The sequence below is a fragment of the Adiantum capillus-veneris genome, chromosome 2 (genome assembly GCF_014529385.1).
Source record: "Adiantum capillus-veneris isolate H3 chromosome 2, ASM1452938v2, whole genome shotgun sequence".
Classification (NCBI taxonomy): Eukaryota; Viridiplantae; Streptophyta; class Polypodiopsida; order Polypodiales; family Pteridaceae; genus Adiantum; species Adiantum capillus-veneris.
This window is the reverse complement of record NC_140932.1, coordinates 120,473,467-120,617,645: the sequence shown is the minus strand read 5'-3', so window position 1 is coordinate 120,617,645 and position 144,179 is coordinate 120,473,467. Positions and strand designations below refer to the sequence as shown.

Here is a 144,179-nt window from a genome sequence, read left to right as displayed (position 1 = left end):
TTTCTCCATCAAGCAGTTGAATGTGGCTGGTGCATTGGTCAAGCCAAAAGGCATGACAATGTATTTGTAAAGACGAAATGTAGTGCAAAATGCGGTCTTCACAATGTCTTGATCAACTATCCTTATTTGATGATAGCCACTTTTTAGTTCAATCCTACTGAAGTAGGTGGACCATTGTAGCTTATCAAATACATCTCCTACCTGTGGGACGGGAAACCTATTCCTGATAGTGATCCTATTTAGTGCTCTATAGTCGACACACATACGATATGTGTCGTCTTTCTTTTGCACTAGTAGTATAGGAGAAAAAAATGGAGATGAGCTAGCCCTAACAATGCCCTTCTCAAATAACTCATGCGTTTGCCGCATAATCTACTCTTGTTGAGCTTGAGAAACTCTATAAGGAGGTTTGTTAGGCGGTGAACTTCGTCGAGAAGAAGTTCAATTGCATGGTCATCATTGACTTGTTTTGAGGTGCTCACAAGGGATGTCGTCAATAAAGACATCTTGAAACCCCTTGAGAAAATTGCATAACTCTGATTCCTTTTGATTGTGTATATTTTCTTTTGCTAAAATATTAGGCTCATTTTGATAATCTTTAACAAAAATCATGTACACGGAAATAGAGCTCTTTATTGACTTGTTGAAAGCTTGTGTATATACAATGGGTATAGTGTTACCCATTTCCTTAGCATCTATCATTACATATCTTGTTTCTTGAACTTAAAGGAGATTCTCCTTTCAGGGAATTTAACATTGGCAGCCATGCGATCAAACCATAGTGCCCCTAGGAGTACATCCTCATGCTTGAGAGGAGAGATAAAGAAGTCCTCTTTGTCAACATAGCTTTGGACATGGAGCCTCAATTTCCCAATTAAGGGAGTGACTGAAGCTTCTTGCCCCCTGAAAGCACCATCTACGGGTAGGACATCTCCCATCTCGTAGGCTTGTATGCCTAGCTTTGTGGCCAACTCTATAGATATAAAATTGTGAGTAGAACCAGGGTCAAAGAGAATAAAAGCATCATGTTCTCTTACCTTTCCCCAAGCATGGCATAGAGGAGATCCTTTGTGGTGAATTTCCTCCTCTTGGATTTCGACCAAGGTAGCTCTAGGAGGTTCATGGCAGGTGTTCTTTTGGGGACAAGTGCGGTACGCATGCCCTTGCTTGCCGCACTTGAAACAACGGTTATCCTTGCGATAACGCTCAAGCTCTTGAGGAGAGAGTTTATTCTTTCCTTTAAAAACTCCCGTCTCTTTAGCTTTGTTGGAATTGCCCTTAGGAGACTTTTGGACATTGTCCTTCCCCTTAGGCTCATTGGAACCCTTGTTTTCCGCGGGATTAGAATTTCTTTTAGCCCCTGTTTGGAAACTGATTGAAGAGGCCACCATAGTATGGTGTATAATTGCCGATATGGTGCGTGGCCTTTGGGAGTTGACATACTCTGCCATTTCTTCAATTAAGCCTGCACAAAATTGTTGCTTCTTCTCTCCAAAATCCAACTTTTTGAAGACAGTGGCTTTGAGTTGTAGGTCCCAAAACTTGTCTACATATTTGTGGATGGATTCTTAGGGAGAGAGCTTCAAGCTTCGCCATTCGGTGAGTACTTTGTCTTTGGCATCGGTGGCCAAAAACTGCTTTATAATGGAATCTCTTAAGGCTTTCCATGTTCGTGGAGCTTCACGATTGGCCCGTAGGCTAGACCACCATTGTCTGGCAGACTTTTGAAAGTGCATAGCTACATGGCATAGCTTAGAGGACTCCGTGAAGCCCTCATCTCCAAATGGCGCATCGAATTGTTGGATAAAGGCCAAGACTTTGTCTGTAGCACCAAAAGTGCCATCATAGGTAAGGAAATAGATGCTCTTCCCTCCCTCTTTGAATTTCTTGAGCTTGGACGACCTCTTCCATGCGGCATAGGATTTCCTATGGCCTCTTCTTTTTTATGGTTCAAAGGTTGCACCATCACTTTCTTCAGAAGATGAAGAATTTGAGGGAGATGGAGAAGAGGGTGACCTCTTTCTCACATTTTTCTTTCCTTGATCTTCTTTGTTTTCACCATCACTTTCATAAGAGGAAGACGATGAAGAAGATGGAGAAGAGGGTGTCTCTTTCTCGCCTTTTTCTTCTCTTGATTTTTGTCATCCCTCTTTGAAGTATGGTGTGGAGAAGTATGCGATGGTCTTCTCCATTTTGGAGGTGATGGAGAGTGTTTAGCCCGTCGTCTTCAGGGAGCCATCTTTGACGAGGTGACAGGAGACTCACTTCTTTCTTGTTCCTTCAGTGGGAGGCTCTTGAATTCTTCTTTGAGAAGAAGATGCTTCATCAAGGAGAAAATTTTTGAGCCCTTCATATGGATCCTCTTCTTCTTCCCGAATCAGAGAGAGGCCTCTTTTGGAAGTCTCGCTAGGAGGCTTCTTAGGTGCTCTCTTGTCGTGGTGGGGAGCTTTGAGAATCCCATGAGCACAAAGCTGCCGTTGCACTTCACTTTGGTGGGATAGATTGCCCATGGCTTGTTGAAGCCTAGAAACAAGATAGTTAACAAGCATTGGGGCATCATTAGTAGCTTGTTCATTAGCAAAATCGAAGTTATCAACATTAATTTCACTCTCTTTACTATTGTTAACCATTCTAATAACTTTTAGGTGTAGACTTTTTAGGTGTACTTTGGCACTTCAAGCCCTAGTTTCTACTCCTCTTTACCCCTTTAGAAAAAGCACTCAAGCCACTGTACCCGTGGCTCAAATACCATTAATTGCAAGGAATAGAAGAGAGGGTCGTGCAACACCAAAATAGCAGCGACTCCTGTCAAGATTCTAATAGCACAACATAAAGCATAACACCTAGTTAGATAGCATAAACAATACTTCACTAGAGAGAGAAATTAAGCAATTGACAACAGTTGAGGACCACATTTACATGGAGCCGGTCCCCCCTCCAAAAGGCTTTGTATTATGGTTTCTCCCATCAAGAGAGACATTTTACAATACAATTCTTTGTGTTCCTTCAATACTAGCTAGTCAATGAAGATGGAAACTTCATGCACTAAGCAAAAAACTTATCAAACACAACATCAATTACCTCACGGTCTCAGACCCAAGACCTCACACACCTTTGAAGATGGTGAGAGCTAGGGGGGTATGAGAGTAGATTGAGAGGAAGAAGGAGTATTCTTACGAGAAAGATGTACATAATCACTCATATTAGCATAGATTAGCTTATTAATTAGCATGGTAGAGGAGATGAGAATGCATTGAAGCTTGGCTCTTGGTTGGATTTGCATCACAAAGCCAAGAGTTGTTGGTGTAGGCCTCCCTTCTCACAAGCTTGGAGTAGGTGGTAAGCTTTCCATTAAAGCTTGACAAGGAGAGAGAGAATCTTCTTTGCTTCACACATGAGATTGTGTGAGTGTGTGTGTGTGTGTGATAATGCCTTGAAAAAATCAGCCCCCTCTCTCTCTTTGTCGAACCCCCTTGCTGAATGCTCATGCTACTATTGGACCTCCCCACGCCTAGCCAATGGAAATTAAGCAGCATAAGTGATAGCCTTCTGACATGTGTCCCCCTTTCCCCTTTTGTGAGAGCTTTAGGTAATTATTTAGTTCAACTAAAGTCTCATTGGACCCCTTTTCCTCCTAGCCAATATGAATCAGGCAAGCCATTGGGCTATTGAATACTCATTAGACCCCTTGGGAAACTGTCCAATAGTCTTCTAGAGAGCTTAATTCTTATTGGTTATTTTATTACGTGTTTTTAAATTAATTAAACTAGGTTTACTCTAGCTTAATTCTCATTGGTCCACCTCTAAGGCCATTCAATAGGAGTTGGGTACACCTTGTGGGCATCTGGGCTAGGGAGCTGACATGTGTCCCTCATTCCCTTTGTGTAAAGGAAGCTTCTGTGTGTGTGTGAGTTTCTTTCTCATCTCCTACTTCTAGGGCTCACCCCCTCTTATGTAGGGACGGTTGAAGACTTTTGGGACACACACAAAGCATCCAATTTCCCTAAGCTTTTGGCCTTTGGACATAACCTTTGAATTTGGGAACCTTAGCATTTTGGAAGTCTTAATGGGCTGAACCTAGGGTCTTTTAAGCCCATTGGTGCACATTGCCTCTTTTGCAAATGGCCCCCCTTTTGGATCCCTATTTTCCCTCCTTTGGATCCCTATTGTGGCCGGTCTGCTAGCTTAACCAATATTCTAGCTTCTTCTCCCCTGGCACTTCCCCATATTAAATGATCAGTTTAACATGAGAAAATCATTTAGGAGAATTAGATATTGATTATTCTGACATTGTTGCTCTACTAAGACCAATGAGAGTTAGGGAGGTACAAATCTTCATGGGCTATTGTGGTTACGATAGAATATTCATACATACATGTATGAATTCATTGCTAAATCTTTGTACTCTCTTATCACAAAATTTGAGTGGAAATGAATGTGAGAAAGTGTTCCAATTTTTGAAGAAAATTTGATTTTTGCTCCAATTTTGAAAGCTCTGGATTAGACGAAGATCTTCCATGTCCACTTTGATGCATCAACCTATGCTATAGGATGCATTTCAGTATAGCTTGGAGAGAACAACATGTATTTTTCCATATGTTACTCAAGTAGACAACCATGAGGAGGAGAGAAGGGCTAGGAATGGTCTATGCTGTTAAAAATTTTAGACACTACCTTCTCCCAAAAAAGTTTATGTTCTTTATAGATCATCATGCATTGTTCTACTTGGTGAAAAAACCTTGCAATATAGGATGTATTGTAAGATGGTTATTATATTGCTCAATTTGGTTTCACTATGGTCATGAAAAAAGGAATTAAGTTTTTGAAAAGTAAAAGCCTTAAAGTGGAGATTAAACATATGCTTTGAAAGTAAAAATCTAACCAAGGAATGCCTTGAAAAAAGTACAAGATTTGACAACAAGGATAGGACGGCCAATGAAAATCAGATGGAAGTGAAATTTCAAGGACAAACAGACATGAAAGAGTTAGTTAGTACTAAAAAAAAAACAAACATCTATTAGTCACAGGAATGAATAAAAGTGAGATCCAAAAAATAGAGATGGTCAAAAAACAAGGCCATAAAAAGGAAAATTGGGTTAACTTAGTGAAATTATATTTGAATTTGAAAAGAATCCACCAATGTGCTAGGATAGGCTATAGGAACATGCCCACAAAGTCTAAGCTCAAACTATGACCCAACATGGATCACGATCCATGTACATTTTCCAGCTTTTAGGACCAAAACCTAACCCACATGCTATTGAAAGGCTAATCCCAAGTTTTCAAGACATTTAGAAGAGGAATCCCAAACTCCAAGCGAACTTTTTTGAGTGATGATAAAATCGAGCGAGTTAATGAGAGGAACTTTATCAAAACTCACATAGCCAAGAGTTCTCGTAAGTCACCCATTTCTTCACTCAAGGGACTAAATAAATTGGCCCTAGACCTCCTAAAGATGGTGGTTAAATTTAAGAATGTCTATGCTAAGCAAGAGGTGTGTGCTAGCAAGCTTGACATTGGATAACTCTTGAACTTGTTTTTTCTTGTGTTTTTTTCTATCAAGTAAAAGAAACCTCGTAGCTTTTCTATTGCCCAAAGGAATTTTGTAAATTTGTAAAGATCATTTTTCCAAACACTAGTCTTACATTGCTACATGCTGTCTGCATGCCTTCTTATTCATCAGTGCTCGACCTTGCACGAAGCCCTTGCCCCCCCCCCCCCCCCCCCCCCCCCCCCCCCTCTTCACTATATTGGAGTACTTTTCAACTATTTGCTTGATTATAGCAGGCCTTAGTATTTTTCAACTCTTTGCTCATGGAGCAACCTTAGTAGCTGACTATCGTGAATATGTTAGGATGCTGTAAACGAGACTATCACCAATTTGTTGCTATTTGTTGATCAATATCAGTATCCTCATTGAGTTTTATTTAGCTTTTATGAGGAATCTACATAGATCCCAAAAGACAAATTAAACATCAAATGTAGACAAGAAGTTTGCATTGTGTCCACTACTTCATGTTTATCTCACTGCCTTCTCTCTCTCTCTCTCTCTCTCTCTCTCTCTCTCTCTCTCTCTCTCTCTCTCTCTCTCTCTCTCTCTCTCTCTCTCTCTCTCTCTGTGTGTGTGTGTGTGTGTGTGTGTGTGTGTGTGTGTGTGTGTGTGTGTGTGTGTGATAGCCTACGAGCGCTGACCCTAAACCCTAAGTGCTCTCTCAGTCCCCCGTGTGCAAGGGGCATCCCTATGGGGGGTGTCAAGCACATAACCTGCCCCGCCCTCTTCAAGACATAGTCCTCGCCATTTGCAGGTCTGCGCAACGATAGCCCGCCTCTGCTTTGCCATTTGCAGGTCGGTGTCTGTGTACAGGATAGGTGGCTCGTGCACGTGAAGAGAATGCTCAGATGATTAAACTCTAATTGTTGCCTCCATAGCTTGAGAGCAGGCTATTTGCCTAGCTCCTCCCACTATCAACCAGCTCTTTTTGTTCCATCCATAGCTCTCTCTCTCTCTCTCTCTCTCTCTCTCTCTCTCTCTCTCTCTCTCTCTCTCTCTCTCTCTTCAACAATTTCCCTCTCTCTCGCTCTGCCTGTCAAGTTTGCAAGAGACGAGGACTCGCCTTCGACACTATTGGAAGAGGGCTCACCTCTATATTCAACAAGGGAAAGGTCACATGACTTGATAGACTCGCAGAGAGCTCGTTTTTTGGGTGTTGGGTGAGCCATGGCTACTTGGGCCTCTTTTGAAGGAAAACTTACGTTTGCAGGGGTTGTGGCAACACACCCAACGTTTGACAGTACTACTCTCCTACAGCACGAGGTCAAGAGACTTTGCAAGGAGAACCAAGACCTCAAACAAAGGCTCGTAGCAATCGAGGTGCGTCTCACATTAGTGGAGAAATGCAAAGATGAAAAGACAAAAACGATGGAAGCCATTCTTACTAAAACCAAGGTGGAGGTAGAGATTACTCTCACAAACGAGGTGAAGACACAAGTGCATGAAGCTGTTTCTTACAAGATTGACGACCGTGTGGCATCCACGCTACGTGAATGACAATGACAAGAGGACATTGCCCTCAATGTTTGCATTGGTGGGCTCCCAATCGATTGGAAAGGGGATGGGGACATCGAATTTGGTAAGGAACTTCCTCTAATTCAAGTGACACTCCCCATGATACAATGGGATGAAGACGCAATCATTGTGGTTACACAGGAGTATCAAACCAACCATGCCATCCTCACTCTTAAAACTAGATCAGATTGAATCAGACTCCTTCAACAGTCAAGGCTTCTCAAAGACACTAAATTTTAGTTTGTGGAAGATCTTACACCCACTCAACTCAAACAAAAAAAGGTACAACTTCAAAAGGTACTTGAAGCACGTGCAACAGGAAAATGGGCAGTGTACCGAGGAGGTAAAGCCATCATCCAGAGTTTCGAACTCCTAAACCAGCCTCCCTCCAACTTTCTCCCTCTTAGGTTTTTTTCTTGTTCTCTTTTCTTTTTTATCCCCAATTGGACCCTCAGTCCTTAACTGAGATGTATATGACAACCCAATCCATTGTAATGTTTTGTTTTTGGTCCCATAGGTCATATATGACCTCCGTGGACGATAATATAATCTATAATCTCTCTCTCTCTCTCTCTCTCTCTCTCTCTCTCTCTCTCTCTCTCTCTCTCTCTCTCTCTCTCTCTCTCTCTCTCTCTCTCTCTCTCTCTGTGTTATCTTGAAGGCTTCTCTCAAAATTGAGAAGTTGACATGCACAGAAGCTTTAGGCTCTTTTTGGTAAATGCAATTTTTAGGCCTTTTGTAGATGGTATTGATGAGTAAGAGGGAAGATTCCTTTGATTGTGCTTAAGGAGGGAGGAAGTAATAAAGAGAAATAAATTAAACTAGAGTTTGAAGAAAATAACCCATAATATCTTGATCCTCAAACTAGAACCAGTGAATTGAAATGCTCTATGCTCCAACCCCCTCACAAAACTAGTAGATCTTGATCGTGCCTCTCTTTATCACCCTATCCACATATGCATCTGACCGACAACAACATGTGATCCTAGTGATAGTTCTATATCCATATAAATCAACGTGATGATGAAGGCACCTGTGGAGAGCTAAAGAATGTGACTCTGGTATCCTTGTGCCACTGGGAAAAGGGAGCCATTCTCTCTCTCTCTCTCTCTCTCTCTCTCTCTCTCTCTCTCTCTCTCTCTCTCTCTCTCTCTCTCTCTGTTAGCGACAAGCTAACACGAATACCACAGATACCATTTTTTGAAGTTCTCATTGTAAAACACTTATTATTTTTTATAAATCGAGAATATTGTAACTCCTATTTTCTTGGATAAACTCTGTAATTAATGAGCCGGGGCTACAAGCTTCCAGATTGTATCAGTTTGTCATTACTCATCTTTGGTAGAACTCCCAGATTATTTGTTTTGACCACCAAAAACCTTGGCTAAGGTATAAAAGCCAATTTTTTTAAGTTTTTTATAAGTTTTGGATAATGAAATTCACAGCGTGAGCTAACGCTGCTCTCTCCTCTCCTTCTCACGCTTTCTACTCCCTACCCGGTTGTCACATTACAGTCACGTTTGTTGCATTGCAACCGCAGGTAAGAGCTCTACCCATTGGCGTAAGCAGTTCACAGTAATGTGTAGCTTTTGGTCTCACCGATAATTTCATCATAACTATAAATTTACACTTTCAAACCAAAAACTAAGCATATGCGGGGTATTGGGGCATCATTGCTAAGCATTTAGATGCATTCTAGGTTGAAAATGACTAGGTCAAAAATCCACTATTGTTTGATCTAAAGTGGGATTTGAGACCATAAGCATGTGTGATTAGGTCTTATAAACATGTCCTACAAGTTCCGTTACGTTTGGACGTCATCTGATGCTGTAACGATGTGATTTTTTTACCGATGAGCGATTGGCGTTTGGTGATTTCAGCCACTTGAGTGTAGCTTGAGTTAGATGCAAGTTGTTAGTTGTTTTCCGAGAGATTGACAACCTCTTGTAGCCTCTATGCACTAGTCGAGTCAGCTTCATCCCATGGATTGACAAATTAATCATGGTTCTCGCTAATACTGCAATAAGATAGGATGGTGAGGTTAGACATGCGACCCACATTTGGCGCCGTTATCGAGGATCGAAGAAACCTAATCTAGGAAAAAACAGGAGCGTCTTGTGAAGATATCTTTTAACTTCCTTTAGGATCGCCTAGAGTTCAAAACTATCTTCTAGAAACCGCATAGCTTAAGATTGTCATCTTTTGTTGTGTAGAGGTAGCTTGGAAGTAATCCTACTTGTTGAGTAATCGTACTTGCTTTTGAACCTTAGATCTGGTCGTGTACTAGGAAATCATGGCATACTCGGGGAAACCTCCAGTAGACTATCCATCGAAGATAGTGTGAAATAAGGCAATTCTTTGCACACAATTCTTGAAGAAGTCTCAGACACTTTTTCAGATTCAACATCTGAAATGTCTTCTTACTCGACTCGGTTGAAAACCGGAACGACAATGCGCTATAAGCATATACTCTCTTTTTACAAGAGTAGCTGCCATGGAGCCCAGGTTTACTTGGACTCTAACAAGGAGTATGCTTTTCACATTGATGACCATGGTATTGAGTTCCATGGCAAATAAGGGCAAACAAACAAGGGAAAATGTACATGGACAGAAACAAAACTCAGTATCTACATGTCGAAAACCCTGCTGTGGTAGACAAGTGGGGGTTAGAAGTAAACATCATAATCCCAGATATATCAGCAAAAGAAGGACCACCAACTTTACAATTTGAGGGATACGATCAAGTAGATTTGAAGCCTTTGAAATGGCTTAGTATGGATAATCCTAGGATCAAAGTCTATTGTTGGGAAGACAGAAACATAAAAGATCTTCTGTGGACTTTGCATGCCAAGCCAGGACAACTAACGGCCATAAAGATCATCTATATCTTCAAGATTAAAGATAAGGAATCAGCATACCTACCAACGTACCTGTTTAGGGATTGTTATAACAACAACTTTGTTATGATGACTCCTGAGGAGGTAGAACAAACCAAATACCAAGGGTATTCCATAAGGGATTGGATATTGGGACAAGGATCAGAACCAATTCCAAGAGATGAACACCATGAGAGATCATCTGAGAGTAATGCTAAGAAACCAAAAAACCACCTCATCACGTAGAAAATCGGGTGACACTAAGGCCAGTCCAGGGCTACATGAGTCACTATTTCCACAGATTGGTTTGAGGGACTTGGAACAGGACCAACTGCTAGGAGACCGGGAGTTGAAAAAAATAGACGCATCAGACCAGCTGATTTTCAGAAATGGGTCAAAAAATACAGTGGATCAGAGGATCCATACGACCACTTAGCAAGCTTTAAGCAAGTGCTAAGAGCAGAACGTATATTCGATTTCCATACTCAATTCGAAGGGTTTGGAATGACATTAGAATAAAAAGCATTGACATGGTTCCAAAACATTCCACCAAGGCCAATCATGGACTTAAACACATTAGATCAAGGATTTGTAGCTGCTTGTTCCAAAACGTGGATCAAACATAATACGGTAGTTCAAATCTACAGCTTTAAACAGAAACATGGTGAGTCTATTAGGGATTGTGCAACTCAAATAAAACAATACATTGCCAGATGCCCAGGGCTAGAGATACATGCAGAAGAACGACTTGTATCTTTGTTTCTAGAGGGACTGCTAAACAAAGAACTTCATGCTATACTCTATAGTAAAAAGCATACAACCCTAGAAGAGTGTGTGTCATATGCTATTGACTTAGGAGACAATTGTGATATTTTTAACTAAGAAGATATCCCTAAGGATAACCAAAGCATCCACTAAACCAGCACAAGTGGGAACGGCTGCTGCACCACTTTCAACCATAGAAGATATGCTCAAAAGGATAAACGACATGATGAACAACATGATGAACGACATGCAAAAAGGACCTATGAGGGGACCAGGACAAGGGATACCTCAACAGGGACAACCAATTAGGCCACAAAAATGGTGTGCAATTGAGGGTAAATGGACCAACCATGAGACCCACGAGTGCTACTTCAGACCAAAGTATGATGAGAATGTTCAGCACGTGCCCATGAGACCACAAGGACAACTCATGTATAGATATTAGCCTAATATGGCCCAAGCTCTAAGACCACCAATGGGTATGGAAAGACCTCAACCTGTGTTGGGCCAACAATATCCTTACCAGGACATAATACAGTGCCTATAAAGTATGTGCATTGTGAAGGAGTCATAGATGAACAAGCATTAGTGCATGTTACACCCTATGCGGATCCTAGTCCATCTACAATAATGGTAGAAGGAGATTGGTATAATTCACATCCACCACCAATGGAAAGAAACCGTGACTTATGCTCCACTAGAGCTCGCACCAATGTATTATGTAGCTAATCAAGGTGCCAGACCTCCAATGGTAAGACCCATGATTAAGCCAAGAATAGAAAACTGTCATAACTGTGGTGCCGATGATCATTGGAAGAATGAATGTCCAGAGCCGGACAAAAACCTCAAGCCAGTTGAAGCCTATTGCGTACAATGTTGCAAAAAGGGAGGACACTTTTCGGAAGATTGTCCTAAAAATCCTTTAAACGATGATAAAATAGTAGTAAACGTAGTCCAAGTGATACCTAGTAGCTTATCAGAGAGTGAACCGATTGTTCCAATCAAGGTAATTACTAGAGCCCAGGCCAAGAAAAATAAACACAACTCTTCTGATGATTCAGAATATCTGAAAGCTTCCTCTCAAAGAATCAAAAGAAGCAGAAGCAAAAGATATGAGATGAGATAATAAAAACAACGGATTGAAATCGAGGAGAAAGCAAAAAAGCTAGTGTAGGAAAAATTGGAAAGAAACTGGAAGTGATATCAAGGAAACAACCGTGAAATCTACAGGATCCATTCTGGTTGATAAAATTTTTGAGCCTATTAGCATTGCCTTGGAAGCCTATGAAGCAGAACATAAAGCAGGCCAAAACATGGAAAAACAAATGGAAAAACTATCCTTCCCCAGACATGGAAGCAGCTAAGCTAGAAGCTTATCAAAATTTGGTAAGAATCGTGCAAAAAATGCTGGAAAAACAAAAACCCAAGCTTGAAAGTATCGCAAAACCTGAGGAGATTGTGGTAAGAGACACTAAAGAAAAATCCAATGTGGTGGCAGAATCCCACCTTGAAATAAACGAACCAGAACTTATAGTGCCTGACAGCGAGGATGCCTTAGACGAAATTCCATTTATAGAGGAAGACTGGCCATGACACTTATGGAAAAAGGTTAGAGAGATCAATGATGGGAGCCTAACTCTAAAGTCAGCTCCTATAGAGGAAGTTTGGTTGGATAACCTACCTTTTGATATGAACATGGATGTACAATCCTTGTACGGGGATTGCAGATCTGAAGCTTCAGGAATGTTGAAACCATTGACCTTGAAAACATTACCTTCTTACTTGGGAGATAATGAAGATGAATCCATAGAGTGTAAGACTACTCAAGTAAAAAGAGCTGAACAGACCCTGGAAGTAGACAACATTCATTCAATCATGTCTACACCCATCCAATGCACTCTTACCTTGGGAGAACTGTTAAAACTCATACCATATTTATGGAATGATCTGCAGAAAACCCTAGAGAAGGTGCGGATAATGAGGTTAATCTCAAAAAAATTGGAAAAATTAAGAAAAAAAATGGACAACAAAGAGATTCGATATGTTCCCATGAACAAATTCGGAGAATATTACGAAGGGGAAGAAGGAAACACAAACCTTTTAGTGAAATATAATGACATTGAAACCATGGCAATAATGGATAGTGGAGCAGGCATAGCCATAGCCACAAAAGCAGTATGGGAATCCTGGGGACAACCAGCCATCGAAAAACTTGAATGAAATTGCAATTGGCTGACGGACACATTGAGAGACCATTCGGGTTTCTTGAAAAGGTGATAATCAATTCCTGTGGAATTGAACATCAACACACTTTTGCCATAGTAGACTTTGGAAAGAGCTTAATTAAGAAATCATATTGGAAAGACCTTTCATGCGACAGGTACAGCTTATCCAAGATTAGGGAAACAATTATTTGTACTTGAAGCAAGTGGAATCTATAACAAGAGTAAATCTAAAAGATCACACTTATAGAGATGTCTTGAAAACACTCATACAAGAGTTTGATTCAGTCTCTTCGACTGAAACTAAGCTTCCATCCTGGTTAAACAAAGACACTCCTATCTGGATGTGTGGAGCTTCAAAAAATGGGCGTTTAAAATGAGAAGAATGTATTTTACAAAGAGATTTCACAAACGAAGCCTATGTACCTGAACCCTTTTCAGAGCATTTTTTTGTGTTGGGAATGGGATTTTTTGGGAATGGGATCGTGCTAGCTATGGTGGATGAAAGAGAAACATAGCATCGATGTGTGAGTGTGTGTGTAAGCAAGGTTATCACTCAAGTTAATTAGGTTCCAAGATAGAATTAGCTTGGACTCATAAACACAATCTTGAGTATTGACTTAGCTTAGCACAAGCTCACCATAGACAAGCATGTAGTGCAAAATAGAGTTGTGTTTATTCATTCATGAAATGAGCTTTAAGTAGCTCTACAGCCTTGATCCATAGTATATGAGATAAATCCACTCTCCTCTCCTTGACTCACACTTTAGGACAAAGCTCACACTTTACAATCCTCCCCTTGAGGTTTGGACTATGACAAGGTATTGAAGATGCAGAATCCACACAAGATTATAAATTGCTATCCACACAGGATGGTAATATCCACACAAGTTAACAAAATCCACAAAGGATGGTGATGTCCACACAGGATGATAAAATCCACACAGGAAAAATCCACAAATGATGGTGATATCCACACAGGAAAAAGTCCTCCCCTACAAGTAGAGAGGCTGCATCTTCAAAGTACGTCTTCCTAAAAGACAAGGTTGGTCTCTCCTTTGTCTTCTTCGTCTTCTACTATGTGAGTTGATCCTTTGTTAGGTCTCTTGCCTTCGTTGCTTCTGATGTTGCTTTCAATTGCTTCATGGTCTTTGACTTCGTATCCTCCCCTTGAATGTGTCCTTATGTCCCCCTTTTTGTTGTGCAATCAGGCTTTATTCCATGCATCATAATGACATGCAACAATATGCTAAAATATCCTATAAAAGTGTTTATGCAAAAAGTTAATGCTTTCTCTTCCATCTTGGTCATACTCCGAGAGCCCAAGCATGCGGTGCTTCTCATACAATTTGTCACAAAGTCTTCACACATGGAGAGGTTTTAGCAATTAGGAGACTCTCCAATGCCAATGTCCATCCCCTTACAAAAGCACATTTATAATGTCATCCATGTAGATGAATATAATTACATACATTGCAAGAAGTTGTTGTGCTTGGTTGCAAGATCAATGTGTACTTTGGAATTTCCCTTCAATGTGAAGTACTCCTTCACTTGCGTGAAGTCACCCTTCACAGCCTTGAGTTCTTCTTTGATGACTAGAATGAGCCTTTGAAGTTGACTTTGGATACCCTTGGAGCTCCTTTTTAAATGCTTGAAGATGCTTTGTTTTGTATGCGTGAAGAAGCTGTTGATGAAGGTCTTCTACCTTTCTATTTAGTGCTTGAGGCCGCCTTTGAATGTCAAAGAGAATGGTTGCCTTTGTGGGGGCACCAATTAATTCGAGGCTTGGGAAAGGTGGCCAAGGAGTGGCATTCTTCGTACGCGGGAACGGGTCCTAAGTCGGGAAGTGGGCAAGGCCACGAGTAGGCGGGGGCCAGGTTTTGGCACAACGGGTAGGACTCCCAGGCAAGCGCGGGCAGCCGGGCACCTTTATCGGGCAGGCGCAGGCAAGACCGGACACGCACAACAACAAGGGCCGCCGGATGGACAATCGGATGATGACTTAGGCTTGCAGTCGGCAGGTGGCGGACCCAATTTCACAATTCAAAGCGATTTACCACACCGCTTGAGGTCCCAGTGGGCGCCCAAGCTTTTTGTGGTATGGCCCCTCAAAAAGGGGGTGGTCAACTCCTAAAAATAGGAGGTTCACACGGTTTTTTCCTTCCCAAGACAAAAAAGGGAGAAGAATTTCCTCTTTGGCATTAAATGCACCACACACACTCAACAAAGCTTCTAAAAATTGTTCTTCAAAAAATCCAGAGAGTGGGATTGTGCAAGAGGAAATCAATCAAGCTCTAGAATGTGCAAATGAAGGGCGTTTTGAGCATGGAGATAGTCGGTAGAGAGCTCTTGAGACAAGCTATGCACACACATCAGTTGTAAGTGCTAATTTTACTAAAATAGGGAGAAACTCTTGAATGAAAAATTCACGTTTCTAATGGAAAATTAATGAAATCTTATGCTAATTAATCTTCCAATTAGCTAGTGAGTAGTGCCCAAGAGTCTTTAGCTCAAGAACATGCTCATGCTAGCCAATGGAACACTAATCAGGCGTGCGGTATGCAATAGAAGAGCAAATCTAATGAAACTATCTAATGATGATAAAGTAATGCTAATTGAACTAACACACAAATGCATAACAACAATCCTAGCTAGCACACCATAGCTCTGATACCAATTTGTTGGGAATGGGATCGTGCTAGCTATGGTGGATGAAAGAGAAACATAGCGTCGATGTGTGAGTGTGTGTGTGTAAGCAAGGTTATCACTCAAGTGAATTAGGTTCCAAGATAGAATTAGCTTGGACTGATAAACACAATCTTGAGTATTGACTTAGCTTAGCACAAGCTCACCATAGACAAGCATGCAGTGCAAAATAGAGTTGTGTTTATTCATTCATGAAATGAGCTTTAAGTAGCTTTACAGCCTTGCTCCACAGTATGTGGGATAAATCCACTCTCCTCTCCTTGACTGACACTTTAGGACAAAGCTCACACTTTAAAGTTTGAGCCATTCAAGTGGATTCAAATTTTAGCGACAATGGATGTATGTGTGAATACGTCTATGCCTACTCAATTTTGCAGTGAGGATGGCTACAACATAATTCCCATCCAAATGATTTCAACCCTCAACATTGAAGACAAATATGAGGAGCCCAAGGACTTAATGAAATCTCAACAAGTCTTTTTAGACCTCTACTACGATGCAACTGACGAGTTAGATGAACACGTAGCTACCTCAGAAGGTTCGGGGTCAGAAAAAGAACATATGAGAGCTAAGCTACTCTTAAAAGGAGGGGAGGAAAAGTCTTTTGACTTTCCAAACCAGAAATCGAGAAGATAAAAATGGTATAGACGAAAAAGAGACACCAAAAACGTAAAAACACCACCTATGCCATCAGTCTCCAGTTAAACACAATTCTTGATGCAGATAGATGCAAATGATTGTGTCAAGGACAAAATCATGGGAAGATATCCTTCAAACAAAAATTCAAATATGTCAAAAACATCAAGAAAATCAAGGAAGGATACTCAAGCAAACTCACAGGATAAGAAACCACTCAGGTCCCGAGTTGAGCAGAAAAAGAAATATCAAGAGTTGAAAAAATCTCTAAAGGAGATATATATGACAAAAATGGAAACCACAGAAGAGAATGGTAAGGATGTAATGAGTGTTCCATCCCATTATAAACAGTATACTCTCCAAGATCAAAAAATCATAGTCAAACAACCTGTTAGGGAGCTACATAAACACGGTGAGTCCTACAAAGGCCCTGAAAATGCTAAAAAGATAGACCTGTTGAACCAAGAGAAGAGCCTAGACTTGCTTATATTGTGAATGACCTAAGAGAAGAAGAAGAAAATCTCTTGCTGAGATTGCTAAATAAATATTGAGATATCTTTTCTTGGTCTTACAAGAATCTCAAGGGTGTTGGTCTAGAAATCTATCAACATACCATACCCATGAGAGATGATGCAAAACCAAGTAGACAAAGGCCATACACATATAATGAAACATTTGCTAGGAAGAAAAAAGAAGAGATTGAAAAACTAAAGGAAGACAAATTCATTTACGAAATTGAATACACAGATTGGGTGTCTCCAATTGTGGTAGTACTGAAGAAGAATGGAAAATTACGAGTGTGTATTTAATCTCAAAAAAGTGAATGCAGCTACCATTAGAGACAACTTTCCTCTTCCAATCACTGAGCATGTTTTAGAATGAGTTGCAGGGAAAGATGCTTACAGCTTCTTAGATGGCTTTTCGGGATACAATCAACTTATGGTTGACCCAAAAGATCAACATAAAACTGCTTTTGCAATAGAATGGGGTATTTTTGCCTATGAGATTATGCCGTATGGGTTAACTAATGCTCCAGCCACATTTCAAAGGTTGATGAGCCATGATTTTAAATAATATCTTAGGAAATTCTTAGAAGTATATATGGATTATCTATGCGTACATTCATCAATCCGATCTGACCATTTTGAACACCTCAAAAAGGTATTCGAAAAATGTAGACTTGAAAAGTGCACATTCATGGGTAGACAAGGAAGAATTCTTGGACATATAGTGTCTAAAAATGGCATAGCTACTGATATTGAAAAAATTCATGTCATTGTTGATTTGCCTAGACCAACAACAGTCAAGGGGGTACAAGCCTTCATGGGGCATTGTGGATATTATCGATGGTTCATCTACATGTATGCTATAATTGCAAAACCCATGTATAACTTGATTACACACTTTGAGTGGACCAAGGCATGTGAAGAATCCTTCATGAAGCTTAAGCAAGCTCTCACCTCAGCTCCAACATTGAAAGCACCATATTGGAATAAGATATTTCACATACATGTAGATGCTTCCAATTTTGCTATCGGATGTATACTAGCTCAACCAAGAGATGGAAAATTTGACTTTCCTATTTCTTATGCTAGCCGAAAGTTCAACATGGCAAAAAAGAATTACACCACCACCGAAAGGGAAGGATTAGGAATGCTCAATTCCGTTAAAAAGTATAGATGTTACCTATTAGCCAACAAGTTTGTGTTCTTTGTAGACCACCAAGCTTTGTTGTACTTTGTCAACAAGCCATGCAGCATCGAAAGAATAGTGAGATGGTTCATCATTCTTCTGGAATTTGATTTCACTGTAGTTGTAAAAAAGGGCACTATACATCAACGAGTAGATCATTTGTCAAGGATTGTTTCAAGAGAATCACCTAAAGGGGTAGACGACGATCTACCATATGTGTATTTGTTCTCCGTAGAGATGATACCTTGATGGTCAGAAAAAATTGTGTCATTGATGACAATAGCTCAAGTAGATTCACAAATACTACTTCCTATTACAATTGGATTAGTCGAGCAATCGGCTATGTATTAATTACTATTTGGTAGTCTATACAAAAGAAATCGAGACAGAAGATTGCCCGTATGCATTAATTTTGAAGAAAAAGAACAGTACCTAAGTCAAGAACATGTTAAGATAGTAGGACTTCACTTTGCGGAAGACCAAACTATGCAACGAATTTTGAGCCCTGGAGTATTTGTCCGACTATGAGGAGTGATGTTCGATCTTTTGTAAAGGATTGTCCTCAATGTCAAAAACACACACCCATACCTCATGTAACATTGTTTCAAATGTCACCTATTCCTAAGTGGAGTAACTATCTGTTTACTTACTTATTAAGCCGAACATTTCTTGAGGATATGAGTAGACGCCGTCAAAGAGAAATTGAAACTGAAGCAAGAGACTATGCTCTTATTGGGGACCAATTGTATCGAAGATGTAAAGATCAACATTTTCGTCTTTGTGCAAATGAAGACGAATATATTCCAATTACAGAACAAGCACATGCTGGATTAGCTGGAGGTCACTTTTCTAGTGAGACCACCGCAAGAGCAATCTTGCTGGTAGGCATATGGTGGCCAACACTTTTTGAAGATGCCAAAGAATATGTTCAAAGGTGTGATGCTTGTCAACGAGCAAAAATGCCAACACGTGTAGATAGCATGCCCTTAAGAGCAATGATGGGGGCTAGAGCTTTCGCAAAATAGGGTATAGACATTGTTGGGCTAATACAGCCACCTGCTTATAGAACCCAAGCTCAATATATCATTGTAGCGACGGACTATTTGACCAAGTAGGCCGAGGCTAATGCAACTCAAAAGAATGATGTCAGAACCACTACTACATTCTTATATGAGTATGTATTCATGAGATATGGACTGCCAAAGAAATTGTCAGTGATCGGGGAACTCATTTCCTAAATGAGATAATCAAGTATTTGCTTAATGAGTTTATGGTCAACCATAACAAGTCAGCTCCCTATCACCCACAAGCAAACGGACAAGCTGAGCATACGAACAAAATTCTTAGCTGGGTACTGACTAAAGTGGTTAGTTCAAGAAGGACAGACTGGGAAATGAATCTCCATGCTACTCTATGGGCTTATCAAGTTTCATTCAAAACAAATTTAGATGCTACACCCTTTAACCTTGTTTATGGTCTTGATGCCATACTGCCAATAGAATTTCTATTGCCGACATTAAGGGTAGTATAGAATCTTGAGTGGACTGGACATGAATTGTTAGAAAGACTTGAAGATTTGGAAAATCTAGATGATCAAAAGGCTAGCTACTGTAGCTCACGTCTGTGCACAAAAGCAAAAACAAAAACAGTTCTTTGATTCCCACTTAATCACAAAAATCTTCAAGAAAGGGGACTTAATTTTAGTCTATTCCCTTAAGGAACACATTTCCAAGTTTAAGAAAAAGGGAAATGGACCGTTTTTCATTGAAGAAGTATTTCCAAGCGGAGCCCTAAAATTGTCCAGTTTAGATAGTGAACCAATGGCTAATTGGATTAGTGGATGTCGTTTAAAGAAATACAATTTGCCGCTAACCAATGAATTTCTAGAAAGAATGCATGCAGCCAAGCAAAGGAAGATTAAATGACAGTAGATTATTGATAAAGCCCAAGAAGAAGCTCGGCTTCGGGTACTCAAACGAAAAGCTGCTCTCAAGAATCAAAAGATACCGATTCCCATCAACACTTTGGAAATAGATGACCGACAATGGGAGTTACCTAAAGAGGCAGTTTCAACAGATGATGATTGGTTAGACGGAATGGATCTGCACAGCAAAGTACAACTCAACAATCATATCACCAATGATTTGGTCGACATAGGAGCTAGAGTAAATGCAGTCACTCACTATTCCATGTACAAGAAGGCAACAAGTCAAGCATTGACAGCAGGAATAGCGATAATCAAAGGATGCAACAAGAACCCAACCCCAACATTTGGAGTAGTCAACTTGGACGTGATAGTACATGGATGTTCATGTCCTCATCAATTTGTATGCTTACCAGATAAACACATGAATGAGACGATGATTCTTGGAATTCCCACGATGCGGACATACAAAGCAGTACTAGATTGGGATAAAAATCAGCTAAAGCTATCACCTAAAGGTGGGCAACTTATTGTTCCAATTGCACTAAGCAAGGAGGAATGGAAAGGAAGCAATCGGCAGACCAAACCACAAAGTAATCGATCTTCTCCATCCCCTCAACAAGAAAATGCTACAAGTAGCATGCAAGGAGTCAGGCATATTTGGGTACCAAAAGCACATCTTAAGGATAAGCCAATTCAAATCTGGGTGCCTAAAACTTCACCGACAAAACAAAAGAAGGTTCCAAGGGTAAAAACACGGAGACGAGCATCTCTGAACAAGGAACCTAACATGAAATTGGTTTGGAATAAAAAGGAGTACTTATCTTCTCCACACTCCGTAAATCCAATCAAGCAATGTCGAGTTAAGCCTCAAAAGACTTCACCACGCCATACAGCACCAAGAAGAACAAGCTATCAATGGCGAGAAAAAGCTCGACAACAATCAAAAGTGCTACCAACAACTCAAGCAATTAGCATGATGAAGCATCCTGATGGTACAATCAAATAGAGAGCACACAAGCTACAAGATTTGCTCTTTGGAAGACATCAACAGGAAAACCTTGACATCAAAAACCCTTGAATTAATTACTCAAGAGCCAGCTCTTGCACATCATAGTGGTTTGAATTGCATTGATCTTCAAATCATGATAGAGCCAACCACGGCTATGCATAGACACGATTGTTCAACCCGTGCACATAGTCGTCCCGGAGTACGCCATTTAGGAGGGGTGGAAGGGCACTAAGAACTAAGTAATTAAGGGCAATGTTTGAAGAGGGAGGAAAAAGTTCGATGTTAACGTGTGATTTTTTGAAAAATTACCTAATAATGCCCTTATAATTCATAATATCTTCTCGATGAGTGTAAATAGTGTATATACTATCAAAAAATCATCAATTGATAATGAGACTTAACAAAAGAAAAATCCAACAAAAAACAATAAAGTTGTGTTTTTCAATGGATTTTCTTAATTATTGATTTTCACTTTACTTTTTTAGAGCGTTTTGTTATTTTCTTTGATTTTTTCAATAAACAGGTCATAACAGAAGACACGAAGGTGATAAAAAAGACAAGGCGGACAAGCACAAAAATTTTCAATGAAATCAAAAGATGAAAGCGGGAAGCCTAAATTAGCCGGCCATGCCTACTTTTGCAAAATTCTTGCAGAATGAGTTACAGGAATCCAATCAAGAAAATTTTTGAGTCTAACATAGATTTCACGGCCTAGTAGGAATAACGAGGGAATCTGGGGAAAATTGGTTCGGGAAGTGCGGGTATAGATATCCAAGGTAGGCTAAAACCACCTCATTTCCACTTGCGGATTTTGCAGAGAGAGCTTTTCGACCTCTTTCATGCATCTTTTTCGGAGTCTACAATTGCCTGTTTTCAGCACCGTCTCACACGAGACATGAGGGGTAAGTTCTTTACTCGTCAATGCTCCATTTTGTACGGCCAGTAGCTAGTCTAAACCCCTAGAGAAAACCCTAGAAATCGAGCAGTGCACAAAGACCTACGACCAAAAACTGACCATAGCGGCCTGTCAGCTCAACCAAATCAGATGGGATTAGAACTATAGCATGCCCTAACATGATAGAACCTTTCTATATCATCGGTTGACCATTTGGCAGGGGTCAAGGGGGTCCCCAATAGAAAAGCTAGGTTTTTTGCAAATGCCAGAATTCATATCTGACTCCACAGATAGCTTGCCTACGAGATTCATATACAACGTATATGATTAGTTTAGTGAAATCAATCAAGCAAAGTCCTTGAAAAAGCAGAAAACAACTGGAAGGCTACAAAGTGTCAAATTCGACATACGGGGTCAAACTGACTCCAACTGAGCGAGAATTGGATGAGCTGCTACACGACTATGTTGCGGACAAGTCCAAAGCCTCAAAATTGACTAACCAACTCATTAGTTTAGTCACAGAAAACGGTGATTTCAGAGTCGACAAAGCACAAAGTGATGTCGGCATGACCAAACTGACCAAATTCAATTTAGGACTTGTTTTAGGTGTATACAATGTGTTTAGGTCAAAATTTATAAGTTTTGCAAAAACTTTGTCACTCTTGTAAATAATCGCGATTATTTACTTTGGCACCATTTTTGCTTGGAAATTGTATCACCACCTCACCTATCATGTGTACACACCTATTATATGCCAAAAATCAAGTCTGAGGCAAAATGCGCATGTATAACTTGGAAAATTGCTAGAAAACGCAAAGAAGTCTTTGCAAGCCAATTTTTGGGTTATAGACCATATTTCTTGATCCTTATATCACATACATAGGGTCTATACAATTCCTAGAACAAGTTTGTACCAGATTTTGGTAGAAAAATTAATAATCGCGATTATTTACTTTCTAGCCAAAACAGGAGAATTTTGATATTTTTCCATCATACATCCAAAGTACATGATGTGTTAATCCCACTAGCCAGGTGTTTTAACCAATTTGGAGCTCAAAATCTCAAATTTCTATTATATCTACTACAGTTTCACAAACCTAAAGCCAAAATCTAGTACCATTTTCACCCTATGCATCCAAATGAGCCCATATTTCACTCAGAGCATGTATTTGGCATATACTTCAAGCCTGTGATGCTAAGTTTGCAAAAGGTTGAAAAAAATACTCAGTTGTAAATAATCGCGATTATTTACTTTGGTTGCAAAAATTTGTTTAGACTTTACAATTTTGTTCCTTGCATGTTTTTATGCATCTATGCTTGTTCAAAAATTGATTTGAAGCAAATTGGACCAAAATTGCGAGCATTTTAGACTAAAGCCAAAGAAAATTCCGATAAATCTGTTAACTTTGGCACTCTATTCACTGAACAGGAGCCATGCAAGCAGCAGAGAGGGCCAAGAAGAAGCTCAACCAGAAAGAAAAGTTATAGGAGCTACCCGCATACCAACTGGATCCAGATTCAGTCAAAGCCGCCAAGGCAGCATATCTTTCAAAAGAACAGCTAGAAGAGCATCACACCACAGTATTCACCGACAGATTCAAGAATGAAGAGGGACATCAGGTAGAGTTGCAACTCCTATCGAAAGAAGTATATGATGTTGCCACGAAGCCTGAGACCAAAGAAGCCAACCGCCGCAGGCTGGACTCAAAGACTTTTATGAACAGGAACCGTGCGGAGTGGATTTCCAAAAAGCTTACAAGCTTTTATCCATGATTAAAGAAGATGGAACTGCACAAATTTCTGACCCGCGAGGAAATAAAGTCGAAGTGGTGATAACTAAAGAAATAGTGGCAGAAGCACTCAGACTACCCACAGAAGGAATGACAATGAGAGTAAGGGGCAGGAAAATGGTAGGTACTTTCACCAAGGAAACCGCCGCAGCCACCTTTGCAAATTTAATTCACAAGCAAGTGGAAGAACCAGCCAAGTTATACCACTCGCATTTCCACTTCTTGGCTAAAATGCCACCAAGGTATACCATGCCAAATCATGCGGTTGCCACCACTTTCATGCAAGTTCTCAAGTCAACAACCAAGCAATAAGTGGATCACCCATAGTATGTCTTGACCACTCTAAAGGGCACAAAGAAAGAAGGGAAGATCACTTACCTGGGTGCGTCAGAAGTCTTGACAATGATTGCGTACCATGCCATCGGCATGGCCGATCGACAACCTACCACCTGCCCCAGACCAAAACATGTGGATACTGGCAGCACAACCATCTCCTAGAGCTACATGATCAGTCAAGAGATCCTACAAATCTGATGAAGAGTCGGCTAAAAGCTTGCCAGAAAGGAACGGCAGTGAGAGTTTAGATAATGAGGAGAAGAGAGCATGAAGAGAGGAGATGAAGAGAAAAGTTGTGGCCGCACACCAAGAAGAGCCCATGAAAAAGCAAGCCCGCTTTGAAAGAGAAAAACATGCTTATCAGCACAGCCGGACAAGCACAAGGAAAGGACCCAAAAAATGGGTGCCTAGTGGACTTAAGGGTCCAAGGACAAAGCATCACACCAAAAAAGAAGTTGAAGATCCAGCAGAGTCCTTGGAAAAAATGTATCAAGAAGCAGAAGCCCTGAAGTTGAAAGAAGCCCAAGAAGAGGCAAGGAAAGAAAAAGACCAGAGACAAGTTGAGGAAACGACAAGGGAAGAGGCACAACACGAACAATCTTACGAGTCTCCTCGACCCACTTCACCGTCTACGGAACAACAGGACAAACCTATGCCAAGCCCACCACCATCACATGCAGGTAAAGACACCATAAAAGAGCCAACTAAAGAAGCTGAGCCTAAACAACAGAAAGCAGCCGATGCTACACCAGAACCTAAATCAAAAGAAGCAAAAGAATCTGCGCAAGAGGCTACTGCTACACAAGAGCAACAAAAAGAGAAAGAACTTGAGCCAAAAAAGGAAGCAAGTCTTGCACTAGAGGAGACCACAAAGTTTGAGCAAACGGAACATGGAACAGAGCCAACACCTTCTACCTCCACACACTAAGAAACAGCTGAGGCGTCCATAAAGCCTTAGGAAGACAAGGCAGAAGAAGGCCAGAGGTAGCCTCAAGGGCAAGAAGAGCCAACCGCCATGACACAACCAAGAGACACACAAGAGGCTGCAGAGACATCTAGGCAGCTAGCAAGAAATGACGACGGCAACAAATAACAAAGTAATCCTGCAAGTCAACGAATATGCAAGGCAAATGCAAGATATGACGGAAAGACTCCAATCAGTAGCACTTGGCCGTGCACAAAGGCCAAGGAGTTAGAGATGGTGATTGACGCTCTCCAAGGAGAGTTAGAAGACAGATTAAACTTCATCACCGATCTTCAGAGGCAAGTGCAGGAAATGAAAGCCAAAGCTGAACAACATCAACTAGCAAGAGATAGACAACAGAGGAGATGGAGGATCTAGGTGATCTGCTTACAAAGTTATTAGATGCATGTAAAGCCAAGGATGAACAGATGACAGAAGTTACAAACGAACTTCTAATGACCACCCTGTCAGCTCAAAAAATTCAAGTGCATTTGGATGTCGCCAACGCTTCTTTACAATATTCAGAACAAAGAATAAATGATCAGGCAATTTTCTTGTGGAAAATAAGTGAAAATCCAACCGTATCCTTGATCAAAGGGACATATGAAGTGTACAAATCATTAGAGAAAAAGAACAAATACCTCGAGTTGGAGTTAAAGCTGGAGCAATCTTAGCGCAGGGACCTGGCCTTGATGCGGGTCCAAAGAGAAGAAGAATTGTTGAAGGAGATAATTGAGCTTAAAAGAGTTAACCAGTTGCTCAGAGACGGAAAGCTAGAAACTCAAGAAGAGGCAGGCACTTCAGAGCAGCCACAAATAGATATACCCTCAAGGTCATTTGTTGAACTAGAGACACAGTCCACAGCAGAGCTGAGTGGTGAGGAAGAGTTTCAGGTAAACATTACAGATGTTGAAGACACAGTGTCCATGGTCCAGCTCTCAAAAGCTGAGAAGATACACTGAAAGAAAAGATCACACAAGAGGTGGATGAGCAGTGGAAGGGAGCGATGGATTGGGAGTTGAGAGTTCTTCTTTTCGTCAACGTTACACAACTCACTCCCAATCAGATCAATGTGCAATGGCATCAGCAATCCCTGCCATACCCCTTAATAAAGGTGGAGTTACTACAGGTAAAAGAGAGGCTCTACAAAGACATGCAAGAAGAAGGCACAGATCAAGACCACCCCAAGTGAGGGCTAGGTTGGTTGAACAAGAATCAAAGGTATTTGATTCTGTTCACAAGAGCACCTGGAGTGCTACAAAAATATCCCACTTTCTATCATGTACAAGAGTAAGGACTTGGCAAGAGCATGAGGCACTGACGAAGGAGCGGCCAAGCTGGCTGAACTACCCAAGATTGCCAGCTCCAGAAAAGGGACCGGCCATAGAGGAATCCATGGTGAAAACCCTAATGGGTGCCATGTATTTCTTCAAAAGTCTACCGGTTCTCTCTTGTGCAATGTTATATAAAATATGCCGAATGCTGCTCACTTGTATTGAAATTTTTCATGAGCCAGGGCAAGTAGACACCCCGTGGATGTCATTCCTCGAGGGAAATAAAGGTTTGTGCTATGATCTTAGTGGCCAACCTTTCGAAGAAGTCCTCTATGGCTTCTACGCCAGATACATGTTTCTACCTTCACACGATATGTTGGCATTTGAGGAAGTGTTCTACATGGGATTCTTCACTTGGTAAACGAAGATATTTGTGCCACTAGTGATCAGTAATCTCACATCCCGGTTTGTAGGCTACTCAGTGGTGGAGCTGAAGAACAGAGTAACCATGCAGTTTTTGCAAGTGCCAGATAAAGAAAGAAAAATTAGATACCAAAAGGCACTGAATACGCTTAAAGACCGACTGGCTAGCCGCCCGCCCGAAGACTATTTCAGCCCATAAAGCTGTGTCAAGGGATGACACAGGCGAGGAGGGGGGAATGGTAGCACCAAGCTAACACGGATACCACAGGTACCATTTTTCGGAGTTCTCATTGTAAAACACTTATTATTTTTTATAAACCGAGAATATTGTAACTCCTATTTTCTTGGATAAACTCTATAATTAATGAGCCGGAGCTACAAGCTTCCAGATTGTATCAGCCTGTCATTACCCATATTTGGTAGAACTCCCAGATTATTAGTTTTGACCACCAAAAACCTTGGCTAAGGTATAAAAGCCAATTTTTGTAAGTTTTTAATAAGTTTTGGATAATGAAATACACAGCATGACCTAACGGTGCTTACTCCTCTCCTTCTCGCGCTTCCTACTCTCTACCCAGTTGTCACATTGTAGCCGCGTTCATTGCATTGCAACCACAGGTAAGAGCTCCACGCATTGACATAAGCAATTCACAGTAATTCGTAGCTTTTGGCGTCGTCGACTCGCGGCCTAATTTCATCATAACTAGGAATTTACACTTTCAAATAAAAAACTAAGCATAGGCGGGTATTGGAATATCATTTCTAAGCATTTAGATGCATTTTGGGTCGAAAACCACTAGGTCAAAAATCCACTGTTGTTAATAATCAAGATTTTGGAACTTGATTTAAAGTGGGGTTTGAGACCATAAGCATGTGTGCTTAGGTCTTATAAACATGTCCTAGAAGTTTCATTACGTTTGGATGTCATCTAATGTTGTAACGATGTGATTTGTTTGCCGATGAGCGATTGGCTTTTGGTGATTTAAGTCATTTGAGTGTAGCTTGAGTTAGATGCGAGTTGTTAGTTGTTTTCCGAGAGATTAACAACCTCTTGTAGCCTCTATGCACTAGTCGAGTCAGCTTCATCCCATGGATTGACAAATTAATCGTGGTTCTCGCTAATACTGCAATAAGATAGGATGGTGAGGTTAGACATGCATCCCTCTCTCTCTCTCTCTCTCTCTCTCTCTCTCTCTCTCTCTCTCTAGGGAGCGAGGGCTACCAATGTTTTTTTTTTTGAAAAAGCCTATTCAAGTATGTGGTTATAATTTTGGACTCACTAGTTTAGTAAGAATCAACGAAGATTCGGCTTTATTTTAAAAGGAAAGTGTCATTGAAGAGTTAAGTGACCTGCCAAATGTCACACGATGCAAGGGAAAGAAGTGAGGGTGGCAATTGATGAGGATTGTGGGTTGGGGGGTAGGGGGATCATCAAGCATGTGAGCAGTACGCAATCAGAAAATACTTTTTTTTTGTTTTTGAGTCGCCTCTATGACAACAGACGCTTTCTAGTAGAGCGGTTTTGGGGAGTTGATGTGATTGGATCTTGCAGGTCTGAGGTTTGACCTTGATGAAGAGGGGTTTTGAGGAAAGTGTGTTGTCCTTCTCGAATGAAGAGTGCATGCACAATCTTGTGAGATTCAAGCTAATGTAGCAAGTGTCTGCCTATGTTTCCACAAAAAGAAATTGTAGGAGCATCTCTGTGAGATGCTCTCCTCTTAAACAAAAATAGAAAAGAGAAGGGTGCACCACGATGAAGAAAAGGCAAGGGCAAGCTGCAGGCATAAGCACATGTGATTGCATATGAGGAGAGATGCTCTGCTTCGTCACCAAGCCAATTGCGAAAGAGGGGGGGGGGATGCACCTTTATATATATTTATATAGTGGGTGATTGTCTCAGCAGTAGAGGCCCATGTTCGGTTGGTTTAGGAGAATCTGAGTGGTCGTTCGTGGATCTCAAGTGAGTTCAAATCACATAGCTCAATTTTGGGCACAAAACTAAAAATGAGAAGCTTAACCTTAGGAAGGAATCCCCGGAGATTCGTCCTAATATAATAAGGAAGCAAGTATGTAGTGAGAGAGAGAGAGAGAGAGAGAGTTTAAAAAGGGGGGAAATTATCAAAATACTCCTCTAATTTGTGGAAATTCCCAAAATACCCCTTAAATTTCAAAAATTTCCAAAATACCCGCAGTAATTTGTCATAAATTCCCAAAACTCCCTTCATTATTCTCCAAAATTCCCAAAATACCCCTATTTGTGAGATTAAATTTCTCTTAAGATGAATTTTTTTTTAGCTTTTCATAAGAAGACTAGCTGTCTATCAATACAAGATGCTAAAACTGGAATATGAGTTGGTTATGTAGGCTTTGGAGATGATTGCTTCATTACTTTTTGACATAATTTCTCTCAATTGTCAAAAAGGGATAAAGATTAGGAAATCTTGAACGATCCAGCCAAAATAGATACAAAAGCATTTTGGGAATTTCCACAAATTAGAGGGGTATTTTGGTAACTTCCCTTTTCAAAATAAAACCTCTCTAAAGGATCTGTGCCAACTCGGGGAGTTTTTCTTTTTTTTTTTTAAACTGATATGTAGTAGGTCGTACACATTTCGAAAAAGGGAGAATAAGTAGAATCTCGCAAGATACTGCTCTGGAGATCAAAAGAAAAAGGGCATCTGCCTTCACAGATGCCCCTTTGCAAGCATGCATGCAACAATCTTGCCGTTGGTGAATCATTTTCTCTCAGCTCATTTGGGATTGGATCGAGAAAAGAACGGGGGACGTGGAGAGCATGCACGCCCTCCTCTTTGTTTCTCTCTCTCTCTCTCTCTCTCTCTCTCTCTCTCTCTCTCTCTCTCTCTCTCTCTCTCTCTCTCTCTCTCTCTCTCTCTCTCTCTCTCTCTCTCTCTGAGCCTACGAAGGGCTGCATCTTTCTGTCTTGCCTACTGTGAGTGCATAACAGTGCTTGATTGCCTAAATTAGGTGTTGTGCCCTGGTCGCTGATCTACGAATGAAGGCATGTTTAGAGTTGTTGCATGTTGAGACGAGAGGATGCACATCGGCGGGGAAGCAATGGTGATGGCAACCAGAAGCCTTGCGTAGGGACTTTAGGTAGGGGAGGGGACCTTAGGCTGCTGGGGCACAAATCTTGATGATAATATGAATTTTTTAAAAGTAGAGCCAGTAGGAAGTAGGTGCCCCTAATCTTTTTTGAGCTACTGGATTGAGTGGAATTTGGGGAGAAAGACTGGGGGATGGATCAAGGAGAGAGATAGGTCAACCTGTGTGTCAAGATAGGTGTAGGATGAGGTTGTGGGGCGGGCGGCGCTCCTTAATGCTCTACAAGTGATAGTTGTAGTTGTGCACTCAGAACATGTAGCCACGAACAAAGGGGGGTACATCAGACGAGCGAAATGACGGGCATCTCCAAGAGCGCAGAGTCTTTTTGATGCATGAAGACAAAGTACCCAGGTGAAGATGCATGCAAGACAGAGAGGCAAAGGCTCTCACTCTCTCTCTCTCTCTCTCTCTCTCTCTCTCTCTCTCTCTCTCTCTCTCTCTCTCTCTCTCTCTCTCTCTCTCTCTCGTATTTTTCTGCAAGGGAGGTGCAACAGGGGATAGCAGGGGAAGTGGGCTACCAGCTCCAGCAATGCAAGGGGAGATGGTGTAGCGATGCAAAGGAGGCATAATGAGGGAGGGATATTTTTTTTCTGTGGGAGGACTTTTGCTTCAAGTTCAAATATTCCAAAGCAAATCAAATATTCCATCTGCATTTCCTACTTTCGTCAAGCTTCCTAAGCCACACATGGACAGCTTTGCATCGTGCCTTTCCATCACCTGTTGGTTGCCGATCTCCCGACCCACCCATGGTAGTCAGCTTACTATTCATTGCCCTATGCTCTCGACCTCGAGTGTTGACTTTTAAGAAACATTAGTCTGAGATTGGAATTCGTTGAGATTCCATGTTATAAGAGGAAAGTAGAGCCATAAGTAAGAGAGAAAGAGAGTGTTTTACAAAAACAAAAACTCTCTAAAGGATCTGCACCAGCGCAGATCCTCCTCCCTGACATAGTTGTGCAACTATGCCAAAATCAACATAGTTGCAAAAGCATGGACATAGTTCGACTGGACAAGTTACTAAACTTTGCGTGACCATGACATGGGCATAGTTACCCGTTGGAATTACAAATTACTATGCCCCGTGTGACCATGCCCTTATAGTGGAGTTTTGAAATTTAGGAGCACTCTAATGTTCCATTAGAATAATTTCTTGAGAAAATTGGTTAGCCAGATATAGTACAACACATTTAATGTCAAATTTATCTTGGTATTTACGTAGGAAGGTAGGACCGATTAATTTTAGCCATAGCATATGATGGAAACTAGAAATTACGGTAGTCTGGATGTGTATAAAATTTTAACAAGTTGATTGAAGTGAATTGAGACTTTATGCCGTGATGTGGCCTCGATATCATGGCTTTAAGCCTTTACAAGTTTTGCATTTTTTACCCTCATATTAAGAACTCGTAATTCTTGTTGATCAAAATAGAACATCTGTTTAATTTGGAAATCAATTTAGGTTAAGCGATGACTTCAAAGTAGTAGAGGAATGAAGAGAAACATGAATACTCAAGTTGGAATTTTAAAAACTATTTTGTTAGTTAAATTGTGATTTTTTGCAAAAAAAAAAGTCATTGATATCCATTCTAATATTTCCTTTCTAATTGAGAACATGCAGTGGGAAAATAGGGGCACTCTATCTCTCTGTGCATCCGAAATGCACAACTAGCTGAAAACCAAGCACTCCATCCTTCCACCTCCAAGGATTCTATCTCAGGTGACTATGCTCGTCGCCTTGAAGTGAGATCTTGTAGCTCCTTCAGGTCCTAGTGAACCACACTCTGGCGCAAGGCTTCACAATGAACAAGAAGGAAAAAAATATCTCCTCCTCCCTGAGCACCCGCATTTACAGCTAGCAACAGAATCTCTTTGTCTCTCTCCTCCACATGCCAAGTCTTGGATTTCTCTCCCAAATTGGATGGGAGCATCTCCCTAGATTCTATCTATTAAACCCCACTTGAAAAATTGAACACACCCATCACACCTATTAGCTCCTATTGTCAAAAAGCAATTAATTAGGTTCCATATTCTTTTCGAATCTCAAATTCTAAGAGAAAAGCGGAGGTTCTCCTCTTGACCTGCTTCATGCACCCCTCCCCATGGCATGCTTCATGATCATTTCAGCACTGCAATATCCTTTGAGCATCCCACCTGCACTCCGAGCTTTGTTCTTGAGAATCATTATATGGAAAACTCAATTGTCATGCTAGCATCCTGCCTCCACTGCATCCTTGCATTCCTCCAATGCTTCACGCAAGACTTGTAGCCCCTCACCCACCCCCCGCGTTTTCCCTCGTGCACCTCCCTTGTAGACAAATGAGAGAGAGAGAGAGAGAGAGAGAGAGAGAGAGAGAGAGAGAGAGAGAGAGAGAGAGAGAGAGATTGCACCCACCCTCTTTGTCTTGTGATGTCTACACGTGGGCCCATTGGTGCCCCATATACATGTCTCTTCTAGATCGTCCTCATGCATCGAACAAGAAAATATCCATGTGTCTTCGTGCTTGCACATTGATGCTGTCATTTGCTCTCTCTCTCTCTCTCTCTCTCTCTCTCTCTCTCTCTCTCTCTCTCTCTCTCTCTCTCTCTCTCTCTCTCTCTCCACGTGCCATATCATCCTTTTTTTCTAGTCTTCAAAGGTACCTGCGAACCTACAATGATTTCATTGAATAAAGCATGTCAAAAAACACTCGTCTGTGGTATGTGGCATGTCAACGCCCTACAACTCTTGGAGTCAAAGCATCACGAGTCACATCTATTGAATAAGGATGTGAAGACAAGAATTGACACACATAGTTCACTACTCTCTTAGTCTTTGAAGGTGCTTTTGCATATGCTAGTGTGTGTGTGTGTGTGTGTGTGTGTGTGTGTGTGTGTGTGTGTGTGTGTGTGTGTGTGTGTGTGCGTGTGTGTGAGAGAGAGAGAGAGAGAGAGAGAGAATACAGAAGAAAACTATAGGCATAGTCCCTAGGTGGCATGTCCCCCTCTACTTCATCCTTGATGTTGAGGATAAATATTCGCTCGGATTTTGGTTCGCTCGGAAAATGTCGCTGGTGTATGGTAAGACTCCATTTGGAAACAAAAACTTTTGTGAGAATACCAAGTTTCTCTAAGTTTGCAAGAAATTTACAAAATTTGTCTTAGAATCCATTTAGTGATCCAAATCACAAAAGTTTTCACCCATAGCATTCCTTAATCATGCAAAACTATATGGTGCAAAGATCTCAAAAGGTTTCACCCATAGAATCCCTTGATCATGATAATCCAGATGGTGCAATCATCATCTTAATAAAATGTGTTCTAACATAGATTGCGAGAGAGAGATGGTGCAAAGATCTTAAAAGGTTTCACCGATAGAATCCCTTGATCATAATAATCCAGATGGTGCAATGATCATCTTAATAAAATGTGTTCTAACATAGATTGTGATAGAGAGATGGTGCAAAGATCTTAAAAGGTTTCACCCATAGAATCCCTTGATCATGCTAATCCAGATGGTGCAAAGATCATCTTAATAAAATGTGTTCTAACATAGATCGCAATCCATGTACTCTTGACCAAGAATTGAATTGAATCACTTTGCCGTAGTGTCTATAGTTGTCCTGACACACCGGTGAAGCTTCGTCAAATTTGAAACTCTTTTTGCTCATCTTATGCTCATTTTTCCTTTTATGGTCAATTTTGCATTAAAAACAATATTTTTGACAATATTTGATCAACTTCTAGACACTCAAAGATTAAAATTTTGGTAGCAAAATTCCATGCAATTGTGCACAAAAGGAGTGGCAAGCAACCCCCTATGAGATCATCTACATCTAATCCAATGAAAAGGTTCATGTCGTAGATGAGGAGTTGGAACAAATCCCTACCAATATCTTCATCAAGAAATTCAAGGCCATTGATGGCACTAAGCTTAAAGCCACCATTTTTTGAAAGGATCTTTAGATACTGCATCAAAATGCAGAGGTGATAGATAGTGCGAGGTGTTTACATTTAGTTAGTTTTTTAGATTGTAGCCATGGGGAACAAACTTTCAGAGAGCCCATGAGATGAAGAGCACCATCCAATATAATGGAAAATCCACATTGACAGACAAAGATGGAGCCTCTATTTGAGTGAAAATTACAAGTGACCTCATCTACCAAGCAGTCCATCTACCAATAGGTAGCCACAACCTATTGCTAAAGAGAAAATCCATCGACAATGATAAATCTTTCATCAAACAACAAGGGAACAATCTAAGTCTACAAAAATCTAATACATTCAGAGATAGTTTCTCCCTTGATATATCCTAGTATCTAGAAGTACAAAAACCACCTCTCTACACAAAGCCCTTACTACATGTAGCGGTGGTCATAGCTATTGGGCTAGTAGAGAGAAGGGTCATCAAGTGCCACCTTGGCGGATATATCTTTGACAATCTAGTTGAAGAAAACTTAAAGAGCAATGACAAAAACAAGGCATACATGAATGCCAAGCTAATGCTTACACAAATTGCCTACCAGGCCTTGGGCATGATAGAAGATTTATGCAAATCAGAATCTCAATCAAACCTCCTACAAAGAGAAGGACACGTGGTACCAATTCCAAAGTGGTAGTGAAGCTACAAAGTTGGATTTTGAGCTTCACGATGAAATCAAGACCAAAGAGGATGCTCCATTTGAGTATCAATCATCTAAAGAAGAAGAAATAGAAGCTCCTTTGATCCTAAACAAAGTTCTACAAACACAATAGGTTCCCAAGTCTCAAGCACAAAGATCTATGGAGGATTCTTAGCAGCTCACAGAGAAGCAACAAGAAAAGTGATTTGAGGAAAAAAAGAAAATAGCAGAAACATAGCAAGAGTCTTCTCCATCTGAACCCGATGATGTTGAGCTAGATGCAAAGCTCAAGAAACTTAAAGAAGAAAAAAGACAAAAATCTCAAGTGGAAATCAAGCTGGCAGGCTCCACACAACAGAGGATCCATGAGGTCTTGAAAACAAAAGCTGAAGAGAAAGTAGAGGAGAAATTTAATTGACAAAATTAAATAGATTTAGAATCATCTTTGGACTCTCCTCCAAGTCAACAATCATAGCATGAGGAAATAGCTAAAGACACTGGAAAGACAAAAGAGGCTAAGGAAATAGATCATCACGTCTCTCCAGAACCACCATCTCCACTTCCTACTGATCAACAAAGAAGAGACTAGATCATCTTTAAGTTTAGACATGGCAGTTTTCTATTTTTACTCATTAAGGACATTTTTCCAAGCCACCTAGAGTGCCTTCCTCTACTCATAACATTCCTAGATTTGAGCAACAATTTTGACGTATTCGATTTGATTAGATAATTTATTGTACATTTGGGATAGATGCATGGATAAAAATGTGGTAGCTCTTTATCCTTCCTGTGGGTATTGCGTACATCAGTATCAGTGAATCTGGTACTACCTCAATGTACATTTGATTTTCTTGTTGCATCATTTATCTCAGAACTCTAAGTAAAATAGACTTTTTATGGAAATATCCTCCTCATGGAGGGTCATCTAAGTTTGTGGACCCCAATTGTTGGATACGTTGTTTTCTAGCGGATTCATAACCCTGTGGTCTAGTAGTTTTTGGTGGGCGATCTACATATTTACCAAGAGGGCCTTGATCTTGCTTCTCAAATCCTGCATGCATTTCTATATAGGTATATTCTTATTAACATTTCTAATTAATGCCCAAGATTTAAATATTCATTGTGGTGAACTACTTGGTTTGGGGATTCTGCAATAGATCATGATGAGTGAGAACAAGTTTGAGTATTCTATCGAGCACTTGAATGGCATTGGGATAGGCTAGGAGACTGCATGTTTTCTATTCATGATAGCATATTATCTTACATTGCTTGATCATTTGCTTAGCCCCAACATATAGCATTTGATATCTCTCTAGATCCAAGTAGACATCATCATCCTATAGAAAACTTTGGTTCTGAAGTTCTTTTTCCCTACACAACCTCTCCCGCAAACTCGGACATTGGCTGGTAAATTCAAAGATTTTTTCTAAGTCTGGATCTATTAACATTGCTTTCCCTTTATCTTTCTTGATAATCGTCTTTTGTTGTTGTTATTGGGTGTCCACTTGTTTTGGTTGTACCTCACCCTACCCTTCCCTAGTTTGGTCTTCATGTTTATCTGATGGCTGATCCAATGGCCCTTAGAATTTCCATGATTTGGACTTGGTTGAGTGCCTTCTTGAGTAAATCTAAGAGCCAAAGCAGTTTCATCCCCAAGGTCAAACGGTAATATGAAAATATTTGAAATGTTTTCATCTATAATCTAAAGGTTCATGCCATTGATTATTACTATGCCTATCTCAAAACCAAATGTTTTGACCATTTTGTCAAATGAATACTGGAGTCGATGGGCAATTTAACATTTTTCTAGTAGCACCGTCATACCCAAATTCTGCAAGAGCTCCCTTTCCCACTCCTGAAAAACATATCTACCAATCGGATGATATGACATCGTAATTTGGGCTTCTCCTAGTACCAACCCGTTCTTAAGGATGACAATGGCTTGATTGTGCTCATAGAGGACTACTTGCATGGCTTGTGCAAAGATTGTGCTTTGCTTGCCCATTTTTATGTTAAAGTATGGAGCCTAATTTACCCCTTGTAACTTTTAGTATAAAAAATGCACATTTGTAAGGCCCCTGTTATGAGGAGAAGCCATCGTGCGTGAACAAAAATCACTTGCCAAAAAACCAAAAATTCACAGCCAGAATTTTTTTTTTTGCCGAAATATTATGGTCGGGCGACGGCCAAAATATGGTCAAAATCACTCGCCAAAAAACCAAAAATTCACGGCGATATTTTTTTTTTGGTCGAAATATTATGGTCGGGCGATGGCCAAAATATGGTCAAAAAACGATCGGTCGATGATTCGTCGGTTGGCCGGTGGTGGCTAGTAGTCAATGGCTAATGGTCAGTGGTCAAAAGTCAATGGCAGATGGCCGATTTCAAAATTCAATGGCCGGTTGCCAATTTCAAGGCGGACGTGTCTTCTCAAGGGCGGCCACATGGGCACATTGGAGAGTCCAACTTGGACTTTTCTACACAAGGGAGGCTACACAAAAACTGCCTCTCATGAGAGAGGGTAGCCCTTTTGGTCTATAAAAAAAGGCCTCTTCTACACACAAAAGCCATTGTGGTGCATTGTGAAGTTGATGAAACAAGGTGTATGTGCGATGGTGAGAGTGAACCAAGGCAGGAGCTCCATTAAGTGTATAATCTTTTGTAACCTACTTCTAGTTCTAAGTGGCTGCTTTCCCATGGAGGTGGCCCACATTGGGTGAACCACGTATCTCTCTCTCTCTCTCTCTCTCTCTCTCTCTCTCTCTCTCTCTCTCTCTCTCTCTCTCTCTCTCTCTCTCTCTCTCTCTCTCTCTCTCTCTCTCTCTCTCTACTCTACTCTACTCTATAATCTCTCGTGTGTGAAAACTATCCCTCTCCATTAAGTAAACTACATTAATATCTACTTAGCTATGCCCTATTTCCTAACATTTTGAACCCTATGAAAGTGATCATCTAGAAAAGGAGAAATCACATTAGGATGAATGTGAAGGGGACCAAGAATGCATAGGCATCTCAACCCATATGGAAGCAAAAGATGAACAAGTCATAGCACAAAGTTCTGCAATGACAAGATCTATACGCATGCAGGGTGAAGAATGCTTGTAGGGTTTCACACTCTTCTCATTCTAATTTGATCCTTGAATGCTCCATTCTTTGTGCACCTCAAGAGTACACCCATTGCTGGTTTTTCCTTATACTCATTGTCAGTAGGATACCCAAAAATCTACACACTTTAATGCACCACCAAAGACCATTATGGACTTTAGATCTCTTCTGATAATGTGGTGGTGACTGAAATTGGAATCTGACACCCAAAGATCATTCTCTGGATGCATATCCTTTGCAACCCTTTACCACTTTTGAACAACAGATCAAGTGGAGGAGTTTCATAATCAGATGTGCCATTGGCTTGTGCATCTGGTGCTAGAGGTTTTGCTGGTCTAGAACAATATAGCTTAATCTTTGTCCCGTTATAGGTCTTGGGTAGCATAAATCCAATAAATTCATTCATTATGACTATGTCATTAGACAAAATTGAGTCTACTTCATATGGTCTTGACCATGCTCTCTTTAGATTGGGTTTCTTTGAACCTAACTTTGACTTATATAGCAAAATCAAATCACACTTTTTGAACTCTTTTATTTTCAACTTATTATCATGCCATTATTTACTTTGTTGTTTTACTACTTACTTAGCCAACATTTCTCTTTGTCTAGTCTCATCCAACTTAGGTAGTTTGTCCAATCTGTTCTTCAATGTTGACTTATAGCCCATGTCATGCTCTATAACCAATCTAAGACTAGAGATAGTAAATTCCATGGGTACCACTACTTCAGTGTCATATACCATTTTGAATGGTTTCATACTAGTTGTAAGTTGTTTTGTATGCCCAAAGTATTGACGGAAGCTTTTCATCCTAGGTGTGAGGCTCCTTCTAAACTTAGTCTGAATGGTCTTAATAGTCTTGTTGCTACTTGAAACCTATCCATTACATCTAGGGTAGTATGGTGTAGACTTTTGATGCTTGATTGAGAAGATTTCAATGAGAATCTGAATAGTCCATTAATGAAATGGGTCCCCTAATCTAAAACTATTTCAATTAGACAACCGTATTGACATAAAATGTGTTCATATAAGAACCATATTGTAGACTTGGCTCTAATATTGGGCAATGCCTTAGCTTCCACCCATAAACTCACATAACATGTAACATGACTATATACTTTCTCCCTTTGGGAGTGACCTTCTTGAATGGTCCCATAAGTTTCATGAAGATTTTTTATGGCTATATTGTGGTCAAAGGTGTCATGTCTATTTTAGTAGGTTTACCCATTCTCTAGAAAATATCACATGTTTTCCAAAAATCTCTAACATCTGACATCATACTCTACTACCATAACCTTGCTTGCATGATCTTTTCATAAGTAGCCTCAATGAAAATGTGTCCCCTTGAGTTGCCACTATGGGCCTCATTGATCACTTTCATCCTTCCCTGCATTGGTGAATACCTTCTCAAGACCCCATCAATTCCCAATTGTATAAGGATTCACTATAGTAGTGAATTTCAAGTTTCCAATTAGAAGGGCCTTTTTATTGGACTAGGACTAGTCTTAAGGAAAACATCCATACTAGAGAAAATCATACACATTCTTCCCATTTTGGATTTGATCCATCCATTTCCTTTTTCTACAAAAGTGAAGGAGAATTTCAGCATCCACTCGGTCATCCCTTAATGATGTAGTTGAAATACCCTCAGTGCTTTTTGGATATGAAATCAACACCACAGTGAGTTTTACCTAATTTTTGGAAAGTTTTGACTTCAAATTCTAAGAAGAACATCATCCATCTGGTTAGGTGCACTTGAATGAGCACTTTGTTAATCATAAATACTAATGCTTGAGAATCCACATAAAAATGAAACAAATTTCCCAATAGATAATGCATGAATGTTGTTGCACTAAAAACCATTCCCAATGCCTCTCTTTCGGTTATAAAATATCTTTGCTATGCCGTATTGAATCTTCAAGACTAGAAAAATATATTGAATAATCCATTTTCCCATCAAGATGTGCTAGAATAGCCCCCACCGCCATAGACAAGCATACACATGAACATGAAAAATAACATCCCAATCTACCTGACGAAGAATTGGCTTCATACTAATGGCCTCCTTGAGAGACTGGAAACTTGCTTCACATTATGGGGTACACAAAAATTTAACTTTTGGTCAATTCATATAATGAAATGGATTTTTTTGCAAACATATGAATAAACCTTTTGGAGAAGTTGATGTGCCCCAAGAATGAACTCAATTTAGACACATTCATTGGTGATCTTGCTTGTTCAATGCATCGTGTCTTTTCTTCAACCGTTTTAATACCATTTTTGGAAATAATATGTCCCAAAAGTATCCTTTCCATATTAAGAACAGTGATTTGAAGGGATTTTTAAAAAAACATTTTTCTCTGCATCTCTCAAATACCATCTCCAATAGGAGATGCATGTCTTCAAATGAGAACACTGTAAAATTTTCCACAAATATCACCAAAACTTTATGCAAACACTCACTAAATATTTCCATCATACATCTCTAAAAGGTTACTAGAGCATTACATAATTCAAATGGCATTACTAAGAACATGAAATCTCCACATTCAATGATGAATGTTGCTTTTGCCCAATCCTTTGGTGCTATCTTTAGCTGATTGTGCCCACTATATCTATCAATGAAGCTATAAATTTCATGATATGCTATCTCATATAGCATCATATCTATAAATGGCAAAAGAAATGGTTCCTTGATGGTCTGAGCATTCAAATTTCTATAGTCAACGTAGACCCTTAGTTTCCCATTCTTCTTCAGAACAACCAATATTGGAAACATCCAATCACTACTTGCCACCTCAGTTATGAATCCTTCCTTCAGCAAAATGATGATTTCTTCCTTAACCTTCTTGGCATAGTTTGGATTCATGTTGTACCTCTAAAGCCAAACTGGTTGTGCATCAGATTTTATTGGCATGTGATGATGGCATACCTCTAGATCTACACCCTTTAGATCTGTATACACCTATACCACATCCCTATACTTATGAAACAACTGTCTCACCTTCGCCTTTATCTCTAGTTCTAGGTGCTTGTTGATTTTGACCCTTAGGATTTGCTTCTAAATCGACATTCCATTCCTCTATTTCTTGGTCGTCTGCAAGTAACCTATTTGGTCCACCCCCCTTTCGTTTTGCCAAGGTGTCAACTTCCTTCTTCATACATATACATGCTACATATTTGTTGAAAGAATTCTCCATATCAGCTAAATCTACTTCTTGATCCAATTGTACCCTATTTGGACCATGTGTATCTACATTTTATTGTCAATTACCCATGTGTTCTTTGTCTAGTCTAGCATCCCCCTCGTTTGGCTACCATCCGGATTCACTACCTTTTCCACTCTACCTCTCATGATCTAAAAGTACTACATTTGAATCTATTTAGAAGCACTACATTTAAATCTATCTCTGTTGTGGGAAACGTGTTCATAGATCCAAGCATTTGATCTTATTTGTTTAATATTTCCTACATAGCTCTTCTGGCATTATTTCCCTTTTCCATTTTATGGTATAGTTCATAACTTGAATTCTCCTATTGGGTCCTTGATTTATTAGTGCTTGGTCTGCATAGTCGTGTATGGCTCCTACACTTCTGATCCATGGCCTTCCCAATAGCATACTATATGCCTCTTGCATGCCTACCTAGAAATTGGCTATGAAAATCACATATCCTTACCTAGTTAGAATATTTTCAATAAGACCATTGGCCAAAACTATCCGTCGGTCTGCCATTTGAATTCTAAAAGAATCCAGTTTCATGTCTTGAATTCCCAACCTTTGTCTTACGTACTCCTTTGAAATGTTAACACCATCACCACCATCTAGTATTACCCCTGACGCTGGATCCCATTATTTCTCGATCTTATAATCAATCCAGATGGCTGGAAATCATCATTTTTTATCTCAGACAAATTTATGATCATTGCATCAGATTCTTTCAAACTAGCCATCTTTGGCAAAGTTCTTCTAATATCATCCAACTCAATAGTAAGCCTCTGAATTCTGTCACAAACCTTGACATAGATTTAGTCCTATTCATTTCTAGAGCTACTAACTAAACCGGGTGATCTTCCTTTTGGATAAGTGTCCTTGTAGTGACATGCATCTACTCTCCTCCTACATCTTCTAGTTGATGGATTCTTTTGTGAGGAATTGGATTGTTGCTTCTGAATATTTTCATCCCCATATACAATTTATCAACTTTGGCCAAGTCTACCTTGACTTGTCGTACATCCTTTTACAAGCACTCCTTTTTTCCACTTGTTGTTTCTCTAGATTCCTTCCAAACATCACCCCTACCAGATTCTTTATTTAGGAGTTCCTTTTCTAGAGCCTCTCGTGTGTTCGACAAAAGCCATTGGATGGTTTTGGCCTCCAATAATTTAGGTTTCTTTAGCATCTTCTTCAAATATTCTCAGTGTTCTTGGCTAATACTAGTGTCCTATACTCTTGCCATTCATCCACCTCCTTGGCCTTTCCCTTGTCCTTCCAAATATCTCTTTGCTTCTCCCACTTATGACCTCTTTACTCTGCTTTGTTTCATTGATCGGCTCATCTTGTAACTCCTTAATGACAACTCCATCTTTCCTAGTGATCACTTGCACTAGAACTCAATTTGTCATCTTACCTTTGGGCACTTTAGCTTTAACATTATCTAGGCACTGAGTTGCAAAGTGTCCATACTTACCACAAGTATAATAGCTGAAGTTACACCTTGTAAAGTCAACTCTTCCCTGACCTCTACCACCAAACTTCTGATATGTACCTCTTCTTGCCATATTGTTGGTACTTGGACCATTATATACATTCTCTAAGATTCCATCTTGCTTTGCTGGTTCTGGTTTTTTCAATGCTATTAAGGACACATATTTTCATTCCTTAAAATGGTGCATTCTAATTTTGCAATTAGACCACAAATGTCTGAATGTCTTACAGTAGGTACATTGGAAACACTTATCATACTTGTGCTTTTTTTATTTGCACGTAGTACATGAGGTCTCACCTTTCCAATTGCAAGTCTAGTATTTGAAATTTCAAATATCTACTTTGACATTGACTCCAGTTTCTTGGTCCAGATCCCTCCTTCTTACTCTTTGATTAGTCCTTTGACTCACTTTCAGTAGAACAGGAACTAGACATGAACTCCTTAGTCCCCAATGATTTGTTGTCACTTGAATTTATTCTTCCCTTATGACCATTCTCCTTGCATGCTACTCCAATTTTAGAGATCTTTGTGTACCAGCAGGTTATTGAATATCCTAGTCGATGCTTGTACCTCTTGCTTTTTGGGTTTCTTACTTGTGAACTCACTAGAAAACCATCCACTCATTCTCTCCTTTGAAGGAGGTTTGTTTAGTTGTCTGGTCACATCTTTGATCTTTTCCACATAGCTTCTATATAATAGCTTACAATGCTTGATCTCGTGTAGCTTGCAAAGGATATCTTCATCCCCACGGTTTTCACTGTATTCCAAAAAATATATTTTTTTCAACTTGCAACAGATCCAAGGTTCCATAATGAATAGTGCTAATACTTCCTGGATACATCCTTCATATTTTGTTGAAAGTATTCACCCCACTCATCCTCATCAATATCCTTTAGGTCAACATATTGTTCAAAGGCTTTGTTGTGTAAATCTGGATTGTCCTTCCTACTACCTTTAAACATTTGAAAGGAATTCTCTAGGTCACTAGATCTTTCCCCATGTATGGATATATGATGATCGAATTCTTTATCTCTTCCACCTTGGTTATTCCTTGTGATCAAATTTCTTTTCCCTATGGATGTGCTTGTTGTGATAATCTGTATCAGTAGTCCATCTATCTAGCTATCATCCTTATTACTAACAGTATCTCATTCATCCCTCTGAGCTTGTTTTTTATGTGACACTGCTTGTCATAAAATCTAATATCTAACTTTGCCAAATGATTTTCTCATGATAAATTGATCATTTAATATGGGAAGATAAAAGGGGAACAAGAGTTAAGATATAGATATGTGCTTCTACACCTATCTCAGCACAAGGGACTGAAAAGAGAGATGGTTGCATCTCAATAGGAGTCCAAAAGGATATGGGTCTACCAAATAGCAATGTGCAATAGCTGCTTCAAGACTTATCTCAGTAGAGGACCAAGAGGAGAGAGGATTACATCTCAATAGGGGTACAAAAGGAGATAGTCTATCAAAGAGCAACGTGCATCTAATGGATCTTAAAAGTCCTTGAGGTTAGCTTCATTAAAGCCTCCAAAGGTTAGTGTTCAAATTCCTTAGACCTAGGATCTTTAGGTACTTTAGGCCTTAGGCAATCTAGGTATGTGATTGAGGTTCTTGTCATACTTAATGACTAAGGTGCTTGCCGTGCTTGACTACAAAGGTGCTTGAGGTGTTCAAATCAAAGATGAGTCCTCAAGGTAGGGTCCAGAGAGAGAACACTCACACACACAGTCAAGGCAAGCCCAAGACTCGAGACATTAAGGCCACATGTCAGGCCCCTAGCTATATTGCCCTCATAATGTGTCTGGATCCTATTAGATGACCTATAGGAAGGTCCAATGATAATTTAGATTCAATTAAATAATTAAGATCTTTCTCTTAAAATGGGAAGAGAGGACACTTGTCCAAATGCTACAATTAAATAATTAAAATCTTTCTCTTAAAGGGGGAAAGATATGAGTAGAGCCATTCATTGGCTAGCCCAAGGCTTAAGCCAATAGGCTTGTCGCAAGAGTAAAAAAGCAAAATCAAAATAGATTCCTCTCTCTCTCATATACTCCACAAGACACACACAAACACTCCTCCATTGTGTGTTGTGTACCCAAGTCATCTCCTTCTCCAAGCTTGAGAAGTGAAGAGCCTACACCAACACCCCTTGTCTATGGAATGAAAATCCAACCAAGAGTTATGCTCAAATCAATGCTTATCAATCTCTCCATCTTCATTATCACTATGCTAAGGTATGCTCTAAGAATGATTATATGTGAGGAGTATAATGAAAATTGAGGACTTTGATTTTTCACATGAAGATGCTACTAATGATGCTCTCGTGTTTGTGAACTATCTCGTTACTAGGTTGCAACAAGCCATAGGCGACCCCGCTTTATAGGCCAAAGTTGCCCAACAATGTCGCATCCATGGGATTCTCCAAACTCCCCAAGAAGAGAGAGCTTAGGAAGCCTCTTGTAGATACTTCCAAAAGAAGACTCTCTCCGGTGAGAGAAAAGAAAGAATCCTGAGAAAGAAGTAAATCTCCAAGTTTTTTGGAAGATGTGGCTCCGTGAAAAAGGCGGTCAAGATGATCCCCAACTCCTCTCAAGAGGAAAAGATCGTAATATAGTCCTTCCACTCTTCATATTGAGAAGGAAGGGAGGAATCAAAACAAGAAAAATGCAAGAAAGAGTTCACCGTCCTCTCCATCTTCATCATCTTTCTCCTCTTCCGATGAAAGCAATGATTTTTCTCCTTGAGAGTACAAGAGGAGAGGACTTCACAAATCCTATGCTAATTGAAAAAGGTCCTACAAGCTTAAGAAGTTCAAGGAGGGAGGAAAGAGCATCTCTTTTCTCACCTATGATGGCACCTTTAGTGCTACGGACAACGCTTTGGCCTTCATCCAACAATTTGATGCGGTCCTTGGAGATGAGGGCTTCATGGAGTCCTCTAAGCTACGCCATGTAGCTATGCATTTCCAAAAGTCCGCCAGAAAATGGTGGGCTAGTCTACGAGGTAATGGAGAAGCTCCAAAGACATGGAGAACTCTACGAGTTTCCATAATGAAGTAGTTTCTTGCAAGCAATGCCAAAGAAAAAGTACTTATTGAATGGAAAAGTTTGAAGCTATCTCCAAATGAGTCTATCCACAAGTATGTGGAAAAGTTTTGGGATTTAAATCTGAAAGCTAAAGTCTAGCAAAAGATAGAATTCACCGAACAAAAGCAACAATTTTGTGTGGGACTACCTGAAGATATAACTAAGTATGTCAAATCTCAAAGTCCTAGGACTATCAATAAAGTGATTCACCATACTATGGTTGCTTCATTAATCAACTTTCAACAAGGGGCTAAAAGGAATTTAAAGCCCATGGAAACTAGAGACCAAAATGAACCTAGAGGGAAGAATAATGCTCAAAATTCTTCCAAAGGAAACTCTAGCAATAACAATAAAGCTAAGGGAAAAGGAGTCTACAAAGGCAAGAATCGACTTTCTCCCGAGGAGCTAGAGCGTTATTGCAAAGATCATTTGTGCTTCAAGTGGGGGGAGCAAGGACATGCCTATGGTGCTTGCCCCCAAACAAATGTGCGCAATGAGTTGCCTAGAGCCTCTATGGTTGAAGCTCCAAAAGAGGATGCTCATTGCCAAGGATTTCTCTTTTGCTATGGGGAAAGGTGCGAGAGCATGATAATTTTTATTTTGTTTGACCCTGGTTAGTTGACCCTAGTTCAACTCACAACTTTATATCCACGGAGTTAGCCACCAAGCTAGGCATACAAGCCCACAAGATGGGAGATGCATTGAAAGACAATGGAGATTTCAAGGGACAAGACTTCTTAGTTACTTCCTTAATTGGAAAATTGAGGCTTCATGTCCAAATCTATGTGGACAAAAGAGGATTTCTTCATCTCCCCTCTCAAACATGAGGATGTTATGCTTGGGGCACCATGGTTCACTCACATGACTGCCACTATGAAGTTCCCTGAATGGCGATTTTATTTCATTTATAGGGAAAAAACCCATGTACATAGATGCTAATTAGTCGAGAAACACCATATCTCCGGTAAATGCGCTTTCTTTTGATAAGTCGATGAAAAGCTCTATTTGTGCATAAATGTAATTTTCAAGAGAATCTATAAATGATTATAATGTTTTCACAAGTAGCAATAAAGGGAATCAAGAGGGATTAGAGTTGTCAAATTTTTTTGATGGATTCCAATATCACTACCTAATAGACCTTCTTATTTAGTTTCACAAGCTCAACAAGAGGAGACCATTAGGCAAGTGCATGAACTGGTGGAAAAGGGGATGGTGAGGCCTATCTCCTCTCCATTATGTTCACCAGTACTTTTAATGCAAAAGAAAGATGGCACATATCACATATGTGTCAACTATAGAGCACTAAAAAAAAAGATTTCCCTTGCCGCCGATAGAAAATCTATTTGATAAGTTACAAGTTTTGGCTTGAAAAATGCTCCAGTCACATTCAAACTCATGATGGACAAAAATCTTCAAGCCACTCAAATTCTCTTGAGTACAAGCGACACCTTTAGGTAATCTTTCAAGTTGTGAGAGAGAATAAGCTTTTCATTAATCAAAAGAAAAGTGAATTTTTCCTACAAAAGATTCAATATTTAAGTCACATTATCTCTAAAGATGGCACCCATATGGATCCAACAATCTTTCAAGGGAGAATCTATAATACAAAAGCCTTTTGGAGGGGGGACCAACTCCAAGTAAATTTCGTCCTCAACACTCTTGTCAACTTTTATAATTCTTTCTCTCTTTTACACGTATTAGCCATATTCCATTACATTGGTATCAGAGCTATTGGTTTCTCTTTTCTTGCTTAAGAAGAAAGGTCTTTAAGTTGTCCATGAAAAGTTGGAGTTGTTCATTGCAAGAGGGTAAGTGGGACAAGATTTTATTATCCCGGTTGGAATGAATGAAGTTTAAGGTACATCGTTGGGAACTATAGACTTAATAATGGAGTCTTTCAGGGCTTGCCTTTGTCATAACCATTATTGAGCTACTAGCAAGCTCAACAATAACCATAATCAATCGAGCACTATTAGACCCTCTCACCTACTCTTTGCAATCAACAGTCTCTTAACCACGGGTGTGGCTACTTGAGCGCTAATTTTCAAAAGTTAAGAAGAGTAGCAACTAAAGCTTTGAGGTTGCCAAAGCACAAAGTAGCATATATATAAACTTAGCTAGTATGGCTAACAATAATAAAGAGAGTACAATGAATACTGAAAACTTTGATTTTTTGCACATGACGGTGCTACTAATGATGTCCTCGTGTTTGTGAACTATCTTGTTACTAGGTTTCAACTAGCCATGGGTGACCCCGCATTATAGGCCAAAGTTGCCCAACAACGTCGCACCCATGGGATTCTCCAAACTCCCCAAGAAGAGAGAGCTTTGGAAGCCTCTTGTAGAGACTCCCAAAAGAAGACTCTCTCGTGTGAGAGAAGAGAAAGAATCCTATGAAAGAGAAAGAAGTGAATCTCCAAATTTTTTGGAAGATGTGGCTCCGCGAAGAAGGCAGTTAAGAAGATCCCCAACTCCTTCCAAGAGGAAAATATCATCATATAGTCCTTCTCCTTATCATTTTGAGAAGGAATGGAGGAATCCATAGAAGAGAAAGGCGAGAAAGAGGTCACCTTCTTCTCCATCTTTTTCCTCTTTCAATGAAAGCAACGGTTTTTCTCCTAGAGAGTACAAGAAGAGAGGACATCCGAAATCCTATGCTACTTGGAAAAGGTCCTACAAGCTTAATAATTTCAAGGAGGGAGGTAATAGCATCTCTTTTCTCACCTACTCACGGGGATCACTTAATAATTATGTGACTATCATGTGAGTGCAGCAAAAGGGATTATTAAATTTAACTTTTTCTTACATGTTCACATATAGAAGGGTACCATAAAATAGAATTGGGAAAAATATTTACAGATTGAATAGGAAAAGGGTGTATTTTATCTCTCAAAACTTCACAGATAAGGAGTTTTATGAAAATTCCTTGAACGCACATGATATACACAATTTATACATAGTGACCCCCCCCCCCCCCTCCCCCCCCCCCCCCCCCCCGAGCTCACCTATGATGGCACCTTTGGTGCTACGGACAAAGTTTTGGCCCTTATCAAAAAATTGGATGTGGCCCTTGCAGATGAGGGCTTCACAGAGTTCTCTAAGCCACACCATGTAGCTAACCATTAACAAAAGTCTACTAGACAATGGTGGGCTAATCTACGAGAGGTAATGGAGAAGCTCCAAAGACATGGAGAATTCTACAAGTTTCCATAATGAAGCAGTTTCTTGCAGGAAATTCCAAAGACAAAGTACTTACCGAATGGAAAAGTTTGAAGCTATCTCTTAATGAGTCTATCCACAAGTATGTGGACAAGTTTTGGGATTTACATCTCAAAGCTATAGTCTAGCAAAGTTTAGACTTCACCAAACAAAAGCAAAAAAAAATTTGTGGGACTACCTGAAGATATGACTGAGTATGTGAACTCTCCTATCACTGCAGTGATTATACTATGGTTGCTTCACAAATCGATTTCCAACAAGGGGCTAAAAGGAATTTTAGGCCCATGGAAACTAGAGATCGAAATGAACCTAGAGGGAAGAATAATGCTCAAAATTCTTTCAAAGGAAACTCTAGCAACAACAATAGATCTAAGGAGAAGGGAGTCTACAAAGGCAAGAATCGACTTTCTCCCGAGGATCTAGAGCGTTATCCCAAAGATAATTGGTGCTTCAAGTGCGGGGAGCAAGAATATGCCTATCGCGCTTGCCCCCAAAGATATGTGCGCAATGAGCCACCCAGAGCCTCTATGGTTGAAGCTCCAAAAGAGGATGCTCATTGCCAAGGATTTCTCTTTTCCTATGGGGAAAAATGAGAGAGCATGATGCCTTGGTTCAACTCATAACTTTATTTTTTTCACCGTAGTTCAACTCATAACTTTATATTTACGAATTTAACCACCAAGCTAGGCATACAAGCCCACGAGATGGGAGATTCATTGGAATCCAATGGAGCTTTCAAGGGACAAGACATCTTAGTTACTCCCTTAATTGGAAAATTGAGGCTTCATGTCCAAACCTACGTGGGCAAAGAAGATTTATTCATCTCCCCTCTCAAACATGAGGATCTTATCATTGGGGCACCATGGTTCACTCACATGATTGCCACTATTAAGTTCCTTGAATGGAGAATTTATATTTCATTTATAGGGAAAAAGCCATGTACATAGATGCTAATGAGTCGGGGAACTTCCATATTCCTGGTAAATACGCTTGCTTTTGGTAAGTCGATGAAAAGCTCTATTTTTGCGTATATGTTTTTTGCCAAAGAATCTGTAAATGATTTTACTGTTTTCACAAGTAGAAATAATAGGAATCAAGAGGAATTAGAGTTGTCTAATTTTCTAAATGGATTTCAAGATGTTTTCATTGATGACATCCCTAGTGAGCTACCTCCAAAACATGGGCATGATGACCATGCAATAGAGCTTCAACTTGGAAGCTCACCACCTAATAAACCTCCTTATTGGGTTTCACAAGCTCAACAAGAGGAGATCGTGAGGCAAGTGCATGAATTGGTGGAAAAAGGGATGGTGAGTCCTATCTCCTCTCCATTATGTTCACCAATACTTTTAATGAAAAAGAAAGATGGCACATATCACATTTGTGTCGACTACAGAGCACTACATAGGATCATTATTTTATTAAAAAAAAGATTTTGCATGCCTCAAATAGAAAATCTATTTGATAAGTTACAAGTTTTGGCCTGAAAAATACTCCAACCACATTGAAACTCATGATGGACAAAAATCTTGAGGCCACTCAAATTCTCTTGAGGAGTACAAGCAACAACTTTAGGTAATCTTTCAAGTTGTGAGAGAGAATAAGCTTTTCATTAATCAAAAGAAAAGTGAATTTTTCCTACAAGAGATTCAATATTTAGGTCACTAAAGATGGCACCCATATGGATCCAACAAAGATAGAGATAATAAAAGGATGGCATAATCGAAGGAATCTACAGGAGCTACAAAGCCAAATAGGTATGTGTGCATCACTATAGATGCTTCATAGAAAAATTCTCGCTAATAGTAGGTCCATTACATGACTTCATGGAATGCAAAAGAGCAACAATCTTTTGAGAATCTTAAGGAGAAGCTTATCCCTCAACTTGTGCTCACACTACTAGATCTCTCAAAGCCATTTGAGGTCTAATGTGATGCTTGTGGTGATTGCCTTGGAGATGTTTTGCTGCAAGAAAGGCATGCCATAGTATACAAGAGTCAAACACTCAACTCCAATAAGCGAGTAGTGTGAAAATACAAAAAAGATATACTAGACATTCTATATGTCCTAGACACGTGGAAACACTATCTCTTGGGGACTCTATTCATCCTACAAATGGATCACAAAGCCTCAAGAACTTCATGACGCAAACCAAGCTCTCTAACAAACAAATGAGGTGGAAAATTTTTCTTTTGCAATTTAATTCTCATATTGCTCAACACAATCAAGTGGCCGATGCACTTTCACGACGGCCAAGGGTATATGTGGTGTCAATAGCAACTCACATTAATCTATCTTTTATGATAGATGAGTATGCTACTGACCGAGATTTTAAGCATTAGGGAAGAAAGGATAATCATTCACCTTGAGGATGGTTATCTTCTAAACGGAAATAGGCTATGTGTTACTCACCCATACAATAAGAAAAACATGTATGAATCCCAAGCTTTTCCTTATGTGCGGCAAAGAGGGATTCCATAATCTACTCTTTGAGGAGTAGAAATGTATTTCTAGAGGCCTCCCATGAAAAGTAAACAAACAAGAGTATGTTTTAAAATGCGTGGTATGCCAAAAGTCAATATTTGATTGAGGGAAGCAACTTCGATTGCTTCATTCGATGGGCTTAACTAGAAAATGCACTCTATGCCTGTCAAAAAGATATTAGGGCACATAAACGACAACCCTTTTCAAATTTGAAATTTTCAAGTATCATGGCTTGCCACCATCCATAGTGTCAGACAAAGATCCTAGAATGACCAGTAATTTCTGGAAGGGTCTCTTTGAGAATCTAGGAATTAGATTAAATTTTTCTTTCGGCCTATCATCCACAAACGGATGACCAAAGTGAAACAACTAATATAACGCTTCTTGATCTACTAAAAGCCTATGTCATGGAAGTAGATCAATGTTCTTAATGATAAAATTACCTACCTCTTATATAGTATGCGTACAATGACATGGGAAAATCACCATTCAATGTTAAAGAGGAAAAATCCAAAAGTCCCTTACTACTTAAAGTGGGAAGATCTTAGTTCTTGATGAATATAGACGAGACTTACAAGAATATTTTCCAAAGATTAAAGAGGTTATATCCATCTCACAAAAAAGGCAAAAAGGGTTGTTGCTAATAAGCATAGAACAGCCTTAGCCTTTAAGAAAAATGACTAGTCTTGCTAAAGTTTCTCAAGGCTCGTCTAAGGCATACTACAGGCAAGAGTATTATGCTACACTAGCAAAAAGATACTATGGTTCTTTTTAAATTCTTAAGCAATCAATGAGATGGCTTATCAGTTAAAGTTTCCCAACCATTGGCTCATGCACAATGTTTCTTATGGGAGCCTACTTAAGTCTTACAAAATGTTAGCATCAAGCTAACTCGGATACCATTTTACAGAGCTTTCCTTGTAAAAACATTTATTATTTTGATGAATTGAGAATATTGTAACTCCTACTTTCAGATAAACTTTGTAATTGATGAGTTGGGGCTACAAGCTTCCATATTGTATTAACCTGTCTTTAGTTAAAGCTCCCAGATTATTAGTTTTGACCACCAAAAACCTTGTCTAAGGTATAAAAGTCAATTTTTGTAAGTTTTTTATAAGTTTTTGGATAATGAAACACAGTGTGAGCTAACGGCGCTCACTTCTCTCCTTCTTGCACTTCCTACTCCCTCCCCAGTTGTCACATTGTAGTCACGTCTGTTGCATTGCAACGGCAGGTAAGAGCTCTATGCATTGATGTAAGAATTTCACGGTATTTCGTAGCTTTTTGCGTCGCCGACCCGCGGCATAACTTCATCATAAGTAGGAATTAAAGATTTAAAATCAAAAACTAAGTATAGGCAGGGTATTGGGGTATCATTGTTAAGCATTTAGATGCATTCTGGGTTGCAAAACGACCAAGTCAAAAACTCGTTGCTGCTGTTAATAATCGTGATTTTTGCACTTGACCTAAAGTGAGATTTGAGACCATAAGTATGTGTTCTTAGGGTCTTATAAACATGTCCTAAAAGTTTTGTAATGTTTGGATATCGTTTGATGCTGTAACGGATGTGATTTGTCGATGAGCGATTAGCTTTTGGTGATTTTAGTCATTTGAGTGTAGCTTGAGTTAGATGCAAGTTGTTTGTTGTTTTCCAAGAGATTGACAACCTCTTTGCACTAGTCAAATCAGCTTCGTCCCATGGATTGACAATTATATTCTTGGTTCTCACTATGTCTGCAATAAGATAGAAGTGAGGTTAGACACCCGTATTTGGCGCCACTGTCGGGGATCGAAGAGACCTAAACTAGGGAAAAACACGAACGTCTTGTAAAGTTATCTTTTAACTTCTTCTAGGATCTCCTAGAGTCAAAACTTTGTTTTTTAAAACCGCATAGCTTAAGATTGTCGTCTTTTGTTGTGTAGAGGTAGCTTGGAAGTAGGTTGTACTTGCTAAGTACCTTTTAGGATTGTAGGATTGTAGAATTAGATTAGGATTTTGAAAATGATTGAGGGACGAGACAAGTCTTAAGATCAAGGCTCAGAAAACCATTAAAAATAAGAAAACGAGTATTTGTGGACACTTTCCACAACCCCATTGCAGTAGAACCTAGGAGTAGGGTAAGTAGAATCCGAGGTGGATTTCAGAACATTGCTCTCTCCAAAAGAATCAATTGTGAATGTTTATGTGAAGTTAAAGAATTTTAGGTCTATGGGTAGAAATAGCATCAAAAGATTGTCAACCACTGAATCCCACTCGAGAGCGTGCTTTAAAAGTTGTATGAACTAGTGGGTAAGCTTAAGGATGCATTGAGGTGAAAATTTCAAGAGTTTGCAAAAACTCAAAATAATTACTTTTTCTTGACAGTTTAGGCCAATAGTTTAGGCCAAATTAACTTTTGACTTGACTCAGAGGCTTAAAATAGCTCATGAAAAGACTGTCTGTGAAAAAGTTCAAAAAAGTGTTCATTTTAGGCCTAAAGTAAATAATCATGATTATTTATTTTCAGTGTAAAACTAACCAAGGTTGATACCAAAGACTCTATGCATATGTACAAACATCTTTTATAAAGGCCCATAGAATTTGGAACACCAAACTGACCAAAAACTGGGTAAAAACTAAATTATGTACTCACTTTTGAGAACTCAGTGTAAATTGGGAAAATTTTGTTCAAACTCAATGAAACTTGACTCATAGGTTTATATTGATGTGATAAACAAGTGTACATGCTCAGTTAACCAAAAATATGCAAAAATTTGCTAGTAGTAAATAATCATGATTATTTACGTATGTCCTATTTTTCAACTTTTTTGACCAAACCAGCATACCACTAGTTCTACATGTTATTCTAAGCCCACAAATCAAATTTGGTAAGATTTGGATCATTGGATGGAAAATTGTAGCCAAATTTGCAAAGTCGGTCCGACAGATACAAAACTGATGACCATTTAAACAAAAAATTATCCAAACTTTATGAAACTTGGCTAGAAATCTTGAGTTAAGCTGCTTAATAGATGTGTCTCAAGATTGTGGCAAAAACTTGCATAAAAATAGCAGGAGTAGATAATCGTGATTATTTACATCTGCTATTAAATTGGACATTTGCACATGTGAGTATACCACAAGGTCAAGCATATCAAGTAGACCCCACAAATCAATTTTGGTGAAATTTGGATCACAAAAGTGAGACTTAAGCCAAATTCTTGAAAACCGAGTCTTTAGACACAAAACAATTGATGACTTGAATAAATTTTGTCCAAACTAAGTGAAACATGTCCAGAGACCTTAACAAGTTACATACTTGGCAAATCAAGCCAAAAAGTGCAAAAATTTGAGAAAAGTAAATCATTGCGATTATTTACTACTAATACACAAAGACAGACTTTTTGACTTTTAAACTTGTACAGTGTTAGAACAATATAATACAAGGCCACCGGGGAATTTTGGGTTCAATTGGATCAAAATTGGTACATGTTTGCTCAGTTTCCAGATTGCAGATTAGTCCTTTGGCTTTTTGCAAAAGTAGAATCTGAAAGTCTCAATTATTGACTCACTTAGCTCGATTTGAAGTGATACACATAGATCAGTCACAATAGTTAGCAAAATTTGTACAGTCTTTGTGGAAGAATAGCTGACTTGATTAAAATTGATATAGGAATCAGGTTGCAGACAAGGAATTGAAAGCTTGATAGAAGTTACAAACAGCTCAATCCGATGGTAAGTACTCTATCCAGGTCTTCACAAGTCTTTATGAGCCTTAGATCTGGTCGTATACTAAACAATCAAGGAATATTTGGAGAGACCGCTAGTAGAGTATCCACCCAAGAGAGTGTGAATCAAGGTGACCACTTGCACACTATCTTGGAAGAAGTCTCAGACTCTTTTTCAGAATCAACATCTGAAATGTCTTCCTTTTCAACTCATTCAGAAACCAAAACGACAGTGGGATATAAGCACATACTCTCTTTTTATAAGAATAATCGCCATGGAGATCACGTTTACCTGGATCCTAATGAAGAGTATGCCATTTGCATTGATGACCCCGACATAGATTTTGAAGAGGAAATCAAGGCAAACAAACAAGGAAAAATGTACATGGATAAAAATGGAACTCGGTATTTACAAGTTGAAAACCCTGACATGGTAGACAAATAGGGGTTAGAGGTAGATACCATAATTCCAAATATGGAAGTAAAAGAAGGACTACCGACTTTAGGATTCAAGGGATACGATCAAGTTGATTTGAAGCCTCTGAAACGGCTTAGCACAGATAATCCTAGGATTGGAGTCTATTGTTGGGAGGATAGAAACGTCAAAGATCTTCTATGGACTTCTCATGCCAAATCAGGATAGCTAACGCCCATGAAGATCATTTATAACTTCAAAATCAAAGACAAGGGATCGGCAAATCTACCAACCTACATGTTTAGGGATTTTTATAACAATACCTTTGTTATGATGACTCCTGAGGAGGTGGAACAAATCAAATACCAAGGGTACTCCATAAGGGATTGGATATTGGGCCAAGGACCAAAAACTATTCCAAGAGATGAACTCTGGAAGAGATCTTTTGAATGTTAAGAAACTAGAAATCACCTCATCACAAAGAAAACCGGGTGACACTAAAGCCAGTCCAGGGCTATACGAGTCACTATTTCCAACAGACTGGTTTGGAGGACTCAAAACACGACCAGCTACCAGAATACCGGGAGTTGAACCAAACAGAAGTGTAAGACCAGCTAATTTTCAAAAATGGGTCAAAAAATATAGTGGATCTGGGGATCCATATGACCACTTAGCAAGTTTTAAGCAAGTGCTAAGAGCAGAATTCATGTTTGATTTCCATACTCAATTCGAGGGATTTGGAATGACATTAGAAGGAAAAGCACTAACATGGTTCCAAAACATTCCACCAAGATCAATCATGGACTTAAATACATTAGCTCAAGGTTTCTAGCTGCATGTTCCAAAACGGGGATCAAACATAATACGGTAGATCAAATCTATAGCTTCAAAAAGAAACAAGCTGAGTCTGTTAGGGATTGTGTAACTAGAATGAAGCAATACATTGCAAGATGCCCAGAGCTAGAGATACCTGTAGAAGAAAGACTAGTATCATTGTTTCTAGAGGGACTGCTAAACAAACAACTTTATCTATACTCTATAGCAAGAAGCATATGACCCTAGAAGAGTGTGTGTCAAATGCTATTGACTTAGGAGACAATTGTGATATTTTCAATGAAGAAGATGTCCCTAAGGATAACCAAAGCAAGAAAACAGCATCCACTAAACCAGCATAAGTGGGAATGGTTGCTACAGCACCGCTTTCATCCATAGAAGACATGCTCAAAAGGATGAATGACATGATGAATAACATGCAAAAAGAACCTATGAGGGTACCAGGGCAAGAGATACCTCAATAAGGACAACCAATTAGGCCGCACAAATGGTATGCAATCGAGGGTAAATGGACCAACCATGAGACCAATGAGTGCTACTACCAACCAAAGTATGATGGGAATGTTCAATACATGCCTATGAGGCCACAAGGACAACCTATGTGCAAGTATCAGCGTAATATGGTCCCAGCTCAAAGACCACCGATGGGTATGGAAAGACCTCAACCCGTGTTGGGTCAACAACCTCCATATCTTGGACATAATGTAGTGCATGTAAAGTACATGCATTCAAAGGGAGTCATAGATGAACAAGCACTAGTGCCTGTTACACCCTATGTTGAACCTAGTCCATCTATAGTAATGGTAGAATGAGATTGGTATAATTCACATCCACCACCAATGGAAGAACTTGTGACTTATACTACTCCAAATCTGGCACCGATGTATTATGTACTTAATCAAGGTATTAGACCTCCGATGGTAAGACCCATGATTAAGCCAAGAACTGGGAACTGTCACAATTGTGGTGCAATGATCATTGGAAAAACGAATACCTAGATCCTGACAAGAACCTTAAGCTAGTTGAATCTTATTGCATACAATGTTGCAAAAAGGGAGGACACTTCCCTGAAGATTGTCCAAAAATTTCATTAAACAAGGGTAAAATAGTCGTGAACATAGTCCAAGTGATACCTAGCAGCTCGTCTGAGAGTGAACTGATTGTTCCAATCAAGGAAATCACCAGAGCCCAGGCTATAAAAAAAAACATAACTCCTCTTATGATTCTGAGAATACAAAAATTTCCTCTCAAAAGACCAAAATAAGCAGAAGTAAAAGGTATAAAATGAGAAAACAAAAACATAGGGTTGAAATCGAGGAGAAAGCAAAGAAACTATTCCAGGAAAAAGTGAAAGAAACTAGAAGTGAAATTAGGGAAACCACTGTGAAATCTGGAGGATCAATTTTGGTAGACAAAAATTTTGAGCCAATTAATGCAACCTTGGAAACTTACCAAGCGGGGCTTAAAGCAGGCCAAAACATGGAAAACAAATGGAAAAACTATCCTTCTCTAGACGACATGGAAGCAGCTAAGCTTCAAGCTTATCAAAATTTGGTAAGAATTACTCAAGAAATGCTGAAAAAACAAAAATCAAAGCTTGAGAGTATGGCAAAACCTGAAGAGCTTGTGGTAGGAACCAGTAAAGAGAAGTCAGAAGTGGTGATAGAACCCCACCTTGAAACCAAAGAACCAGAACTCATAGTGTCTGACAGCGAAGATGCCTTAGATGGAATTTCATTTTTAGAGAAGACTAGCCGGGACACTTATGGAAAAAAGTTAGAGAGATTAATGATGGGAGCCGAACACTGAAGTCAACTCCTATAGAGGAAATTTGGTTAGACAATCTACCTCCTGACAGCGAAGATGCCTTAGATGGAATCAAAGCTTGAGAGTATGGCAAAACCTGAAGAGCTTGTGGTAGGAACCAGTAAAGAGAAGTCAGAAGTGGTGATAGAACCCCACCTTGAAACCAAAGAACCAGAACTCATAGTGTCTGACAGCGAAGATGCCTTAGATGGAATTTCATTTTTAGAGAAGACTAGCCGGGACACTTATGGAAAAAAGTTAGAGAGATTAATGATGGGAGCCGAACACTGAAGTCAACTCCTATAGAGGAAATTTGGTTAGACAATCTACCTCCTGATATGGACATGGATGTACAATCCTTGTATGGGGATTTCGTCTCTAAAGCTTCAGGAATGTGTAAACCATTGACTTTGAAAACACTACCCTCTTACTTAAGAGATAACGAAGATGAATTCATAGTTTGTAAAATCACTCAGATAAAAAGAGCAAAACAGACCCTAGCGGTAGACAACATTCATTCAATCATTTCTACGCCCATTCAAGGTCCTCTTACTTTAGGAGAACTGTTAGAAATCATATCATACATAGAATGATCTACAAAAAACTATAGAGAAGGTGGAGACAATAGGGCTAATCGCAAAGAATTTGGTAAAATTGAAACATGAATTGGATAACAAGCCAAACATTTCCTAAGGATATGCGTAAACACCATCAAAGAGCAATTAAAATAGAAGCAAGAGATTATCCTCTTATTGGAAACCAGTTGTATCAGAGAGGAAAAGATCAACATTTGCGTCTTTCTGAAAATAAAGACAAATATATTCCCATTATAGAACAAGCACATGCTAGATTAGCTGGAGGTCACTTCTCTAGTGAGACCACCGCAAGAGCAATCTTAGTAGCAGGCATATGGTGGCCAAAACTTTTTGCAGATGCCAAGGAATATGTTCAAAGGTGTGATGCATGTCAATGAGCTAAAATGCCAATCCGTGTAGATAGCATGTCCTAAGACCAATGATGGGGGCTAGAGCTTTTGCAAAATGGGGTATAGACTTTGTTGGGCCAATAGAGCCACCTGCTTATAGAACCTAAGCTCATTATATCATTGTAGCTACGGACTATTTGACTAAGTGGGTAGAGGCTAAAGCAACTCAAAAGAATGATGCCAGAACCACAGCCGCATTCTTATATGAGTACGTGTTCACAAGATATGGACTGCCAATAGAAATTGTCACTAATAGGGAAACTCGTTTCCTCAATGAGGTAATTGAGTATTTGCTTAATGAATTTATGGTCATTCACAACAAATAAGCTCCCTATCACCCCCACAGGCAAATGAACAAGCTGAGCATACGAATAAAATTCTTAGCTCGATATTGACTAAAGTGGTTAGTTCAGGACGGACATGTTGAGAAATGAATCTCCATGCGGCTCTATGGGCTTATAGAGTTTCATTCAAAACAGCTTTAAATGCTACATCCTTTAACCTTGTTTATGGTCTTGATGCCATACTGCCAATAGAATTTCTATTGCCGACACTAAGGGTAGCTAAGGATCTTGAGTGGACTGGACATGAATTGTTAGAGAGACTTGAAGATTTGGAAAATTTGGATGAGAAAATGCTAACTGTTGTAGCTCACATCTATGCACAAAAGCAAAAACAAAAACAGTTTTTTTATTCCCATCTAGTTACAAAAATCTTCAAAAAATGGGACTTAGTTTTAGTCTATTCCCTTAATCAACACATTCCCAAGTTTAAGAAAAAGGGAAACGGACTGTTTATCATTGAAGATGTATCTCCAAGTAGAGCAGTTAAATTGTACACCCTAGATGGTGAACCAATGGCTAATTGGATTAATGGATGCCGTTTAAAGAAGTACATTTCCCCACTAACCAATGAATTGCTAGAAAAGATGCATGGAGCTAAGCAAAGAAAGATAAAACAACAGCAGTTTATTGATGAAGCCCAAGAGGAAGCTCCGCTTCGAGTACTCAAAAGAAAATTTGCTCTCAAAAACCAACAAATCCTTATTTCTATCAACACTCTGGAACCATATGACCGACTATGGGAATTAGAGAACGATGCAGTGTCAACGGATGATGATGGCTAGATGGAATGGGCCTTTGCATCAAAGTACAACTGAACAATCATAGCACAAATGCATTGGTCGATACAGGAGCTCGAGTTAATGCAGTCAGTTATTCCACGTACAAGAAAGCAACAAGTCAGTCTTTGACAGTAGGAATATTGACTATTTAAGGATGCAGAGCCTACACCAACACCCCTTGGCTATGGAGTGCAAATCCAACCAAGAGTTATGCTCAAAGCAATGCTTATCAATATCTCCATCTTCATTATCACTATGCTAAGCTATGTTCTAAGAGTGATGATATGTGAGGAGACTACTTCTTTCTCGTAGAGATACATCTTCTTCTCTTCATCTTCCTCACTCCTTGCTAGCTCTCGCCACCTTTGAAGGTGTTTGAGGTCTTGGGATTGAGACCATGGACAAGTTAATGTTTTTGCAAGTTAGTTGCGGACATAATATTGGTGCATGAAGCTTACCATCTTCATGGCATCAACAAGGTCTCAAGGAACACAAAGCATGTATTATACCAAGTCTCTCTTCAAGCTAGAATCTATAATACAAAAGCCTTTTGGAGGGGGTACCAACTCCAAATAAATCGAGTCCTCAACTCTTGTCTATTTCTCTAATTCTCTCTCTCTCATGCAAGTATTGTTCATGCCAAGATAACTACGTATAATGTTTATTTTTCTACCTTCAATCAAGTACTCTCCTTATGTTTATTAACAATCCTCTTAAGGAAATTCTCACTATTGTTACTTTAATTCCACTACAATCCATGTTATTAGCCATATTACATTACATTGCTCTTTTGCTATGCATGTTGCCATCACTAACATCAATATGCACTTTGCCCTTCATATTTGACTTTCAAGACTTGTGCAAACAAGAGCATCTTTCATCTCTCTTTGAATTCCTTCTCCTTGAATGAATTGAATGTTGCGAGTCCCCAAGCCCGATTCTCTCACTGTCTCTGTTGCTACAATTGACATCAGATTCCTCATTATGAGATTTAGGTCCTTCATCAAATCTCTACTTCAATTCTTTAGCAATTTTGTGATGATATGGTTGTGGTTCTTAGTGAACACCGTAGTGGTCCTCCTTCCTCTTACTAAACGTATTGGCAGATTTGCAAATGTCTAGATGACTATGAATTCTAAGTGGCAGACTAGTTCTTGTCAAGAGCCTTACATCACCATGGTGATTTCTAGAATGGAATGAGCTGGTCACTTGACAATTGTTCTAGGTTAGAACTTCAAAGTCAAATGTCAAATTAGATCACATAGAGCAAACAAAATTAGACTTCATATGAACATAAGAAAACCAAATGGGTAGCTAAACTAAAATATTAGGATCAATGGATAATCAAGACAACCGGAGCTGATATATTCGTATGCTTGTCATAAGTACGATTGAATGGCACTAAGTTCTGGATTACAAAGGAATCCAAATAGATCTATCTTGACAATTAGAGACATAAAATGATCAATTATATAAAGTGACATCTCAACAAATCGATATATAAAGACCCCAAAATGAAAATATTGAATCCTATTCATAGGTTCATGCTCTAAGTTTCAACCGATTGTGCATTGTATAGTTATTGACCGCTTATTACTACTAATATTGGTAATTCAACTAAGTATTGGCACTGAATTCTAAGTGGCAGACTAGTTCTTGTGAAGAGCCTTAGATCACCACCGTGATTTCCAGAATGGAATGAGCTAGTCACTTGACAACTATTCTAGGTTAGAGCTTCAAAGTCAAATGTCAAATTGATCATATAGAAAAAAAAAATTGGAGTTAAGATGAACATAAGAAACCAAACGAGTAGCTAAATTGAAAGATTAGGATCAAGGAATAATTAAGAAAATCAAAACTGATATGTTTAGATGCTTGTCATAAGTACAATGAATGGCACTAAGTTCTAGATTACAAAGGAATCCAAATAGAGCTAGCTCAATAATTAGAGGCACAAATTGATCAATAATACAAAGTGACAGCCTGACAAATCGATATACAAAGCCCCCAAAATGAAAATATCAAATCCTATGCATAGGTTCCTATATTGGGTTTCAACCGATTGTGCATTATACAGTTACTGACCACTTATTACTAATGATATTAGTAATCCGACTATGTAATGGCACTTCTATAGGGACAATTTGTGCTATCTACACCAAATACTCACATTATTTAATGAAGTAGGTCATGCTCTTCAAACCATATCGATGAGTTATAAGATCTTTCAAATATATGGCATGCCATTGCACCATGATCTGCCCATGTTTCAAATAAATAGGGGTTCATGGACACACATTGAGAGCTATGGGAGAGTGATTCAAGCACAGATCATTAAAGAAAAAAGGTGAGGATGGAGCAATCGAAAATGGATGGATTGATACTAGTAGATGAGAAAATTATGCAAAACTTAATCTCTAATTACATGAATTAATCCATGATCCCTTAATTACTCCTCGTAGACCAAAGCATTGATTAGGAATAGAGATTAAACGTTAGAGCTTATTGAATGCTTGATAAGGAGTTTAGGAGAAGGACTAATGAGACCTAATGCAACCTTATTAGGAATAATGAGACCATAGGCGACCTAATGCAACCCTAGAGCTTATTGAATGCTTGATAAGGAGTTTAGGAGAAGGACTAATGAGACCTAATGCAAACCTTATTAGGAATAATGAGACCATAGGCGACCTAATGCAACCCTAGTCTCTTCCTAATCATATTTAGATAACCATGGAGGAAAGTAGCTAATTAGAAATCTTAGAACTTTGTCCACACTTAATCAACTAATCATTGGTTAGTGAGAGTACATTAACTAGAGATGCTACCCATGCTAAGTGAACTAGGAAATACTAGCTGATCTAGCTTGGATACCACTTGTTAGAGATAGTGTTACAGGTGGAAACACTAGAGAGACAAAAAGCATTATCGATTATCCAATCGAGTCCATACAAGAAGGTTTATTTTTATAGATGTACTAGACATCACTACTAGGCCTTCTGAAGATTTTTGATGCTCGACACTAGATGCTTCTTGGTTCTTTGGATGACATCACTACTAGCATAGATATGTGTGTTACACATAGCAATTGTGATAATGAAACTAATAGCAGCGACACTCTGCTGAGGGAAAATTTTTCCAAAAGCTATCACAAACTCATTTTGAGCTCTTGGTGGAAAAAAGTCTCTCCTAAATCTATTGTGTAGGTAACCCTAACCTCTCTCTCTCTCTCTCTCTCTCTCTCTCTCTCTCTCTCTCTCTCTTTCTCTCTCTATTGTATACAAAACACATACACATATACATAGGCATACACACACACACACACAAACATATATGCACATACAAACACAAACCAACAATAAATTTAGAAGAAAACCAATTTCTTTGAATTTTTAAGATTGATGCGCAAAATTTATAGTAGATTTAGGTGTTTTATAAAGTTTTTGTATATGTAGTTAATTCTTTAAGTTAAATTTTAAAAAAAATTAATAATTATATTTAATTTTAAGCAAAATTTTGTTTAAAGTGAGGAATTTATCAATTAGTAGTAAATTTCAATGTTGTACTCAAAATTTATTTATTCAAGGTGGAGTTTGTTTAAAATCAAATCTTAATTAGCTTACAATTAGTTTTAATTCATTTTTTATCATTAGTTTTTTTATACAGCTAGTTTAGATTTTAAGTTAATTTTCACTTTTTTATGATAGTTTAGGTTACATTTAATATATTCTTTATAGATAGATCAAATTATTATATAGTTTAGAAATAGTTTACACTTCTTTATTATTAGGTTAGTTTTTGTTTATGGTTACTATATGATTTATTATTAGTTTATGGTTAGTATATAGTTTATGGTTAGTTTATGCTTGTAGTTTAAATTTTAGGTTTAGATTTTGTGTTGTAGCTTTAGAATTTGTGGTTTATGTTTAGATTTAATTTTAGGTTTTTCAATTTAAATTTAAGTTTAGATTCTGAAACAAACTTAATTATAGTATATGTTTAGATTTTTTCCAAACAAACCTATTTACAATTTAGGTTTAGATTTAGATCTTGTGGTTTAGGTTTAGTTATTTTCAAAAACAACTTAATTGTGGTTTAAGTTTAAGTTTAGGTTTTGCTTTCTAACTTTAAGTTTAAGTTTAAGGACCGCCGCGGCATTTTTTCCCTCTTTAGGAGGTTTTTTCCCTCGTGCATTATATATACGCCCATCACTCTAGGGCTATTTGTGTTTAGGTTTAAATTTAGATCTTGTGGTTTAGGTTTAGTTATTTTCAAAAACAACTTAATTGTGGTTTAAGTTTAAGTTTAGGTTTTGCTTTCTAAGTTTAAGGACTGCCGCGGCATTTTTTTCGTCTTTAGGAGGTTTTTTTCCTCGTGCATTATATATACGCCCATCACTCTAGGGCTATCTATCTTTCCATTGCACACTAAGTAATATATTGTCAATTGTGTGCCTTGAGATTCCTTCGTCTTCTCCAAAATGTGTGCGTTTCTTTGCAACCCTAATTCCAACAAAATCTCATTTCGTATGCAAAAGTTATGTGAAAACAATGTTTTGGAGCCCGAAAAATGATCTTCGAAAATGAAACTCTGCATTCTTCCTGCAAGTATGGCTGCAAAAAAGCATACACACTTGCAATACACACTCCTCTCAAGCTTGGAAATGTCCCTCAAGCTTCCATGAGCACAGATTTGGTGGTTGCTCACCGATCTCAAGCTTCCACCGAAAGCGAGCTCACAATAGCCGAAAGCTCACTAATCTGTAGCACTCCATCTATCGCGAAGCCAAAGCTCTGATACCAATTCTAAGTGCGTGCATGCGGTGTGTGTGCAGAGAGTGAGGAGGAGAGAGAGAGAGAGAGTGCACAGGATGTGGGTGGAGCTCCCAAATCTCACTGTATGAGTACAGTGTGAGAATGAGTGAGAGCTCCTTATTCTTTGTATATATACAAAGAATAAGGAGATAAATGTGGACGGCCACACACTGGCCGGCGAACATGGGCAAAGCATGGTGAGGCACACCGCTTTTACCTAATAGTGAGAGTTCTTCCCAGTGTTAAGCATGCCATTGACATATAACACAAAAAGAATGAGTAATCTTGTTAGGCCTATGGTAAAACCGGGCAAGCCAAGGGCCACGACATAGCCATGCCGTCAAGAGGGCCCTATTATTAACAAGGCAGCCCCTATATATGCATGGTTGGATGGAGAGTTGCAAGCTCTAGTCCCCTCAATCTCACAGTGGTATTAGATTTATGTTTAAGTTTATGTGTTGTGATTTAAGTCTCCAAAAAAAATTAAATACGACTTAACTTTGAATTTTTTTAAGCAAATCTAACTTTGATTTAAATTTAAGCCTTACGATTAAGGGTTAGCTTTTTTTCTATAAAAAAAATTGATTGTGCTTTAAACCTAGGTTTAGGTTTTCCAATTTAGGTTTTTGAAATTTTCCAAAGAAATCTAATTGTGGTTTAAGCTTAGTTTTTGTATTATAGCTTCAAGATTTGCAGTTTAAGTTCAAGTTTTCAATTTAGGTTTAGATTCAAGCTTTGGGTTTTTGATTCTAATTTGCTATTTAAGTTTGCATTTACAATTAAAGTTTACGTTTTAGGTCTTAAGTTAGCACTTGTGGTTTAGCTTTAGCTTTACGTTTTTTATGTAAGCTTTGTGTTTATAGTTAAAGGTTCATGTTTGTGGTTTGTAGTTTAGCCTTATGCTTGCGAGCAAAGTTTGTGGTTTAGGTTTTGACTAAAATTTTGAGTTTTGATTGTAAGTTTGTGTTGTAGGTTTGTAGTTTATGTTTGTGCTTGTGGTTAATGTTTGCGATTTATAGTTGTAGTTTAGGTTTGTGTTTTAAGTCCAATTTTTAAGATTGCGCTTGCATTTCTGATTTAGGTTTTAGTTTTGCACTTTTAGTTTGGGTATTACGTTTTTTCTTGCATTTTAAATTTTCGCTTTAAGTTTGTTTGGTTTTGCACTTTTTGTTTGAAGTAGTTTAAGACTTGTGGTTTAAAACTTAGGTTTGCCGTTGCGTTTTAAGTTAGCATTTTATGTTTAGGACTGGGTTTGTACTCACAATAAAAATTTATGCACTAGCGATCATGGTTTGCAATTTGGAGGTGGTTTGGGTACAAACTTGCGCTTGTGGTTTAATTTTTTGTTTTAAGTTTAAGCTTCAGTTTATGCTTGCAATTGTCCTTCTTTGTGATCCAAGTCATGGGTTCAAGTGCAGAGAAGCAACCCTAGTAGCGCTCACGACGTCCTTTGTATCATCACACGTGAGAATGCTTATAGTGCTATTAAAAAAAAAAAGTTTAGATTTTGGTTTGTGCTTATAGTTAAAGGTTGTGCTTGGGTTTAAAATATTGTTTTTATTTAGGTTTAGGATCTGCGTTGTAACTTTAGAGTTTGCATTTTATATTTGTGTTTAAATTTATGTTTAAGGTATAAAAAAATTTATTTTGAGCTAAATATGATCCCAAATAGTAGATTTAGGTTTGGCATTATGAGTAATGTCGATGATGTGGATCCATCTTATTAAAATGCATATCTCTCGACTAGGGGTTCATGTCTTTGTAATCACTACAAATCGGTTGTGCATCTAATCTCATTGCTTTGCCACATGTCTGCAAATTGGCGAGTTTGATCCATCTAATATAAATCGAGCTATTTCCAATTGCAAATCATTGGTATGTGGAAGCTAACAATAAGATGCACGTATTCTATTATTGTGTATTTTTGTTACCATATACATGTGGTAGTGATGTGTGTGAACACACTAGGACCGCCGGGGCATTTTTTCCCTCTTTAGGAGGTTTTTTCCCCCGTGCATTGTATATACGCCCATCACTCTAGGGCTATCAATCTTTCCATTGCACACTAAGTAACACACTCTCAATTGTGTGCCTTGAGCTTCCTTCGTCTTCTCCAAGCTGTGTGTGTTTCTCTGCTCGAACAGCTTGGTCTGCTCAGAATTTTGATTTGGGCTCATTTCGGCCTCCGTTTCCACTACAGGCAGTACTGCACAGGCTATTTCTTCATTTTGTGCAGAATTTCTATCAGTGTCGTTTTCTGCATAACAGGTGCCTTATAGTCTTCTACGGTTTGTGCTATATAGCATAGGTTGTTCCCGCTCCGTTTCTCCTATTTTCGGGCACTTTTCACATCAGGTGCAGTATTTACCATGGATGACAACAACAACAACACAGATGTGTTCAAGATGTTTGCTGCTGAGGACAGGTTGGATGGGGACAACTACCCTATGTGGGCTTATATGATGCAACATGTTCTTGTGTCAAAGGGTGTCTGGAACATTGTGCAGGGCATTGATGTACGTCCTGGTTCTGAGGATGTAGGCGATGTTGAGGATGTTGCAGGTCTTGCTGCAAGGATTGCAGCTGTTAGAGTTGTTTTGCCTACGGCAGAACAAGCTCGTTGGGATGTTAAGGATGCGCAGGCTCATGCATTGATTGCATTGTCTGTGAAGCGCACCATTGTTCCTCACATCCGTTCAGCAAAATCTGCAAAACAGGCTTGGGATATTTTAGCAGGTCTTTATGCAAGCCGCAATGAGGCTAAAATTGCTTTGCTGCGTAAAGAGCTGGAGTCGAAGATTATGCATGAGGAAGATGATATGGACACTTTCCTTGCTAGTGTCAAGGATATCAATGAGCAGCTTATTTCTGCAGGTGAAGTCATTTCAGACAGTTCCCTTGTGCAGACTGTTCTTGATGCCTTACCAGATTCCTACCAGAATTTTGCTAGTACTTGGAGACTGATGACCTAAGGAAATCCAGAAGTTGTCAAGTTTGATGCATTATGCACATTGCTGTTGCAAGAGTCACTTTCTAGAAAAAACAGGACTAGGCAGCGTGCAGTTGAACGGGCTTTTATTGCTTCTCAAAGAAAGGGTGGTAACAGTAATGCAGCCACTTCTTATGGTTCTGCTGCGAGTGGCAAAAATTCTGTTCATAATGCTTCTGCTGGGAGCACTTCGTCTGGCAATTCTGGTGATAAGGGAAAAAAAGAAGATGCGTTGCCATTATTGTAAAGCCAATGATCACTTGATCAAGTCATGTCCTAAGTTGAAGGCCAAAGAGGCTAAGAAGAAAGAGGGTGGTTCCACTACAAATGCTGGTTCTACTACAAATGCAGTCATTGTTGAGTCTTCTGTGAAAGGAGATTGTGTTGCCGATGTTGATGCAGAATGGGCTTTTAGCACAGAGTGCACTTACAATCCTGCTATCCATGATGCATGCTTTTCAGTTGCTGCAGATTCACATGTGTGGTATTTCGATAGTGGTGCTACAAAGCACATTACCTCACATCGTGAATTGTTTACCTCTCTCGAGTCTGTCCCTCATGGGAATTCAGTCACTTGTGCCAACAATGCCTCTTATCCATTTCAGGGAGTTGGAAAGATTGTGCTTACTGCTGCTAATAGCAGTTCCTTCACACTTGTTGATGCACTTTATGTACCTGGGATCAAGAAGAATCTCTTGTCTGTATCCGCACTTGCTAGACTTGGACTTGTAGTCAAATTTGTGGATGACAGATGTACATTTCATGATCTCAGTTTTGGTGATGAAATTGTTGCATCTGGGCTTTTGTGCCGTGGGCTGTATAAGCTCACTTTGTATGACAAGTGTGGACAAAATTTTGCAAATGCTGTTGCAGATTCAAGGGCTATTTCAGATGCAAAACTTTGGCATGCACGTTTTGGTCATCTGAATTTTGCCAGTTTGCTACGTTTGCAGAAATCTGATATGGTTGCTTCTTTGCCACCTCTTGAAGCACCTGTCAAACATGTTTGTGAAGGCTGTATTTTGGGTAAGATGCAGCGTTCTAAGTTTCCAAAGCATGGTTCAGTTCGGGCCACATGCAGGTTGCAGCTTGTGCATAGTGATGTTTGTGGGCCCATGCAAACTCCGTCCTTGGGCAATTACCTGTACTTAGTGACTTTCATTGATGATTACTCCAGGCATGCATGGGTATTTTCGCTTAAAGCGAAGTCCGAAGTTTTTATGTGCTTCAAACAATTTCTGGCTATGGCTGAAAATGTCTCGAAATGTACTATGGGCACCCTCCGTTCCGATCGAGGGGGGGAGTATATGTCTCATGAATTTAATGCATTGCTGGCTAGTCGTGGGATAAAACACCAATGTACAGTGCCTTATACACCTCAGAAAAATGGTGTTGCTGAGAGGAAAACAGGTCACTGACGGAAATGGCACGATGTATGGTCAAAAGTCAAGCTTTACCGCATTCTTTTTGGCTTGAGGCCATCATGTGTGCCACTTATGTACTTAACAGGTGTCCTACGAAAGCTTTGCAGTCTATTACTCCATATGAAGCATGGCATGATAGAAAACCTTCTATTGAGCACATGCGTGTTTTTGGCTGTTTGGCATATGCTTTGGTGCCACAAGTGCATCGCAGAAAATTGGATGATAAGGCTGTCAAATGTATTTTTGTTGGTTATAGTGCTGAAAGCAAAGGTTACAGGTTGTATCATCCGGAAAAAAAACGTATTCTGGTTTCTCGGGATATAGTGTTTGTGGAAGATTCTGTTCAGCCCTTGCTTTCATGTACTAGAGACAGTAATGTAAGCTCATAGGACATTTATGACACTTTGTTGCCTCTTTTCAGTGGTGGAAATATGAATGTAAGTTCCAATGAGGCAAATGTACAGCCTATGGGGGTTTCTGAAAATGTTCTAGATCAGCCTATTATTGATGTAGATGTACATGATGTACTTGATGAGGAAAGGGCTGAAAATGAGCGGGCTAGAGGTATGCCAAAATGGCTAGTGCACACTTTGCGTGACAGTAAATTGGATGCACCTTTGTCTAGTCGTACTCGTTCAGGCTCTCGCCATGCATCTTATGCATCAGATTGTTATGCTTTGGCTGTGTCTAGCTTACATGATGTTGAGGAGCCTCTAACTTTTGATGAAGCACAAAATTCAGAAAATTGGATGGCTGCCATGCAATCAGAATATGATGCACTTATAGAAAATGACACATGGACTTTATGTGATTTGCCTCCTGGCAAAAAGGCCATTGGTACGAAGTGGGTTTACAAGCTGAAACGCAAGCCGGATGGTGAGATCGATCACCATAAGGCTCGACTTGTTGCAAAGGGTTATGCACAGCAAAAAGGCATAGATTATGAAGAGACTTTTGCTCCCACTTGTCATATGACTACTGTGCGTTTTCTATGTGCATTGGCAGCTCATTTTGGTTGGGATGTACATCAATCAAACATTGTTACTGCTTTCTTGAATGGTGACATATTTGAGGAAGTTTATGTAACGCAGCCTGGCCGTTTTGTCATAAAAGGACAAGAGGACAAAGTGTGAAAATGTAACAAGGCTTTGTATGGGTTGAAGCAATCTCCTCGTGCTTGGTATGAGAAAGCTGACACTCATTTGGTCAAACAAGGCTTTCGTAACAGTCCAACAGAAAGCACATTGTATGTAAAGCGTGAGGATGATGTATTTCTCATCGTGGTTCTTTATGTTGATGATTTGCTGATCACTGGACCAAATGAGAGACATATTGCTGAATTTAAGGCTGATTTTAATGCTACTTTCAAGATGAAAGATTTGGGGCTGTTGCATCATTATTTGGGTATACAGTTTAAGCAGTGTGATGGTGGTATTTCTTTGTGTCAGAAAAGTTACATAGAGACATTTCTATGTAAGTTTGGACTTGAGGATTGCAAACCTATTGCCACTCCCATGGAAACAGGTTTGAAGTTGAGTCTACATGATGCTGGTGATCCTGCTGATGTCACTCTTTACCAAACTGTTGTTGGCTGCCTCATTTATGTATGCAACACGAGGCCGGATATTCAGTTTGCAGTCTCACAGGTCAGCAGATTTATGCATAGCCCAGGGTCTAAGCATTGGCAGGCTGTCAAGAGGATTTTCCGCTACCTTAGTGGCACTTTACATCTTGGCTTGTTTTATCCCAAGGGGGGATCATTGCCGCCAGACTTACATGCTTTTTCGGACTCAGATTGGGCTGGTTGTTTTGACACGCGAGTGTCCACAAGTGGTTTTTGTTTCATGCTTGGCAGTTCATGTATATCATGGTTGAGCAAGAAGCAACCTACTGTGGCCACTTCAAGTTGTGAGGCTGAGTACAGGGAAGTCTTCACAGCTACGGTTGAGTGTGTATGGCTCAGACGCCTTATGGCTGATTTGGGTGTTGGACAGGACACTGCCAACACTATCTACACTGACAGTCAGAGCGCATTGGCAGTTACGAAAAACCCAGTTTTTCATGCTCGCACAAAGCACATTGAGGTGCATTCCCACTATGTCAGGGAGAGGCTCTCAGCAGGAGAGATCAGCTTGGCTTATGTGCCAACACAGGACAACCTTGCAGATCTTTTCACAAAGGCATTGTCTCGTGAGAAGCTTGAAGCTTTCCGCAAAGCTTTGGGCTTACTCCCCTTTGTGGACTGATCATGTCCTCAGGGCATGGCACTTCCCTTTACTCGTGTGCCAGCTCTAGTTCACCACATCACTCCAGGGGGGATTTGTTACCATATACATGTGGTAGTGATGTGTGTGAACACACTAGGACCGCCGGGGCATTTTTTCCCTCTTTAGGAGGTTTTTTCCCCCGTGCATTCTATATACGCCCATCACTCTAGGGCTATCAATCTTTCCATTGCACACTAAGTAACACACTCTCAATTGTGTGCCTTGAGCTTCCTTCGTCTTCTCCAAGCTGTGTGTGTTTCTCTGCAACCCTAATTCCAACAATTTTGCATACTGAAATCTGTCTACTTTCAAGTTCTTAGGACTTCGATGATTGCCTACAAACACATAAAGCGCTTTAAGGCAATTTCCCCAACTAAAAAATATGGCAATTATGCTTGAATTTCCTTTAAGTTTAGAGGGTGAGGGTGATGATCAGCACCATCATGGACTCAGAGTATCTTTCCTATGACTCGTCCTATGATGACATGACATGTGTTGCCAAGGCACCACTATATGATGGAGCTAGAGTGTTTAGATTGAAAATACTTTTGGTCCTTTTCAATATGCAAAAAACGTTTGGATGGAGTGGCAATGATTATTGAAACTATGTTAACTTAAATAATACAATGATCATTTTTTTAAACTATGTTATTTCTTTTTGTATGTAGGTTGCATAAAAAGCACATATTGCAAGTAAATAATAGGATGCCAACCTTGAGAGATGACGCAAAAAAAGTCTTATGTGGGTTAGGGATGGATTACAATTCCATTCATGCTTGCCCTCATGATTGCATTTCTTTTTAGAGGGGAGATTGCCAACATGGAGAAATGTTCGAAGTGTAAAGCACATAGCTATGAAGAAAAGAACTCCAAGAATAAAAGTTTCATAGAAGGTATTCATAAGTTTTTCTCTTGTGACTTGCATCAAACACCTTGTTTGATACAAATCATTGGCCGCTCTAGCATCATAGCAGAAGGAGAATCAATCATTAGATAGCATGCTAAGGATTCTTACAGATAGTGTGACATAGAGACACATCAATGACACATGCTCAAATTTTATGTAGGATCCAAAGAATTCTACGGTACCATTTGGCTATGGATTGGATTAACCCGTTTCAACAATGAGTTGCATCCTACAATGTCATTGTCAAGTACAATATCCATTGTGGCTAGCAACTAAGAAGGGATACTTGTTTTTAAGCTTGATTGTTCAAGGTTGGTCTAAAATGAAGAATATGGATGTATATCTTTATCTCCTCTTTGAAAAGCTACAATAGCTATGGACACACATACAAATAGTGGATATGAGCCAACATGCAGGTCAATGCAGCACCTTCATTAGAGTTATTCTATTGTGGATGATATATGACTATGCATTCCAAATGAATGTTCTTTTTAGACTGCTTCATGAAGATGTTAAAGGGATATGTGCATCATAGGTCAAAACCAAAGGGAAGCATTGCCGAGGGTTGGCTATTTTTAGGGTCACTAGTATACGTAGGAAATTAAGAAGGCTGGTCATGCAAAGACATGTTTTGGTGGATAGTTGATGATGAGTGCATCACTAGAGTTGTGATGGTGGATCCAAGTGTAGAAAAGAGAATGAGCATGGAGTGTTCAAGGCAAAGATCAATCGATTCTATATGCTTCACAATCCAATGATGCAAAAGTAGCTTGTCCAATACGAGGTGAAAAAGCAAGAGAAACAAACTATGCAACATGCCTTTAGAAGGGGGAAATGACCACTGATGCATTATTCTAAAGATCTTGAGAGCTTCTCATCTTTCATGAGTCTAAAATAGATACATGATACTATGGATCAAATACAAAAACAAGGTGAACAAATTATGAATTAGGAGTGAGAGTTTTCGTGAGGTTGTAGCCCTTATGTAAATCTATAATCTTTGGCCCCTATGTCCATTTAGTGTGATTTTATTGGTTGACGCTCACTTCTGTGTTTTGTCACCATACAAATTGTACATGGTTACTTGGTGTAAAGGTCATCACTTCAAAGTAGAGCACCTTGACACAAAGCGATGCACATTTGATTGGGGGATCATGGTGAAATTTGAACAATCTAGTAAAAAACGATCATCAGATGCGGATTGGGTGATGACAAAAAAATTGTATATTAGAATGCTACAGGAACTTTTGAGGATGGATGATAGAGGGTTTGAAGTGGAGATATTTGATGTGCTACATTGCATAGAAGAGACTTAGACTTTCTTGAGCTAAATTTAAAGAAAAATGGAGCGATCTTTGAAACACATTTATCATGCGCAAGCATTACAGACAAGTCTACCGTTGTATCTAACTACAGGTAATTGTCAGAATTTTACATACATTATCGTATGCAATCTTATTTCTCTTTTCATGTATTTTTTATACGAAGACTTCATAGCCGAGGTGATGGTATATTATTGAGGTAGCCCCATAAACTGCAGCAGTCTACAAGGTCAACAATCTCCTAGCCGTAGATATTATAGAGAAAATCACATAGAAAATGCAAAGAAAGCAACAAACGCAAAGGAGAATGCAATGGAAAATGCAGATGATTGTAAGAATGTCTCTTTAGGCGGAGATTTTTCATAGATATAAAGATTTATGTTAAGTTGTATTAAGATGAGAGGGAGGTTGCTTAAAGCACCAATATTTTGTATTTCAGCGTGTTTACGCGTAGTGAAACTAGCTAAACATGTTTTATTGCAAGGAAAGCATATATTTGTTTGTTTTGCAAGGTTTATTTTGAATTATAAATTAAAAAGATTGATGCAATCAAAGGTCGTAATGGTTATTTAAAAATTGATGCAAAGTTTTTTTAAACTTTTTTACTTGTCGTTTATGCAGGCTAACCGTTTTTTTGACAAAGATTTTTTTTTTTTTTTAAAGAAAATAATACAACAACCTTGATGAGTGGAGCTAGCATAGAGAGACTGCTAAGGCGTGAGTGAATGCGAGAAGTGCACATCACCTTGGTAGTGATGATTGAGGGATATTTGAGAATGATTTTGTAAGTGATTTTCCAATGCTTTTATAGTTAAAAATCTATCAATTTGTAATTTTGATTTTTTTTGTTGTGCTTATCACTTCTAATAGTGAATCATCAATAGAAGGGATCCCACCCCACTCAAGCACACTGGCGTAAAGAAGGGTCTCCATCCATTAATCCAAAAGTTGAAATGTGGAACCCATTAATCCAAAAGTTGAAATGTGGAACCGGATCAATGAACTATACAAACTTTGAACAGTATTTACATTGATGTTACTTTGTGTTTTTACATTCAGTTTTGTTTTCTAAAATTTGTTTGTGAAAATCGTTCAAGTTATCCTTGCAACAAGAGATGATGTTGTCATTGGAGTAGCGCACTAGAAAGCTTTTACTTTTTTTGGTATATATATATATTGAGATGACATGCATATTCTATATTGTAATTGAAAACTCAAACTCAATGTACTGTACAACTATAACGCAATGAAATACAAGTATTTAGATTTTGTTTCGTCTCTAGTTTTGAAGTTATGTCAATGTTTTTTAATGAAACTTTCTAAAAGAAAGTCTCATTGTCTACTACAATTGATTGGGTCGGCTTTGCCACCCCTTTTTCACGTGCAGACAATGTTGTTTATATTTTACGTCGCTATGACAATCATTAAATAGCCACTAGGATTGCGACTAACATAATGACACTTTTGTACCAACACCTTTTGAGACACTTTTATCGATGCCACGAACGTAAAGAGCCCGTACAACAGCATTGGTATTTGGGTCTTCAATCTTAAGAGTCCCTTGTAGTACATCTAAGACGAAGGATGAATTTGGCGATCCATGACATCATGTCATGCCTGTACCCAACTCACACACTAGCAGTCAAGGGCATTAGAGATTGTTATAATTCTTGACTGAACGGATCGCACTAAGGTGCATCACTATTTGTAAAAGGAAAATCAAAATTGATTCTATAAATACAATTGGCATTAATCATTGTAGATTTATTGATGGGCTTCATGAAAAGTTTGGGTTTCTCACTGCATGTGAAAATTTGATCCCACTATCAAATATGACAATACTCCATCTAGCACTTCGTCATGTGTATAAATTTGTTATTATCGAGGAAAACGAAGTAATTTGTTACTTCACCATTGTAGCAAAAACATGTGTCTGCAGACTTAAAACACCAAAAGAAAAATTTCCTTTCTTCTTTAAAGTTAAACTCATTGGCTTGTGCACAACATGCACACCCCTACATGTTGTATTCATGCCATTGTTCTATGAATGCCTTGTTCACCAATTAAAAATTATAATGAGTCCTTATTTGCCAAAACTTGGACTCATGTTCTGTACTTGGAGGTGCCTTCCTTACCCCACTTATTCGTCCCGCAAGGTTTTCTTAAATTAACTTTGCACTAATGTAAGGAAAAAACAAACTTGCATCGTATTAGCCACGTAATCAAACGTGTCAACAAAATTAGGCTACATGATGATTTTCTTTTTTCTTATTTTGAATCTTTAAAACAGAATTCATTGGTCATATGCTCATAGCCATGGTACAAGACCCCTCTTTCAAGTCCATTGATCAAAAGATAAATTTTTGCACTCTTCACTACCAAAATTTAGGAAAACCTTCAAGGTTCTTTTGAAGAGAGGCATCTATAGCACGTCAAGACGACGAACTTTTGAGATTGCAGTGGGATAAGCCCAATGCCTTTCTTGCCCAACCACAAGAAAATAGCCATGCTTGTCAAATAGACATGCTGCTAATCTTAGTGGCAAGGAAGTGTAGGGGGAGTGAGGAAAGGCAGGGAGAACCCTCAAAACCCAAATACCAATGCTAATCGGAATGTGCTCGACTATGCAACTGTAGTTTTATTTCTTCTCTTTTCTGTATCCAGGGAAACTTAAAGACCTCATGGAATCTCAAGCCCATTCACAAAATCTTCAAAGATGATTTCGAAGCATTAAAAGAATGTGATGCCTACTCTCTCCTGATGATTGCAAGTGTGGCGATATTTCCCGTCATTGATGTATATACTCTATGCAGTCGTTGGTCCAATATCACAGCCACTATTGCTTGGCGTTTATAGCCTTCAACGCGCGAAAATGGGCCACAAATTCATCACAGTCTGGAAGCTTTGGATGAGCAAATGTACTTTTTGTTAATGATGGTGTTTGCCCTTCCGGTAACCTTGGTGGTGCTCGCACACGAGGCCCTGTACCAATAGATGAAGCTGTTTCAACTGCATTTTCATTATTTGAGTCATCCCATTCGTCACTGTCGAAAATGGGGGCAGCTCTGGACGTCTCATGATTCCTCTTGTGAGAACTTGTGTTGTGCTCCTGATAGCCAACACTTTGTGAAGTAGAAACCCTGTTATTTATCCCTTGAGAGCTCGCTCGATTTTTACCATGCCTGCCCGGCATGAATGTTGAGGGAGAAACTGAATCAGATCCGCAACGATCATCGTCATCATCATCATCAGCAAAACGTTCTATGCTAAGAACTGACGGTGAGGCTGAATGCTCTAAATGCCCACCCTGCTGCAGTTGATACTGCTTACTGTATAATTCCCTGCCTTCATCAGCTTCAATGAAAGGAAGATTCGTTCTTGACTCATAATGACTGCTTTGCGATGCTTCATCGCCACTCTCATTATCTGTACTTGACCCTGTTTCATCAAGGTTTTGGCCTGCAATGGCAATTGCTGCTCGGGCAGCTGCAGCAGCACGCTCTGCAGATTCGGCCGCTTTGTGCGCAGCAAAAACAACATTTTTGAAGCTTTTCCTTCTCTCAATTGCAGCTTGGGTCTCATCTTCATTATGAAATGAAACGGAAGAACCATGTGATGCATGACCAAAACTGCTTTGCTTCTGTGGGGTCAACACCTGTGAAGCGGATTGGCTTATTGAAAGAGAACTCTCAGCTTCAAGAGTAGGCCGAACAAAAGGTATAAATTGCCTTTCCTCCTGCAAAATCAAATTTTCTCATGAAATCTTTGAAATGCTTCATAGAAACAGAGAAAGAAAGGTAGACACAATTTGTAGCTAATATCAAAATGATCAAACTCTGAGTAATCGGTACCCTAGCCTCCACCCCTGCACTTTTCTGATTCTGCTTGGAGGGACTATAAGCTGGCTCTTCAGAAGAGCTGCGGAAAGATGTCCGTCTCGCACCAACAAGTTGAGATGGTCCCTCCTAATGGTCATTCAACGAGCACGTAATGAGGACCCTAGTAGAGCTACCAGGGTGAAAACAATAGACAAGGCTAGAGAAGAACACCCACGAGAAGATCTTCACGAGGCGTCAAAAGCTGAGATTTGAGAGCCACTGGATCCCAATCTAGTTTGTATTCGACAGCTACATCTTTCATCAGATTTAACTTCAGCTCTATAGAGGGCCTACTGGTGGACAGCTTTTCAGTGACCTGCACATAAACACACTTATTAGTAATGGCCAACTTAGAATCCACTCATTATTGCAAAACCTCAGCTTTAAAAACTAGGAATAGACGAAAAGAGCGTTTAATGCAACTTATTACCACTCTGTTGACACCACAGTCTGCCCTCAATTCACCTGCAATTGCCGTGAACTCTTTTCCATATTTTGCAGAAAAATAGTGTCGAAGCTTTCCTAGCTCAGGAATATCAGTGCACCGAGGTGCAGCATAAATGATAGTACCAACTGCTTCTCGCAGGTCAATAGGACATTGTCTGAAAGCACAAGAAGACAAACTTCATTCATGAGATGGTGAGACTTGAAGCCATTGTAAACATATCAAAGGCAGTCTGTCGCAAACTTTCTTGAAGTGAAAACAGACTTTTGAGCTTCAATAATGGGGAGATGATCGGCAATCTGTTGACAGAAAAGTTCAATAATCTCATATGCTGCCATTATGTTCTGCTCCCTGTATATATGCTCCGCCTGCACAAAAGACCAGAATTACCATCTTTTGTGGCACAAGTAAAGACATTAACTCACAGCCCTTTGAAAAAGAGAAAATAGAGCTTTGAATTGCCAAGAGCAATTTTCCCAGGACATTCGAGAATTGAAAAGTGTGATAAGAGTAGTCTTACTTGCTTATGAAGCGAAGTCTGGTTAAGCAAGCACTGGAAGCCTGCCTGACTTTACCCTGTGCTTAAGCATGTGACCATGATTTATAACTCATCTTTAGTAGTAAGCAGTCACGAGTGCGCTTCCTCATGCCAGGACTTCTATGGGTTGGTGTTCCTATTGTGTGCGCATGGCATACTACCTCATTAGCACCTGATCCTTGCTACCTTAATCCTCTAGGTTAAGCCAACTTCAAGGTCGTACTAATCTATCACAAATTCTCACGCTCTACTGCAGCTATTGTTACCTGCAGGACTGAGATGCTTTATTCAAAGTTATGTGTCTCTTCTGTCACCGCCACTGACTCACATTGGTGTATGTAGAACAAGATGAACTTGTTGACACAGAAAATAGTCCCCCAGCCCAAGTGAAAAGGAAGACTAGAGAACTGTAGGGTCAGAAAATTATGGGGAATTCAATTCCCTCTCATGTCACACGATCAACTTCTTGGCAGTCTATGCACGTCCTCTTTCACACATAATAATGCGATGACCTAGCAAAACCTCATTGGCGGTGTTGTCTCATGCTGTGGCAAGTGAGACCACAGCAGCATGATGACGATGCAGAAGGCCGGAACCTGCTCCTTAGTGTTGCAAGGCCAAGAGTAACGGCAGACTCCATCAGACAGTCAAAGTACACTAACGGAAGGTGATGGAGGCCGAATACCTATATCAAGGGAACCATCACACATTTGTAGCTTCTCGTGCTTGTATTGTGCTTGGCTAGTCTTGGAGCTGCTAGTAGTCACTACACACTCTGGTTATGTATACTCCTATCAATCTTTGTACATAGAACTGCCAGTAGCAATTCCAGCTCCGGTTGTGCCTTCAACCTTTCTTTGTATCAGTTCAAACTATAATACGATCATTGCTTCTAGTCTCAGATCATGTCAGATGTCTTTTGCTCTAGTTATTCCTTTCAATCTCAATATTTCAGCTCAGACTCAGTTGTCTTTCAGTTAACTAATCACTATATTAAATCTTAGTCTGACTAGTTTCCATGGAAAGGTGGATTCCCAGTTTTCTGTTTTGGTAATCATGGTCATGAGATGAAGAGCTCAAGGCCAAGTCAGCCAGAGTAGTTCAGTCTTTAAGTCAAACTTAACCTTAGTCTGACCAGTAGCTATGGAAAAGTGGATTCCCGGTTTTCTACTTTGGGATCACGGTCATGAGCTGAAGAGCTCAGTGTTTTGGCCAGTATGAAAGTTCTGAGCTCACATAGGCATAGGGAACAACCCGAGTTCTACTCCTTTCCATGGGCGCACCCCTTGGCGACCTTGCGCTCACACCAAGGTTGCTTTTTCCCACCTCACGTCGATTGGCCGGCCGCTAAGTGCACGGCCCGCTCTCAATGAGTGAAAAGAGACACAAGGGGAGGCTGGACAAGCCCTTCTTTCTTGGGATTCCTGTCACTCTTCAAAAACACGATTAAGAATCGACACGCCCAAGCGAACTTGGGTTCGTGCGATTGCAACAAGCAAAAAAAATTCTTGTGATTCTTGTGGTTCTTTCCTTGAGTGATACAGAACACTGCCAAAGCTCTAATACCAATGTTAGGTGCAGCGGAATGAATGTTTGCGCTTTGCTCAAGATGAGTGCTCCGAACTGTGCTCAAGGTTCCTTTTGTTCTTATGGAAGTTAGAGCCTTCCGTTCTTAATGAGAGATGCTATGATCACAAACAAAGTGAATGGACACTGTGTGTGCAAGTGTATGAGACTGAGAGATAGAGAGAGAGGAGAAATACGACACCAGAGACGTAAAAACCTCCTCCGAAGGCCCCACTCTCGTCGGCGAGAGTGGTCTACTTATGATTACACAAACTGGTACAAACTGAATGCATGGGACTGATGCAAGTCTAGGCTATGTTGGTGATGACGACGGGGATGGCGAGACCGACACTAGGGCTGAAATCTGCAATCTTTTATCTGCTGTCCAAAAACGCTATGGGCTGAAATCTGGACTAGTCCAAAAACGCTGATTCTAGAGCTGTTTCTATGGGTCTTCGACGCTGAAAATCTGCAGGTTTAGGGCTGAAAACTGAGGTTCTTAAGGGCTGAATCTGATGGTCTATCCGGGCTGAATCCGCTACTCTTTAGGGGCTGAATCCTCATGGAAGCGCCAGGGCTGCAATCTATCAAAAACGCTAGGCTGATGGTAACAAAAACGCTAGGTATGCTGGTCTCTGTTGGCGATCCTTGTTGATGCAAAACGCTAGGTATGTTGGTCTCTGCTTGCGATCCTTGCTGATGCAAAACGCTAGGTAAGGCTTGTTGAAGAAAATGCTAGGGGAGGTTCTTCTTGCTTGGAGGAAATCCACCAAGGGTCTTGTTGGAGAAGTTGCCTGCTGAGCTTGGCTCCTATTGCCTCTTCTGCCATTTAGTGCTAGTCTAGGTTTGCTTATATACAAACTTACTCAATTTGCCCTACCTACTTTCCAACAAAAGTCATTTAAAAATAATAAGTGAAAAATGTCAAAAATAGGAAAAATAGGCTAAATGCACTGGAAAATTCCCCTGACTAATTCTGATGGATTCTGATGGGAATGCTTATGATCATGCTGTGTGCAACCAGAGGATATGCATCTACACTAAGTGACTGGGCATGCACGGTCTACGAATAGACTCACAAAAGTGCCAGATCACTTCTAATCTAGACTGACTAGACTGACTGAACCCTGATCAGGCTATAGCTTGTCCACGGACACATAGGGTTGGATGTGTCACGTGACAAATTCTTTGAATACAGTCTGTAAGTGTCGTTTATGTTGTTCCTCAGTGTGAGAGAAGACTAGGATGTCGTCAAAGAAGATTCCTCCGAATTGCCGATGAGGACGAAATATTCAATCCATCATTCGATTGAAAGTTGTTGGAGCATTAGTAGGCCGAAAAGATCGAGAGAAAGACAAGTTGTATGGGGGCCTCACAAAGCCTGAGTGTTGCAACCTGCCAAACATCAGAAACCCTCAAAGTCATACATAGATGCTCCCAAGCTGCCAACTCAGCCCCATGCACAGTAGCATGGCCACCTCCAATCCTGTCAGAGGGGACCTCCAACATGTTCAAGTCCCCCCCAACACACCACTACTTTGCATGCAGCTCTACTCGTGCACTTGCCACATTGGGCGCATATATGTTCAGGAAACCCATGAGGCAACCCTGAACTTGCATAGTAATCCATTGAGCCCTGCCTAGCACAATAATACCTTTGCCCACAATGGCCTGCTTCCATGAGTCCGCAATTGGATACCTCCAAGTCCAAATGCAGCTGATATCTCATAGCGACCCTACAAAATCTGACCACATCGCCTAATGCGCATAGTTACACAGAACGGGAACAGGGGCCTTCGGAACGTTACCAGAACGGGGGGGGGGGGGGGGGGGGGGGGGCGGAATAGCGGAACGGGGGAGGAACGGTAAACCTAAAATATGCCATGGGGAGGCTTGTTTTTTACTCTTGAGAGTTTGAGGCTTGCGGGAGAGTGGATTAAATTATCTAGGAGAGAATGGGAAGAATACCCATCTTCCCCCCCCCCCCCCCCCCCAAAAAAGCATTCAAACACGATTGCCCAAATGTCCTTTTTTTTTTTACAAGGACTAGATTTTTCAAATTTCTAAAATCTGCCGTGCCGGATCCACATTCCGCATTCCGCTTGACGTTCCACCCGTTCCAAGGCCTGTTCCGCCTGCCGTTCCGGTTCTGCCTGGGGACGGAACCGTGTTCCGTTCCCGTTTTGAGGGAGCCCGAGGCTTGGGAACACGTTCCAAGAACGGAGGGCCCCGTTCTGCCCGTTCCCAATTACACTACTAATGCCGCTCTCAGAGAGGTGATGCTCCTGTAGCATAAGAATATCAATCTCACCACCCACAAGGCATCACTAACGCTCCTGAGGCAACCGACCCCACTAAAACTGGGGCCCTCCTAATCCCTGCACATTCCATGAGACGTATCTCATGGAATCAATGAGAAAAAACATATGTTGCAACAGCAACGAACCTCGCTATCTTTGAGGCCAGCTTCGATGGGGAGTAATCCGCATCCGAGCGACCTCTAGATAAACGCATTTGAAGTGACTCTCCCACCTAGGCCCATGCTGAGCGTGCAATCCTCTGTCCAAGAATCCTCATCTACAAATACATAGCAAGGGGGGCTCTGAGTGTCAGCAAACAAGTGCACACTAATGTGCCTGCAACTTGTTGCATCCGACGGCGTCACACTAAACTTGGCTAAAGGCCAAAGTGTCTGTACCAGATCTTTCACCCCCAAGTCCCCTCTGTGGTGTGAGAACTCAGTAGCCTAGACCTGGACCTAGTCCAGGACTGTGTGCAAGGTCCACTCTCTATGATCCATGCCGCACGCAGGAAAGGAGAAACTTGCCGTGGTATCCAAAGCCTCAGTGCCTCGGGCTGCTAGAAAGAGAACGTGAACTCGAAAGCAAGCTTCCTCCACGTCGGAAGAAGGGTCACCAAGGAAACGTGTGAAGTTGTAGTCGAAGAAGTCCCATCATTTGCGAATGTCAAAGCTGGTCAAACCCCGAGGGGCTACTGCAAAAGGAGAGGTCTAAACCAGAAGTGGCATCCTCAGGTGAGGATGTCTCTCTCGAGCCATGAGACTCATAGCGAAAGCACTACCAAGAGATCGTCCCGCTGCGGATGTGTGTCCACTCCTCTGCGTCTGAGGAGGAGTGTGGGATGGGTCAAGTGATAAGGTTGAGGGTCGCATCGGGGAGAGAGAAGGAGCGGGGGGTGGGGTGGGGGTGGAGGGGGAGGAGGAGGTGGCGGAACGGAGGAGTCTGAGGTGGTAGGGGTCTCCTCAGGGGGCTCCTATTGGAGGGTGTCAAAATGGCTCTGTGTCGGAACACAATGCCGCTGAGCTACAGGAGGTCTGCCAATAGGAGGGGTAGTGTGGCGAGCCCCTCCCTGTCGACGCTGGTTGGGCACCTACTGCCAACCGTCAATTGTCTTATCACTGGCCTCTGTCGAGGTACCAGCCTGTGTGTCCTGGTTACCAATCTGCTAGGCAAACTCAGCCTTGGGAGGATGCGCATGCGATGTGGGTCGAGATCTCCTGCGAGGAAAGGCCTTCACTAAGTGGTCCATCTGCTTGCAAATGAAGCACTGGTTCGGGAGTCCCGAATACTCCACCCTTTGACGTAACCATCCCCCACTCACCCTAGGTAGCAAGACCACAGAGTGAGTGTCACCAACCAGAACGCGAACTAAAGGTAGCCTTGGCTACAACTAAAGCTGGCGTGTGCAGGGTCTCCAAGACTGTCCCAATCTCGGAACCAATCCTGGAAAGAAGCGGTAAGTATTCCCGCCTCAGACTGAGAAAGAAGACCGAAATAGGCAAGTTTGCCTCCTCTACAAGAACATCCGATGCAAGATCGAATCCATGACGCCACTGTCGGAAGTGAGCTATGACCGCTCGGATGGCCAACGGAATCATCGAGATGACCTTGGCCGCCATCTCAGGAGTCTCGAACTCTATCTGGTAGTATCCCCACTTGAGGAGCTAGATGTCAATGATCTTTCCCACCTCTGCTAGAAGGCGGGCCTACAGAAGGTTGCGCACCTCTCCTCGACTGGGACGGCTGCCAATAATCTTGCAGATGATAGAGGTGGCCTAAAGACGCTCTGTTGTGAGGCTCGCTTGCTCTCCTGACGAGAGAGCAAGTCGAATGGTGGGCTCAGCGGGGTCGAGCGAATAGGCTTCATTTGAGTCCCTCCGAGGCGGAGCACGAGCGTCCATCTATGTCTGATATTGTTGGCGGGTAGGGCGATGGCGCGACCTTTCATGCTGCAAACCCTTACTCTTAAGGGAATCCAAACCAAGAAAAATAAGGTCGGCACAGTGAAGAGGGGGGTGGGGGCTGCGGGTGATGTGTGTGAGGAGGGTTGGGCGGGCAGCGGGCTGGAGCGAAGGGGGAGAGACAGTGGGGGGCCACGAGGAGAGCTGTGCAAGAGGCGGGCAGCGCGAGCGAGCGGGGGGGGGGAGGGGCGAGGACAGCGTGGGGGAGCAGGGCTGGATGGCGCGAGCAGGAGGGAGGGGGGTGCGATGGCAGGGAGAGCAAAGCAGCGAGCACATCTTCTTTCCATGTACAAGCACTACAGTTGAGGATAACTGTTTAGAAGCCACAGGGATGTTGCTAAATGGACTGTTTTCTTATTTTTTGAGTAATTTCTATTTTATTATATTAGGATATCTAAATGCGTACACTTGAACTGTTAAAGTTAGAAACTGTAGATCTACTGTAGATCACGAGCGGACAACTCTGATGTGTCATATGATGGGTGACATTAAGCATCATGAAGCAATTTTCAGCTCGCAGAGTTTTTGTTTGAATTTTGAAACAAGCTCACATTTTTTTATAAGTGGTGTAAAGTTGGCAGCCACTTAAAAATAAAGCAAGGATTAGGAGGCGCCCCCACATCTGCTTAAAAAATAGCCAGGCAGCCAGCAATCTCTCTCTCCTCTCTCTAAAGCTACCACCAACTAGCCTCTCTCTCTATCTCTATTCTGGACAAGGGGGAAAAGCACCAGCCACCTCTTTATTCCTACAGGGCCTCCAGGGCCTTTAAAAGCAGCAAGGCACCCCCTATTGCAGCAGTGAGAAGCCAGCTCTAGAAGGAGAAGGAGACTCTGCCGTAGGGAATCTACGAGTGTTACGCAGATATTTTTCTTTGTTTCTCATGGTTTCTGCTTGTTTAGCTTGCTTGCTTGTATGCACCTTATTTCTTTTGTGTCATGCTTGTGCATGTGCTTGGGGTGAGTGCGTTGTGCAAGGTTGAGGTGTGTGTGCGTGTATGTTTGCCTAATCTGCTTGTTTACTCCTTGTTCTTTTTTGTTTTTTCTCCTGTTGATGGGTGATTTAGGTTTGAAATTGGTTTGGTAGGTGTGGGCTGGGGGGTGTGTGGAGAGTTCCTCTCTCTCTCTCTCTCTCTCTCTCTCTCTCTCTCTCTCTCTCTCTCTCTATATATATATATATATATATATATATATATATATATATATATATATATATATATTTATTTATTTATTTATTTATTTATTTATTTATTTATTTATTTATTTATTTATATTTATATTTATTTATTTATTTATTATTATATTTTTTTTAGCTCCCTCTCTCTCTGAATGATTGCACCTTATTGTCCAAAGACAAAGCAGATATACTCAATGTATTTAGAGTTTACCTTTAAATGTGCACTTGGCTCTTGATTGGCCTTTAACAAATTTGCAAGCTCTCCTTTCATTTTCTTAAGCTGAACATCCCTCTTGTTCCTTAGCAACTTGATTCTTGACATTGCAAGCCGTAACTTCGTTTTGCTACATCATGTAAACAAGGGGTCAGAGAACATAAATAAGAAAACATTATTGGTGTAAAAGGCCACGTGGAAAAACTTCAATTTTATCGATCTTGAAAAGGTTGATAAAAACAAAGACAGTTGCTGACATCATTCTATATCTTCCCAAACCTCAAACTCGCTGCCTTCATTTAGAATCCAGCTCTTCTTTGAAGATAAGAAACACCATCCTATCAGCAGCGAGGGCTTACCCATATTTGAACAATGTTACAAAGCATCCAATTAACTACGACAAATATTGACTACCCAAAAGCAGCTGAAAATTCATTATCCTCTAAGTTGTCAAACAAGAAAAGTAATTGCTTCATCGTAGACATTGCTAGAAAAAATATATCTTCAGAAGGTCCCAAAGATCTGGACATACGAACTGTATGAAGCGTCAAAACATCAAGAATGACACTATAGAAGAAAAAAGTTCCTGTCTTGTATTAGTTTTAAGGAGAGCAAAACAGGAGGAACTTCCAAATGAATGAAAAATAACACCAGCACCAACTTAGAAAAGAATTGACTAAAAAAGAGCTTGAATGAAATTCATCTAATCTTCATCAAAACCCTCAACTATAGATCCATCAACACCAAGGACATGAGACGGGCATGCAAGTTCCTACTTCCTAAAACAAAGATAAAGACTTAGCACATGTGTAATATTTTTAGCTACGGCTACAAATAAATAAAAATGATTTTTGTGAACACATAATAGATTTATGATTTTAATGGTACCAATTAATTATTTAATGAGCGGGTAAATTTTCCGGTGCAATGTGCCATCTGAAAATTTATCCATGTCCGGATACTATGATAAGTAGAACACTAGCCGGACGCAGTGCAGAACAATTCAGAAAAAGCACCTGAATAAGATGGTGTCCTAACTCGCTCAGAAAAGCTAAAATTTAATATTTTTGCGGTGGCCGCCCAAGAAAGTGGCCGACCGGACACAGTGGAAATGCGTCCCGATGGGAGCCACAGACTGATTCGGGAGAGGCATGAAATCGGCCGAGTTATTAATGCTCCAGATTGGTCAGAAACCCAGGTTTTAATGCTCGTTTTCATGTCTAAGGTTTAAAACCTTAAAAAATGAGTGGTTTGGTGAGTATGAAGGGTAAATGTCCCAAAAAGGACTGCCCTTTCGCCACAACTCAATAACACTCTTTGGTTTAGAGCGATTGAACTAAATCAAACACTCCCCAAAAATGAGTGGTCGGGTGAGTATGAAAGCGGTCAAATGTTTTAACATCAAAATAAGATCTGAAAACTCAACAACTAGAGTAAGTTTTTGGAAAACACCAGCGTTGGCCAGTTTGCGAGCCCTCTCTCTCTCTCTCTCTCTCTCTCTCTCTCTCTCTCTCTCTCTCTCTCTCGCCATCTTGCAAGGAAATATCATGCGCTAGCCTTTATAAGTGGAAGCGCTATTGTTTGCACCGACTCTGCAGCAGTCTACACACACAAAGAGCCTCCTCTCTCAGCTCTCAATTCAGCCCTCTTTCTCTCTCCTCAACGATTTCCTGCTTTGGTGTCCGTGAAGGGCACGCAAAGGCCACGAAGTCTGCAGCGAAGATGTAGGGCAGCCCATAGAGCTTGTGTGTGTCCCTACGGGGAATATACGCACTCACAAGCGCAATACTGGCTGCCCAGCTGCCCACACAGATTTCAACACTCTGACAAAGTTTAGCAGCAGTTTTCAGCCAAGAAGTACTCGTGTGGATACCCCCCTACGGGAGCAAATTCTCCCGCACAGGAAATTCCATATGAAGCAGACATAGCCGTTCGGCTACAAGTATGATGAATTTCAGCCAACATGCTTATGAATTCATGCACTTTTATGCATCAGAAAAGTGTTTGGGACATGAACAATGAATACTCTTCCGGGTTCTTGTGCTTGTAACAGTTCAGAAAATGACACAAATCTCCTTCAGGGGGGGACTGTAACAGGCTTGGACACTCCAAGCAAGAAATCAATAGCAACACACGAACAGAAACTTCAAAATCACTGATCTTTAATAGAGAGAGAGAGAGAGAGAGAGAGAGAGAGAGAGAGAGAGAGAGAGAGAGAGAGAGAGAGAGTCGATACGGCCTGACAGAGTTCCCTGCCCAATGGTATTGCCCCCAAAGTCTAGTGCCCCTTTCGGTATTTCTTTATCATTAATTATTGCGAAGTACAACTCCCGAGGGACCTCTGCTCTCAGACTCTACATCCAGATGCTCTACAGAGTGAGGCCCCAAGGGCTCTTATCAGCCAGCATTTTCAGCTTTCAGCCCCGTTCCCTCGCCAGAAATGGCTTGGATCTAACCTCGTCAATCTCCCAGATACAGTCCGGGAAACTCCGCGAGTGTAGCAGTAGTCTGGGGTGTCCCGACCGCCAAGAAATCTCCGTGGAAAGATGCCGTCACGAGCAGTGTAGCAAATTGCTGTACTCCGCCGATACAGGGTGAAGATATTGTATAAAGGTCCCGAACTGAGTGTGAAAACAACTCCTTGTCATGAAAGAAGTGCCCAATAGGATTTGTGGTGTCTGTAGTCAAACCGTCTGGAGAAAATGGAGAAGCCCAGGAATCGTCATGAGAATGACCGGAAGCCTGTCAATGCATGAACCTGTAGCCCAGTGTGGCCAAGTGGCTAAGTTGTGCAAAACTCGAGGAAGGCCAGATGTAGTAATCTTGCGCCATAAACTCCTCCGAATCAAGGAAAGCCAGACTAAACAGTTTGCACTGTAGAAGCTACCGTAAGTTGCAGCAGTCACTGAGAGACCGCACAGACCACCACCTGATGGTGTCCTGTTAGTAGGTAGGGTAATCCAAGATGAGGGGAAAGCCAGACTAAACAGTCCGTGCTGTGAAGGGCCTCTACGAAGAGGTGTGGCCAGACCAAGCTGTCTGCACCGTAATCATCCTGTAAAAGTAGGGAAGCGAGACTGAGAAGTCTAACTGTGAAGATCCTCTGAGAAGAGGAAAGGCTAGACCAATCTATCTGTGCCGTCTTGCCTATATCTCCTGCCTCCAATCTTTTGGTGTCAACAAAAGAGAATCCGCGCCAACAACGCCACCAAACCGCAACTCGGTGTGGCTCTCAATGTGGATGAGCTGGGAGTGGCCTACTGCCCAGGTCGGGGGATAAGTCTGTTGTAAGGTTACCAAGGGTGAGTGTAAGCAACTTTGAAGGTAGCAATCCAAATGATGAGGAGTGTAGAAGAGCAACTGCACTACCATCCAAGCCAAGCTCCGGGTGACTCCGAATGTAGTCGCTTAATGATGCCTGATCTCCCGTATCTCGCGGGTAAACTCTCTAAGAGAGTCCAAAGAACTGAAGTCCCACTCCAATCTGTAGACCCAAGCAATGAACCTATTCAACAAGAGATCCAAGATCCTCTCCCTAAGGTAGATGCTCCTGCGTAAGCAAGTGAGCTGATGTGTTGAGGTCAAGTGGTAAGTGTCTGTCCACCAAAGATGGTGGTGTCGTCTTTGGGAATGTCGGAATCCCATATGCCATGAGCATGGCCATATCTCATGTGAACTCCTTTGATGAGTGCATAGGTGTGTCCATAGCAAACCACAAGTCACCACCACCTCTGGAGTGCGCAACCGTCGAATGATGGCTGGAATGAATGGATCTCCCAAGGATCGTACGCCTGTAGATGATCAAGCCAATGTCGAAGATACCGTGTACTATAGCAGTCACTGAGAGACTGCATGGACCACCACCGGATGGTGTCCTTGCAGGAGGTAACTTCATCCTCTGTGAAAAACACAAGCCATGTGGTTGCTGTCTACCCAAAAACACAATTGCAAGGTGATGAAAACGCTGCTGTCCAGCGATTTTCAATGTGCTCGTACGCTTTCGGCATGGTCCGGAGCGGTGCAAAGGAGTATGGGAAGGGTGGTGAATCACTGTCACTGCCCCAGGTGGCCTGAAAACAGAGAAAACAGGAAGGGGTAATGGCTGAAATCTGTTGAAGACGGAGAGGATACTCGCCGGCAATGCACCAAATGCAAAGCCGGGCGGGTGGTGGCGAGATCCGGGGTCCAAAGGCTGAGCGCTGCCCTCCTGCTGCAAAAACGCAGGTCAATTTGCAGCCCACTTTTACTGCACTTTTTGGCACCAAAAACCTTCTGTTTGCTGAAAAAACAAAGGCTTGATGGGTACCCTAGGTGCCCAGCAACTTGTGGAAGGTGTCAACGACACAAAGTGACCAATAAAACCGCCGAAAATGGGCTGAAAACCCAAAAACGCAGATAAAGGTCAAAAACGCAAATGGATTTGGAGGGGTTTTCCGCGACAAAGACGTCCAGGAATGGTAGCGCTAGCAGATGTTTCTTGAAAAAACGCAGGTGACAAAGCATTCCTTTGCGATGGAAGCTGTCCAAATGTTGGCACCACCCCCTCTTGCAGGCAGATTTGCAGAAACGTTGATGCTTTCCAAAAACGCTGACTGTTGTGATCCCTTGGGAGGAGAACCTTTGCAGGTGATGAAGCGCTGGTCCCATGGAGAGCCTGAAGCTGCTGATACCATGCGATGGCAATTGATACCATGTGAGAGTGCGCGTGTGCGGAAGCGTGAGAGAGAGAGAGAGAGAGAGAGAGAGAGAGAGAGAGTAGACACAAACGCCAGAGATGGTGAAGGGGGGCGATCAGCCCCCATGACTACCATGAGCAGAAGACCCAATACAATCAGATGTGTGATCTCTGTGAGATGTGGAAGTGGGTACCTCCCTGTCTCCATAAATAGGTGCCCAAGGGAAGGTAGGGCAGGGCCTGATAAAAATCCCCACGACCCAACAGAAAAATGATATATGGAAATATATGTGGGCACCCGGACAAAAGTGGGCGACCGGCCCCAAACTCGGGCGGACGGACCAGGGGCAACCTAGGCTATGGGTGGCCAGCCCGGAGGCATACTAGCCGTACACGTATGCCCTAGACCTCTGAAGCAGCAGAGTGGTGTAAGTCTAACAATTCCAGTGTAGCAAAATTAGCCATCACACCCATACCGCACTGATCTGTAACGGGTGTCTTGATGCACTAAAATTACATGCCCAGGCAATCTCACTCAATTAAGAATATTCAGTGGTTGGGACATCACTATGCAATACAATTGCTTACATATGCATGTCGCCGATGAACATGTCAAAGTCGACGATGTGGAAGCATAGAGACCAAGGGGAGAGAGCACGAGAGAGAGAGAGAGAGAGAGAGAGAGAGAGAGAGAGAGAGAGTCTTTTGAACCAATCAATCTTGGCAATGAATAACTGACGTAATACAATGGGGGCAAGGGGTCACATATATACCCACCTCAATAAATTGCCCTACCCAGACTTTGACAAATAAGTGGAATAAATACCTAAAAGACAAAATAAATAATGGGATCACATTGCGCAGCTCACTTGAGATGCGAAAACACTAATACCCTATTGTAGCTCATAGTGGACATAAATAGTGAGACCAAGTCGATGAAGAAGCTACCATGGACACCCCAACAGCTGTAGACTACTGGGCATTTGCTACCCTCAACTTTGTACCTTGGAAGAATGCCATCTTGAGCATCGGTTTCTTTTTAGAAAATTGAATTGTAGACCACATTGCATCCAATTATCCCCATTCGTGAACTGTGAACACATCACATCCAAAGTACTCCAAGATAATGAACTTTGAAACACATCTTGTCCACAATCCGACCAACAATAATGGATTGGCGCACACATCCATAGTGTTTTAGATATATCTGTTCCCTGACAGATGCATGTCCCTTGAACTCCGATCCACAGGTTCAAACACCGATAACTTAAATTCCAACACAAGGGTCGAAATTAATTATATGGAGCACTTCGTGCCTCTCTTTTCCGCTCACAAGCCTATCTCTGGCTGAAGCTAGTGGTGGCAATTGCCCTTTGACTAGAAATCTGGTGTCGTGGCCACTATGGTCACCACCATGTGTGCCATGCCGATCTCCTCTATCAAATCTTTATTACTGTTATATCTGTTCAGCTTGCCTTTAGCTTTGTCTCTTCGTGAGTTCCTGCTTTTGTCTTTGGCTTCAAACTCCCGAGCCAAACAAAGTGTCGTGTCACATTTATAACAACTATTGTCGGACCTCGGAAATCCCAACAATAGAAAAAGGGCTCGCTGCTGCTGCACGCTCCCTCCCCTCTTGCGCCATCGCCTCCCCTCACCCCCCTTCTCTCTCTCGCCCTCGCGCTGCCATCAGCCCCCCTCGCACTGCCCCCCCCCCCCCCTCGCCCTCGCGCTGCATCCCCCACCCCGTCCCGCCTTGCGTTGTCTCCCCCTCCTAGCCTTGCCCGCCACCTGCTGCCCCCTGCTGCCCGCTGCCCTCCCCCCCTAGCTGCCCCCTAGCCCGCCCGCTGCCCCCCCCCCCCTTTGTCCGCATTATCCCCGAAGGTTTCTTTGCGCCTGGCTCTGCAACATTTGTTCTTCGGACAAGTGTTCGGCGTCCTCGGTTGCAGATTGTTCTTCTCCGTCCGCCTCTTCGACTCAGCAGTAGACACAGATGGAGGCTCCAGCTCCGCCACAGAGGGACTCGCCTGAAGTCCCCCTCGCCCGACCCCGCTGAGCCCACCATTCGACTTGCTCTTTCGCCGACAGAGCAAGAGAGCCTTGCCGCAGAGGTAGAGCGCTTGCAGGCGACTTCTGTCATCTGCAAGGTTCTCGGCACTCGTCCTAGCAGAGGAGAGCTGCGAGACCTTCTCCAGGCCCGCCTTCTCGCAGAGGTGGGCAAGATTTTGGATGTTCAGATCCTCGGACGGGGGTACTACCAGATCGAGTTCGAGACTTCTGAGATGGCCTCCAAGGTCATAGCTATGAGTCCACTGGCTATCCAAGTATCACGCGCCCTGACAGTGGCGACATGGTTTTGACCCGACTTCGGATGTGCTAGTAGAGGAGGCAGACATCCCCATCTCAGTCTGCTTTCCGGGTTTACGGAGGGAGTACCTTCCACTTCTCTCCAGGATTGGCTCCGCCATCGGGACTGTTCTGGAGACACCTCGTACGGCAGCATCAGTAGCTGCCAAGGCGGCTGGCATCCCTTCAGTTCGAGTTTTGGTCAGAGATACCCACACGCTCCCGAAGGTCATCCTCTTGCCTCGGGTGAGTGGGGGTTAGTTTCGACAGAGTGTGGAGTACTCGGTTCTCCCGAACCAGTGCTTCATTTGCAGACACATGGGCCACCTAGCGAAGGCTTGTCCACGAAGGAGGCCACGACCTGCACCTCAGCCTCAGCCCCAGCCTACCAAGGCTGGGCCGCAACCTCAGCCAGCGACAGCGCACAGATTCTGAGCCACCCTCCGAGCCTGGGGCTCCAACGGAGGAGGGGTGGCAGCAGGCCCGTGGCCGTCGACGCCAGGGGCCACAGCGACAGCCTGGCTAGCAGAGTGGCCCTCAGGTGCCTACTCAGCAGCAGTGGGTTCCCACGGGGAACCACTTTGGTCCTCTTGAGCAGGAGTCCCCTACGCCAGCCTCCACCTCCGCTTCACCCTCGCCAGCCTTCCCACCTCCAGATCTCCCCTCTTCCTCCTCATCCCCTCCTCCGCCCTCTGCTCCCGCCCACTCCCCACCTCGCCCCTCTGTCTCTGTCGCCCCACCCCGCTTCTCTTCTCCTCCGCCCCCCCCTGCTCTTGCTCCCCCTCCTCCTGCTCCAGTACCTCGGTCGACCCAGGAGACTGGTCCCTCGCCGACGGCTAGGAGATCTCTTGGCAGTGCTTTTGCCACGAGTCGCCTAGCGAGAGAGGGTCAGCCCTTCTTGCGGCCCCCTCTGCAGATTCAGACATCTTCCCTTGCAGCTATCCCTTGTGGTCTGACGAGCATTGATGTCACCAGCGTGTGACTACTATCTATCCTTTTTGTTGATTTCTTTCTTATTATCTATTTACTTTCACTTTTTGGAAACACCCCTCGGGAAATCTAACTGCCCTGCATTGCATAGCTAGTGTGGAACTGTCCAGAGGGAGTCCAGGCCTGAGGGCAAGAGAGCACTAAGGTTGGACAAGGACTATGGTTAGCCAAGTGGGGTCATTGACTAGCCAAAGTGGAATCCTTTGCTACAGAGGCTACATTTCAGTTTTGGATGTGGCCGCAGTGTACAAAGAGGGTCGGATGACCTAGAAAGATACAATGGCAGCATCTCCTAAAATTTAGGGAACTGCTATTTTGGGACCTGAAAATGTCTTCGCGTCATTACGTGCAGTTTGACATGGGGATCATTTTGTTACTCTGTGGCCAAGTCAACAGAGGCTGCAGGTGAGATATTTTTAGACCCGAGGGTCTAAAGCGGGAAAATGCACAAATGAGTGACACTTGGCACTCTGAGGCCAGTTTACTACTTATAGAGAAGGCAAAAACGTGATTTATAGCTGGGAGGCTCATTTTGCAAGTCTCTGTCACAGGTTAAGAGCTATGGAGTGCTTGCTTTCCCTCTTATGCACAGTGCGGTGCCAGGAGTGATGCCCTGCACGCTACGCACTGCCCTCTCTCTCCCCTTTGGCAGTATGTTATGCCCCTCTAGTGGGCTCTTCATTTGACCAATGTACAGTTGTGTGGGTTCATGCGCGATTGCCGAGGCAAGAGCCTCTTGCACAGGTACTGGATTAGCTAGCGGCTAATCCCCCCGCAGGTACAGGTGAATTCGGAGAGGTTTCACGCCAGAAATCTCGTCCGATTCAAAGGGCAAGTAGCCCTACAGGTGCGGGAGCTCGAGGACTTGCTAGGGATGCGACCGGCACGCGAAACGGAGCCCGAAACAGTGAATTACAGCCTGCTGTGTATTTTTGCAGGTTTAGGGTTTTGGCCCTAAACGGACCCTAATACCCCCAGGAGGTTCGGGGATGCAAGGGGACCGCTGTACAGGTGATCTGGCGCATTTTCAGGGCTGAAAACAGAGAATTCAGCGTGCTGCAGATTCTCGCCAGGTTTTGCAAAGTGCCCGTATGCGTCGGGAAAGTCAGTCAATGCGTGGGAATACTGACCGTGAAGGGTTCTAGTACAGTTATGCTGCCGAAATCGGGCTGGAACAGTGGAAATTCAGCCGAGTTTGTGCGGGGCAGCTTGTAGGAACCACAGCGTTTATTCCCTCTTTTGAACAATAAAGAAATACCGAAAGGGGCGCCTAAGTTAGGGGCCAATCTGGTGTCTGTCCACTCATACAGGTGCAATCTAGCAGCCTGTATCCCTCTCCCCTTTGTTGTGTCTTGAAAGTACAGGTAAAATAGACGACTAATAATGGGTGAAAGCTAAATCAAGGTTTAAAGTAAAGTCTACCGCCCTTTTTGGATTGAACAGGCCGGTTTCATGGTTCCATCGACGGGATTAAATCACTTTTTTCCATAGAAGTGAGCCTTGGTCAGTTTTGGGCTTGAAGACACAGGGGATCATAGACGAGACACAGGGAATTGTAATTATGGCTGACAGACCAGATGATGTGACTGAAGAGGTTTCCTCTTCACAGGGTCAACAGACACATGAAGTGGGTGAGTCCTCAAGACCACCACAGACTGATGATGATATATTCAGGACCCAGTTGGCTACTGCTGTGGCTATGTTCACACAAGTAATGCAGAACCCAAGGTTTTTAGCCTTTCTGCAACCTCCTGTTCCGTCTCAGCAAGTTGGGTCACTGGATCATATTCAAAAGCCTGTTAAGGCTCGAACACAGGTGATTCATACCGCACAGTCAATGGAAACACCTGTACACTTGACGGAGAACATGCAGTCTCCACAACGTATGCCTAAGGTGCAAGAACAGGTGGCTGAGATGCCAGTTTTTCAAGCTGTACCAATTCAGCCCGCCACCTTTCAACAGCCTATAGCTGGTTCTAATGGGCAGGGAAGCAACTTACAGGCTATGCAACAGGTCTTCCCACCACCTTCAGTACACCCTGGCTATTTTGGAGGTGGATCCGTATTCCAAAGCATGGCTGGTCATGCACCTGGAAATCAGTTTTATACGCCAGGAACAGTGTTCGGGGGTGCTCAAACGATGATGCCTAACCCCATGTATGGTGTCATGGGTATGCAACCAGGGTTTCAAAGCACTCAGGGACAATTTGGGATGCCACAAGCAAATTTTGGTATGGCTGGAATTACAAATCAGCAGCCAAATATGGCATTTCCAGGTCAAGTTAATAGCGGCCAAGGAACACAGATGAACCCTATTAGTGTTCCCATGTTTCAGTCACTTCCATATGACAATTTAACGCCGCTGGAGAGGCCAACTCCGTACAAAGAAGGTGGCAAAGGAGTGTCATTCACGACCTTTACAGGGTTTGATGACAGGAAGAAGGCTCTTTCATTCCTCCAGCAGTTTGATAAGGCCTATGCAGGGGGAAACTTTACAGAGGCTTCAAAGGTCCGCAAGGCAGCCACTTTCTTGACAGGGAATGCGGGACAATGGTGGACAACTTTATTACTTCAAGGGCAAGCTCCGTCCACATGGATTTACTTCAAGCAGATTTTTGCAGCAGCATGGTTATCTGATGATTTCGAAGCAGATGTCATGACAGAATGGCACCAGCTTAATGCTGCCACTTGCAGAAATCTGGATGATTACAATCGGAAGTTTTGGAAAGCTCTACTTCCAGTAACTTCCTATAGATTTGTGCCATTGACAGAACAGATAGAAAAATACTGTTGTGGCCTACCCAAAGGATTGAGAAAATACTGCACAAAGACCAAAGTCACTACTTTGACGCAGCTCATCGAGGTAGCAAACACTGGCAATGGTTTGCTCAAGGGAGAAGATTGTGAATTTAACACTGGCGTCAAGGCAGGATCAGGCAAGAAAAATTCAGCCAAGAAGCACGTTCCCAATGAGGCTCCTAAAGGGACTCAGGAGTCGGCCAACGCAGGGAAAGACAAAGCTACGGCTGAATCAGAAAAAGGACCAGCAAAGAAATGGAAAAGACGTTTTCCTCGCAAGTCAGAAGAGCAAAAGAAGGTCCTGAGGACAGAGAACAAATGCTTTATATGTGAGCAGCCTGGCCACATTGCTTACAACTGTCCTACAAGGAAAAGGCCAGCTGATTCTGAAGACAAGGAGGACAGGAAGGGAAAGAAGCCCATGGCTGGTCTAGTGCCAGATATGGTGGGCGACAAGCCAAATTCAGATGCAAGTGAGCTTTGCAGAGCATGGGGAAAGGTTAGGGATCAAACAGTGCTTATCTTCTTTGATCCAGGTGCCAAAGCCAACTTTATTTCCCCAGAATTGGCTTCAAAGTTGGGAATCAGACCTGAAGAGATGGGGTATACAGCAGAGGCAGGTTTGGCATGTCCTGGCCATACAGAGGCTGTGACACCCATCATTGGAAAGTTGCGTCTACATATCCAGTCCTATGTAGATGCTGAAGAATTTTACATCATGCCACTGGACGGATGTGATGTGTTGTTAGGTATTCCTTGGTTGTTTCGTGTACAGGGAATCATGGATGCCTACAACAAAAAGATCACTGTACAGAGCAGGGGAAAGACTCACATTCTGGATGTAAAGCTTAAAGGGGAGTCTATTCCTACTGTATCAGCTTCTGCTATTACTTCTGTAATGAAAAAGCATCTTTCTGCGTACTTGGTTTTTGCACGTGAAGTATCAGATTGTGATGAATCAAATTTATCTATGCTAGATAAAGAAAGGTCAATGTTTTTACAACAGTATAGTGACTGTTTTTCCGATTCATTACCGTCTCAATTACCGCCAGAGAGACCCGAGGACCATGCGATAGATTTGGTGCCAGGCTGTAGCCCACCAAATAAGCCTCCGTACAGGGTTAGTGCGGCTCAGCAGAAAGAGATAATGGGCCAAGTACAGGAGCTGTTAGAAAAAGGGCTGATTCAGCCCAGTTCATCTCCATTCTGTTCTCCAGTATTGTTGGTGCAGAAAAAAGATGGCTCATGGCGTATGTGCATCGACTACCGTGCACTGAACAAGAATACCATCAAGAATAGGTTCCCTATACCTAGAATTGATGATATTATGGACAAATTAGAAGGAGCAGCTATGTTTAGCAGGATAGATCTAAAGAGTGGGTACCATCAGATCCGCATTAGATCAGAGGATGTGCACAAGACTGCTTTTAGAACAACGTTTGGCCTTTACGAATTTTTAGTGATGCCCTTTGGTCTCACAAATGCTCCTGTTACGTTCAATAGGATGATGGACAGAATTTTCCGTCCGCACCAGCAGTGTGTTGGTACATTCTTTGATGACATGATAGTCTACTCAAAGAATGAAGAGGAGCATAGGCATCACTTGGCCATTGTGTTCAAAGAGTTACGCAGTCATAGGTTGCTCATCAATGCAAAGAAAAGTGAATTTTTTCTGCAAGAGATCCACTTTCTAGGACACATTGTCTCAAAGGATGGTGTCAGAATGGATCCTGCAAAAGTTGAAGCGATCAAGTCATGGCCAAATTTGAAGACGGTGCATGATGTCCGAAGCTTCTTGGGACTATGCTCCTATTACAGAAGGTTTATCCGAAATTTCGCTGAGATTGCTTCACCTTTACATGCTCTTCAAAAGAAGGCAGTCACCTTTAGATGGACACAAAAAGAGATTTCAGCTTTTAATCTCTTAAAGGAAAAGATGACTTCGGATCCAGTCATTGTGTTGCCAGATCTTAGGAAGTCATTTGTGGTCCAGTGTGATGCCTGCGGTAGTAGCATTGGTGCTGTGCTAATGCAAGATGGCAGGGTAGTAGCCTATGAGAGCAGAATTTTGCAAGGGCCAGAGATGACCATGCAGGTCTATGAGAAAGAGTTACTGGCTGTGATTCATGCGCTCTTAAGTTGGAAACACTACCTGCTAGGTGCAGATTTCGTTGTCCAAACGGACCATCAGACCTTGCGATACTTCTTGACACAGACAAAGTTATCTGAAAAGCATATGCGATGGGCAAATATCTTGTCCATGTTCCATTTTCAGATTGTGCATGTGGAAGGCAAGAAGAACGTTGTGGCTGATGCCTTGTCAAGGAAGCCACAAATTTCAGCTGTGTCGATTCCTTATCATCATGAACTTGATGATATGAGATTCCTTATCATCATGAACTTGATGATATGAGAGAACAGTATGCAAATGATGAAGATTTTGCAAGGGTCTTCGAGCAACTAATGGATGGACAACATCATGAACACTATCTTCTTAAAGATGGGTTCATGATGATGCATGGCAGATTGTGTGTCACAAAGCCATTGCGACGCAAAGTTATGGAAGAGAGTCATGTCCCACCGTATGCAGGGCATCGTGGTATCGATGCTACAGTTAAAGCGGTTGAGACATTCTTCTATTGGCCTACATTGAGAAGAGATGTGGATGCCTTTGTGCGAGAATGCCTAATATGCCAAAAGGTCAAGTTTGACAGGCAAAAGGCACCAGGGTTATTGCAACCACTACCTATTCCAGATAAACCATGGGAAAGTATTGCTATGGATTTTATCTTTGATCTTCCGAGAACGCAGACAGGAAATGATGGTATTTGGACCATTATTTGCAGATTCAGCAAACAGGCTCATTTTATTCCTGTCAGGAAGAAGATAAAGCCAGATCAGATGGCACGCTTGTTTATGAGCAATATTTTCAAGTATCATGGCATGCCACAGTCGATTATTAGCGACCGTGATCCACGCATGACTAGTTTGTTCTGGAAAGGCTTGTTTGAGAATATGGGTACCACGCTCAAATTCTCTTCGTCATTTCATCCTCAAACAGATGGGCAGTCAGAAGAGGCAAATTCTACTGTCCTAGATCTGCTGAAGTGCTATGTGTCAGAGCATAAAGGAAAGTGGGAGCAGTATTTGCCATTGGTGGAGTATGCATACAATAATACAGTGCATTCATCAACTGGCAAGGCACCTTTTGAGATAGTTGAAGGTGGCAAGAAAGTTCCTCCCATACTGCATACAAAGGACAAGATATTTGAAGCAGATAAGTATGTTCAGGACATGGATGAAATGTACAAGAAGGTCAAAGTGGCCTTAGAAAGGACTCAGGCAAAGCAAAAGAAAGTAGCTGATCGTCACCGTCGTGAAGTGGTATATTCACTTGGTGATTGGGTGCTTTTACGCTTTGAAAAGGCAAGGTTAAAGAAGATGAAGGGCAAGGAAAGAGTGTTTCCAAAGCTCAGCATGCGTTACTATGGGCCTTTTCAAGTGTGCGACATAATCAGTGATGTTGCATATAGGCTGAAATTGCCTGACAGTTGGAAGATTCACAATGCGTTTCATGTGAGTCTTCTCAGACCCTATGTGGGTGATGTGCCAGAAGATATGCCAGCTGAAGATCAGCCGGAAGTCGAGGAACTTGACGAGATCTTGGTCCCTGAACAGATTTTGGCACACAAAGAAAGGAAAGTGAAAGGCAAGGTTGCTAGGCGTTACTTGGTAAAGTTCAGAAACTATCCACCAATGGATGCTAAGTGGATGGAAGAAGGTGAACTTGCAGAGTCACCAACTGTGTTATCACTTTACTTGGAAGCCTTCGATTTGCAACCTACCTTGACCCCTTGAGTTTCAAAGCTACATGGATTGTCAGTGTGACAATGGCTTCTGAAACAAATGATGTACATGGTATTTAAAGTGAGCTCAAATGAAATACCTGTTACATGAATGTTAGAGCTGTACAGATTGTCAGTTTGGCAATTGCTCTTATGGAATGTCCAAAAGTTTGGTTAGTGCTATAGAAGTGAGTATTTCTTGTCAGTTTGTCAAGGATACAATGATTGCTTCTATTCAGGAGTACATGTGTAACTGCATTCTTAAACTGTCGGTTTGGGTATGCTCGAAAGTGTTACGGGATCCAACGTGTACTATAAGACAGTGGCAAAATGTGCAGCTACCATTTTGTCATTGGAAAGTTAGTGACTCAAAGCAATGGCAGAGTGCGAAGCTACCACTATGTCATTGGGACAGGGTTCACACGCAGGCAATACATGAGTCGACGAGGTGTTGAATACACCAGGGTTGACAATGAGCATGTATGTGTCGTATATGTGTCGACAGGTGTTGAATACATCAGTGTTGACAGTAAGCATGTACGACATAGATGCAAACGAGGACGTTTGAGATTTCAAGAGGGGGGTATGTCACCAGCGTGTGACTACTATCTATCCTTTTTGTTGATTTCTTTCTTATTATCTATTTACTTTCACTTTTTGGAAACACCCCTCGGGAAATCTAACTGCCCTGCATTGCATAGCTAGTGTGGAACTGTCCAGAGGGAGTCCAGGCCTGAGGGCAAGAGAGCACTAAGGTTGGACAAGGACTATGGTTAGCCAAGTGGGGTCATTGACTAGCCAAAGTGGAATCCTTTGCTACAGAGGCTACATTTCAGTTTTGGATGTGGCCGCAGTGTACAAAGAGGGTCGGATGACCTAGAAAGATACAATGGCAGCATCTCCTAAAATTTAGGGAACTGCTATTTTGGGACCTGAAAATGTCTTCGCGTCATTACGTGCAGTTTGACATGGGGATCATTTTGTTACTCTGTGGCCAAGTCAACAGAGGCTGCAGGTGAGATATTTTTAGACCCGAGGGTCTAAAGCGGGAAAATGCACAAATGAGTGACACTTGGCACTCTGAGGCCAGTTTACTACTTATAGAGAAGGCAAAAACGTGATTTATAGCTGGGAGGCTCATTTTGCAAGTCTCTGTCACAGGTTAAGAGCTATGGAGTGCTTGCTTTCCCTCTTATGCACAGTGCGGTGCCAGGAGTGATGCCCTGCACGCTACGCACTGCCCTCTCTCTCCCCTTTGGCAGTATGTTATGCCCCTCTAGTGGGCTCTTCATTTGACCAATGTACAGTTGTGTGGGTTCATGCGCGATTGCCGAGGCAAGAGCCTCTTGCACAGGTACTGGATTAGCTAGCGGCTAATCCCCCCGCAGGTACAGGTGAATTCGGAGAGGTTTCACGCCAGAAATCTCGTCCGATTCAAAGGGCAAGTAGCCCTACAGGTGCGGGAGCTCGAGGACTTGCTAGGGATGCGACCGGCACGCGAAACGGAGCCCGAAACAGTGAATTACAGCCTGCTGTGTATTTTTGCAGGTTTAGGGTTTTGGCCCTAAACGGACCCTAATACCCCCAGGAGGTTCGGGGATGCAAGGGGACCGCTGTACAGGTGATCTGGCGCATTTTCAGGGCTGAAAACAGAGAATTCAGCGTGCTGCAGATTCTCGCCAGGTTTTGCAAAGTGCCCGTATGCGTCGGGAAAGTCAGTCAATGCGTGGGAATACTGACCGTGAAGGGTTCTAGTACAGTTATGCTGCCGAAATCGGGCTGGAACAGTGGAAATTCAGCCGAGTTTGTGCGGGGCAGCTTGTAGGAACCACAGCGTTTATTCCCTCTTTTGAACAATAAAGAAATACCGAAAGGGGCGCCTAAGTTAGGGGCCAATCTGGTGTCTGTCCACTCATACAGGTGCAATCTAGCAGCCTGTATCCCTCTCCCCTTTGTTGTGTCTTGAAAGTACAGGTAAAATAGACGACTAATAATGGGTGAAAGCTAAATCAAGGTTTAAAGTAAAGTCTACCGCCCTTTTTGGATTGAACAGGCCGGTTTCAATTGACCTCCGACGCCGCTGGGATTTCTTCAATTACGGATTCACTCGCTTTCTCGGCGATTCCGCAGCAGACCACGAGGCAGCCTGCTTCAGGGTCCACGCTCTGTTCCTCACCGCTAGGGAGACAGAGGCCTTGGACTCGGCAGTTGGTTTCTCCTTTCCCCTCTGTGGTAGGACCGAGACAGAGTGGTCCCTCGACTCAGTGGAGGGATGGTTGCATACACAGGTTCTCGAGTTCTCTCACCACATGGGAGAACTTGGAGTTACAGATTTGCTGCAGACTTTGTGGCCACTGGCCAAGTTTGCGGTGACACCCCCAGACTCAGCAGGATGTAGGCACATTGTGGTATACTTTTTTGCTGATACGCAGTGTTTGCCTTGCTATGTATACATACATGAGGACTCCTGGACAGAGGAGGTTGCTTTACGCATGGCTCGCTCTGCTTGGTGGGTCAGACACTCACTACAGGCTCGCCTATCTAGAGGACGCTCGGATGCGGATTACTCCCCATCCAAGCCTACCTCGAAGATAGCCCGTCTTGCTGCTGCGGCAGCATCTGTTCTCTCTCGCTCCCCATGAGGATCGTCTCGTGGAATGTGCAGGGATTAGGTGGGCCCCAGTTTCAGCGACAGCGGGACCGATTGCGTCAGGAGCTGCAGCGTTGCCTTGTGGGAGGAGAGATTGATCTCCTTATGCTTCAGGAGCACCATTTGTCTGAGAGCCGCATTCGGCGATGTGGTCAGATTTTGCGTGGACGTTATGATACCTTTTGGTCAACTGCTTTTGGACCTGGAGGCATCCAGGGTGGGGTATGTATGACTATTGCGAACTCACTACAACAGGCCATTGTGGGCAGAGGGATTATTGTGCCAGGCAGGGCTCAGTGGATCACTCTGCAGGTTCAGGGTGACCTTGTGGGCTTCCTGAACATTTATGCGCTCAATGTGGCGAGTGCTCGTGCAGAGTTTTGGTCACAGATTGTTGAGTCTCTGCCACAAGTTGACCATTGGTGTGTAGGAGGGGACTTCAACATGTTGGAGGACCCCTCTGACAGGATCGGAGGCAGCCATGCTACTGTGCATGGAGTCGAGTTAGCAGCTTGGGAGAGGTTGTGTATGACTTTGAGGGTCTCGGATACATGGCAGCATTCAGGCTTTGTGAGGCCTTCAGAGAGTCTTGCCTTCTCTAGATCGGACCGCAGAGTGGGAGGAGTGAATCTATCGCGGATAGATCGCTTCTACACTAGTGACCACTTCAGTGACATGGGGGGATCAGTGGGCATCCTGGCAGGGACATCCTTCTCGGACCATGCACCAGTGATCCTCACAGTGGCAGACAGGCAGAGGAGTGGGAGCACGATGCTTCGCATCCCAGAGCGGGTCTTGTTGGACTCAGCACTCAGAGAGAGGGTCGAGGCTCTTTGGACAGAGGGCATGGACAGCAAGGCTCTACCGACAGACAGAGTGGCCTCAGGCCTAGCTCAGCTTAGCCACTTCTTTCTCCGAGAGTCTTTGGCTCGACGGGCTGCAGCGAGAGAGGAGGAGCAGCGTCTCAGACGAGGCATTGCTTCACTACAGAGGATGCAGGAGCAGCACCAAGACAGTCCATGGTTGGAGGAGCAGCTACAGCAGGCTCGACAGGAGCTTGCTTGCACAGAGGAGAGGCGCCATGAGTTTGCCTTTCACCGACAGGCATCTCAGTGGACTCAGGTAGGTGACAGAGTGACAGGTGCTTTTTTTGAGACAGTGGGACCTCGGCACTCGCATGCCAAGGTCAAACAGCTGAGGAGACCCGATGGGTCAGTTGATTGTGAGCCTGAGGATATGCGTGCAGTTGCTACTGACTTTTACCGTGAGCTACTGTCGGCTGAGCCTCAGTCAGAGAGACAGGATGCATGCAGGGAGCAGGTTTGGGCGCAGATGCCTTGTCTTGTGACTGAGGAGATGCGCCAGAGGCTAGAGATACCTCTTCAGCTTGAGGAGCTGCACACGGCTCTTAGGGCCCTTCCTCGTGGTAGCTGTCCCGGTGAGGATGGGCTGACTCCCAGCTTCTTCTTGGAGTACTGGGACTTGCTTGGCCCAGATCTTTGTAGTGCCTTTCAGTACATTCTGCACACAGGAGTGATGCCGGATAGCATGAGTGAGGGCCTGATTTACCTCATTCCAAAGGAGGGTGGCTCCTTGGATGAGATTCGACAGTGGCGCCCTATCACCATCCTCAACTCAGCCTACAAAATTCTTGCCAAGGCTCTGAGTTTGAGGATTCAGCCACTTTTGGAGAGCCTTATTCATGGGACTCAGACAAGTTTTGTCAAGGAACGTAGTATCCTTGACAACATCTTCACTTTCTGGGAGGCTTCTGCCCTGGCACGTCTCCGTGGGGAGGACCTTGTGATTCTTCTTCTCGATTTTGAGAAGGCATACGACAGAGTTGACTGGGACTTTCTAGAGGGCACGCTTCGCAGGATGGGCTTTTCAGATGCTTGGATCAGAGGGGTGTCAGCTTTGTACAGACAGGCTCACAGTCAGGTGCTTTTGGCAGGAGGTAGAGGTGAGCGCTTCATGCTCACACAATCGGTCAGACAAGGTTGTCCTCTTGCCCCCTTTCTCTTTCTGTTCTATGCGGAGGCGATGAGCAGATTTTTGGTGTCACAGCAGGTTGGTTTGAGGGGCTTAGCACTCCCTATACGGGGAGATGAGCTTCTGGATGCTGAGTTTGCCGACGATTCAGCCTTGTACTTAGAGGGCCAGGAGGCCAATCTACACAGGTGTGGGCAGGCTCTGGAGACCTTCTGCTGTGCATCGGGCGCACTGATCAACTGGAGAAAGACAGTGGCTTTCTCGGTTGGCAGTGCTCCTGTGCCAGAGTGGATGCCAGGAGAGGGTTTCAGGTGGATTCCTCCAGGGACTGCAGTTCGATACTTGGGTTGTCAGGTTGGTTTGGATTTGTCCCCCGAGCAGCAGATTGCTCCGCTTCTCCTGTCCATCAGGAGAAAGCTGTTACATTGGAGCTCAGCACGACTTTCGCTGGCTGGTATAGTAGTTGCCAACCAGGTGTTGTTGGCAACTATGTGGTACATCACTTCTTGCTGGATCTTCTCGAGTTCTTGTATCAGCCAGGTAGAGAGGCTGATCAGGAACTTCCTTTGGTCAGGACGCGACACTCAGATTGCCCGAGCCAAGGTGGCTTGGTCGGTCATCACACTCCCTTGCTCTCAGGGAGGGCTTGGGATCATTGATCCAGCACAGCACAGCAGAGCCCTTCTTGGGAAGTTCGTCGTCAGAGGACTTCTTCCAGGCGAGGAGCCCTGGAAGGAGTTCTTGCTGCAGAGGCTTCGTGCCAGGGTGCCTCAGTCAGGAGGACCTTGGCAACTTTCGACCAGATGGATCTTCACAGAGTTGCGCCGAGTTGGTTTGAGCAGGAGACTAGAGGACCGATTCGCTGTGAGTTTGCTTCGTTCTTGGGAGCTCTTATGGCGTGGCCTAGAGCAGAGACAGCGGACATGCACGGAGGCGCGCCTACGGCAGCCCCTCGTCTGGAACCCCATGGTTAGCACCCAGAGAGGCCACTTGGTTGGGAATAGGCCTCATGTTTCTTGGGGTCCCATGGCAGCAGGTCCAGCGCGCTCTCTAGGTGACTGGCTAGAGTTCACAGGTCTGTCACAGGAGGTACAGGCTGTCCAGCTACAGGGCATGAGAGGGGTTCAGAGCATGTGTCAGGACATCTCAGAGTCAGTTCCCGCTAAGTGGCTCACACCTCTCGAGCCAGTAGCACCCCAATGGATGGAAGCCTTCACACGACTGGAGGTTCTCATCTCAGTCAGGGCCTGTTCAGAGACTGTCCCAGCCCTGTTCTTCGAGCTTCAGGGTGGGAGACGATTACAACGAGTTGCAGTAGAGGCCCCGCAGGTAGCAGAGTGCTGCTTCCAGAGGATCCGTGTTGTGGGCATCTGTGGGAGGACTTGCGTCATAGACCCTGACCCAGCAGCTCTTGAGACAGGGCACTGGAGGCTATGGGCTTGGGAGTGTTGTCCATTGGCACGAGGGCAGTGGGATCCTGGTGAGTGGCTATGGAGGGACCCCTTCTCTTCTGCAGACCGCCCAGGAGTCCCTTTCTTTCAGTACACTGTTCGGCTAGGACGTCATATACTTGCAGCGCAGAGAGAGGCCCGCCCCGCTGCAGCACGTCATTGGCAGGAGGAGGGCCTCACAGTTGAGTTCTTGGCAGCTTTTTGGCAGAGGTTGTGGGACTCCAGATAGCCGAGGCGCGTCACTTTGTCCAGTGGTTGGTTGCACACAGAGCCACAGCAGTTGGGAGCTGGCTTGTGCATAGTGGTCTCTCGGCCGCATGTACAGCCTGTGACCAGTTGGTGGAGAGTCAGCGTCACTGTCTTTGGGACTGTCCCTCGGCCCAGCAAGTGTGGCTACGAGTTCTTCGGCTGATGCCTGCCCTCTCCACAGCTCGACAGTACACTTGGGGGGCAGCAGCTTGGTCCACCCTCACGGGCCCGGTACTTCAGTTTGAGCTATCTTCCACCAGCAGGATGATAGTGATACAGGGGGGGCGACCTACACTCCAGCCTGTTACAGATCTTACTCCACAGGAGTGGAGCAATGAGAGGGAGGAGTGTTGAGAGCTCATCAGCGGCTTAGCTCTCTGGTTCATCTGGCGGGCCCGCTGTTTCCGCATCTTTGAGGCTCGCCCTGTGCCACCAGCAGAGACTATTCGTGACTTTTGGCTAGAGCTGATCCATACTCTCAGAGGACAGCTTGAGGGACTACAGGGCAGCTCCGACCGCATGCGGGAGCCGAGAGGCTTTCCTTCGACTCTGGCGCCTTGGGCCTTTTTACACCATGGTCCAGGGGGTGCTCAGATGGCACTACTGTCCACCTGTGTGGCTTTTCCCTCCTCCCATCTCTTGATTTAGCCCCATTGTATATATGTTGTTTTTTCATTGGGAGAGTCTCCCCATCATGCTTGTTGTAGCCCTCTCCTGCAGAGGTGGATGTAACCAGCCTGTTTAATCCAAAAAGGGCGGTAGACTTTACTTCAAACCTTGATTTAGTTTTCACCCATTATTAGTCGTCTATTATACCTGCGCTATAGTGACACAAGAGAGGGGAATGGGATACAGATGCTAGAATGCACCTGTATGATAAGACCGACACCAGATTGGCCCCTAACTTAGGCGCCCCTTTCGGTATTTCTTTATTCTTTAAAAGAGGGAATAAATGATGTGGATCCCTACAAGCTGCCCCGCACAAACTTGGCTGAATTTCAACTGTTCCGGCCTGATTTCGACAGCATAACTGTACTAGGACCCTTCACAGTCAGTATTCCCACGCATTGACTGACTTTCCCGACGCATACGGGCACTTTGCAAAACCTCGTGAGAATCTGCAGCACGCTGAATTCTCTGTTTTCAGCCCTGAAAATGGGCCAGATCACCAGTACAGCGGTCCCCTTGCGTCCCCGAACCTCCTGGGGGTATTAGGGTCCGTTTAGGGCCAAAACCCTAAACCTGCAAAAATACACAGCAGGCTGTAATTTACTGTCTCGGGCTCCGTTTCGCGTGCCGGTCGCATCCTTAGCAAGTCCTCGAGCTCCCGCACCTGTAGGGCTACTTGCCCTTTGAATCGGACGAGATTTCTGGCGTGAAACCTCTCCGAATTCACCTGTACCTGCGGGGGGATTAGCCGCTAGCTAATCCAGTACCTGTGCAAGAGGCTCTTGCCTCGGCAATCGCATATGAACCCACACAACTGTACATTGGTCAAATGAAGAGCCCACTAGAGGGGCATAACATACTGCCAAAGGGGAGAGAGAGAGGGCAGTGCGTAGCGTGCAGGGCATCACTCCTGGCACCGCACTGTGCATAAGAGGGAAAGCAAGCACTCCATAGCTCTTAACCTGTGACAAAAACTAAAAATGAGGCTCTCCCCCTCCTAAATTCAGCGCCACATCTTGTTGCATGAGGCAAGTGCACCAGAAGGTGCCACTTGGCACATTTACAAGCATTTTCCCGTTTCGGGGTTTCCGTCTAAAAATATCCCAACCGGTTGCCCAATTGACTTCACGGCAGAGTAAGAAAATGTTCCCTTTGTCATTCCGGAGGTAATGACGTCAACACATTTTCAGGTCCCAAAATAGCAATTCCCTAAATTTTAGGAGATGCTGCCATTGTATCTTTCTAGGTCATCCGACCCTCTTTGTACACTGCGGCCACATCCAGAACTGAAATGTAGCCTCTGTAGCAAAGGATTCCACTTTGGCTAGTCAATGACCTCAGTTTGGCTAACCATAGTCTTTGTCCAACCTTAGTGCTCTCTTGCTCTCAGGCCTGGAATCCCTCTGGACAGTTCCACACTAGCTATGCAATGCAGGGCAGTTAGATTTCCCGAGGGGTGTTTCCAAAAAGTGAAAGTAAATAGATAATAAGAAAGAAATCAACAAAAAAAATAGATAGTAGTCACACGCTGGTGACATACCCCCCTCTTGAAATCTCAAACGTCCTCGTTTGCATCTATGTCGTACATGCTCCTAGTCAACACTGATGTATTCAACACCTGTCGACACATACATGCTCATTGTCAACCCTGGTGTATTCAACAATTCGTCGACTCATGTATTGCCTGCGTGTGAACCCTGTCCCAATGACATAGTGGTAGCTTCGCACTCTGCCATTGCTTTGAGTCACTAACTTTCCAATGACAAAATGGTAGCTGCACATTTTGCCACTATCTTATAGTACACGTTGGATCCCGTAACACTTTCGAGCATACCCAAACCGACAGTTTAAGAATGCAGTTACACATGTACTCTTGAATAGAAGCAATCACTGTATCCTTGACAAACTGACAAGAAATACTCACTTCTATAGCACTAACCAAACTTTTGGACATTACATAAGAGCAATTGCAAAACTGACAATCTGTACAGCTCTAACATTCATGTAACAGGTATTTGATTTGAGCTCACCTTAAATACCATGTACATCATTTGTTTCAAAAGCCATTGTCACACTGACAATCCATTTAGCTTTGAAACTCAAGGGGTCAAGGTAGATTGCAAATCGAAGGCTTCAAGGTAAAGTGATAACACAGTTGGTGACTCTGCAAGTTCACCTTCTTCCATCCACTTAGCATCCATTGGTGGATAGTTTCTGAACTTTACCAAGTAACGCCTAGCAACCTTGCCTTTCACTTTCCTTTCTTTGTGTGCCAAAATCTGTTCAGGGACCAAGATCTCGTCAAGTTCCTCGACTTCCGGCTGATCTTCAGCTGGCATATCTTCTGGCACATCACCCACATAGGGTCTGAGAAGACTCACATGAAACGCATTGTGAATCTTCCAACTGTCAGGCAATTTCAGCCTATACGCAACATCACTGATTATGTCGCACACTTGAAAAGGCCCATAGTAACGCATGCTGAGCTTTGGAAACAATCTTTCCTTGCCTTTCATCTTCTTTAAACTTGCCTTTTCAAAGCGTAAAAGCACCCAATCACCAAGTGCATATACCACTTCACGACGGTGACGATCAGCTGCTTTCTTTTGCTTCGCCTGAGTCCTTTCTAAGGCCACTTTGACCTTCTTGTACATTTCATCCATGTCCTAAACATACTTATCTGCTTCAAATATCTTGTCCTTTGTATGCAGTATGGGAGGAACTTTCTTGCCACCTTCAACTATCTCAAAGGGTGCCTTGCCAGTTGATGAATGCACTGTATTATTGTATGCATACTCCACCAATGGCAAATACTGCTCCCACTTTCCTCTATGCTCTGACACATAGCACTTCAGCAGATCTAGAACAGTAGAATTTGCCTCTTCTGACTGCCCATCTGTTTGAGGATGAAATGACGAAGAGAATTTGAGCGTGGTGCCCATATTCTCAAACAAGCCTCTCCAGAACAAACTTGTCATGCGTGGATCACGGTCGCTAACAATCGACTGTGGCATGCCATGATACTTGAAAATATTGCTCATAAATAAGCGTGCCATCTGATCTGCCTTTATCTTCTTCCTGACAGGAATAAAATGAGCCTGTTTGCTGAATCTGCAAATAATGGTCCAAATACCATCGTTTCCTGTCTGCGTTCTCGGAAGTCAAAAATAAAATCCATAGCAATACTTTCCCATGGTTTATCTGGAATAGGTAGTGGTTGCAATAACCCTGGTGCCTTTTGCCTGTCAAACTTGACCTTTTGGCATATTAGGCATTCTCGCACAAAGGCATCCACATCCCTTCTCAATGTAGGCCAATAGAAGAATGTCTCAACCGCTTTAACTGTAGCATCGATACCACGATGCCCTGCATACGGTGGGACATGACTCTCTTCCATAACTTTGCGTCGCAATGGCTTTGTGACACACAATCTCCCATGCATCATCATGAACCCATCTTTGAGAAGATAGTGTTCATAACGTTGTCCATCCATTAGTTGCTCGAAGACCCTTGCAAAATCTTCATCATTTGCATACTGTTCTCTCATATCATCAAGTTCATGATGATAAGGAATCGACACAGCTAAAATTTGTGGCTTCCTTGACAAGGCATCAGCCACAACGTTCTTCTTGCCTTCCACATGCACAATCTGAAAATGGAACATGGACAAGATATTTGCCCATCGCATATGCTTCTCAGATAACTTTGTTTGTGTCAAGAAGTATCGCAAGGTCTGATGGTCCGTTTGGACAACAAAGTCTGCACCTAGCAGGTAGTGTTTCCAACTTAAGAGCGCATGAATCACAGCCAGTAACTCTTTCTCATAGACCTACATGGTCATCTCTGGCCCTTGCAAAATTCTGCTCTCATAGGCTACTACCCTGCCATCTTGCATTAGCACTGCACCAATGCTTCTACCGCAGGCATCACACTGGACCACAAATGACTTCCTAAGATCTGGCAACACAATGACTGGATCTGAAGTCATCTTTTCCTTTAAGAGATTAAAAGCTGAAATCTCTTTTTGTGTCCATCTAAAGGTGACTGCCTTCTTTTGAAGAGCATGTAAAGGTGAAGCAATCTCAGCGAAATTTCGGATAAACCTTTTGTAATAGGAGCATAGTCCCAAAAAGCTTCGGACATCATGCACCGTCTTCAAATTTGGCCATGACTTGATCGCTTCAACTTTTGCAGGATCCATTCTAACACCATCCTTTGAGACAATGTGTCCCAGAAAGTGAATCTCTTCCAGAAAAAACTCACTTTTCTTTGCATTGATGAGCAACCTATGACTGCGTAGCTCTTTGAACACAATGGCCAAGTGATGCCTATGCTCCTCTTCATTGTTTGAGTAGACTATCATGTCAAACTGCTGGTGTGGACGGAAAATTCTGTCCATCATCCTATTGAACGTAGCAGGAGCATTTGTGAGACCAAAGGGCATCACTAAAAATTCGTAAAGGCCAAACGTCGTTCTAAAAGCAGTCTTGTGCACATCCTCTGATCTAATGCGGATCTGATGGTACCCACTCTTTAGATCTATCCTGCTAAACATAGCTGCTCCTTCTAATTTGTCCATAATATCATCAATTCTAGGTATAGGGAACCTATTCTTGATGGTATTCTTGTTCAGTGCGCGGTAGTCGATGCACATACGCCATGAGCCATCCTTTTTCTGCACCAACAACACTGGAGAACAGAATGGGGATGAACTGGGCTGAATCAGCCCCTTTTCTAACAGCTCCTGTACTTGGCCCATTATCTCTTTCTGCTGAGCCGCACTAACCCTGTACGGAGGCTTATTTGGTGGGCTAGTGCCTGGCACCAAATCTATCGCATGGTCCTCGGGTCTCTCTGGCGGTAATTGAGACGGTAATGAATCGGAAAAACAGTCACTATACTGTTGTAAAAACATTGACCTTTCTTTATCTAGCACAGATAAATTTGATTCATCACAATCTGACACTTCACGTGCAAAAACCAAGTACGCAGAAAGATGCTTTTTCATTACAGAAGTAATAGCAGAAGCTGATACAGTAGGAATAGACTCCCCTTTAAGCTTTACATCCAGAATGTGAGTCTTTCCCCTGCTCTGTACAGTGATCTTTTTGTTGTAGGCATCCATGATTCCCTGTACACGAAACAACCAAGGAATACCTAGCAACACATCACATCCGTCCAGTGGCATGATGTAAAATTCTTCAGCATCTACATAGGACTGGATATGTAGAGGCAACTTTCCAATGATGGGTTTCACAGCCTCTGTATGGCCAGGACATGCCAAACCTGCCTCTGCTGTATACCCCATCTCTTCAGGTCTGACTCCCAACTTTGAAGCCAATTCTGGGGAAATGAAGTTGGCTTTGGCACCTGGATCAAAGAAGATAAGCACTGTTTGATCCCTGACCTTTCCCCATGCTCTGCAAAGCTCACTTGCATCTGAATTTGGCTTGTCGCCCACCATATCTGGCACTAGACCAGCCATGGGCTTCTTTCCTTTCTTGTCTTCCTTGTCATCAGAATCAACTGGCCTTTTCTTTGTAGGACAATTGTAAGCAATGTGGCCAGGCTGCTCACATATAAAGCATTTGTTCTCTGTCCTCAGGACCTTCTTTTGCTCTTCTGACTTGCGAGGAAAACGTCTTTTCCCTTTTCTTTGCTGGTCCTTTTTCTGATTCAGCCGTAGCTTTGTCTTTCCCTGCGTTGGCCGACTCCTGAGTCCCTTTAGGAGCCTCATTGGGAACGTGCTTCTTGGCTGAATTTTTCTTGCCTGATCCTGCCTTGACGCCAGTGTTAAATTCACAATCTTCTCCCTTGAGCAAACCATTCCCAGTGTTTGCTACCTCGATGAGCTGCGTCAAAGTAGTGACTTTTGTCTTCGTGCAATATTTTCTCAATCCTTTGGGTAGGCCACAACAGTATTTTTCAATCTGTTCTGTCAATGACACAAACCTATAGGAAGTTACTGGAAGTAGAGCTTTCCAAAACTTCCGATTGTAATCATCCAGATTTCTGCAAGTGGCAGCATTTAGCTGGTGCCATTCTGTCATGACATCTACTTCAAAGTCATCAGATAACCATGCTGCTGCAAAAATCTGCTTGAAGTAAATCCATGTGGACGGAGCTTGCCCTTGAAGCAATAAAGTTGTCCACCATTGTCCCGCATTCCCTGTCAAGAAAGTGGCTGCCTTGCGGACCTTTGAAGCCTCTGTAAAGTTTCCCCCTGCATAGGCCTTGTCAAACTGCTGTCATCAAACCCTGTAAAGGTCGTGAATGACACACCTTTGCCACCTTCTTTGTACGGAGTTGGCCTCTCCAACGGCGTTAAATTGTCATATGGAAGTGACTGAGACATGGGAACACTATTAGGGTTCATCTGTGTTCCTTGGCCGCTATTAACTTGACCTGGAAATGCCATATTTGGCTGCTGATTTGTAATTCCAGCCATACCAAAATTTGCTTGTGGCATCCCAAATTGGCCCTGACTGCTCTGAAACCCTGGTTGCATACCCATGACACTGTACATGGGGTTAGGCATCATCGTTTGAGCACCCCCAAACACTGTTCCTGGCGTGTAAAACTGATTTCCAGGTGCATGACCAGCCATGCTCTGGAATACCGATCCACCTCCAAAATAGCCACGGTGTACTGAAGGTGGTGGGAAGACCTGTTGCATAGCCTGTAGGTTGCTTCCCTGCCCATTAAAAACCAGCTATAGGCTGCTGAAAGGTGGCCGGCTGAACTGGTACAGCTTGAAAGACTGGCATCTCAACCACCTGTTCTTGCACCTTAGGCACAGGTTGTGGAGACTGCATGTTCTCCGTCAAGTGTACAGGTGTTTCCATTGATTGTGCAGTATGAATCACCTGTGCTTGAGCCTTAACAGGCTTCTGAATACGATCCAGTGACCCAACTTGCTGAGACGGAACAGGAGATTGCAGAAAGGCTAAAAACCTCAGGTTCTGCATTACTTGTGTGAACATAGCCACAGCAGTAGCCAACTGGATCCTGAATATATCATCATCCGTCTGTGGTGGTCTTGAGGACTCACCCACTTCATGTGTCTATTGACCCTGTGAAAAGGAAACCTCTTCAGTCACATCATATGGTCTATCAGCCATAATTGCAATTCCCTGTGTCTGGTCTATGATCCCCTGTGTCTTCAAGCCCAATCTGACCAAGGCTCACTTCTATGGGAAAAAGTGATTTAATCCCGTCGATGGAACCATGTAACCGGCCTGTTTAATCCAAAAAGGGCGGTAGACTTTACTTCAAACCTTGATTTAGCTTTCACCCATTATTAGTCGTCTATTATACCTGCGCTATAGTGACACAAGAGAGGGGAATGGGATACAGATGCTAGAATGCACCTGTATGATAAGACCGACACCAGATTGGCCCCTAACTTAGGCGCCCCTTTCGGTATTTCTTTATTCTTTAAAAGAGGGAATAAATGCTGTGGATCCCTACAAGCTGCCCCGCACAAACTTGGCTGAATTTCAACTGTTCCGGCCTGATTTCGGCAGCATAACTGTACTAGGACCCTTCACAGTCAGTATTCCCACGCATTGACTGACTTTCCCGATGCATACGGGCACTTTGCAAAACCTGGCGAGAATCTGCAGCACGCTGAATTCTCTGTTTTCAGCCCTGAAAATGCGCCAGATCACCGGTACAGCGGTCCCCTTGCGTCCCCGAACCTCCTGGGGGTATTAGGGTCCGTTTAGGGCCAAAACCCTAAACCTGCAAAAATACACAGCAGGCTGTAATTTACTGTCTCGGGCTCCGTTTCGCGTGCCGGTCGCATCCTTAGCAAGTCCTCGAGCTCCCGCACCTGTAGGGCTACTTGCCCTTTGAATCGGACGAGATTTCTGGCGTGAAACCTCTCCGAATTCACCTGTACCTACGAGGGGATTAGCCGCTAGCTAATCCAGTACCTGTGCAAGAGGCTCTTGCCTCGGCAATCGCATATGAACCCACACAACTGTACATTGGTCAAATGAAGAGCCCACTAGAGGGGCATAACATACTGCCAAAGGGGAGAGAGAGGGCAGTGCGTAGAGTGCAGGGCATCACTCCTGGCACCGCACTGTGCATAAGAGGGAAAGCAAGCACTCCATAGCTCTTAACCTGTGACAAAAACTAAAAATGAGGCTCTCCCCCTCCTAAATTCAGCGCCACATCTTGTTGCATGAGGCAAGTGCACCAGAAGGTGCCACTTGGCACATTTACAAGCATTTTCCCGTTTCGGGGTTTCCGTCTAAAAATATCCCAACCGGTTGCCCAATTGACTTCACGGCAGAGTAAGAAAATGTTCCCTTTGTCATTCCGGAGGTAATAAAGTCAACACATTTTCAGGTCCCAAAATAGCAATTCCCTAAATTTTAGGAGATGCTGCCATTGTATCTTTCTAGGTCATCCGACCCTCTTTGTACACTGCGGCCACATCCAGAACTGAAATGTAGCCTCTGTAGCAAAGGATTCCACTTTGGCTAGTCAATGACCCCAGTTTGGCTAACCATAGTCTTTGTCCAACCTTAGTGCTCTCTTGCTCTCAGGCCTGGACTCCCTCTGGACAGTTCCACACTAGCTATGCAATGCAGGGCAGTTAGATTTCCCGAGGTGTTTTCCAAAAAGTGAAAGTAAATAGATAATAAGAAAGAAATCAACAAAAAGGATAGATAGTAGTCACACGCTGGTGACATGGATGTAGCCCTATGGGCAGTTTTCATTAACTAATAGAAGGATCTTTTTCTCGGAAAGAAAAAAAACTATTGTCGGACCTCGTGGGTACTGAGGCAGCTAACAAAGTACTAGTATTGCCATCCTTGTCAAGCTTGCCTTTGCCTCTGTCCTCTAGCGAACTCGTCCACTTGCTTTTGGCTTCACAATCTCGAGCCAAACAATTGTCGGTTTCCTTAAGGACTTTGCCTTTGCATAGGCGGCCAACTGGGTGGTTGATGTGCTTTCCATAGCTGATAGTTGGTTTTGGTTGTTGATGTCGTTGGTGCTCGACCAAGGGGGGGAGGCATGTTGCAAGTACGGGATCTGGGGAGAACTCGTTGTCCTTCTCGCACTAGAAAGGGGCGGCATAAATCCACCAAGCTGCTCCACAAGCTCTCTAAAAAAAATGGAGCCTCAAAATCCTCTCTGTCCAAGCTGCTTTAAAACACCTTTGAGGCCTTTTGCGAGCCATCTAGTTTAGAAACAATTGCACTCACAAGCCTCAGATTCCTTTTGGTACCCTTCTCTTGACTCCTACTTTCAAGGCAAGGCGGCTCCTCGAAAGCACTTCAAAAGGGGGCCACAAGATTTTACACGAGGCCGTTCTCAAAAAATTGTGCTCAATTGAGCCTTCAAGACATTGTCGATGCCCAAGGCTGCCCACCTCTATGCTCACAGCGTTTCAAAACGCCAAGTGGAAAAAACAAGGGGGGAGTAAGATTCCCTCATGGTTGCTGCTAGGGGCCGTCGCCATCAAGAGGTGCAGTGTCACGGGGACGGGCACCACGTGCCAATGGAAAAGAACAGACTGAACAACTTTAAGCACTTCAAACAACAACTGAACTGAAAGAGATGCACAACACATGAGACGGGAAGTGGCGGAGTTCACCCCTAAAGAGCACTGTCCCCAAACGCTGGAGCCCCTTTCGGTATTTCTTTATATTGCTTGAACTCAATACAATGCCGGTACTCCATCCTCTGCACCTTCACACTGAAGCGTGCCAAAGAATGAGCCCTTGGCTCATATTTAAAGTCCCTTGGCCATGAAAAGCAGTTACATGAAAAGCTTTTAAACTCAAAAGCATCTGATCTCAAAAATTGGCGTAAAAAGCTGTCAGCGCATTTCACGAAAATCTGTAGAACTACCACGTTAGTAGCGCAAAATGCAAAAAATTGTACTGTCTGCCGCGTGGCAATGCGAGCGCAAATTGCGGGCCTCCGTACAGCTACCACATCATCTTCTATGCTTTTGTGTGTGTGTGTGTGTGTGTGTGTGTGTGTGCGCGCGCGCTTGTGTGTTGGTCCCACTTTGGTTTAATGGTTTTAGGTCCCCTAGGCCCCATTGGATGATGTCCCATAAGTTGGTAGGACTTCTTCTTCTTCTGCTGCTTCTTCTTAGGGTTTAGACACCTCGGCCGAGATCTGCAGGTTGGCTCCGTTCTTCAGTGGCTTGACACGTCGACAGTTTGTGACATGTAGCTACACATGGTTTCAACAACACACACAAAGTGCTCAACGTCTCAAAACGCAGGCGGAAGGTCGGGTGGTGTTTTCCATTGACTACTCCTCGTCGGCTGTAAGTAGCACTAGTGCTAGCGTTTTAAAACGCTAGCGACACTAGGCTAGATGTCAAAGACCACGGCGGCGGGAATCGGGAGCACAGCGAGGAGGTAAACACCACAACATTTCCAAATGCCACCACAATAGAGTCTCCTTGGGCAGAGAGAGGAGTAATCTTAGCGATGGGCAAAAGGAATGCCACCACAACTCCACAGAGAGAGAGAGAGAGAGAGAGAGAGAGAGAGACTCTTGAAGCAATCAGCCTTGGCAATGAATAACTGATGTAATACAATGGAGGCAAGGGGTCACATATATACCCACCTCAGTAAATTGCCCTACCCAGACTTTGACAAATAAATAAGTGGAATAAATATCTAAAAGCCAAAATAAATAATCACTTGTGATGCCAAAACTCTAACAAACCCCCCCCCCCCCCGGCCGCAAATAACCATCTTGGTCCGGGCCATGAGCTGTTCAACGACTCCCTCATCACTCCCCTCGCAAATAACCTAAAAAGGTCCGAGCCATGAGATATAGAGGCCTTTTACAACCAAACGCTTTCTAGACCGGAGCCTGCGTCGCTTGGAGGTGCTGAGAGTAACCACTTTTCAAACTTCTTAATACTTTGTCACAACTTGATGACGTGGCATGACCCAAGACATTAAGGTGTTCCAACTTATGGACATTGGCCGAGGCGGGGCCTGGGGACATAAAGCAAGTTGAAAGAGCACACTGCCCAGCTGTACAGATGACGTAATTCACGCTGGCTGCTGACATGGCAAAGTGTACGGATTTTCGTGATTTGCGCTGACAGCGTTGACGTGGCACTGCTGTACGGATTTTCGCAAATGGTGCTGGATGCTTTTGGGCCCTCTGCTTTTAAGTTAGAAGCTTTAAGTTTAATGCTTTTGGGGCTCTGCTTTTGGGCATCCCTCGGGAGAATAAATGAGCCTCAAGGGCTCACTTCTCTGGGCATCTAGACGCAGAGACTGAGAGTGAGTAACCGGGGGCTCTTGTACTTTGCACACAGATTAATATAAAAAGAAATACCAAAAGGGGCGCCAGTCTTTGGGGCCAATACCTCTTTGCACGGAACTATGCCGGGCCGTGTCGTCTTTTGTGAACTGTTTTGAAGTGAATCTCTGCTGTGTCGCGATAGAATCTAGACTTGGGGTGTCGAGGTTTGTTACAGTGGTATCAGAGTGCGGCCGATTTCTCTTCTACCGGGAAATTCGATCCTTTTCTCGCGACACTTATGGATTCCGAAAAGAATCAGTCCACTTCTTCCGCATCTGATGATGCGGGAGGAGATCACGAAGAAGATTCAACCGAATTAACAAAGGAAGAGTACAGGCCACCTCGGCCTACTGAGTACGAACTTCAAGAGATGGAACGTTGATAGCAGGTTGACAAGTGCACAAAGCAGATGATTAAATTTGCGAAGGACCCTCAGTTTGCAAATTTTTTGTCTCAGCAATCCATCACGGAAGTGCACACTCAGTGGCAGAAAGCCACAGAACCACCAATCAAACCGGCAATCAAGAAACCTCCTTCTTCAAGGATGTTTATAGAACAAGAACTACAGGAGGTGGTTCAGACTCAGATCAGTTAGCTTTTGGACATGAACAATCAATCCAAAAAGCAAGTGAAAAAGCGCAAGAAGGGGACTGACTACCTTGGTTATTTGGGCCATCAATCTTCTTTTGCATTTGCAAGAAAGCAGGAGAAGAGTGTACGCTTTGAAGGACTACCCAGTTCTTCTTCTTCCTCTTCTTTTGACACTTCTTCTAGCTCTTCTGACTCAAGCAAGGAGGATAGAAAAGGCAAAAAGCGAAGCAAAAAGCAAAGCTTTGGAAAGGGCAAGAAAAAGGCAAAGAACCCAGATTTCGCCCAGTTTCTGATAGTTCTACAGAGGAATCATCCTCTGACAGTTCGGACTCCGATGACCATATGTTTTATGCAAAGAAGAAGCACTTTTACAGGGCCAACCAATATGACTTCCTCGAAGGCAAAAACAAGAAAGCAAAAGAATTTAAAGAAGGCGGACAATCGATTGAATTTGAATTCTTTTCTGGGTTCCGAGATGCTCCGAGGGCTTTGGCCTTCATCCAGCAATTTGACATAGCCTTCTCTGGAGGGCATTACTCCGAGCACTCCAAGCTTAGGAGGGTTGCATCTTTTCTTAAAGGCAATGCTTGAACATGGTGGTCCACCCTTCTTTTGAGGAAAGAAGCTCCAATCAAGTGGTTGAAATTCAAAAGGCTCTTTATTTCTTCTTGGCTGACGCGGGAGTACGAACGTGATATACGAACCGCTTGGAACCATCTTCGGAGGGCCAAGGGAGATTCTTTGGACGCTTATTGCGAGAGGTTTTGGGACTCTTTTCTACCAACCTCTTCATTTAAGAAGGTCTCTTTTAAAGAACAGATTGAGCGGTTTTGCGGCGGACTCCCTGCAGAGATCCGACACTACTGCTTGGAACAAAAGTCAAATTCTATTCAAGAATTAATGGGTCATGCAAAACGCGGTTTCTCGATACATTCGGGAAATTTGACTTACCCCACTGATGAGATTTTGACTCAGAGAACCTGACAGATCTTCAACAATGAAAGTAGAAAGAAAAAGAGTTCCCAAGAAAAGAAGGATAAGCAAACACGACCCCGGATCACTCTTCGAGAGAGGGCCAATTATATCACAGAGGGGAAGTGTTTTGGTTGCAGGGAACATGGGCACATCTCCGCAAAGTGCCCCAAAAAGGCACAGCAAGAACAGACTGAAGACAAGCTAGAGAGTTCTAGAGCAGTAGAGGAACGTGGCAGAAAAGGCAAGATGAAAGCAAGACTGGTACCAGATTGCATGGGTATTGACCCAAGCCTGATTGATGAAAGTACAAAGTTTTGCCGAGCTTGGGTCAAGAAGCCCTTACTTTCTTTGATGGAGGAGCCAAGGCCAACTTCATTTCACCTGAATTGGCGGCGCGGCTTGAGATTACACCCGACAAGATGGGACCACCAACAGAGGCAATTCTAGCGGCACCCGGACGGGACATAGCCATTACACCTGTCATTGGCAAACTTCGGTTTCATTGTTAGGGGTATTTAGGGCACGAGGACTTCTACATAACACCCTTGGAAGGTTGTGACATCCTCCTAGGAGTCCCTTGGTACCATAAGAACAACGCCGTGGTCGATTATGGGAAAAAGAAAGCAATTTTGATGAATGAAAAGGACGGAAAAATTGTACTTGATGTAAAATTTAAGGGCGAGTCCGTCCCTATTCTATCGGCTTCGCTCTTTTCCAAATTAATGAAATCTAGTCTCTTTGTTGTTTACTCGATCTACTTGAAAGAGTTAAATGATGACCACAAAACGAACATGTCTGAACTTGATAGAGAACGCCAAGATTTTCTCCACACTCATGCCGATTGCTTCTTTGAGGGCATACCAAGCGAGTTGCCCCCATCTCATCCTCAGGATCACACCATTGATCTGATTCCTGGAAGCACACCACTGAACCGGCCACCTTACCGTGTTAGCCGAGTGCAGAATGAAGAGATCGTGAACCAAGTGAAAGACCTTTTGGCAAAGGGTCTTATCCAGCCGAGTACTTCACCCTATTGCTCTCCGGTGTTGTCGGTATTAAAGAAAGACGGATCTTGGAGAATATGCATTGATTACAAAGCTCTCAATAAAATCACCATCAAGAACAAATTTCCGATTCCAAGGATCGATGATATTCTTGACCGACTTTAGGGATTCTCTTGTTTCAACAGGATTGATTTAAAAAGCTAATATCATCAGATCCCTCTCACACACAATTCCAAAATGTGAGTCTTTCCCCTGCTCTGTACAGTGATCTTTTTGTTGTAGGCATCCATGATTCCCTGTACACGAAACAACCAAGGAATACCTAGCAACACATCACATCCGTCCACTGGCATGATGTAAAATTCTTCAGCATCTACATAGGACTGGATATGTAGACGCAACTTTCCAATGATGGGTGTCACAGCCTCTGTATGGCCAGGACATGCCAAACCTGCCTCTGTTGTATACCCCATCTCTTCAGGTCTGATTCCCAACTTTGAAGCCAATTCTGGGGAAATGAAGTTGGCTTTGGCACCTGGATCAAAGAAGATAAGCACTGTTTGATCCCTGACCTTTCCCCATGCTCTGCAAAGCTCACTTGCATCTGAATTTGGCTTGTCGCCCACCATATCTGGCACTAGACCAGCCATGGGCTTCTTTCCTTTCCTGTCCTCCTTGTCTTCAGAATCAGCTGGCCTTTTCTTTGTAGGACAGTTGTAAGCAATGTGGCCAGGCTGCTCACATATAAAGCATTTGTTCTCTGTCCTCAGGACCTTCTTTTGCTCTTCAGACTTGCGAGGAAAACGTCTTTTCCATTTCTTCGTTGGTCCCTTTTCTGATTCAGCCGAAGCTTTGCCTTTCTCTGCGTTGGCTGGCTCCTGAGTCACTTTAGGAACCTCCTTGGAAACATACTTCTTCGCTGAATTTTTCTTGGCTGATCCTTCCTTGACGCCAGTATTGAATTCACAATCTGCTCCCTTGAGCAAACCATTGCCAGTGTTTGCTACCTCGATGAGCTGCGTCAAAGTAGTGACTTTTGTCTTCGTGCAGTATTTTCTCAATCCTTTGGGTAGGCCACAACAGTATTTTTCAATCTGTTCTGTCAATGGCACAAACCTATAGGAAGTTACTGGAAGTAGAGCTTTCCAAAACTTCCGATTGTAATCATCCAGATTTCTGCAAGTGGCAGCATTTAGCTGGTGCCATTCTGTCATGACATCTGCTTCAAAGTCATCTGTCTGTGGTGGTCTTGAGGACTCACCCACTTCATGTGTCTGTTGACCCTGTGAAGAGGAGACCTCTTCAGTCACATCATCTGGTCTGTCAGCCATAATTGCAATTCCCTGAGTCTGGTCTATGATCCCCTGTGTCTTCAAGCCCAAAACTGACCAAGGCTCAGTTCTATGGGAAAAAGTGATTTAATCCCGTCGATGGAACCATGAAACCGGCCTGTTCAATCCAAAAAGGGCGGTAGACTTTACTTCAAACCTTGATTTAGCTTTCACCCATTATTAGTCGTCTATTTTACCTGTACTTTCAAGACACAACAAAGGGGAGAGGGATACAGGCTGCTAGATTGCACCTGTATGAGTAGACGGACACCAGATTGGCCCCGAACTTAGGCGCCCCTTTCGGTATTTCTTTATTGTTCAAAAGAGGGAATAAACGTTGTGGTTCCCTACAAGCTGCCCCGCACAAACTCGGCTGAATTTCCACTGTTCCAGCCTGATTTCGGCAGCATAACTGTACTAGAACCCTTCACAGTCAGTATTCCCACGCATTGGATGACTTTCCCGACGCATACGGGCACTCTGCATAACCTGGCGAGAATCTGCAGCACGCTGAATTCTCTGTTTTCAGCCCTGAAAATGCGCCAGATCACCTGTACAGCGGTCCCCTTGCCTCCCCGAACCTCCTGGGGGTATTAGGGTCCGTTTAGGGCCAAAACCCTAAACCTGCAAAAATACACAGCAGGCTGTAATTTGCTGTTTCGGGCTCCGTTTCGCGTGCCGGTCGCATCCGTAGCAAGTCCTCGAGCTCCCGCACCTGTAGGGCTACTTGCCCTTTGAATCGGACGAGATTTCTGGCGTGAAACCTCTCCGAATTCACCTGTACCTGCGGGGGGATTAGCCGCTAGCTAATCCAGTACCTGTACAAGAGGCTCTTGCCTCGGCAATCGCGCATGAACCCACACAACTGTACATTGGTCAAATGAAGAGCCCACTAGAGGGGCATAACATACTGCCAAAGGGGAGAGAGAGGACAGTGCGTAGCGTGTAGGGCATCACTCCTGGCACCGCACTGTGCATAAGAGGGAAAGCAAGCACTCCATAGCTCTTAACCTGTGACAAAATCTGAAAATGAGGCTCTCTCTCCTTCAAATTCAGCGCCACTTCTTGTTGCATGAGGCAAGTGCACCAGAAGGTGCCACTTGGCACATTTATAAGCATTTTCCCGTTTCGGGGTTGCCGTCTAAAAATATCCCAACCGGTTGCCCAGTTGACTTCACGGCAGAGTAAGAAAATGTTCCCCTTGTCATTCCGGCGGTAATGACGTCAACACATTTTCAGGTCCCAAAATAGCAGTTCCCTAAATTTTAGGAGATGCTGCCATTGTATCTTTCTAGGTCATCCGACCCTCTTTGTACACTGCGGCCACATCCAGAACTGAAATGTAGCCTCTGTAGCAAAGGATTCCACTTTGGCTAGTCAATGACCCCACTTGGCTAACCATAGTCCTTGTCCAACCTTAGTGCTCTCTTGCCCTCAGGCCTGGACTCCCTCTGGACAGTTCCACACTAGCTATGCAATGCAGGGCAGTTAGATTTCCTGAGGGGTGTTTCCAAAAAGTGAAAGTAAATAGATAATAAGAAAGAAATCAACAAAAAGGATAGATAGTAGTCACACGCTGGTGACACCATCTGCTACAGGTCTTTCAAGAATTGCGAGATCAAGTCAGTTATCAATGTCAAAAAGAGTGAATTTTTCTTACTGGAGATACACTTCTTGGGACACATCGTCTCAGCAGCAGGCGTACAGATGGACCCAGCCAAGATTGAGACTATACGTGATTGGCCCGATTTGAAGAAAGTTCATGAAGTTAGAAGCTTGTTGGGTTTGTGTTCTTACTACCCGCGGTTCATTCGAAAGTTTGTAGAGGTAGCTTCCCCTTTGCACATTCTGACACAGAAAGTAGTCCCTTTCTCGTGGAGATCCACAAAGGTGACTGCCTTTCCGACACTAAAAGAGAAATTGACTACTTGACCAGTATTGACTTTGCCGGATTTGCAAAAGTCATTTGAAGTATTGTGATGCTTGTGGTCGTAGTCTGGGAGCGGTCTTAATGCAAGAAGGCCATGTGATTGCCTATGAAAGCCGATTGTTTTCAAGGACAGAATTGACAACACAGATTTATGAGAAAGAGCTTTTGGCAGTGATCCATGCTCTTACTCAGTGGCGACATTACCTACTTGGAGCCGACTTCACAATCTTCACTGATTATTAAAATTTACGCTACTTCTTGTCACAGAAACAGCTTTCGGAAAAAACAAATGCGCTAACATCTTGTCACAGTCACTTCCAGATTGTCCATGTTCAGGGACAGAAGAACTTGGTGGCAGATGCTTTGTCTCGGAAGCCGTTAGTCTTGGCTATTTCCGCGATTGATCATAGAAGCTTCAAGGAGATCGTTGATTAGTACGCCACAGATCCGGATTTTCCCGATGTATTCACTTGAATACAGAATGGGGAGGTAGTAGCCGGATATTCATACGTGATGGCTACTTGTTGAAGAAAACAATTTGTGCATTACACAGCCGTTGAGAGAAAAGGTTCTGACTGAGTGCCATTGTCCACCTTTTACAGGTCACCGCGGCATGGACACCACCTTGAAAGGTGTGGAGTGTTACTTCTTTTGGCCGAGGCTCAAGAAAGATGTGGACGACTTTGTATGCAGTTGTATAGTATGCCAGAAGGTCAAGTTTGACAGGCATAAGGCACAGGGATTGTTACAGCCTTTACCCATTCCCACCCGCCCCTGGGAAAGTATTGCAATGGATTTCATTTTTGATCTCCCAAAGACAGAGTGGGCGTGATGGCATTTGGACTGTCATCGACAGATTTAGCAAGCAAGCTTACTTCATTCCACTAAAGAAAACAGTCAAGCCAGATCATTTAGCGAGACTGTTCATTGCACAGATTTTCAGACTACATGGCATGCCTGAGACAATAGTCTCCGACAAAGATCCCCGATTCACGAGTTTGTTTTGGAGGGCCGTTTGGGAGAACATTGGCAGACGGTTGCAGTTCTCGTCATCATTCCACCCGCAGACAGATGGGCAATCTGAGATTGCAAATTCAGTTGTTCTGGATTTATTGATGTCTTACATTTTTTATCGGAAGACTCAAATGGGAATTTTTTTTGCCCTTGGTGGAATTTGCCTACAATAACACGATCCACTCTTTGATGGGGCAGGCGCCATTTGAGATCATTGAAGGTGCTCCAAAGGTTCCATCCTTCATAAGCACTAAGGATAAGATTTTTTAAGCCTACCAATACACGAGGGACTTGGACACTGCATTTGCCAAGGTCCGGGAGGCTTTAGCGAAATCTCAGGAATGACACAAGAAGGCAGCAGATCGACACTGTTGCGATTTGAAATTAAAGGAAGACAATTGGGTGCTCTTACGTTTTGAGAAGGCACGCCTAAGAAAGAAAAAGGGAAAGGAGCGGCTTTTTCCAAAGCTTAGCATGAGGTATTATGGCCCTTTCTAGATAAAAGGAAAGATAAATGATGTCTCCTTTAGACTCAAGCTGCCCGATACTTGGAAGATTCACAATGCATTCCATGTGAGTCTATGGAAGCCTTTTAAAGGTGATGTGCCAGTTAATGGGGAGCCCGATGAGCAACCCGAAGTGGAGGAAAGCGAGGAGATACTCGTTCCAGAACAGATTTTGGCACACAAGGACAGAAAGATAAAAGGTAAAGTGATCAGGCGGTTCTTGGTTAAATTCAAGAACTATCTTGCATTGGATGCGAAGTGGATGGAGAAGGAGGATCTAGCAGATACTCCTCAGATTTTGAAACTTTACCTTGAAGCATTCGGTTTAGCATAGTCTACTTCCAATAGAACCCCGACTTCAGCGAGTGTGAATCTAGTGCAGCAGGTTTGCTTAACAGGGGAGTCACTCCGCTCTTTGTCAACGGATTACCCCGATTTTGAATATAGTCACTGATGTCCCCTTTGGGTTCCATGGATACTAAACGGCTGAGTAGTATTCTGTTGTATGACTTTATGATAGGAATTCCCGAAAATGAAAATGATTGATTTGTACTTGACTTGTTTGAGTGCAGGATCTGAAAGATGAAATGACTGCAGCATTTCGGTCTTATAAATCTCTATAGACATGATTGCAATAAGGATTAGTTAATCGGGCATCCGTGAGGTCTGGAATGGATCTAGATGCGATTACTAAATACGTTGCCGATTGATCATGGTCTGAGATTTGAAATTAATTTTTCTGTGATTTGTCATGTGATGTCGAGTGATGTCCTATGATGTGATTGTCGATTTGTACAAGTGCTAGATGTGTCGTGTCTAGTGCGTCGGTACTAACAGTCAGTGTCTACTAAGACAGTTTATGGCCTCTGTTTGTTTTGCAAGTGTAATCGAGGGCGATTACAATTCTTTCAAGAGGGGGGTTTGCCACAACTTGATGCCTGGCATGACCCAAGACATTAAGATGTTCCAACTTATGGGCATTGGCCGAGGTGGGGCCTGGGGACATAAAGCAAATTAAAAGAGCGCACTGCCTAGCTGTACGGATGCCGTAATTCACGCTGGCTGCTGACGTGGCAAAGCGTATGGATTTTCGTGATTTGCGGTGACAGCGTTGACGTGGCACTGTTGTACGGATTTCCGCAGATGGTGCTAGCTGCTTTTGGGCCCTCTGCTTTTGAGTTACGAGCTTTTAAGTTTAATGCTTTTGGGCATCCCTTGTAAGAATAAATAAGCCTCAGGGGCTCACTTGTCTGGTCATCTGGACGTAGAGATTGAGAGTGAGCACCCGCGGGCTCTTGTACTTTGCACACAAATTAATATAAAAAGAAATACCGAAAGGGGCGCCAGTCTTTGCAGCCAATACCCCTTGGCACGGAACTACGATGGGCCCGTGTCGTCTTTTGTAAATTGTTTTGAAGTGAATCTCAGTTGTGTCGCGGTAGAATCTAGACTTGGGGTGTCCAGGTTTGTTACAATACTCCCTTCATAAATAACCATCCGGGTTCAACAACATCACAAACATTCAGTACTCCCGTCGTAAATAACCATCCAGGTCCAGGCCATGAGTACAACAGCACAAACATTCAGTACTCCCCCCGTAATAAGCATCCAGGTCCGGGCCATGAGTAAAGACAATATTCAATCATTCAATACTCCCCCTGCAAATAACCACAAGGGTCCGGGCCATGAGTATGTACAAGCATTCTCTTAAGTACTCCTCCCAAGAGTAAATCACCAATCATTGAAACGAGTATTACAACCAGAGTTAAACAATTCAAATCGGCACCGAGACAAATTTACCATCCATCTCAAACAAATTCCAATTAGGATCATCAAACAAATTCTCAAACAAAATTCAGTCTTATTCAATCTCAAAAAAGCATTCTCAATGTCAGTCGAGCTCAAAAGTGGACTGGCCTTCCGTCCTGAAACTTGCACCAAAAGAAGGGTTTCTTTCATCAAGTTGTATCCGACCGCAGCATGGTCCATAAGCTCTTGAATGGTGGAAACTGGCTTGGATAGACAGTGTGCCCGTAGCGGTGATGGGAGTCCAATGATATTGCAAGCACATTGGGCCACCAAGGTAATCGGTTCAAGAAGAGATACTTGCTGAGAGATGTCGATAAATTTCAAGTTGTAATTTGCTAGGGTTTCCGTGTCCACTCTGCCAGAAGCTGCACTCCGAAGGAAGATGTTTGAAGGCATGTAGCTTCGGATGAAAATTTTCTTGAAAGCTTGCGAAGTCCTTGGAGTGTGCGGCTTGGTAGCTATTGACATCCACCACTACATGGCACTGATTCTGAGAAAACAATGGCTCGAAAGATTCGCTCGCATTAATACGTAGGGTTCGTCGAGACGAACTCCTTTATCTCCTCCTCCTCTTGCAAGTGGTCTTAGGTTCTTTATGGTTTATGCCTCGTAAGACAGTGCGATGAAGACAGGAGCATGCGCGATGCGCGATGGATCAAGAGTGGGAGTCGCTAGTAAGTCTAGGGCAGGGGCACGAAGATTCTTTGATGAAAAAAAAATTCTGTAAAATCTTGAAGCGCCATCTTGGTCTGTCTCCTCTTTGGTAGGACCAGTATGCTTTGAGAAAAGTACACGATTGGAGCTCTGATACCATTGTAACAGGAGGGCACCATGTGCCAACAGAAAAGAACAGACTGAACAACTTTTAACACTTCAAATAACACTGAATTGAAAGAGATGCACAATACTCGAGACGGGGAGTGGCGGAGCTCCACCCCAAGAGAGCACTGGCCCCAAACCTTGGCGCCCCTTTCGGTACTTCTTTATATTGCTTGAACTCAGTACAAGCTCTCTGCACTTTCACATGGAAGCATGCCAGAGACCGAGCCCATGGCACATATTTAAAGGGCATGGGCCTATCCAAAAGTAGTACTGATAATGCGATGTAAATATGACATGTCTATCTAGAATGATCGACTTTGGCAAACCACGAAGGGATTACCAATGCTTAATGAACAAACGTGTTGTCACTTTGTTTTCCCAAGGAATGAGCACGCAAAACTGTATTCCTTGCCTGCAAACTTTCTACCTTTTCTAAAGTGGCCTTCATGCTTGTGTGCCCACCTATGAGTGAATCGTGTGCATCGTGCGACGTGCAATATGGATTTCCTATGAGAAGGTAACACAAAGACGGTGACGAAAATACAAGAGACCACCACAAATGAGATAGTCGGAATTTGCAGGCTGATTTCTCACGTTGGCAAAAGATACTTCTTGAATGGGTACTGTGGTCCACGACTCAAGAGTCAAGACCGGTCCTTCACGACTTAACACATCTGCAATTAGTTAGCTTTACCGACCAAATTGCTCAACAGACTGGGACCATCTAGCTTGACGGTCACTTGCACTAGGCATATGAGGGCCACTTTGGGGCTCTATGATTAGTTGAGCCACTTGAGGGCTTTATGGTCAATACGAACACTAAAATCTCTACCATACAAGAAATGCTTTTCATACTTTATAGAGAATGAATGACAGAGAGGTTTCTTATTGTGCAGTGAGTGATTCTTTTTTGTTTAACTTTCTACTGAGAAATGCATGTGGACTGCCTTGCTTATCTCCTTTCAAAACATGAGTGAGAGATTAGTGACACGAAAGGAATGCTTTGTGCACCACGAATGACTCGGGAGAAGCACCCTCGCGAGGCTCGAGAGAGAGCGAGCGAATTAGTTTTCTAGCTAGTGGATCATGTTACAGGCTTGGACATTCCAAGCGAGAATTCAATAGCAACACACAAACAAAAACTGCAAATAATTGAACTGAACTTGAAGAGAGAGAGAGAGAGAGAGAGAGAGAAGGAGAGTCGACACGGCACGACGGAGTTTCGAGCCAAGACGCATTGCCTCGAAAGACTGGCGCCCCTTGCGGTATTTCTTTATTATTGCTCTTTGCAAAGTACAACTTACGAGGGTCCAACTCTCTTCGAGACTCTGCGTCCAGATGCTCTGCGGAACAGTGGCCCTTTGGGCACTTATAAGCGTACAAGGGATGCCCAAAAGCAGAGCCCGAAAAGCATCAGATCCAAAAGCTCTTGCACCCAAAAGCTTCTACCACCAAAAGCTCACGTAAAAATTGCCAAAAACCAACAGCGCAAATCTCGAAAATCTGTTTAGCTGTGCCATGTGGTAGCCACCAACAGGATTTACGGAAATCATCCTAAGAGATCAAGCTTTTGATTTTTAGGTTTTAGGTCCCTCGCTGGTGCTCAATAAGTTCTTCAAGTCCATAGGGGTTAGGTTTTTAATTTCTAACCCCTTCTACTGCTCTTCTGGGTTCAATTTCTCTTGTCTTCTCGGCCATTTCTTTTGAGTTGGGCACGCCACGTCATCACTTTGTGACTTCCCCCCTCTTGAAATAATTGTAATTGCCCTCGATTACGCCTGCAAAATAGCTAACGGACAGAAACTTTCTTTAGTAGACACTAACTCTATGTACCCATGCACCAGACTCCACCAATGCAGCACTTCAACAAAGACATCATCTGCTGATCAATCTCATTTTTGGCGAGGGTCTCAGATACAAATCGTGATCATTGCAATCACATCCAGACCACGCTGATCTTTTCACGGATGTCTCGGGCTACTAAATTTTGTTACTATACCGAATTGATATCCGGTCTTTTCACATTTCAATCAAGCAAATTATGCCCATGACCATCCGCACAAGACAATACATCAACATAGCATGCAGTTCACAAAATCACACACTTGGTTCACACTGAAACCGTGTTTCAATCATTCAATCTAGCCATCTCATCCTGTTGAGAAATCTTGATGTCATAGTTACATGGGACGGCGGGTCGGGGTCGGGAACGGGGTCGGGACGGCAAAAGTCAGGAAACGGGGACGGGGGTCGGAACGGCAAAAAAAAAAAGAGAGTTTTTTTGGCACTTTTTGACCTACACACATGCCACACACATAGAGCATCACTTTGACCATAAATTTACACTAAATAGACCAAAGAACACGAGTCGTATAGGCTGAAATGTGCTAATAACACATCGATGATCGATGGATACAAAATGAGAAGTGCATGCCACAAGGGCTCAAGAGTCAAAAAGCCTAAAGGACTCAGGACAAGCCTGAGGCCTCAAGGATAACAAAAAGTACAAAGGGCTATGTAGTAGGTAGAGTCGTAGACTCAAGAGTCTAAACTCGAGAGTCGAGTGATCAATGATCATCAAACTCAAGAAGTGCTCGCCTGCTGAATCTCCACATCGTCGTCGTAGTCGAGATCGTCAGCGACGTATGAGGCTCGAGAGGCTCGCATTGAGGCTCGAAATCCTCCTCTAGCTCCTCCAAAAGAGTATCGGCCATAGATGGATTCTCTTGTGCCATCTCCCCCTCTTGGCCGCTTCCGCAACCTCATACACCGTGAGCTTCAAGAAGATCCAACCTCTTCTTGGGAGCTACATGAGGGCAAAACTTCATCTCGTTACCGGGTTCATGAAGAAGATGGGCTCGCACTTTGTTTGAACCACCCGATCTCTTGTATGGACATAGCTTGCACGTCCATGGTCTTGCACCGCCACCTTTGCCACGCGAGCTAAAGTCTACTTCATCCCACCACGACCACGTTTGCACGGCGGGCCTCCTTCGAGAAGAAGCGGCTTGAGAAGTGGAGTTGGCTTGAGATGACATGATGGTTAGAGACTCGAGAGAGTAGAGCTTAGAAGTTAGAAGAGTTAGAGGAGAGCTTGTGTGGAGAGAGAGTAGAGGAGAGCTTCAAAGTGGGTAGAAGAGGGAGAGGAGAGCTTCAAAGTTCAAACTTGAGCCTTGAGCTTGAGGGAAATGGAATGAGCTTGAGCCTTGAGCTTAAGGGAAATGGAATGAGCATTGAGCATTGAGACTATGAGTATTAAAAGGCCCAAGGGAGCCTTTTATAGCCTCCCAAGGGCCAAGGCTCCAAAAATATGGCAGTTGGGGCTGCACAGAGCCGTTGCAAACGATCAAAAACGGGCATATTTTTTAATCTGTTCCGGTCCGACCCTGGTCCGTTCCCGGCCGTCCCCGGTCCGTCCCCCCTACGACCCGCCCGTCCGGCCCGTTTTCCGTCCGTCCCTCGGCGTTCCCAGCCGTTCCCAGCCCGGTTACGGCCGTCCCCCGGCCCTAGGGCCCGTCCCCCCCGTCCCCTGTAACTATGCTTGATGTACCTAGATCACTAGTGTAGCCATCTCATCCTTCGACTCTTGATGTACTCACAATAGTATCGAGTCATCTCATCCAAATAGAAACCTTGATGCACAAGAATCTCTTTGAGTTCATGTTACAAACCGCTGACATGTCACTGAAGAACAGAGCCAACCTTCAGATCATGGCCGAGGGGCCTAAACCCTCAGAAGAACAAGCAACAATAGAAGAAGAAGTCCTACCAACTTATGGGACCCCGTCCGATGGGGCCCAAGTAACATAAAGGAATTAAAATAAAGTTGGACCCTCACACACACACAAAAGACAGCGTAGAGGCAGATGACGTGGTAGCAGTATGAATTTTTGAATTTTGCGACAACTGTTGACGTGCAGCCTGTACGGATTTCCAGATTTTATGCTGACTTGGCAGCCTGTACGGATTTCCGGAATTTATGCTGACCTACTGACCTGGCAGCCTGTACGGATTTCCGTGATTTACGCTGGGCAGTTTTCGGCGCCAGCTTTTGGAACCAGTTGCTTTTGAGTTTGACTTCTTTTCGTGTAACTGCTTTTCAAGGCCAAGGGCCTTTAAATAAGTGCAGAGGGCTCAGTCTCTGATTAGCGACTTCAACCCTTACTTCATCGCGCATCGAGCTCGCTCCCGTCTTCGTTGCTCTGTCTTACAAGGCATAAAGCCATAAAGAACCCAAGACATGGCGTTCATGGATTCAACAGAATATTTGCAATTTCTTCTCGACGAGCTTCACGACATTCTTTCGTGGCATTCTCAACAGAATCTTCCGATGCTGCAAAGTTTTTAACAATTTTTGAATTACATGTTACCCCCTCTGATGCCTCAGGTGGTACCTCCTCCTCGGGCACCGGAAAGTACGAGAGCCTCCAAACAGCAACCTTCCCAACCGTTTGTGCCGATGGGGGGAGTCTTCAAGCATATGGTGGAGCCATTTGACCCTGATCCAATGCAACCGCCTTTGCCACCGCCGTTGCCCCCACCTTCCCCACCACCAGGCTACAATGGTGGGAGCCCATATGGATACCCTTATTATCGGTACCCAAGATACACGCCTAACCAACCCAAAGATTTCAAGGATGGTAGCACGACAGTCAAATTTTTCACTTTTTCCGGGGTGAAAGATCGCCTGACACACCGTCAACGAGACGCCTTGTTACAAGAAGGCTGATGCTTCGAATGTTTCCAAATAGGGCATACGTTTAATACACGACCTGAGCAAGCCTCGACGTCCTCAGAGAAACCTTCTGCTCCCACGTCAAACAGATCCACGGGGCCACCTCAAGCTAAGAGGGCTAGACCTGCTATTGAACTAGTACCCGATATTTATGGTATACACCTCAAGAGTTCTAATGAATTATGCAGAGCTTATGGAAAGTCAATGGCTTGAAAGCCTTGATCTTCTTTGACCCGGAGCTATGGAGAACTTCATCCATCCACAATTCTTAAGTAGATGTACTTTGATTATGATGCAAAGGGTGGAGAAATTGAAGCTGAGCTAGCCACCGTGCAAACTCAGAAACTGGTATCGCTCATTGGTGCTCTTTTAGTGACTATCCAAGATTATCATTATAAAGTTGGGCAACTGCGACGTTCTCTTAGGCATGCCCTGGCACGACAAGAATGATGTGACTCTCCAGGTTTGGAACCGAACCATCACCGTGATACAGAAGGGCAAGCCATTCATCCTCAAAGTTCGGTTGTCCAAACAAAACCCTGAATGAATTCTCTAGTTGTTTTATAGTTAGATACTTTTGAACATTGTTTGAGAAAGTATTGTTTGAAATGGATGCTATTTGTTTTAAACCTATCTTGGTGCCGATTTGTACTGTTTGACTCTGGTTTTAATACCGGTTTCATTGATTGGTGATTACTCCCGGGTAGAGAAGTGAGAAATATTGTTTTGGTATTGTTTGAACCTCGGAACGACGCAGACCGATGTCTGGGGAGCGTTTTGTTGTATGTTTGGAAACCTCCGAATGACGCATGCCGATGTCTGGGGAGCGTTGGGTTGTATGCTTGAACCTCCAAGCGACGCAGATTGCGGTCTGGGGAGCTTTTGGTTGTACAGTCCTCTAAGCTCATGGCCCGTACCTTTTTAGGTTATTTGCGGGGGGAGTGACGAGGTAGTCGTTGAGTAGCTTCATACCGCAGACCGTTTGTCTCGTGGGAGTGCTCAACGGCATTGTTCGTTGTGTCTTGTAACATGCATATGTGAGCATTTATGTTGCATTGTGATGTGCCAACCACTGAATATTTCTAATTGGATGAGATTGCCTGGGTATGTAATTTTAGTGCATCAAGACACCCGTGGAAGATGAGTGCGGTCTGGGTGTGATGGCTAATTTCACATACGCCAGAATATCAAGAGTCCTGATCTTGACAAAAGGAGAAGCACACTCCTTGATCAAAGGAGCAAAAGGAGAAGCCAACTCCTTGATCAAAAGAGTTGAAAGGAGAAGCTAACTCCTTAACAAAAAAAAGAGCAAACTGATTGTCCCTCGGAAATTTTTGAGCTAACTTGAGTTGTTCTGCAGATATGCTGTAATCGCGGACGATTACTTTCTTTCAAGATGGGGGGATGTCACAAACTGCTGACATATCAAGTCACTGAAGAACAGAGCCAACCTTCAGATCACGGCCGAGGGGCCTAAATCCTAAGAAGAACAAGTAACAACAGAAGAAGTCCTACCAACTTATAGGACCTCGTACGATGGGCCCAAGTGACAAAGGAATTAAAATAAAGCTAGACCCTCACACACACACAAAAGACACTGTAGAAGCTAATGACATGGCAGCAATACGGATTTTCGAATTTTGCATTGACTGTTGACGTGGCAACCTGTACGGATTTCCAAATTTTACGCTGACTTGTTGACGTGGCAGCCTGTACGGATTCTCGTAATCTACGCTGGGCAGTTTTCAGCGCCAGCTTTTGAGACCAGTTGCTTTTGCGTTTGATTGCTTTTCACGTAACTGCTTTTCAAGGCCAAGGGCCTTTAAATAAGTGCAAAGGGCTCTGTCTCTGGCACGCTTCGGTGAGAAGGTGCAGAGCGCGAGTATCGGCATTGTACCAAGTTCAAGTAATATAAAGAAACACCGAAAGGGACGCCAGGGTTTGGGGCTAATATTCTCTGAGGTGGAATTCCGCCACTCCGTATCTTGTGTGCTCTCTCTCTCTCTATCAGTTGTTATTGAAGTGCTAAAGTCTCTTCAGTCTGTTCTTTTCTGTTGGCACGTGGTGCCCGTCTTGTGATAGTTCACATTCACTTAACCATCACATCTAGATCTCGCTGATCTCTAACAGATGGCTAGATGCACTAAGTTCAAATCATTCATCAGACAAAACACTGCAGACATTTCATCTTTCTCTACATGTCTCTAACAATACACACATGAAAGAGCACACGTCTTCATTCAATCCAAGACATCTTCAATTTAGTGCACATGTGTTCATAAAGTCGTTCCGCAAAATACCGTCAGCCTGTCAGCATTCATTAAATCTCAAAGAGAAATTAGTGACTTTATTCAATCTAGGCAATCTGTGACAAAGGAGTGGAGTGGCTCCCCTCTTGTGCAGTTCGCACCGCATTAGATTCAACCCGCTGATCGACAACTTTTGGCATAGACTCTGCTAATATTCTAAAAGCTTCAAGGTATAGCTCACACTCCAAAGAATTTGTGATGTTCTCCTCCATCACTTTGCATCTAGGGCCAAAAAGTACCCTTGACCAGATTATCCGGTGGACCTAGTTCAAGGTATAGCTTCTCCTCCATCACTTTGCATCTAGGTCCAAAAAGTACCCTTGACCAAATTATCCGGTGGACCTAGTATATCTTTCGGTTCTTTTCTTGTCAGGTGCAGTGGAATTGAAATGGTGAAGATCTAGGTTTTACACTTCCACAAATTCTTTACTTCTTTCTCTTGCGATAGTGATTCCTTTTAGCTTTTCCGTGAAGAGAGGAAATGTGTGTGTGTGTGTGTGTGTGTGTGTGTGTGTGTGTGTGTGTGTGTGTGTGTGTGTGTGTGAGAGAGAGAGAGAGAGAGAGAGAGAGAGAGAGAGAGAGAGATAGAGACCTGATGGGAGTCCCAGCTAGCCCTCTCAAGGGCCCCCCACACCGTTGCAGATGTGGTATTTGCTTTAGATTGCATAAGTGGAATGTACACACATGCAATACCTCAAGTGCAGACTCTACTGACTTGAATGGGGCAAGACGAGGCACCTCCGAGGGTGATTTCCGGAGTAGTGTCCTTCAGTGGAAATCGCAGCAGACATCTTCATCATTTGCCTCACATCTTCGGCTTCATGCGGTTTGTTCAGCATCCGGTGCTGAGAGGGGGTGTTAAACTTACACCACTCTGCTGCTCCATAAGTCTAGGGCATACTGGTACGGCTAGTATGTCTCTAGGCTGGCCACCCATAGCCTAGGTTGCTCCTGGCAGCCACCCGAGTTTGGGGCCAGCCGCCCACTTTTGTCCGGGCGCCCACATATACTTCCATATATCATTTTTATGTCGGGTCGTGGGGATTTTTATCAGGCCTTGCCCTACCTCCCCTTGGGCACCTATTTATGGAGCCAAGGGGGTACCCACTTCCACATCTCACAGAGATCACGCATCTGATTGTATTGGGTCTTCTGCTCATGGTAGTCGGGGGAGGGGGGGGGGGGGGGGGGGCGATCAGCCCCCCCCCTCTTCACCATCTCTGGCGTTTGTGTCTACTCTCTCTCTCTCTCTCTCTCTCTCTCTCTCTCTCTCTCTCTCTCTCTCTCTCTCTCTCTCTCACGCTTCCACAAACGCGCGCTCTCAAAAGAATAGCAAGAGCTCCAATCTGGCATAACAAAACTGATTGTTTCTCAGAATGACTCAAAATTTTTTTAGCTAACTTGAGTTGTTTTGCAGATATACGGTAATCACGCACAATTACTCTTCTCTCAAGAAGGGAGGATGTCACAAACTGCTGACGTGTCAAGCCACAGAAGACTTGAGCCGACTTGCAGATCCCGACCAGGGGCAACAGAAGAAGTTTCACCGACATATAGGTCCTCGCCGAGTGGGCCTAATCTTTAAAAGAAGCTCCTATTTCACTTATGAGGTTCCCGTCCAATGGGAGCTATAATTAAAAAAAGGACCCACTCACACACACACACACACACACACACAAGATGCGTAAAAACATGCTGACGCGGCAGCTGTACGAACGTCCGCGATTTGAGCTAATGATGTGGCAACCTGTAAAGACTTCCGCAAATTGCACTGCACCATGCTGATGTGGCAGGTGTACAGATTTCCGCGTTGGACACTGCTGGCAACTTTTAAGGGAGTCCAGATGTTTTTAGAACTGGATGCTTTTCATATACTGCTTTTGGATAGGCCCAAGGCCTTTGAATATGTGCCATGGTCTCAGTCTCTGGCACGTTTCCATGTGGAAGTGCAGAGAGCTGAGTACCGGCGTTGTACCGAGTTCAAGCAAAATAAGAAATACCGAAAGGGGCGCCAAGGTTTGGGGCCAGTGCTCTCTTGGGGTGGAACTCCGCCACTCCCAAGCTCGTGTGTCATGCATCTCTTTCAGTTCACTGTTACTTGAAGTGCTAAAAGTTGTTCAGTCTGTTCTTTTCCGTTGGCACGTTTGTGTCCTCACGTTACATGTATCACCTCTTATTAATAATACTAATATTACTAATAAGTGACAAGCTAATTGGAAGACGTTTGGTTAATCTTGTGTTGCCCTACCTCAACCTGCAAGTCATATAAGGGGTTACCACTTAAATCATCAGTTCAATACCCTACAGGCAGCAAGCGCCCTAAGTACCCTCATCAGACCCCTACCATTTTCATCTCCTTTGCATCCCTCGCATTTTTCATCGCCATCATCAGCCCATCGCCTTCATGTAGCAAATGCGCTTACGTTTCCAAATTGGAGATCAGCCTCGGTATTTTTACATCTCTCGGCTCCCCATCAGAAGATCAGCCCTGGTGACAGCACTCTCAGACTCCGCCTTTAGATCAGCCAGCGTTTACAGATTTTAAACAAATCCTATATAGATGGCATTTCTCAAAGACACTCTGGCCTGCTCGTGTGGATGAATGCACACACAAACTATCCATATAAACTTCTAAAAAGTTTCGCAAATATTTTTTAAAAGCATGGCTCATTAACCTTTAATATGCTGCTGGAGCATTTGCTGGTCCAAAAGGCATGACTCTATACACATATATCTCTCAATCCGTGGCAAAAGCCATTTTGTGCTGGTCTTTTGGATCAATGGCTCTTTGAAGCTCCAATGAAGCACCTTCCATGTTGAGGGGAACCAGGTAGACAATGCCATCTTCATCATCCTCATCAGCACCCTCGACAGCGGCATTAGCGGATCAGCCCACATCCTTGTCGCATTTGCAAGTCCAAGTCAGATAGCCTAGCAATTTCCATTTTCGGCCCTTTGACTCGTAGATCCAAGCATCTCCGATCCCTTCACTGTCTAAGCAAATAGAGAGGGTGGCCCTTGGAGGGGGGTTTGGGACCCCATCTCGTGTTAGCCTCCCTCTCTCACTCACAGAATCTTCACTCGGTATAATTCTCTCTTCTCTCTCTTTGTCTATTGCACATCTCTCTCATGAAAGTAATGGAGCTTTGTGTACATATTGAGCACTCATCCTCAGATACCACCATCAATCACTTCCGCTACACTTAACAACTACGATTGTGGGAGAATGGGACACATACCAAAAGATTGCTACTTAAACAACTTTTGCAACAAGTGTGGGAAGAAGGGCACACCTCCTTTCAAATGTTATTCAAAGGATCAAAGCAACATTAGTGGAAGCAGCAGTAGCAAAGGCAAGAACCCAATGAGAGGAGCGACACATGTGGAGAGAAGAAGAAGGCGACAACAACCTTGTTCATGGCGAAGAAGACTATAGCGTTCATGTGGCAGACATTTTATGAAGACTTATACCTTCTCTGGTTGAAGGGGAGGCTTGTCATCCTTAGTGGATATCGTATTGTCATCCTGAGTGGATATTGAGTCATGTCTTCACTGTACCAATCTGGTCCAAATCCCAAGGCGAGGGCTCTTGGGATGGGCTTTGTCCCATGGAGCTTACCTCTAGTGTACTAGGGATCCTAAGTGGCATATGGCATGTGTAGCATTGTTAAAAGAAGCCTTGGTCATAGGCTATCCTATGTGGAGCATTTTCACAGCATAATATCACATGTAGGTGTCATGTAGGCATGAATAAAGCCCCCTAAATATGCAAAGTGTACTCAATTTTCAATGTAATCTAGTCTACTTCATGTCTACGCTCTAGTCCAAATTCTATTGAGTAATTAACTAGTTCATTAGCAAGTCATTAACATGAATGCAACGCTCTCTTATCCACCCTAATCTCATCAATACCAAGGTCCAAAACTAACAAAAAAACAACAAACTTGAATTGAAAGAACACTTGAGACAAGAGACAATAAGGTGGAGTTCCTCACTCAAAGTATTGGCCCCTCCATCGGGCGTCCCTTGCAGTATTTTTTACTAAAAAAATTCAAGCTATTGGTTACAACTGCTCGTGTGAGCCCACTCATAATGATTTGAGTGCTACTGGCACTCAGCCTCTAATTTATAGGCCCTTTGACCCAAACCAAATTCGCTTTTCAGTTATTCTCACAAGAGTGGTTAAAAGCGCATAAAAATCATTTGCTCACGATAGCATATGCATGAAATTTTCTTTTGAATTTCACAAACTATGTGTACAAGAATCGCACCTTGATCTCATGCAATGATGACTTATGATAAGCACGCCATTCAGGAGCAATTTCATGTAGTAAGATTTCTTTATCTTATACAGAGGCTGAGTATCATGCTGCTTGTAGTGTTACATGCGACTCTATTTGGTTGAGACAATTAACTTTGGATATTAATAATCCACTGCAAGTTATGTGTTTTACACTGTTGGAGCAGCAAGAAACAGCAACGCTCTCTCATGGAGAGGTCAGTTGGGACTTTTTCTTCCACAACAAACTTCACTCGTCGACTCAAACAACCAGGGTCATCTTTCTATTGGACATAATCTGGTAATCCATGCCAAGATCAAGCACATGGAGGAACAATGTTACTTTGTTTGGAAGAAGGTGTTGGACAATACAGTTTGGTTGGTGTACTATTCGACTTCAAAAAACATTGTGTGAAGCATCTTCCCAAGCAATCCTTTGGCAGTCACTGCACCTCCCATGATTGATACGCCATTTATCATTTGAAAGGTCTATGTGTGCTCTCATGCATCGCCGTGGATGTGCCTTGCTAAGTGTGAGGTCGTCTCTCATCTCCAGGCATATTTAGACCCTGGTAGCTACCCATACTGGTTTCTCTACACATGTGATATCCCTTGTATGATCATTAGCATGGCTATATATAGCAGTTTGATAGAGTGCAGTCAGTCTTATAAATAAGCCAATCTGGGTTTTAATTTTGAATGGGTAAAGACACAACCTTCATTTTATCACCGCCTTGAGATGCCCTAATTTGTTGCTGCTATATGACCAGATCAAATATTGGTTGCAAATCGACAAAGAACAGCATGTCAGCTGGGATCAAAAATCTTTTAACCTGCAATTTTTGGATGCTAAACCAGTATTCTGTTAAGAAAATTTATTTACATTGCCATTATGCCTATGCGCCCCTCTTAACATTTGACCCAGTTTACATGCAATGGCAAAGCCAGCTCTTGGAAAGTAAGCATCAGAAGCTAACTACACATACTTATGCCTGCAAGACTGCACACAAATTTCATCTAAGCATGGGCATTTGTTTCTGAGTATAAAGATGAACGTATTGGCGGGCATTTGTGATTGATAATAAAGATGCGCATACGCCATCTAGAACACCACCTTTAGTACTTAATGACAAGGAGGGAAGCATAGCATTAGAAGCTAACTACACATATTCATGCCCATCTGCCCGGTGATTGTATGCATCATCTGAGAACTCCATATGTAGAAGCTGATAATGGGAAGGCGCAACCTGAGTAGAGACACATGAGGAGACGAAACGAAAGCCTCGCAACACGCATGAAAGAACAGATTGTTGCATGCAAGGAAAAAAGTAGTGTGCGTCAAATGGACCAAGGCAACTTGAGGATAATAAGAAGTTTACCATTTCACAGAGCTGAAGGACTTCCTCTTGAAGAACATGGCGATGGCATGAAGCGAGCTGGATGCTGCCGCACAGAGAGAGAGAGAGAGAGAGAGAGAGACGACTGATTAGTAGGTAGCCAGCCTTTCGCATGCTTTCGATTTTGCTTTTGTTATTGTCTTTTGTGGTGATGATCAAAACGCTCGTTATAGAAAGTGGTGATGATGCGGTCTTTTGTTGTTGTCCCTTTTTCTTTACAAAGGAGTCATAAATACCAAAGAGATTTTGGACCTTGGAGTAGGCTAGGAGAGGAGCATGTTCCTTGGTATTGTAAGCCTGATCCTTCTGTAATCTTTTTTCTTTTTTTTTTCAAAACTCAAGAACGTATGTGTGCCCGAGTATATTAAATTAAAAACCCAAAAGAATTACAACTACGAGCTCGTGCAAACCGTCTACGACGGGTCTCGCTTATTCTTACCAATGGTTTTGAATGGTCAATCCTAAACTTTTTCTCAAGCTCACTCAAGCGCACACATAGAACCCCAAGAACCCCCATAATGATCTCGTGAATCGATTTATCCATGTTAACATAACTCTTATATAATCATTGCCACATTTGGCATACATGTCGACCAAGGCACTGCCAAGCCGGATGTTTCCTTTCAGCAACCCCTAAATAACAATATCATTGTGAATTCTTTCGCCCATATCAACATCTTGTGTAATGCCACATGCCTTCAAGGTGCAAGTGTAAGTGATTGCTATTGGAGAGATTCCCTCTCTCTGCATCCGCTCAAAATAGCCTAGAGGTTCTTGACTTGACGTCATTGGACACCTTACAATCAATGCACTCCATGAGGCAACATTGCAGACAGGAAGCTTGTCGAGGACTTTAGCACACTTGAAATACATATTGACTATGTGCTTTATGAAGTGCACCACATTTGTCATATGTGGACCAAGGGAGTGCCAAGCGGGGTTTTTCTTTCAAAAAACCTTGGCTAACAATATTATCGGGAATTCTTTTGACCATATCAACATCTTGTGTAATGCCACATGCCTTCAAGGTGCAAGTGTACATGATTGCATTTGGAGAGCTACCCTCTCTCTGCATCCATTGAAAATAGCCTAGAGGTTCATGACCCTGGCCCTGTTAGACATATCCTGCAATCAATGCACTCTATGAGGCAACATTGTGGCTTGTTGGAGGACCGCACCGCACTTGACATACATACTAACTAACATGCTTTATGAAGTGCACCAGATTTGGCATACATGTCGACCAAGGTAGTGTCAACAACCCCCGACTTATCGTGAATTCTTTTGCCCATATCAGCATCTTGTGCAATGCCACATGCCTTCAAGGTGCAAGTGTACATGATTGCATTTGGAGAGATGCACTCTCTCTCCATCTGCTAAAAACAGCCCACCCGCTTCTTGACCTCAGCTAACCCTTGCATTCAAGATGCAAGTGTATATATGACTGCATCTAGAGAGACACCATCACTTCGCTTCCATCGCAAAAATCCCATAGCTTCTTGGCCTTGCCCAAGTTGGGCATATCTCACAATCAATGCATTCCAAGAGACGACATCACAAAGAGGATGCTCCTCAAGAACCTTTTGTGCTTAATGAAGTGCACCACATCTGGCATACATGTCGACCAAGGGGCAAGCATATGTGATTGCATCTTTGTGAATTATTTTCCCCATATCAACATCTTGTGTAACGCCACATGCTTTCAAGGTGCAAGTGCACGTGATTGCATTAGAAGAGATGCCCTCTCTCTGCATCTACTCAAAATAGCCCAAAGCTTCCTAACCTTGACCCTGTTGGACATATCCTACGATCAATGCACTCCGTGAGGCAACATCGTGGATAGGAATGTCGTGGCGGATTGCACCACACTTGACATACATATTGACTAACGTGCTTTACAAAATGCACCACATTTGGCATACATGTCGACCAAGGCAGTGCCAAGCAGGTCATTTTCTTTCAGCAACCCCTGACTAACAATATTATAGTCAATTCTTTTGCCCATATCATCATCTTGTGTAATGTCACATGCCTTCAAGGTGCAAGTGCACGTGATTGCATTTGACTCAGACCAGCTGGTGCCTATGCCCCATGCATGCTAGGAGCAATACCTGGTGGGCCGTGTGCTATTAGCCGCACCTCTTGTTGCAATGATATTGACTTGTTGTTGCATCTGTTGGCACCACTCACCTTGTGCCTTCTAGGCACAGTACGACATGTGATCCACACCTGTTATTGCAACGATAGGCGTTGCAAGATAATCCACAGCCCCACCTCAACACACACACACACACACACACACAGTACATGACCGACTACTGTTCGTCTCCTTCGTGGCAGCTGTAAGCCATTGCTGCTAAGGCAAGGACTCTCTCTCTCTCTCTCTCTCTCTCTCTCTCTCTCTCTCTCTCTCTCTCTCTCTCTCTCTCTCTCTCTCTCTCTCTCTCTCTCTCTCTCTCTCTCTCTCTCTCTCTCTCTCTCTCTCTCTCTCGACTGCCTCTTCACCAGCTCCCAGCATAGTAGAGACGATCGTTTACCGCTTGTGGCTCAGGTGGCCTCTTCACCGTGCCAGCAACATATTGGTTCACTCCCCCCTCAGGTGGAAACAGTAATTAGGAGCATCTCTCTCTCTCTCTCTCTCTCTCTCTCTCTCTCTCTCTCTCTCTCTCTCTCTCTCTCTCTCTCTCTCTCTCTCTCTCTCTCTCTCTCTCTCTCTCTCTCTCTCTCTCTCTCTCTCTCTCTCTCTCTCTCTCTCTCTCTCTCTCTCCCCCCCCTATAGCGACATTGCCAAACGTAGGCGGCTTGATACAACAGGGAGTTATAACGTTAACGTCTCTCTCTGGCTTGCACGCGTGTGGTTGCAATGCCTTAGTGATCTAATTTCTGCTCTCAAATATGGGCATTGAACGATTCAGCTCTCCCGCT

General features: G+C 42.8%; 1 protein-coding gene across 3 annotated transcripts; it reads right to left on the bottom strand.

Moving 5' to 3' along the window:
- Positions 1 to 75,696: 75,696 nt before the first annotated feature.
- LOC147463488 (uncharacterized) lies at positions 75,697 to 141,413 on the bottom strand. 3 transcript variants are annotated; one of them, XM_086489241.1, is made up of 8 exons: positions 141,237 to 141,375; positions 140,574 to 140,706; positions 85,586 to 85,718; positions 78,100 to 78,203; positions 77,821 to 77,992; positions 77,566 to 77,706; positions 77,364 to 77,477; positions 75,697 to 77,248 (listed from the first exon to the last, which is right to left on the bottom strand). In XM_086489241.1, exons 3-8 carry the CDS (start codon positions 85,694 to 85,696, stop codon positions 76,349 to 76,351), a joined length of 1,542 nt encoding a protein of 513 aa, XP_086345367.1. In that variant the 5' UTR covers positions 85,697 to 85,718; positions 140,574 to 140,706; positions 141,237 to 141,375; the 3' UTR covers positions 75,697 to 76,348. The 3 variants fall into 3 exon arrangements, with proteins under 3 accessions (XP_086345367.1, XP_086345376.1, XP_086345360.1); XM_086489250.1 differs by having other exon boundaries at positions 140,574 to 140,690; positions 141,237 to 141,255; XM_086489234.1 differs by lacking the exon at positions 140,574 to 140,706 and having other exon boundaries at positions 141,237 to 141,413.
- Positions 141,414 to 144,179: the final 2,766 nt, after the last annotated feature.

Bases quoted from the DNA above. Each gene is read 5' to 3' on its own strand.
- LOC147463488 (XM_086489234.1), bottom strand. From the start codon at position 141,274: ATGTTCTTCAAGAGGAAGTCCTTCAGCTCTGTGAAATG. The intron at 85,719-141,236 runs GTAAACTTCTTA...TACATGATGTAG, and splicing joins TCCTTCAGCTCTGTGAAATG to CAAAACGAAGTTACGGCTTG. The intron at 77,993-78,099 runs GTCTGTTTTCAC...TTGTGCTTTCAG, and splicing joins CCCATTATTGAAGCTCAAAA to ACAATGTCCTATTGACCTGC.